This window comes from Taudactylus pleione, unplaced genomic scaffold (assembly GCF_031769625.1).
Source record: "Taudactylus pleione unplaced genomic scaffold, aTauple2 ptg000815l, whole genome shotgun sequence".
In the NCBI taxonomy this organism is placed as follows: Eukaryota; Metazoa; Chordata; class Amphibia; order Anura; family Myobatrachidae; genus Taudactylus; species Taudactylus pleione.
In genome coordinates, this window is record NW_028285217.1 from 833,791 (window position 1) to 977,969 (window position 144,179).

At 42.2% G+C, this 144,179-nt stretch overlaps 2 protein-coding genes across 4 annotated transcripts; both read left to right on the forward strand.

Moving 5' to 3' along the window:
* Positions 1-16,654: 16,654 nt before the first annotated feature.
* PLEKHB2 (pleckstrin homology domain containing B2) lies at positions 16,655-76,626 on the forward strand. 3 transcript variants are annotated; one of them, XM_088458206.1, is made up of 9 exons: positions 16,697-16,775; positions 21,160-21,302; positions 63,057-63,104; positions 64,782-64,934; positions 65,521-65,623; positions 71,471-71,510; positions 72,682-72,762; positions 73,404-73,509; positions 75,767-76,626. In XM_088458206.1, exons 2-9 carry the CDS (start codon positions 21,161-21,163, stop codon positions 75,892-75,894), a joined length of 801 nt encoding a protein of 266 aa, XP_088314332.1. In that variant the 5' UTR covers positions 16,697-16,775; position 21,160; the 3' UTR covers positions 75,895-76,626. The 3 variants fall into 3 exon arrangements, with proteins under 3 accessions (XP_088314334.1, XP_088314332.1, XP_088314333.1); XM_088458208.1 differs by lacking the exon at positions 21,160-21,302 and having other exon boundaries at positions 16,655-16,775; XM_088458207.1 differs by lacking the exons at positions 16,697-16,775; positions 21,160-21,302 and adding an exon at positions 45,970-46,123.
* A 14,223-nt stretch (positions 76,627-90,849) lies between these two features.
* SAG (S-antigen visual arrestin) lies at positions 90,850-135,650 on the forward strand. Its single transcript, XM_088458201.1, has 16 exons — positions 90,850-90,924; positions 93,222-93,306; positions 107,402-107,462; positions 108,144-108,188; positions 109,748-109,941; positions 110,132-110,191; positions 113,244-113,311; positions 114,149-114,284; positions 114,930-115,014; positions 115,883-115,955; positions 117,288-117,425; positions 122,061-122,138; positions 124,239-124,262; positions 125,335-125,390; positions 126,996-127,005; positions 134,489-135,650. Exons 2-16 carry the CDS (start codon positions 93,247-93,249, stop codon positions 134,589-134,591), a joined length of 1,191 nt encoding a protein of 396 aa, XP_088314327.1. The 5' UTR covers positions 90,850-90,924; positions 93,222-93,246; the 3' UTR covers positions 134,592-135,650.
* The last annotated feature ends 8,529 nt before the right edge of the window (positions 135,651-144,179 follow it).

Genomic DNA, 144,179 nt, shown 5'->3' on the forward strand with positions numbered 1-144,179 from the left:
GTGGAGATCGCATCATGCATTCTCAACTTATGGACCACAGAGACTTCAAGCAACAAAATGTACATTATATGAACAACTGTTAGGATGATTGCATGAGGCAGGAAACCAGAGACCCCCAGTTGTTAGAGGCTGGGTTGTGTCTATTTGAATCAACCTGTTAAATGCCTTGTAACATATGCCCTCTCCTTTAGGACCAATGGTATTAGCAACAATTTTCTCTATTGTGTTGTTTATTTCTGGGGGGTATAAATATGCTCTGACCCTGGGTTCCTAGTCTTTGTGCTGAATGCTGATTGACGAGGGGTTTCTTGCTGATGCCTAACATCTGGACCAGAGAGCGCTGCGTATGTATAATTGTACTTGGGTCTGTATAATCTCTTTGCGCTAAGATTATATGAGGATCATAGTGTGTAACTGCTGTACTTTTACTTGAATAATACTTTGTGCTTTAGAACCACAGATTCTAGGTCTGGAGTCTTTATTTACTGTATGACTGCGTACACAAATTAGCGTCATCCTTAGAGGTTTATAGGAAGGATATCAGAAGGTATAGGCAGGGGTATATAGAGGTTCCCAGGCAGTATCCTTACCTGCCAGGAGGGCAGGATAACTTGGCTAGATGAGTTGCCTGCCGGGAGGGCAGGATAACTTGGCTAGATGAGTTGCCTGCCGGGAGGGCAGGATAACTTGGCTAGATGAGTTGCCTGCCGGGAGGGCAGGATAACTTGGCTAGATGAGTTGTCTGCCAGGAGGGAGATGAGTCGCATGCCAGGAGGGCAGAATAACTTGGCTAGATGAGTTGCCTGCCAGGATGGCAGGATAACACAGGCTGAAAATAGTACAGGTGTAAATGTACAGTTTGATTACACACAGTAGGGCTGAGAAAGCTGTAGCTGCTAATTACACAGAGGAAGCATGGACCCAAAGGCTTGAGCCTGCATACACTGAGCACAGCATGTGGATGGTGAAAATAGACAGCAAGCTAACAGCAATCAGAGCAGAGTGGAACAACAGTCTGAATAATTGAGCTACCTGCTGAAGCCTGGAAGGCAGCGTGGAGGGAGACGGAGAGTGGTAAACAGAAGCAGCGGCTGAAGTGTAGACAATCATGGAGGATAGCTGGAACGACCAGACCGAGCTGTAGGAGGAAACTCTATAACCGACGAGGGGGAATGGATCTGGAAGCTACAAATAGGAGGGGCAGCCAATCAGCAGCATATGGGAGTATGAGTCATTTGCATATCTGGGAGTTTGGTGAAATCACTTAATCGTTTGGATGTGAAAGAAACCTATATGTGTGTATATCGCATTGGTTTTCATGTAAGCTTTAGTATGAGTATCATCTATTTTTATGCTATGATTTCCCAGCAGAGTGTGTACTACGGAAATGTCCCCAGTACAGTTGCTACTGTACCTGTAAAAAGTGTGTGAAGTTCACATCAAGTTTTCTTTCATCACCAATAGTATAGATACCTCTCATTAAAATAGATGATACTCATACTAATGCTTACATGAAAACTAATGCGATATACGCACATATAGGTTTCTTTCACATCCAAATGAGTAAGCGATTTTGCCAAACTCCCAGATATGCAAATGAAGAAACTTCACATAGTGTAATATATCAAACATGAAACATACTTTAATAAGACATATAATAAATGGTGGGGATAATTCTCCGTATCGGATAGATGTACAACAGAGCACAGGAATATACAAGCCAGCATGGAAATAAAACCCGGTTATTCTGAAGCTGTGATCCGGACCGGTAGCTGAAGGAAAGTATCGCCCACAGTCACTCCTTCAACATTTTTCGACACTGATATGTACATATATAATATTCAATATCACCTTGCTATCCTAATACAAATACCCTAATGATTACAGGGAACTCCTACCCTATAGATTTCTAGATATACAGTCAGGTCCATAAATATTGGGACATTGACAGAATTTTCAGATTTTGGCCTCTATTCACCACCACAATGGTTTTGAAATTAAACAAACAAGATGTGCTTTAACTGCAGACTTTCAGATTTAATTTGAGGGTAATTACATCCAAATCAGGTGAACGATGTAGGAATTACAACGGTTTCTATATGTGCCCCCCACTTTTTAAGGGGCCAAAAGTAATGGGACAAACTAAACAATCCTAAATCTAACTTTCACTTTTTAATACTTTGTTGCAAATCCTTTGCAGGCAATTACAGCCTGAGGTCTGGAACGCATAGACATCACCAGACGCTGGGTTTCATCCTTGGTGATGCTCTGCCAGGCCTCTACTGCAAATGTCTTCAGTTCCTGCTTGTTCTTGGGGCATTTTCCCTTCAATTTTGCCTTCATCAAGTGAAATGCATGCTCAAATGGATTCAGGCCAGGGAATTGACTTGGCCATTGCATAACATTCCACTTTTTAGCCTTAACAAACTCTTTGGTTACTTTTGCAGTATGCTTTGGGTCATTGTCCATCTGCACTGTGAAGCGCCGTCCAATGAGTTCTGAAGCATTTGACTGAATATAAGCATATAGAGGTGAAAACTCACCTCTTCAGACAAGCTTATCAGATTCCAGAACCGACCACATAACCTTCATAGCTTCCATGTCTTATCACATCCCCTCTCACAGTCCACACATAACCTCACATATTGTCTTTCTTTCACATACTCCTGACATTTTGCCGACATTCCTGTGTGACTGGATCATGCAGCCCACCAAGAAACTCTGCATTCTGGCCAGACCAAATTGCAATATATATAGCACCTATCCTTGTGTATCAATGCCTGTTTCCCTATAGATTGTAAGCTTGCAAGCAGGGCCCTCTTACCTCTATGTCTGTCTGTTATTACCCTGTTTTGTTCTATCAATGTTTCCAATTGTAAAGCGCAACGGAATATGCTGCGCTATATAAGAAACTGTTAATAAATAAATAAATAAATAATATAATATTTCCCGAAACACTTCAGAATTCATTCTGCTGCTTTTCTCAGCAGTCACATCATCAATAAATACAAGGGAACCAGATCCATTGGCAGCCATAAATGCCCACGCCATGACACTACCACCACCATGCTTCACTGATGAGGTGGTATGTTTTGGATCATGAGCAGTTCCTTTCCTTCTCCGTACTTATCTCTTCCCATCACTCTGGTACAAGTTGATCTTTGTCGCATCTGTCCATAGGGTGTTGTTCCAGAACTGTAATGGCTTTTTTAGATGTTGTTTGGCAAACTCTAATCTGGTCTTCCTGTTTTTGTGGCTCACCAATGGTTTGCATCTTGTGGTGAACCCTCTATATTCACTCTTGTGAAGTCTTCTCTTGATTGTTGACTTTGACACATAAACATCTACCTCCTGGAGAGTGTTCTTGATTTGGCCAACTGTTGTGAAGGGGTTTTTCTTCACCAGGGAAATAATTCTTCTGTCATCCACCACAGTTGTTTTCCGTGGTCTTCCGGGTCTTTTGGTGTTACTGAGCTCTCCGGTGCATTCTTTCTCTTTAAGAATGTTCCAAACAGTTGATTTGGCCACACCTAATGTTTTTGCTATCTCTCTGATGGGTTTGTTTTGATTTTTCAGCCTAATGATGGCTTGCTTCACTGATAGTGACAGCTCTTTGGATCTCATATTGAGAGTCGATATCAACTGATTCCAAATGCAGATGTCACACCTAGAATCAACTCCAGACCTTTTACCTGCTTAATTGATAATGAAATAACGAGGGAATAGCCCACACCTGTCCATGAAATAGCTTTTGAGTTGATAGTCCCATTACTTTTGGCCCCTTAAAAAGTGGGAGGCACATATTGAAACCATTGTAATTCCTACACCGTTCACCCGATTTGGATGTAATTACCCTCAAATTAAAACTGAAAGTCTGCAGTTAAAGCACACCTTGTTTATTTCATTTCAAAACCATTGTGGTGGTGAATAGGGACCAAAATCTGAAAATTGTGTCAATGTCCCAATATTTATGGACCTGACTGTAGGTATAGAGTTTTAGTAAGCCCTATTTTAAGGGTTATCTGAAATAAGGGCTGCACACTTAATATCCATACAAATGGCAATCATGAAAGTACATATTACAATTCTGTCAATCAGATTCTAGGGGAGATGTATCACACCTTGGAGAGAGATAAAGGGGTCTATTCACTAAACCTACTATTAGATCTTGTATAAATTTGATCTCATTGTAAACAGCACACTATGGTCTGATTCTCAGTCGCAAGCTGCTGAGACGGTATTAGCGTCTTTTGCTGTAGTCGCGCCTGCGTCTGTATGCTAATAAAAGTATAAACCCTTCCAGTGGCGTAGATGTGTGCCTCTGAATGCGCAAGGGCTGGGATGTCCACTTCATGTGGCTACAGTTGCAACCATCGGAAATACCATTGGGACTTACACCAGCCCCATGCTAGGTGCAGAATCTCCCATAGAGAATGGCATCCAATCTAAGTGTCTGAGTTTATAAATCACTCCTGTGACACGCCCGCCACACTCCTATGACCCATCACACCCATCAGATGGAAAATCTTCGTGCATCTGTTTAGCTACCAGCCAGGATGCTCAGTACATTCAGAAATACTTATTAGAGTGAGTGCAACTTAATCGGTCATGCGACTCTGTGAACAAACACATACGCAGTGCAACTTATTAGAAATTTAGAAGCATGCCCAGTCTCAAAAAATCATAAATTTACGTGAACATTGGCATTGTGTTTGTCTAGTATCAGCCCCTAGATATTATTAGAAGCTGTTTATACACACAGCAAAGAACAATCCTTAGAAAGCTCTTTATCAAGAAACAAGAAAAATGTCCGCACAGACCACTCTATAGAAGATTATCCTTCCCTTATTCCATATGAATAATCATAAATTCAATACGTAACTATTTTGGATGGAGGTGCTCCCAGGAATATAATATAACCATAAAATGAACAAAAGAAGCAAAGTATTCCTATATCGGGGCACTCACGGATTAATCGTGATGTACTCAAGTGACCAAACAATTAATAAAACATAACTTTTATTACGTCCTTAAATAATAAAAAAACAAAAGCGAAATATATTACTAAATATATAAAATAAGTGTTCTCTAGTAATAATTATTGTGTCCCACAATAATTATTACTAGAGAACACTTATTTTATATATTTAGTAATATATTTCGCTTTTTTTTTTTATTATTTAAGGACGTAATAAAAGTTATGTTTTATTAATTGTTTGGTCACTTGAGTACATCACGATTAATCCGTGAGTGCCCCGATATAGGAATACTTTGCTTCTTTTGTTCATTTTAAAGCTCTTTATCAGGCAGGTTGACCAGACCTTCTCATGGTGCCATATCTTATTGGTATTGTTTATTGCCCCCCCCAGATCTGATGGATAAATCCCTAGTTCAGCTTAAGTGGGAGACTGATCTCCAACGTACTCTTACCCTTAAACAGTGGCAATATATTCATCTTTATTCCTTCTCCCTCTCTAGATGCACCAATCATACTGAAATGCATGTCAAGCTTTTAAATAGATTGTATTTAACTCCCTCTAAACTCCATAAGGTATGGCCTGCAACTTCAAAATTTTGTTGGTGTCTCTGCCATTCTCATGACTCTATTTTCCAAGTTTTTTGGGAGTACCCTATTTTAAGCCCTTATATATTTTGTATTGGGTCTTACTTGAACCCCAGACCCCTCCTTAGCCCTCCTACATTGGTATCCTTCCATTGTTCCTAAATCTGCCCGCTATATCCTTGGTCAGATTCTAGTATCAGCTAGGGCCACCATAGCCCAACATTGGAAATCCCCTTGCCTTCCCCCATTTGCGAAAGTTATTTCTAAGACTCAATTCCATTTTGAATTGTTACAGAGCGTCAGAGCCGTAACTAGACTTTTTGGTGCCCGGTGCCAGAGAGAGCATTGGCATCCCCCCAAAGCTACAAGTGAGAATGATAATAAACAGGAAAATTGCCAGGCACAAACAGCGCCCCGTGCTCTACGATGCCTTGTGCCATGGCACTGGATGCACTACCCTAGTTATGGCTCTGCAGAGGGTAAAGGTGCCCCCCTGCACATGCTACTCCTCTGACACTCTCCCCGCCTTGTAATTTAAATGAAACTCTGATGGGAGATTCAGATGATTGAACCAATATATTTTGTTATTTTTGGATTATTTGTAAGAAGAAGACAGATTTTTTGCAGACTAATAGCAAAAAAGAACTTGAGAACACTAAATGTCTATCATGCTTTGACAAGAAAACTGGATCTTTTGATGGAGGATGGGGAAATCTGAGTGAATGCTCAGATGAAAGAGCTACAGTGTAGCCGACTGGCTTCCTTGGTTCTGGAGAGGGATTATGGGATGTACCACTCACCCAATCCCTACCAGAGCTGCAGGAAGACAATCGAGACAAGGGAGATCAGGGGTCTACGTAATTGCCAGGGTGTCCTTCAGGAGGCAAAGGAAGGCATCTTGGACGTCATTGAGGTCTATTACTCCAATCTGTTATCTGAAAAGTCACTTATCAGAGAGCGGAAGGAGAGGATTCTGAGGGAGACACCCAGGCTTGCAAATCAGCAGAGGAGGTCAGGAGAGCAATTGAAGGATTATCCACTAAGAAATCTTCAGGATCGGATGGGTTAACATCCAAATTTTATAAGATCTTTTTGGACAACCTGACTCCCCGCCTGCTAAAAGTGTTCAATACAAACCTTGGATAAGGAATGCTGCCCCCATCCATGAGGTTATCTTCCCTTATATTACTGTCCAAGTAGAAGGACCCACTATGTTTTGAGAATTGGCGACCCATAGCCCTTCTCAACACATATAGGAAGATTTTGGCAAAAATAATTTTTAACAGACTGGCTGTAACTTCTGAATGGCTGCTTTCTGCTTCTCAGCACTGCATGGTGAAAGGTCATAGCACCTTTAGTGCGGTCCTTGGAAGGCCATTGAATGGTGCTGTGCTGAGAGGTGGTGAGAAGTACTGTATTTGCTAGCACTGGATCAGTCAAATACTTTTGACCGAGTTAACCATAAGTACCTATAAGCCGTACTGGAAAGGTATTGGTTCCCAGAGTAGGTGGTGATTGGCTACAAGTACTATACTATACAGTGAGGCTGAAAGATTTGCACTTGTGAATGGTTGGGTGGGCCCCATGTTTGCAGTTGGCTCCGAAGTTCATCAGCGGTTTCCCCTGAGCCCTCTTCTATATGTGTTTGCAACCAACTCCTTTGTAAGGAGGATAGTGTGCGGCACTGTGTGCGTAAGGGATGCCGCTAGTTCTGGAGCCCCTGTTAAGGGTGGTGGCTTATGCAGATGATGTCACTGTGGTTCTGTCATCTATGGCAGAGTAAAGTAGCGCTGTCCAAGTAATTTAATACATAATTAGTAGATTTAATACCAGAATTATTAGCATAAATTTGAAATGATTTAAAAAACATCCCTAGATCTACCCAAATTAAACAGATGATTGCAATGTTCAGAGCAGGGGTTGCCAACCCTGGTCCTCATGAGCTACCAACAGTGCATATTTTCCAGATCTCCTCACAGAATCGCAAGTGAAATAGTTAGCTTCACCTGTGGATCTTTTCAAATGTGTTAGCGAGTAATGACTACACCTGTGCACCTGCTGGGTGATCTGGAAAACGTGAACTCTTGGTAGCTCTTGAGGACTGAGGTTGGCTACCCCTGGTTCAGAGTTTGTAGAAATATTAAATACATGAAACAATCCTTCAACAGTGTATAAGAAATCTTCCAATAAAAAGCAAAAAAATAATCATCTATTTGTATGATCCAGTATCAGTTCAGTAGCTATCCATGCTCCATTCAAAATGTAACAATAGATTACTAGTCCTAGTTCTTCTAAGCTTTGTAGCATTCACTGTTTGTTTATGTTAGGACATTTATTGCTAGCCATATTAGTGGGAGGGTATTGGGGGATGATTGGATTCATTGCATACACATGCAAGCACTGACTATTTAAGTTCATAGCAAGGCTGAAGGCCCCTCGGCTGAGTAGGGCATAATTATTAGAAGTGCATAATTTGTAAAAGTGCATTTCTTACCGAATTCGGCATTATACTGGCATTAAACCGAAGTTAAACTGAAGGAGACCACTCTAACCTTAAACTATTCTTTAACACGAACATATGCACAAAGTATAATCAAGAAATGTAAGTTCACGATATCTACACTACAAGCAACTGCTGTCTGCATCACCTGGACAATCCTCACTGGCCTCTGTTTGCTCACTATAAGAACTTACACCTGCTATTATTTGTACTGACTCGCTTGTTTCACAAACAACTCATAGCTTACTGTATTCAGTGCCAATTTTAGTATATGTATTAGAAATAATATCTTCCCACCTCTCTTCTTTTCCTAGCCTGTCATCTGCCTTCTAATTCAGTTTACTTTAATATTCCATTTCTCCTCTTTTCCTCTGCTCAATAATAGTTTGGAAATTTTGCAGGCACATTTTCCTCCATTGTACTATTACTTGCTTTTCTGCACTCATACTTTATTCCTACATCTAGTTTTCCTCCCCCTACCCAACTCTTTCACACCATTATCATGTGTACCTCCCCCTCCACTCACTGTCTACCTAATACTCTGCTCTACCCCCTTTTTCCTCCTATATCATTTCCCCCTTGTCTCCTCCACCTCCTTCTTCCTTTATCTCCCCTCCTCTGTCTGCCGCCCTCCCTCTCCTCTCCCACTACTACACTTTCATTCTCTTCTACCCCTCCTTTGTCCTACTACCCCACTGATAATCCTTCCTCCAAACCTCCTCTCCATGTCACCCCATACCACCCCCATCATATTAAACTCCCTCCCTGCCAACCACCTACAGGTTCCCTTCCCAGCACTGGCCCCACATAATCTCTCCACTACATTCATCTCGGCCACCCATATTAAACTCACCTTCTCGCTACAGCAACCCAAATAATCTAATTCACATTTCTCCCACAAACACTGTCCCTCTATCCTGTGCCCTCTGGAATGCCAGATCAGTATGTAACAAAATCGTACCCACCCATGACCTTTTCATCTCTAAAAACTTGCATCTCCTAGCCATACTGAAACCTGGATTTCACCCTCTGACACCACTTCCCCTGCTGCTCTCTCCTCTGGGGGCCTCATCTTCTCTCTTACCCCTCGGCCTGGGGGTCGCCATGGTGGTGGGGTAGAAGTCCTTCTATCCCCCGGTTACTCCTACCAACTCCTACCCTCTGAACCATCTCTTACTTTCTCTACATTTGAGGTTCATGCTATACGCCTCTTCCAACCAGTTCACCTTAGAGTAGCTGTTATTTACCGTCCCCCTGGCCCTCCTTCCAAATTCATTGACAACTTTGCTTCCTGGCTTCCTCACTTTCTCTTCTCTGACCTTCCCTCTATCCTAGGTGACTTCAATATTCCTATTGATATCCCCACAGAAGCCTATGCCTCCAAACTCCTCACCCTCATGTCTTCATTTGGTCTCTCCCAATGGACCTCCTCACCCTCCCATGTGAGTGGGCAATCACTTGACCTGGTCTTCACTCACCGTTGTGATATTTCTGATTACTCCAATTCCCCATTGCCCCTCTCAGACCATCACCTTCTCTCTTTTAACCTATCCCTCTCTCCTTCCCTTCCTCTACCTCCTATGGCCACTATCACTAAGCGTAACATTGATGCTATTGACACCGTTTCTTTTTCTTCCCAGCTTGACTCACTTCTCTTCCCTATCCTCTCTCTCTGTTGCCCTGAACAAGCCATTTCTCTATACAATACCTCCCTTCTGCTCTGGACTCTGTTGCTCCGGCGATCACTATTCACACCCGCAGATTTACACCTCAAACCCTGGCATTCCAAATGCACCAGATACCTACAAAAGTGTTCGCGAACTGCCGAGTGACAGTGGAGAAGATCACGCTCTAAGGCTGATTGTCTCCATTTCAAATGTATGCTCTCATCTTACAGTGCTGCCCTTTCCCTTTCTAAACAGTCATATTTCAAGAACCTCATCTCCTCTCAGTCCTCAAATTCTCAACGTCTCTTCACCACCTTCAACTCCCTCCTCCGCCCACCCCCTCCTCGCCTCCCCTCCTTGCTCTCTGCCCTTGATTTTGCTACCTACTTTACATCTAAAATTTACTCCATACGTCAGGACATCATATCCCACCAGTCCCCCTGCTATCCACCTCCTCTCTTCCCAGATCACCCCTCTCCTTCAATTCTACCGACTCTAACTTTCTTCTCCCCTGTATCTGGAGAGGAAGTCATGTCCCTCATCCAGTCCTCCCCCCCTTCCACCTCCCCCTTGACCCTATCCCTTCACGTCTCCTCTGCTACCTCTCTCCTTCTGCCTGCTCCCATCTTGCCCACCTCCTTAATCTCTCCCTATCATCAGGCACTGTCCCGTCTGCATTTAAACATGCCCTTGTCTCCCCCATACTAAAAAAACCAACCCTTGATTCCAACACTCTCTCCAACTACCGTTCCATCTCTCTCCTCCCTTTTGCTTCCAAGCTCCTTGAGCATGCTGTTTTCAAGCGCCTTACCACCTTTCTTTCCTCTCATTCTCTCCTTGACCCTTTTCAGTCTGGCTTCCTTTCTCTCCACTCCACTGAAACTGCCCTCACAAAAGTCAGCAATGACCTCCTTGCTGCTAAATACAAGGGCCACTACTCTCTGCTCATTCTCCTTGACTTTTCTGCTGCTTTTGACACTGTGGACCACCCTCTCCTTCTGGAAATCCTTCACTCCCTTGGTCTGGGTGACACTGCCCTCTCCTGGCTATCCTCCTACCTCTCTGACCGATCCTTCTCTGTCTCCTCTCATGACTCCTCTTCTCCCCCACAGCCTCTTACAGTGGGTGTTCCCCAAGGTTCTGTTCTTGGACCTCTCCTTTTCTCACTCTATACATCCTCACTAGGTGAACTCATCAGCTCTTTGACCTCCAATATCATCTCTATGCTGATGATACTCAAATCTACCTTTCCTCCTCTGACCTCTCTCCCTCTCTCCTCACTCGTGTCTCCAACTGTCTCTCTGCCATTTCTTCCTGGATGTCCCAGCGATTTCTTAAACTTAATATGTCTAAGACTGAGCTAATCATCTTCCCTCCCCCCTCCCACCATTTCTTTATCAATTGATGGCACAACTATCTCCTCTAGCCCCAAAGTGCGCTGTCTTGGAGTTATCCTGGACTCCACCCTCTCCGTCAAACCACATATCCAGAATTTCTCACAGTCCTGTCGCTTTCATCTTAAAAATATTTCCAAGATTAGACCCTTTCTCACCCAGGATGCCACTAAAACCCTCATACACTCATTGGTCATCTCCAGATTGGACTACTGTAACCTTCTCCTATCTGGCCTCCCCAAATTCCATCTCTCTCCTCTCCAGTCTATCCTTAATGCTGCTGCTCGGCTCATCTTCCTCTCAAAATGCTCTGCATCTGCCTCCCCTCTCCTACAAGCCCTCCACTGGCTCCCCTTCCCCTTTAGAACCCAATTTAAGGTTCTCACGCTCACTTACAAAGCCCTCAGCCATTCCTCTCCCACTTACATCTCTGATCTCATCTTCCTTTACTCTCCTGTCCGCCCTCTTCATTCAACAAATGCACGCCGCCTTTCATGCCAGCTGATTACTTCCTCCCACTCCCGCCTCTAAGATTTTGCCCGTGCTGCTCCCCACCTTTGGAACTCTCTCCCGCTTCCCATCAGATTCTCCACCTCTCTACAATCCTTCAAACTGGCTCTCAAGACGCACTATTTCATCAAAGCCTTCCAGCTCTCATCTTAACTTGCTGCTACATACTCCTTCCTCCCTGCCTACCCCATCTGTTTCACCCCTGTTTGTCTGTCCCTCCCCCTTAGAATGTAAGCTCCTATGAGCAGGGCCCTCTACCCTCTTGTGCACCTCCTTACTATACCTTCATCTACTTCTTACTCTCTACCAGGGCACCTAACACTTGATTGCTTTGCATTGTTGCTTATCTGGGTGTTATGGTCGTGAATGTAGCAATGTATATTATCCATTTCCTGTAATGTATTGTATTGTACTGTACTGTAAGTCACTGTAAATCAATCTATTTGTTTATGTACTTTGTAAGGCGCTGCGGAAATCTTGTGGCGCCATATAAATAAACGATAATAATAATAATAATAATAATAACAATGTTTTCACAGATGTTACTTTGTGTCCAGAAACATTTTGTCCTTTAATAAACAAGAGAAATGTATGATGTTGCATTTATAAAATCTGCATGCTTGTATTTAAAGCAAGTAGCACAGCATTGTCTCAGTTAAAAGAAAAAAAGAGACTTTAAATCTCAATTGCTGTTCAGCATGCCATTTCTCCCGGAATACTTAATAGCAAACAGAATATAACATGTGTGCTTTTCTCCAGGTAAGTAGGTTGTCACTGTATTGAGGTGATTATGGCCCTCATTCATTCCATAATAATTATGGTATTAAATCTACTAATTATGTATTAAATTACTCGTACAGCACTACTTTATTCTACTTTCTTTGGTGCCTTCTGTACTTATACAGTAGGTTTGGCATAACTTATCCTGGTTTTGGAGCATCAGTCCGATTTATTTATTATTTACAGCCTATCCTTTCTTGTTGAGGCCAGCGCCAGTCTGTTGTGTCTTTTTGATCAATGGCAGAGGCATGTCGGGAGGAACAACTCATCTTGGAATATTCTGAAGCTTCCTGCTCCAGGATAAACCAGGAAAAATCTGAAGCTTTCTGGATGGGGGCAGAAGGTGGAGAATTCCATCTTACGGGCAGCCTCCCCAGAGCCAGTCCACTGATAAAAATCTTAGGCATACGCTTCAATCACGGATATTATGCCACCTTAAATTGCGAGAGGAAGCTGGATGATGCATCCCGGAAGGTAATATGTTGGAGGAAATTTAAACTTTCTCTCAGGGAAAGGGTAGACTTGTTCAAGAATAAATCATTCACATATATTATATGGAATGGAATAAATAATATATGTGAATGATTTATTTATTATAATATGTATCACATGAATGGGGAACTAATAAATAATAGAACTAAATATAATAATCGATAGTCGCTCTGCTACCAATAGATAGGCGGACATACAATTGGCATTTTACTGATGGCTAACTAACCAATAGGGGATTATCAACATCGATTACGAATTCCCCAATTAATTTTTGTAAAGGATCGATACTTCATTTATTTATATAATAGTACCATCAAATATGATAAATTATTGTTATAAAGAGAGAATGTATTAACTTAATGATGGACTATTAATATAGTGTTTGGTAAAGATCCATAAAAACAAACTACTCACACCAAAGATTAAGTGCATTTTATCAAGGGGAACAAGACCATTTATTGTCCATTTAATTAAATTACAATTTCTGAGAGACTGCGCAGTGGAAACCTGTTATTATGGGTGATATTATTGGATAGAAGGGTACCCCCGTCATCCAATAAGGCCCTCACATTGATATAGGAGCACATCCTCTGTTGTATGTAGATACAGTCTCCCTCACAATTTTCTTTCTTCCCCTTTTTCCTCTGGTTGCCACTCAAGAGCCTCAATCAATAATATTGTGATTATAAGACTGGAATATCATTGTATATTACGTTGATAGGTATAATATAATAATAAAAGGAGACACATGGTGGGGTAATTTTTATTATTTTTATTTCAATATAAATATTTTCACAGACACTTTTCACAATTGTCACAATATATCACTTTCTTTTTATTGATATTTCGCTGATCTTGGTGCTATTTGCACCAATTTTTAATGTATACCTAATAAAGATTTATCTTTTATGTCAATTAATGTCCTATGTGCGCCATATATTTAGACAAACACTTTTTTCTTTCTTCTTTAACTTAAAAAAAACAAAGCCTAGAAATGCCAACTTCATTCACACAGAATGCGACGTGGATGCACGTATTTGCTACTGTAGACACATTATTATTATTATCCTTTATTTATATGGTGCCACAAGGGTTCCGCAGCGCCTTACATAGTACATAAACATAGTGCACAAACATAGTACATAGATATAGTACATAGACAGTTGAGCAGAACAAGAAAACAGTGTCATACAGTTTAAGGCAATGCAATACAAGTACATGGTATATAAACACTGCTGCAACAGAAGCAGGATGGCAAAAGTCACGGGTTAGGTGCTTTTGAGTATAGAGCAGATAATATAAGTAAAGAAAGGATAAGCACAAGAGGAAAGAGGGCCCTGCTCGTGAGAGCTTACATTCTAGAGGGGATGGGCAAACAGACAGGGGTGACATGGATGGGGTAGACAGTGAGCATGGGACAGAGGGTTAGGATGACAGATGGGTGGATTCCTATTTTACAGTATGTGTGGAAGTCATTTGAATTAAGATTTATGCCACTGACATTCTACTTTAAGAGGCAGTATTTGTAGGTGTCTGTGGAAAGCCATGGCTGTTATATCAGTTTACGTGAAGTCTGACGGGTAGCTGAAGCCACTTCATGAAGGGCTATTTAGAGAGTTTGGTTAACGTATAAACCAGCAGTCTCAGGTAAATGTAGAAATTGGTAAAAGTAGTTATTGTAAAGAGATGGTCAGATGTAAAATAATAAGTTGTGATCAAGTGTGAATTCTATAAGGCACATTTATTGATTTGGAGAGTGATGGGAGACATGTGAGGTTTGCAGGATATTTATTCCATAGTATATCCGCTGTCCGTGTGTGGGGCCTGGATTTGGTGATATGTCACCAGATAATAAAAGCAGAAGAATGGAGAAGTAGATATAGTTGTAGGTGTGTAAAATTTTTTTATAGTGACACAATGAGGCTGTAATAGTCAATTTTTGATGAAAAGAAATCTCATTAGTTTTTAGAGGAGGTGAGTGACTCAATAGGGGGGCAGTGTGCCCAGAGAGGGGAGATGCAGGGAGAGTTAGGGATGTTATATCCTTAGAGAAAATACAAAGGAGGGAGTTGAAAAAAAGAAATGTGTAGTACATGGTGAGTTTTAGGTTTGTTTTTTTTAGACAAATTTTAAAGTAATCGGTATCTTAATCTGAAATTACCTTAGATGTTGGTCAATGTTTGTTCAACTGTTTGATTAACTGTTATGTAATCACACTTCGTGCATTTAACACTTGGTGTTTTTAACCCCAGCTGCAAACAGCCCCAGCTGCCCCTAGACTGAATATAAGGAGTGGTATCCCTTGATTAAGACAGGCTACAACTGACTCAATTGGCTTGCTGATCAAAGGAGATAACTTGCTCTGAGTTGGAGCAAAAACCAGGCCAGATATATACCATAAACTATGCTTCACTGACCAATACAGACTATACAGGAAGAGAAAAAAAAAAAAACTATGCAAGAGATACAGTCACATACATTTGAATCCACACACGATTGCAAGCATGAGGTTCTATGCAGAATATCGGTGCAATAAGCAAGATGAGACAGTCACATACATTTGAATCCACACACGATTGCAAGCATGAGGTTCTATGCAGAATATCGGTGCAATAAGCAAGATGAGATAGTCACATACATTTGAATCCACACATGATTGCAAGCATGAGGTTCTATGCAAAATATCGGTGCAATAAGCAAGATGAGACAGTCACATACATTTGAATCCACACACGATTGCAAGCATGAGGTTCTATGCAGAATATCGGTGCAATAAGCAAGATGAGACAGTCACATCCATTTGAATCCAAGTAACACATTGCACAATGCATCCGCACGCCATGTTTTCTGATGCAGACGCATGCGCAATCGGTTCAATATTGGGAGATGCATCTGTTTTAACAGATGCATCCCTTTGTCTCCTAATTGTTCAAAGCTGCAGAATATGTTAGTGTTATAAAAAAAGATAATAATAATGAGCCTGATTCAGAGATGGACGCTAATGCGATCACAGCTGCGAATTTGCATGGAACGCAGCTGTGAAAATATGCTGATAGTTCCAAAGCCTACCCGAGCATTAGGACGCCCACAGCTGCCTTCCCATATGTGTACTACGACGCTTACCTTAGTAAATATCGGTAATATTGACGCACATCGAGCGGACATCTTGCCCTTGCAGCAGGTTTGATCAGCCGCAGACTCGGCAGCTCCCCTGATACGCAGAGGGCTCTCATGTTACATAGGAGACTGCAAGTGCTAAGTTATGCACACTCATGTAACGGCGTTTAAACGGTCAGACACTTCTGCGTTTTATTGATCACCCCCGTTACCACCCCCAAACACTGACTACCTGTCACTCACTTTGCGAATGGATCCTCTGTGCAGAATCACAAGACAATCGCAGTGTGTGTGCAGTGAAGCTTATTCACATGTGCAATTGCAAACAATCGATTGATCTGCGTAAAAATCGCCATTGCATCCGTCTCTGAATCAGGCCCAATGTTAACATCTGAGTCACTTTCCAGCAATATAATTAGTTTTCAAAAATAATGTATATATAATTTGTTTATTTCATGTAATTTGTTATTTGTAGTCATTAGATGTGTTTTAAATATACTTTCCCATGCCCCTTCTATTTTAATTAGAGAAAGGACTGTGAAACTACACATCCCAGCAGTCCTGGAAAGCTAGATCATTTGCAAGCAGCTGCATGTAAACAGTCAGCAGTCATAAGACTGCTGTGTAGTCACTGAAGGTGGTGCCGGGCTTGAAACTGACACTTTGCCAGCCTGAGAGAGGAGAGACAGGGAGAACAAGATCTGAGCGATTGTATAGACATTACTATCTGCAGAGAGTGGGACAGCTGAGAGGTAAGTAACTCTATTTAATAACTAACAGTTATAATTGTGTGTTTGATTGTAAGTGACATGCAGGCAGTATAATAAATACATAGGGGCTGATGCAGAGCAAAAAGCTAGTTGGCCGCAATTCCTCCCGCATTGCGTTCAGGGAGCTATATGCCTGTATGTCCCATATGCTGTCTTGTATACACCTCTGTAGCCGGACCGCCCCCCACTGTACGCTTGGTTTGATACCGTCATCATATTAGTGCGCACTTGCACCAGTCCTATCCCAAAAAATTCTCAAATAGATGTAATTACAACTCTGCATAGCCCTCAATTACTTTGACATGACCGCAACAATCGTTTGCTAAACTTGGTGTGTACACCAGTTACCACCCAGTTACTGCCCCTCAGTCGCAAGTGGAGATGCAACTGAGTAGCGTACAGCTCAGCACCGGCCATAGTTGCGTATGTTCAGCTCCTGAGAATGCACAGTGCGAAAACACGCAAGACACATTTGCAAAAGTGACTTGCGTAAACTCTGCTCTAGCCACATGGAGTCTATTTTGCAAATATTATTCCCTACCTAGGGTAACACTTTGGTTAGGTACACTTTCTAGGAGACCGTATATAACAGGACCCAAAGCTATCAAAATCAAAGATCCTTCTGTTTTTTCATCGTGTAGTGCAGAAAGGCACACAATTCTGCCCTTACCAGTGCAGAAACGGCCTGATATCAGCAGGTTTAAATGACCATATCTTGAATAGTTTTTGTACTGTACATTCAAACTGACTGACATCAGCATACAGTATCTGAACCTTTTCAATTTTAGCAGCTAGGTAATGTTTGCAACACTAGAGCTAGGCAGTAATCCATATTTGCAATATGTGTGTGTACATTTCTATGTCTTCTACCAAAAGTGTGAAATTGGCATTGCTATAAATAAGTGTTTTTTTCCACTTGTACAGTGACAGATTGCACACTACAACATAGAGCTATTTCTGTATTTGTCCAGTAACAAATGAACAGTATATGTTGAAAGGACAGTTCCAGAACAGAGGAGTGCTTGTACTGTACAGGAAAGTCGTAATAAACAATTGTTATGAGCAGTTCTTGTTGTACTGCATTATTTCAAAGCCAAAATTCTGCAGGCGAGGCATATTTTTGTTTCTATTCTGTTTGCTGGTTATTCGCTTTTGTTACTTTTACTTGTATTAAAACAAGTATTGTGGGTTTATGTATCATGTAATCTGCAGTCAGTTACTGTGCATTGTGTAAATATATAAATTTGTTTTCGCCAATATCTGGAATTATCTGGATGAATCATGTGATATTTGTCAGTTTCTATTCGAAGTATGCACTTGTTCTGAAATAGTCATAGCGTTTGTATAAAGAACAGTTTATTTCTCAGATACAAATTTAATATGTAACCATTAGTTGCACTGTATTTTTATATGTATCATCCATGTTTGTAGGTGATCTGGTATGTATGTAATATCCATGGTGAACACATAGGAAAATATAAGAAAATACTCTTAAAACATGATACAGATCCTTCATAGATAGACAGATGGGGTATATTTACTAAAGTGAGAGTTTTTAGAATTGGAGATGTTGCCCATAGCAACCAAGCCTGGGGTTTCGGGAGAGGGGGTCCCCTTTTTGGGGGGTCCCCACCTCCCCTGAGATCTCTGGCTTATCCTGACTGGCTTGGGGTGAGAATGCTTTGGCCATGGAGATCCGGGAATAGGGTCTCCTGGCTGTGGCATTGCACCACGGCTGGTTTGGGTTCGGTGCTGGTTTTAAATATAGGGGGACCCCTATGCAATTTTTTAAAACCAGCACTGGTCCTGCAGCCAGGTGCTGGTTCCTAAATTATGGGGGAACCCTACTTGTTTTGTTCCCTGTCATTTTTGGAACCAGGACTGGCTGACCGGGGCTGGTTATGCTTTTGGGGAGGTACCCTATGTTATTTTTTTTTAAGATTTAACCCTTTTTTAACAGGTATAAGATACAAGCAGCCTTCACATATCTCACTGATATGTGCAGGCTGCTAGCTCGGGAGAGTTTTGCAGAGAGAAAACACTGCAATCTCAGTAATCTCATCTAAACTTGCTACTTGGGGGAGATATCTCGATCTGCTTCACCATCGGCCAACTCACTTTCAGCTAAGCTCACTTTTTAGTAAATTTACGAGATGAAAAACGGGAAAATCCCCCGAGATTCGGCAATGCAAATCGAGATTAAAAAAAAAAAACTCGACCAAACTTGAATCTTAGTAAATTTACTCCCTAAACTTTATGTAAACCTCTAGCAGTTTTCCATTTACCTTTGTACTATTTCTGGTTATTCCCTGGACTTGAATTGCTCACATTTCAAGAAAAACTGGAAAATTAGATTGTTTTAAAACTTTTGACCAGTTAGTTAGCTAGATAGATAGATAGATAGATAGATAGATAGATAGATAGAGGTCAATCCAATTAGGTGTAAATTGGGTTATGCGAGTTGTTTTCACGGCAAACACACTGCGAAGTGCAGTTGCAATCCAATTCCAAACTCGCCCCTCCCTGGGGTTGAGATGGTAGGGAAAGTCTTTATTATAAGGTAAAAATGTCAGGACACAGTACAGCACCCCTTAGACAACCCCCTAATGACTAATTAGGCATTTAGACGTTTTCAATTCGTTTAATTGGCCCAATAATTACATTTTTGAGTGTTAAAAAAAGTGGCCTAACAATACCCCCAAGTAAACTTTTTCATTAGTTTGTGCACGCCAAATACGCGGCATCCAAGCCCACCTAGGGCCAGTGGAGGTTTGTGTAGGCACGACCAGGGCACCTGCTGCCGGCTGGGCAGATACTCTGGGAGCTGCTACTGCCACTGTGCAGTGTCCATGATCGGAGCTCATCTGACAGCTCCGATCGGGCCTGGCAGCAGCAAACAGTGAGCGGGCAGCGGCAGAACAGCCGGCGAAAATTTGTGGGGGTGGGGCACCTGGACAGCAGCTAGTGGTTAGCGCTGGGTTGGCTCTGGGGCATCACACTATCAGAATGAGCTTCTGCGCATGGGCAGAGGCTCATTCAGGACAGTAAGTAAATGGTAGCGGGAGGGTTGCTGCATCATGGGCCTTTGTGGAGCTCGGAGTAGTGAGTCACACCTCACGGCTCTGGGCTCCGCCTCCAGCAATCATCACACATAGCTGCGGCCTGCCAGCCTGAGACGTGAAAAGCAGGTCTGCCATCCGCAACTTGCTGTACCTTGAGTCGGACGGCTCTGCAGGCTACGCTCAAGCAAAGCAAGTTTGGAACTGGGAGAGGGCCTGGGTGCTGTGGTGCTCACTGCTGGGATAGGGGTGGTGGGTACTGACACTATGCTGTGTTGGGATAGGGGGGTGCTGTTCTGGGTGAGGGCCCCTTCCGTGAGGCCACACCCCTTTTCAGGATACCACATTTAGCTAGGGCCGGCTCTGGATAGATAGATAGATAGATAGATAGATAGATAGATATGAGATAGATAGATATGAGATAGATAGATATGAGATAGATAGATAGATACATAGATGAATCTTCAAATGTTTTTATTCATTTGCTTTATAAAAAGGAAAGGTACTTGACTTCTAAGCTTACAAGGCCTGATTCTGAGTTGCATACAGCTCTGTAAACAGTTGCATTTGTAATGTGGGCATTTTGTTAATGCTACAACCAACAGATCCTAAAAATCTGAATCAGGCACAATAACAAAACTAATGTAACAGATGTTTATCCTAACAGCAACTCCCAAATAGTATTCTGGAGATACTAAATAATCAATAATATTAAAAGACCATAAAGGCACGTAGGGAGATCTTAAACAATTATTTCATTGATATAATTAATTACACATATATATTTTAAATATCATATAGAAACATAAAAAACAAGCATATAGCAATTAAGGCCAAAAATTCTATACATAAAAGTCAGATGTTCCAATGGCAACATATAGTCCACTTAATGTGCTCCGTAGGAAAAAATCTACATCATAATAATTGACGGAAAGGATTCCAATATTAATGGTCACTCAAAAGCAACAATGTGTCTGACAAACTGGCATAAATCTCAACCTCCCCGATGTAAGCTCAGCTCACCACCTGCACAGATATCAATCCCCGGACAGAGTAGCAGTGGTGGGGGAAATCCTCAGTGTATTACGCTCCCCGTTTGGTGGAATAAGACAACCACCGAAGGTGATGGTGGAGCAGCGTCTAGCGGGAGCAACACTTTGGTAGCCGGAATAAGTGGAGGGAGAAAGCCACTCACGCTGGAGTCAGAAATCCATATTATGATCCGTATGTATATATATATATATATATATATATATATACATGTGTGTATACGTTTGGCGAAGCTGTCCCTTTAAATTTCTTTGCAGGATGGTGTGTGCACTCCTAGGAGAGCCGCGGCCACCTGCACTTCCAGCCGGCATGAGGGGGAACCAGAGCGGACGTCACGGCAGCAGGCGCTGGGGACTCCCCGCCTGCTGCCCGCCGCAGATTCCAGTGCTGCCGGACCTCGGTAAGTGGTAGCCGGTGTCCGGCGCACTGTGACACTGAGGACACTTCAATGTGACATAATATGTACTGGGGACACTATGGCATAATGTAAATTGGGGGCACTATGTGGCATAATGTGTACTGGCAACATTACAATGTGGCATATTGTGAACTAGGGCACTACTATGGAACATTAAATAAGCTAGGGAACTACTATGGAACATTAAATAAGCTAGGGCACTACTATGGAATATTTAATGAACTAGTGCACTACTATGGCAATAGAAATGAACTAGGGCACTACTATGGGACATCAAAATGAACTAGTGCACTACTATGGGACATCAAAATGAACTAGGGCACTACTATGGGGCATAAAATGAACTACGGTACTATGGGTCATTAAATAAACTAGGGCACTGCTATGGGGCATAACATTAACTGGAATACTATTATTGCTATTTGAAACCCCGACTTCCTTCAGGAGTTAAAAATGGGGGTACCAATAGTGATCCCCCATGTCTACACATCTCTAGGGGGGTCCCTAGCATATTTCCCGAAAATTCCCATTGTGTTGTACCTGTAAAAAAAAGAAGTAAAAATTTTAAAAAAAATTGACATAAGGTCCCCCCCAAAAGCCAAACCAGCCCCAGGCTTGCCAGCCAGTGGTGGTTTCTAAAAATATGGGGAACAAAAAGTGTAGGGTTCCACCATATTTTAGATACCAACCCAAGGCTGCAGGGACCAGTTCTGGTTTTAAATATAGGGTTAAAAAAACGTGGGAACTGTCAGTAGCCGGAGCCAATCAGCGGCCGCTCTACAGTCAGCGCGGCCGCTGATTGGCTCTCGGGACTGCCAGCTTCGTGTATGTTTCGTCAGCTGGCATTCGGGAGCTATGAGTATGTGTGGCAAAACACATTCTGATAGCTGTTGCGTGGGTCGTGTATACTCGTTTTTTTGTTTTGCCAAGTACCTGGATTACAGCAAAGACCAGCGCCAGGATATAGGTGAGTATGATTTTTTCTTTGCAGAGCCATGTATTAAGGATATCCTACTGGACAAGGGGACAGATACATCTGGTATAGGTAAGTATGTGTGAATGGGTAGGTGTGTGTAATAAAGTTATACTGTTATACTGTCACGGTGTGTGTGTTTTGTCTTTTTTTAACTATTTATTTTACAGTGAAGTTACAGGTGCCGCATGTCTGCTGGCACTTGTTGTTCCACAAGTGCAAAATGGCAGGCATGCTGGCACTTGTAGTTCCACTGTAAAGTACAATAGTGTTACATTATTTGGCCCCCCTATTACCCCCATACCCACCACTCCAGGGGTATGGGGATGAGCCCCAGGCTTCAGCGTAAGCCTGTGGTGCTCGGGAGAGGGGGGACTCCCCCGAGATCACCAGCTTGCGCTGACCGACTTGGGGTGTAATGCTTTGGACCTGGAGCCCCGGTGATTGGGTCTGGTGCTGATCTTAAATATGGGGGATCACCACGTTTTTTTTTACCCCTATTTTTGAAACCAGAACTGGTCCCTGGAGCCTTGGGTTGGTTTCTAAAATACGGTGGAGCCCTACACTTTCTGTTCCCCATATTTTTAGAAACCACCACTGGCTGGAATGCCTGGGGCTGGTTTGGCTTTTGGGGGCGGACCTTATGTCATTTTTTTTGTACACTTTTACCCCGTTTTTTTACAGGTTAAACAGAATGGGAATTTTCGGGAAATATTCTAGGGACCTCCCTAAAGAAGTGTAGACATAGGGGAGGACAGAGGATGCCCCCATTTTTAACTTCTGAAGGAAGTCAGGGTTTCTAATAGCTGCGGCAGGTGCATAAATGCGGCTTTGAATAAGGTGATGCAGAAGAGCATTTAGAAGTTTTTTTTAGGGCAAAACAACTATGCCCATCTAATTTCGGTACTTGAAAATGGGGTTCAGCATATTTTAAAGTTGCTAAAGTTACTTAAAAAAATGTAAAAAACCCACCTGCCGCAAACACCTGCAATCAAAAAAACACTTGGTGCATACTTGGGGACCCCCCAGAGTCAAGTTCGCTATTTTTTAAGTTTGTACCCCAACTTTTTTTTGCCCCCTTTTTCAAAGTAAATTTTTGGGGTGTCCTTAATTTTTTTATTTTTTTTACATAGATTACCTTTGGGGGACTGTCTGAAGGCTGCACGGGGGTTCCCGAAATGTTGCACCCCAAAACCCCAATTCTGCACTTTTTAACGCCTGCCATTCATAGCCGATACTTTACCGCCTATTACATTGCTTTGATCTTTCAAATTGAATACGGGGTAAAACTACAACAGGTGATAATGACGTCATCGGAGGTAAATTACTGCAAATCCGGACTTAACGCCTCAAATTCAATATGGCCCATAGTAACCCATTATATCCATTAGAATGGTACACCTGTGGACAAAACTTCCACATTTTACCAGGTTGTTAAACTGAAACATTTTCTCAATGCATCCTTTATAACATCTGAAAATGTGGGGACATATGGGAGCCAAACATCAAAAAACATTCCTGTAATTTTTTCTTTATGTAAAGAAGTTTCGGTCCAATCCATAAAGAATAAGAAAGAAAATTTGGTATGAAATAAGTGTATAGGGATAGGTTCTGAGATCCAATGTGACAGGATAGTTTTTTTTTGCAGCAGCTGCCAATTTAATAAGTAGAACGCGATTACCTATTGTTAATCTACCTTCCATATAGGTTGGATATATGTACCAAAAAGCCCATTCCCTAGTAATCGTAAACTCTATTTCCAAAATAGTATTAATATAAGTTTGGAGAGATTTCCAAAATGACTGGACTTGAGAACAAGACCACAAACAGTGCATAATATCTACATCGGGGGTTCCACATTTGTAACAGTTTGAATCTTGCGCTTTCCCTATAACAAATATTAGTTTTGGGGTAAAATATGCCCTATGAAGTATTTTTATCTGCATTTCCATATATGATGTTGAAACTAAAAGTTTATTGAGCCTCATATAGGCTTCTAGCATGTTTGTCATGGTAAGATCAGGGAACACCTCCTCCCATTTGAACAAACCTACTGAACCAGTTTCCAAATCAAGCTTAGGGCGGAAATGTGTATATATATATGGTGCAAGTAGTGAGGGGGTCTTTAGGCTTATAAAATAATATCCTATCAAGCAAACATAGCTGATCTAACTTAAAATTTTGACTCCTTAAGGAAGTTTGCGCATAGCTGACAGCTTGTAAATATTGAAATAATGGAATAGAAAGGGAGGGAAATCTATCTTGTAGTTGCGATCTAGAAATTGGAGTTAAATCTTCCATATTCAAAAATTGATAAACATAACACAGTCCAGCAGCGTGCCATGTTTTAAAAATAGGTGAATTCTGGCCAGGTGGAAAGCATGGGTTCTCCCATAATGGCAGAAAAATAGAGTTAGTTTTGGACACTTTTACACTAGACCTAGTTAATCGCCATACACGTGGAATACAGCAAAATATTATCTTTAAGTGAAGCAGGGATAGATGTTTGAGGAGTGTGTAATATCGATTCCTGCCTCTCTATACCTTCTAAAATTGTTGCTATTTAGCGTTATGAGTCGCACAAGAAATAAATGCTTTCAGACTTTGAGTGTAGTTCCAAAGCACAAAAAGTTATTATTCAATACAAAAACAGATGGTTACACGCTGTGATCTAAATACAATTAGCGCAAATAAATCATACAGACCCAAGGTACAGTTGTTACATATGCACGCGCTCTGGACCCAGATACCGGCATCAAAGTAGAAACCTCCGTCAACAGCAAAGCAAGAAGACTGGCATCCAGGTTTAGAGAGCCCACATATATACTCTTACAGGGATAGGCAATACAATAGAACAGATTGGCATGATTCCATTGGTTCTTCTTCCTGGTTCTTCTGTTACAGTATAGTTCATAGGTCAGTTCGTATGGACACAATCCAGCCTCCAACAGCCCTTTGTGTCCTTTTTCCCGCTACATAATAAATCTAAGCAGGTTACATTACAGGGTACATTTTAATGTTTAACTCTCTATGGTCCATAGTTTGCAGACACATGTTGCGATCTTCTCACCGATGGTACCGGAAATCTGCAAAGACACAGTGGATCAGTACAACACCATATCAAATTACATTTATTTCACAGCATTAATAATACTGAATAAACCTTGAATATTACACTTTAATGCTAGGGAACCATTTTTATGTAAGTGTGCAGTGTGTAATTATTGGGGAATTGAGAAAAGACGCTAGTTAGCATTGTGCGACTACGTGTTTGTGGAGTACACCATTGTACGTGTTTTGCAGGGTTGATCATTTTATATGTTTTAGTGACTGTCTGTATTTATGTGGTGAGGACTTTTAACTTCTTTCTATTGCGTGGGAATCGCACAACGCTAAATAATAGCATCACCGTATGGGCGTAATGGGCGAGATTCACTAAAATGGCACTGGGTGGCCAGTCGCAAAATAGCGTCTCATTGCCATTCACAATATGGCGTTGTGCAGATTTAATTTTAAACTGATCCTGTGTCAGCCAATTATCCGGCTTCGACAGTAATAGGGAAACCAGATTCCAGTCAGGAGTAAAATATTGTTCAATATGTCGCTGCATGTAAACGTCAGAGCCTCCGATCCAATCCATTGCCACTCTGTAGTTTGCGGCCAAGACATAATTTGTTGTAGCTTAAATAGGGATATCCTTGGACGCTTACCTGCCCATATAAATTTTGTCAGTGCTTTATTCAAAATTGCCAGAAATCTTTTAGGCGGAATCATTGGAAGCATCTGCGCAAAATAAAGGAATCTGTGGAAACATATCATCTTATATAGGTGACATCTGCCCAGATATGATAAAGGAAGATGGGACCATCTATTAAAATCCGAGATGGTCTTTGACAGGAGAGGGAGATAATTAATATCACATAGATTAGCAGGATGAGTTGGAATTTTAATACCCAGATAGGTGATGCCAACTTCAGTAGCCCATTTAAATGGAAATGAATCCTGCCAACCCAATTTGGCCTCAGGAAAAAAGGGTAGGGCCACAGTTTTGGTGTAATTAATTTTGAATCCCGATATGAGTTCAAAAGCTTCAAATAAATCTAGCCTGTAAGGCATTGCTAGTTTTGGGTTAGCTAAATATAACAACAAATCATCCGCAAATGCAGAACATTTTATTTCTGTTTGCGCCAACAGAGCCTGATAAGGGGATCCAGTGCCAAATTAAAGATCCAGTGCCAAATTAAATAAAAGCAGGGATAGTGGACAACCTTGTCTCGTGCAACGAAAAAGATTAAACGATCTTGTGTTTAGGGCATTTACGGACAGAAAAGCTGTTGGCATGTGGTAAAAAGTATTAAAAATATGAGTAAATTCCGAACCGAATCCCTGGTATGAAAAAATTCTGTTTAAATGTGCCCATGACACTTGGTCAAAAGGGAATTTACAAAGTGTGGGAGCGCTAAATGATTTGTAACTGCAGCACATAAATTATATAGATATCAATATGAATAAATACACATTTAATAACCCAGAAGCATAAAAAACAGGTAAGTACAATGATTATAAAGAACAAATGAAAATAAAAGTAGTTAAAAAATAGATCTGAGTCTTAGAAAAAGATGTTATATGGAGTCTTATAAAATCTTATAACAAAAATGAAAAATAGTCCATGAGATTAGAAAGTGAAAAAAGGATATAGGATGAATCCTCAAATCCACAGTTAGTAGGAAAAGTATGAATGTCACACTCTTGTATACAGCAATATAATGGATAGTGCTGGCTTACCCGCTGAATCCACGATGTAGCTTCAGTGCCTGATAGCGGAATGGTTGTAAGGGGTATATCCACTTATAAATCCCGGCTGGGAAAAAGTATTGAAGGTGCACTGACAGGTCGGCTGTCAATATTGGTGTCAGTGTGGTTCTGATGGTGAAGCGGCTGTGGAACTCACCCACTACTTCTGAATATGCAGTGTCTCTCTCAGAAGCAGTGTCCGCCGGATATAATCTGGCAGGGGGCTTGATTGTAAGGGACCGTATTTGATCAGCGTTGCCGTACCTGGATGCTGCGTGTGAGAGCCGCCTCCGGCTTAAAGTATTGAAGGTGCACTGACAGGCCTGCTATCAATATTGGTGTCAGTGTGGTTCTGACGGTGAAGCGGCTGTGGAACTTGCCCACTACTTCTGAATATGCAGTGTCTCTCTCAGAAACAGTGTCCGCCGGATGTAATCTGGCAGGGGGCTTGATTGTAAGGGACCGTATTTGATCACCGTTGCCGTACCTGGATGCTGCGTGTGAGAGCCGCCACCGGAGACGGCCTCTCAGTCAGCTGAGTGCAGTGAAATAGTGAAGCTCAAATGAGTCTTGTTCTTAGAAATATGAATGGGAACATCTAACGCGTTTCTCGGCTCTAATGACTGGCCGTTTCTTCAGAGGTTGAAGTTCCCATTGTCTGTAGTTGGTTTTATAGTTGAAGGTAGTGATAATTAGTTACAGGTGTTATCCTTATTAGTTCAATTTAAAGTGGTAAAATGTGGTGGTTAATTGTTGGGAAAAAAATCCTCCATTTATATGCTTTTATAGGACTCGATATTAAACTTAGCAGAATTAAAAACGGTGCTTATAATAATATGTATATGAACACATATATCACTATGTCTACATAACTACATAGAAATTAATAAAGCAGGAATACACAGAATTGATTAAAAATAAATACATGTATAAAGGAATCTATAAGCATGTGCCTACATATGTATTAGAATTCGAATAATTCAAGATGCACATATCAATCTCTAAATCTAAAACATATTAATAATGATAATATATTAGTAATGCAATTGATGATAATAATAAAAAGATAAATAAATCAGGGTGAAAAAAATACATAAAAATAAATATGGTTGACAGAAGATAAATAAATTACATCAAATAATAATAAAAAGGACCAAGAAAAAAGGGGGGGAAAAATATATAGAATCGGAATGTGGGCATGTGTGAATGGGTGAAAAAGTCAGGTGTGTGCAGTGAAAACAAAATAAATAATAATGAAAAACTGTTGGACACATAATGTTCTGAAGAAACCATTAGCACATATACATACGTATATGTGCATAGGAACACATCGGACACTAATGGAGTATGTACAAAATGATAAGGGAAGAAAGGGGGGGGGAAAGGGGGGGAAAAAAAAGGAATAGAGGGACTAAATGCTGAAACGAACCTGTCAAGGAAGGTAATGGACGGATTTATTAAATGTACACGTGTGCATTGTTAGGCGGGCAACCCCAGAAAGGTGAGATGTATTTAGACTCAAAATGCTGGAGACGACAGCGGCCCAACACACACGGGTATTTGTAAAATATATATATACATATACATATATATATAAATATATATGTGGGCAGAACATACAAGAATGCATGCTGTATCCACATGGTAGATCGTGATAAATCATCATGAATTACAAAGATATGGATTTAATTATAGGGAGACCCAATAACTCATTCAGAGAGGCTGAGACCAAAAAAAAATATATATATTACATTGTATTTTAATAAAAATAGATTTGAGAGCAATATAAAGAATATGGAAATAAACACAATAGTGAAGGTGAAAGTGAATGAGTGAAATGTAAAGAACATGAGCGATGCAGCATCAGCCAGCCCCCACATTGAGATATATTTAAACTCAAAATGTAAGTTCTGACCAATGGTGAATCGCATATATATCAGGAGTGTGAGAAGGGAGTTTGCAATAGGTCTACATGCTGGGACAGTACGCCTGTGGAATTGGTGGAAGGCCCACCCCTAGGGACCTAGGATCTGGGGTTCCATAACCACATCGGTGTCAACAGTTATTGAGTTCAATCGTGTCATTGAGACCTTTTGGTGAAAGAGTATCTAAATTGAAGATCCAAAAGGCTTCACGTTTACATAGAAGATTAAATCTATCTCCACCTCTTTTAGTGAGGTGAATTTTCTCCAAAGCTGTAATAGTAATATCTTGCATTTTGCCAGCTTGACAATTATACATATGTCGCGAAAGGCTATGTTGTTTAAAGCCTTTAATAATGTTTCTTCTATGCTCCAGAAATCTCAGGTGTAGACTACGTGTAGTCCTACCAACATATTGGATACCGCATTTGCATTGGATGACATAGATGACAAATTGTGATCTGCAATTCATAAAACTCTTAATATCAAATCCCATTTTGGTGCTGTTTGAAATGATTGTATGAGTACCATGAACCATATGTTGACAGGTTATACATTTGTCTCTTCCACATTTGAAGAAACCTTTGGGTTTTGGTGGTAACCAATTGCCAACAGAGGATATGGATGTGGATGTTATAGCTGTATCTGTAGGGAGAGTACTAGGAGCCAGTTTTTGTTTAAGAGTCTGAGCTTTTCTAAATGTAACAGTGCTCTTAGATGGAAGTAGAGAGCCAAGGTATCTATCGTGACGTATAATAGTCATATTGTTATTAAGAATTTTCTTAATATATGCTTGCTCTGTTGAACAGTTTCTTCTAAGGCGATGAAACTGTCCTTTCGCCTTAGAAGAAACTGTTCAACAGAGCAAGCATTTAAGTTACAGAGCCAAGATTTATATCAGACATTTGTTCAAAAAGGATACCCTACATCTATCCTAGATCAAGCTCTAAAAGAAGTCTATAAGACACCTAGATCGTCTATTCTTACCAAAAAAGTCAATAAAATCAATAAAGATATGCCATTTTATAGATCATTCACTTTTGTTACCCAATTTAATACAGCAGCACACGATATTAAGAAAATTCTTAATAACAATATGACTATTTTACGTCACGATAGATACCTTGGCTCTCTACTTTCATCTAAGAGCACTGTTACATTTAGAAAAGCTCAGACTCTTAAACAAAAACTGGCTCCTAGTACTCTCCCTACAGATACAGCTATAACATCCACATCCATATCCTCTGTTGGCAATTGGTTACCACCAAAACCCAAAGGTTTCTTCAAATGTGGAAGAGACAAATGTATAACCTGTCAACATATGGTTCATGGTACTCATACAATCATTTCAAACAGCACCAAAATGGGATTTGATATTAAGAGTTTTCTGAATTGCAGATCACAATTTGTCATCTATGTCATCCAATGCAAATGCGGTATCCAATATGTTGGTAGGACTACACGTAGTCTACACCTGAGATTTCTGGAGCATAGAAGAAACATTATTAAAGGCTTTAAACAACATATCCTTTCGCGACATATGTATAATTGTCAAGCTGGCAAAATGCAAGATATTACTATTACAGCTTTGGAGAAAATTCACCTCACTAAAAGAGGTGGAGATAGATTTAATCTTCTATGTAAATGTGAAGCCTTTTGGATCTTCAATTTAGATACTCTTTCACCGAAAGGTCTCAATGACACGATTGAACTCAATAACTGTTGACACAAATGTGGTTATGGAACCCCAGATCCTAGGTCCCTAGGGGTGGGCCTTCCACCAATTCCACAGGCGTACTGTCCCAGCATGTTGACCTATTGCAAACTCCCTTCTCACACTCCTGATATATATGCGATTCACCATTGGTCAGAACTTACATTTTGAGTTTAAATATATCTCAATGTGGGGGCTGGCTGATGCTGCATCGCTCATGTTTTTTACATTTCACTCATTCACTTTCACCTTCACTATTGTGTTTATTTCCATATTCTTTATATTGCTCTCAAATCTATTTTTATTAAAATACAATGTAATATATATATATTTTTTTGGTTTCAGCCTCTCTGAATGAGTTATTGGGTCTCCCTATAATTAAATCCATATCTTTGTAATTCATGATGATTTATCACGATCTACCATGTGGACACAGCATGCATTCTTGTATGTTCTGCCCACATATATATTTATATATATATATGTATATGTATTTTTTACAAATACCCGTGTGTGTTGGGCCGCTGTCGTCTCCAGCATTTTGAGTCTAAATACATCTCACCTTTCTGGGGTTGCCCGCCTAAGAATGCACACGTGTACATTTAATAAATCCGTCCATTACCTTCCTTGACAGGTTCGTTTCAGCATTTAGTACCTCTATTCCTTTTTTTTCCCCCCTTTCCCCCGCCCTTTCTTCCCTTATCATTTTGTACATACTCCATTAGTGTCCGATGTGTTCCTATGCACATATACGTATGTATATGTGCTAATGGTTTCTTCCGAACATTATGTGTCCAACAGTTTTTCATTATTATTTATTTTGTTTTCACTGCACACAACTGACTTTTTCACCCATTCACACATGCCCACATTCCGATTCTATATATTTTTTCCCCCTTTTTTTCTTGGTCCTTTTTATTATTAATTGATGTAATTTATTTATCTTCTGTCAACCATATTTATTTTTATGTATTTTTTTCACCCTTATTTATTTATCTTTTTATTATTATCATCAATTGCATTACTAATATATTATCATTATTAATATGTTTTAGATTTAGAGATTGATATGTGCATCTTGAATTATTCGAATTCTAATACATATGTAGGCACATGCTTATAGATTCCTTTATACATGTATTTATTTTTAATCAATTCTGTGTATTCCTGCTTTATTAATTTCTATGTAGTTATGTAGACATAGTGATATATGTGTTCATATACATATTATTATGAGCACCGTTTTTAATTCTGCTAAGTTTAATATCGAGTCCTATAAAAGCATATAAATGGAGGATTTTTTTCCCAACAATTAACCACCACATTTTACCACTTTAAATTGAACTAATGAGGATAACACCTGTAACTAATTATCACTACCTTCAACTATAAAACCAACTACAGACAATGGGAACTTCAACCTCTGAAGAAACGGCCAGTCTTTAGAGCCGAGATACGCGTTAGATGTTCCCATTCATATTTCTAAGAACAAGACTCATTTGAGCTTCACTATTTCACTGCACTCAGCTGACTGAGAGGCCGTCTCCGGAGGCGGCTCTCACACGCAGCATCCAGGTACGGCTACGCTGATCATATACGGTCCCTTACAATCAAGCCCCCTGCCAGATTATATCTGGCGGACACTGCTTCTGAGAGAGACACTGCTTTTTCAGAAGTAGTGGGTGAGTTCCACAGCCGCTCCACCATCAGAACCACACTGACACCAATATTGACAGCCGACCTGTCAGTGCACCTTCAGTACTTTTTCCCGGCCGGGATTTATAAGTGGATATACCCCTTACAACCATTCCGCTATCAGGCACTGAAGCTACATCGTGGATTCAGCGGGTAAGCCAGCACTATCCATTATATTGATGTATACAAGAGTGTGACATTCATACTTTTCCTACTAACTGTGAAGACGCTTTGAGGATTCATCCTATATTCTTTTTTCACTTTCTAATCTCATGGACTATTTTTCATTTTTGTTATAAGATTTTATAAGACTCCATATAACATTTTTTTCTAAGACTCAGATCTATTTTTTAACTACTTTTATTTTCATTTGTTCTTTATAATCATTGTACTTACCTATTTTTTATGCTTCTGGGTTATTAAATGTGTATTTATTCATACTGATTTCTATATAATTTATGTGCTGCAGTTACAAATCATTTAGCGCTCCCACAATTTGTAAATTCCCTATGTTAGCTTTTCTGGGGTTTGCCTACCCCACAGTGGTGAGCTGCATTCAGATTTGTATTTTCTAGTCACCTCTGGCCTGATTTCATTACATGTGACTCGGTCAAAAGCTTTATCTGCGTCACAGCTGACAACTATACTATCTTTTTCCTGAACCTGTTGAGTTTTAATCATAACTGCCAGGAGTGTTCTTATATTATGTGCTGAATGACGATTCTTAAGAAAACCGGTTTGAGCGGGGTGGAGAATGTTAGGTAATATCAACTGTAGTCTTATTGATAATAATTTTGTAAATAATTTCATATCCTGATTCAGAAGAGAAATCGGCCTGTATGAGGTAACTAGCGTAGGGTCCTCATCTGGTTTTGGTAATAAGATGACCCGGGCGTATTAAAATCCTTTGGGGCTGGCTTACCTTGTAAAATAGAGTTAAACAGATTAAAAAGATAAGGGACAAGATGTGGGGATAGTAATTTATAATAGGCCGCTGACAAATCGCATGGACCTGGCGTTTTATCTGTAGGCAAACCTTTTATAAGTGCCATAAATTCTAAGTCAGTAATTGGGGCCATTAAAATGTTTCTGTCTTCCTCCGTAAGGGTTGGAAGATCAGCCTTATATAAAAATTCCATACCTTGTGCGGGGTGATCAGGAGATTCCAAATAGAAAGATTAAAAGTTCCTAAGGAAAGCTGCACTAAACTTGTTTGGAGTGGAACCTAATGAACCCGAATCTAATTGAATGGATGAAATATGCTTAGGTGCAGTTGCAGATTTCACCAAATGCGCCAATAATTTACCCGGGCGATTACCCCAACAAAAGTATCTATTATTACGATAAGTGATATTCATTCGAGCTTGTTCTTCACAAAGAGAATCGTAAACAGTTTTAGCATCTCTATAAGATATTAGCTTCTGTTGGGTTTGATAGTAGAACAGAATACTTATGGCCATCCAAGGCTAGATGACATAGGCCATGAAGTGGGAATGCACCTTACTCAAGCGCAGTGGAGAATAATTTCCGTGGTGTGCAAGGTTCTCAAACCCTTTGAACTTGCCACATGTGAAGTTAGTTCAGACACTGCCAGCTTGAGTCAGGTCATTCCCCTCATCAGACTTTTGCAAAAACAGCTGGAGAAACTGAAGGAGGAGCTGAAACGGAGCGATTCCACTAAGTATGTTGGACTTGTGGATCAAGCCCTTGATTAACTTCGCCAGGATCCAAAGGTCGTCAATCTCTTGATCAGATCACTATATTTAGGCGACCATACTTGATCCTAGGTTTGAGTCATACATTGTGTCTTTTTCTCCAATGGACATAAGCCTGAACATGCAAAGAGCTGTTGGTGAAAATATTGGCAGCTCAAGTGGCACGTGACACGGCATCATCACCTTCAGTTTCTGAGGCTGCCAGGAAAAAAAAACATTTTAGTAAGAGACCCACTGCTGGTGGTGATGCAGATCATTCAGCAAAACTTGATGATGACATCTGGTTGGGTCTGAAAGAACTGCCTACAATTACTGACATGTCTACCATGACTTCCTCTGATACGGTCACCATTCAGAGTCTTTTCTACCTTCTGAAGAAACCGCTACCCTTAAACAGCAGAGAAAAGCGTAAAGGATTTAGGGATATCTCCACCTGTTTGCAGCTGCTTTGTAAGGACTTTGGGTCTCATTCAGACCCGGTCGTTAGATGCAAGCAGTCGCTCTGATTGAGGGCGGCCGCTTGCGTCTTGAAGTGCGGCCTCCTGGTCGCTAGCTAAGCTGTAGGTTACCACCCACAGCTTAGCAACCGACCAGGGTGATTGCAACGAGACCCTAAGGTTGGGTCTCGGCACTCGCAAGCCCCAGGGTGCTTCCTGCTCTGATCGAGCAGGAAGCTCTCCACTGACATCATTGCTGATGTCAGTGGTGCTGCCCCCAAATGGCAAGCTTTCTGTCGGGAACGCCTCTGTTTGGCCCCGGCCCTTCTTCCAAACAGGGTGAGCTGTCAATCAACATCGGTCTCGCGCATGCGCACGTAGGAGCCGGCTCCGACGTGCGCATGCCCAGTGGGCAAACATCGACCAGGTTGTGAGTGCTCAGCGCTTGCGACTGGGTCTGAATGAGGCCATTTGTACCTGCCGAATTGTCTACCAGCCGGAGGATTCCGATTGCCTAGCACATTTCCAAACCAGCTGGAAGTCTCTTCTACTTTGTGCTCCCCCCTTTCTTCACTGAAGTGATGGCACTGTGTGCTATCGGCTGCCCGCTACAAAAGACCTAAGCCTAAGTACTGGGAGTGGTAAGAACTTGCTGAAAGAGATATATTACTCTTGGAACTGAGAATTCTATTCTTACACTGCTTAACCGGGAGGGCTAATAATATGATCTGTGGGATGCACTAAAGAAGGGAGTCTGAAGATAAGATAGAAATACCTGGCAAGAGGGACGTGGTCTGACTGCAGAGCTGATCAGCAGCACTTGGGAAGAGCTCCAAGAAAAAACCTGGATAGACCCCTTTTTTCTATATAAGAGGGGCGCACACAACCTCTTAAACTGCAGCGTGTGACCTGCTGTATCCTGTGAGCGCCGACAGGAAATTTCTCTGACCCCAGTGAGCGGCTCCTGGACTCCGGAATATCTGCGGCCTACACCCCGCCAAAAGCCGCGGCCTCGATTGCGGGTGATACCCGTTGCTGCCAGCGGACCATCGCGGCACTCACAGCGACGTCGCAGACAATACCGCGCCATTGCGGACCCCACAGGTACCTCTCCTACCCTCCCAACAAACCCCGGAGAGCCCCGGGATGTCGCCGCTGCCCGCCGCATCTAATTAGGTGAGCGCGGTGGGGAGAGTGCGGTGAAGCAAGCCGCTGATCTTAATCACTTCCGCTTACCTGCAGCCGCTGTGGTGTGTGCCGGTACCCTTCTCTTCCCCACTGATTGCCCTGGGGACCTGATTTACTCCAGCTTTACATCCCACACACTAGAGGGATAGGGGAGGGGCACTATCGATAACACACAGCCTCTCACTGTGTCCAAGGCCCTGACTGGACTCCCCTATGTCTGGCTGGATGGTCTATTGACCCGCTACTATAAAAAACGTATAGACAAATACTTGTGAGAAAACTATAAGTACTCACAAAGTATGCATTCCTGCTACATCACTACATCACCTTACATCACTGAATACTTGGTGTGGGGCTCCCTCCTGTGGACACTAGTGAAACTACAAATAACAAACTCCAAACATAAAATACTGATCACTTCTTATCTGCTACATAAGCACCAGGAGCCCTCCGTAGAATATTAATACGATCGTTCGTTAGATCTGTGGTGACGTTGGGAGATTCCTGTTTGCAATACATTTTGCATGGAGACACGTAGTAGAGAAACACCAGTTTGGATTTTCCCCCAACAAACCGAGACATAGCAGCTAAAAAGGCTCTGAAAATTCTTTAAACAACAAATACAAGAGGACCTCCAGTGGCGGCTCAGATCGACTGGCTGCTTTTAAATAAGAGCTCCCTGCAGGGCACCTGAGTCAAAACCGCTATCGGCCACGAATACCATTACTTGGCTCTCTCGAATCAACAAAAGCCCCCAGGACACTGCCAGGAAAGAGTGGCTATAGCCCCGGCTCCCTGTGCAACATACCACTGGAGTCTATCTGCACATAAGAGCAGCGTCGCTCATAGCCGCAACTTTGAGTTTGTGGCTGAGCATCTACTTCCACATCAGCCCCTGGTTCTAAATTACTATAAGAAAAAAGAAAACATTTTTTTTTTTTGTAATAAATCTGAACAGTTACTTAAGCTCTCAGTGATTACGCACACCATTATAGGTGCAGTTGTTCCATTAAACCCCAGATAAAGAGATCAATCTCATCCTATCATGGAGAAGTTTGTAAAGACCCAGAGAGGCCCCAGAGGTTCTCAAGTAACAAAAAACAAGGATAAAGCAATAAAGCAATAAACAATCTCGGGACCCTCTTCCTCTCCGACCTCCCCGTCTCCGTCTCCTGAGGATCCTCTAGACAATCTGTTTGATTCAACTAAATACAGTACGGTTTCCGTTCAAAAAGCTAAAGAAATAGCTGACATAATTTCACCTTTACTAGACCAAAAATTAGCCCCACTGACGGAAGCTATAAATTCAGCTGTTACCCAACTATCGCAACAGTCACTGAGGCTGACGGAAGTGGAGGAAAGAGTGTCGGTGCTAGAGGATGAGTTACATGAGACCAAAAAATGGTACAAACCCATGAATCTACCATAACGGCAATGCAAGATAAAATAGAGGACCTGGAGAATAGAAGTAGACGTAACAACCTCAGACTAATCAGACTTCCTGAATCGATCAAGCCAAGGGAACTCCTGTCGCTTGTCTCCTCATGGCTACCTACTGCTTTAGGTCTTGAGACATCGACGAATCCCATCCTGGTTGAGAGAGCACACAGAATTGGTCCACTCCGACAAGAATCACAACAGCGCCCAAGACCGGTAATCTTCAAGATCCTGAATTATGCTGACAAAATGCGAATTATGGAGGCATATCGCAAAAATAATTCTCTAACCTTTGAGGGCCACAAGTTGCTCCTATTTCAGGACTTTCGTTCCAAGTCTCATCTCAACGTCAAGAAGTTTCTCCTATCTGCAAGGAACTATTTAACAAGGGAATACGCTTCGCACTGATGTACCCAGCAAAACTACGTATAATGCACGAGGGCAAACCGGTTTAATTTGATTCACCTAAACCTGCTCAGAACTTTCTGAAATATCCGGATACTAGTTCTGCTTCGCCTCGCCCAATCCGAAATGACAACGACTGATCCACGAAGGAGAAATGTTTCTGATAAGTATTTTTGATATCAATATGTTGAGGAAAATGTATTTTCTATTATTCCATGTGATGTTTATATTGTGCACTACTTCTAATGTTTTGGGGAGTAATGCACCATTTGGTTCTGATTTATTATCTCAGCTTTACTACACGTATTATATTCGATACCTTTTAGAGTTGTTTTACTGGAATCATTGCTTATGTTTATTTCATAGTAATTATGAGCAACTATTTTGGTTGCTCTCCTGGGTTCTTAAAATTAAAAATGTTGTTAGGATTTTATGGATAATTGCTATTAATTGCTACCAAAATGCAGTTTTTGTTTCTAACTTGCGCACCATAGTACATGGATTGAGTTACACGATCTTTCTCCCTTGTCCAGCTCGCTGGGACCAGACGGGAGAAATCGATAGGTATATAAACGAATACTTGTTGCCTAAGACTGGTATTGGATGATGACTACTTCAAATTCAGGGGAGCCATTAGTTAAGAGTACATTGAAATTCCTTACATGGAATGTTGAAGGGCTAAATACCCCTATAAAGAGGAAGAAAATATTGCGCCATTTAAAACATTTCTCCCCAGATGTTGCGTTCTTGCAGGAATCCCACTGGAAGCAAGGAGACTCAAACACTCTTACAGATAATTGGGTAAAGGAATTTAAAAGCGCATCTTTCGCTACTAAAACAAGAGGGTAATTATCTTGTTTAGTAAATTTATCACCTATGAGATATTAGATGAAAAAGCTGACCCAAATGGTAGATTTTTATTTTTGAAATTGCGGATAGAGGGAGACATGTTTACCTTTGCATGTGTTTATGCTCCTCCTGGCCCTAATGCATCTTTTTTTTCTGACATATACTCGAATTTACAGGTTTGGGCAGAAGGGACTCTAATTTTAGGGGGCGATCTTAATGTGACTATGGAACCAGCTGTAGATTATTCGAGTAACTCGGGGAGGGATGGGACTCGACAAGGTGCACCACCCACTCTATCGTTACTTATAGACACATTACACTTGATAGACCCTTGGCGCTATTTACATCCTGTATCCAGAGAATATACTTTCTTTTCCCATCCGCATAACTCGTTTTCTAGGTTGGACTACTGGTTGATTCCTGAAACTTTATTACATAGAGTGATAGACTCAGAGATAGCGGATATCCTGATATCTGACCATGCTCCAGTGTGGTTTTCTCTCCGTTTGCAATCCCCTACTCTTTCTTCTCATAATTGGCGTTTCCCAGATTATTTCTCCTTCACGGAAGACTTTAAACAGCAATTAATAAGTAATTTTCAAAGCTATATAAGTGATAATCAAAGTCATAAACAGGATATAAATTTTCTTTGGCAAGCCTCTAAACCAGTTATGAGGGGCCATGTGATAGCCTATGTCTTATACAGGAGAAAATCTTTTAAGCAAAGATTCCATCAGGCCAGTACTTCGGTAGCCACAGCTTATGCCAAAATGTTACAAGATCCCTCTGATTCTCATACTAAGGGATATAGGGATGCCAAGGCTTTATATGACCAGATATGTACTGAACAAGCCCAAACAAACCTCAATTATCAAAAAAACAAATACTTTCGTTGGGGAAATCGTCCTGGTAAGCTTTTAGCAAGAATGGTAAAATCTTACACATCTTCTAAGCCTATTTCTTTGGTCAATTTGACCCCCTCCGAGTCCACTAGGGTGCCTGATAAAATCGCAGAAGCATTTTTACAATATTATGAAACATTATACCAGGCACCTATGGATGACTCAGATAAAGGAATGAAGTTTTTAGAACAGGCAGGACTAACCAAACTTACACCATTAGATAGAGAGAGAGTCTTCTTTTACCCATAACAGAGCAGGAGATTACTTCTATTATAAAAGCGTTACCTACTGGTAAAACCCCGGGCCCTGACGGACTATCAGCGGCATACTATAAAATGCTTACACCACTGATCACACCCCATCTTTCAGCTTTATATAATTCAATACTTAGTGGAAATCCCGCACCACCTGCATTTAATACCGCACGCATTATAGTTATACCGAAACCCAATAAAGACCCTGCTTTAGTCGCCTCATATCGTCCAATTTCTCTGTTCAATCAAGACCTGAAATTATTTTCCAAGATTATGGCCCAGCGCTTACAATCCTTACTACCTAAATTATTGCATCCGGCTCAAACAGGCTTCATTAAAGGACGTCACTCTACTCACAATATACGCACAGTTTTAGCAGCAATGTATCAGTCACATACGGAGAAAAATAAAAGAAACATTGTGGTGAGTTGTGACGCTGACAAGGCATTCTATAGAGTGTCTTGGTCTCATTTAATACGCATATTTAAATATCAAGAGTTTGGTCCTGATTTTATTCATATATTTGAAACATTATATCAAGATCCGAAAGCCTTCTTGACAATAAATCTTTTAAATACCAGACCATTTTGCCTAACCCGAGGCACGAGACATGGCTGCCCACTATCGCCACTACTTTTTGATTTAGCCCTAGATCCTCTCTTGCGTCATTTTGAAAAGGCAAGAGGCTGGCGAGGCATCTTTTTGGCAAAACACGAAATCAAATTTTCGGTATTTGCCAATGACCTCTTATTATATTTTGCCAACCCTAAGGAAGCTATCCCACTATTCCTACAAATCTTGCAGGTGTTCGAGGAGATAGCGGGTTTTAAAATTAACTATGCTAAAACAGAGGCCTTGGCCTATTTTGGGGAGGCGAAGGCAGGCTGGGAAAATTCCTTTCCCTTCAAATGGGCAGATAAATACATTACTGTACTTACTTAGGGGTCAATATGCCTTTGCATCCTTCTCAACTATATGAGGTTAACTATACCCCACTATTGTTAAAAACACACAATGATTTCAATAAATGGGCCCATCTTCCATTATCCTACATAGGTAGATGTCACCTTTACAAAATGATCAGCTTCCCCAGATTCCTTTACATTCTCCAAATGTTGCCAATTATCCCAGACAAAAGAGACCTCAAACTTTGTAATCAGGCTCTCCAAAAATTTATATGGGCAGGAAAACGACCCAGAATTTCATTGTTTAAATTGCAACAACAGACACATTTAGGAGGGGTAAATTTGCCATGTCTCAGACAATATGCTATGGCTGCTAATTATCGAATAGCAATGGACTGGATTGGAGGTCATAACACTTATACCACATACTCTATGGAGCAGGCATTTATTCCCCACCACAACTTGATATCTCTTTTACATACCCATCCCCGTAATATACCTTCAGAAGCTAGAGAAAACATATTAATAAATACGACATGTATAGCATGGCGAGTTATTAGATCACAATCCCATTTATCCAAATTGTCCTCAATTTTTTTACCATTATGAAAAAATCCGTCTTTTTCACCTGGTAACTCTGCCCAATTTAAATGCTGGCACGCCAGTGGGGTTCGGTACATTTACCAGTTTAAACACGACCAAACACTTCAACCTCTCACTCGCTCACAAATGCAGGAGAAATTTCCTCTGGTCAATATCCCTTTATTTCCTTATTTACAGGCGATGAGTTATATCCAAAATATGCTACATGGATTTTTCGGAAGCCGATCTAAACTGGTGTCTAGATAGCGCACTACGCTGTAAACCAAAAGGACCATTTTCAACATATTTTATATACTCCTGTGCCCGGCCACTTATAAATTTAGAAACAAGTACTACAGGACTTGCGAAATGGAAGGTCTTCCCGCAAATCCCCATAGAGACTATTGCTCTTTCATGTTTTAAAATGAACAAACAATTGGGATCAGTATCTTATGCTGAAATGCATCTAAAAATATTACACAGAGCATACTACACCCCTAAATTGAAATTTATTATTGGTGATGCGTCTGACGCCAATTGTTATAAATGCTCAGCGCCTAACGCTGATATCGTACATTGCCTATGGGACTGTCCACAGGTACAAGTCTTCTGGGAGGAACTTAATAATTAAATTAAAGAAATTCTAAAAATTGATTTTGTGATTCTTAGAGAATGGGCTTTTTGGAATATTTCGGAAAACACACATTCCAAGAGATTGACTAAGGGAAATAGGCTACTAATGACCAAATTGACGGCAGCAGCTAAAAAGACCATTCTCTCATAATGGATTGACCCTAACCCACCTACTCTTACATTATTACACCCTAGAATTATATTTCTGTTTACAATGGATTGGACAGAGACGTCCACTAATAAAGAAAAATATACTGAAAGATTTTTTGGCACATGGTTACCCTATATTCGTACTCTTTCCCCATCACTTAAAGACTCCATACGGAAATGCTTCCAACTAACATCATGGTATAATTTGGAAGTGCTTGATAATGGCCCCCCTTTCTGACTTAACTCAATCTATGATTTTGATCTATGTCATTAATGGTAATTGATTTACTAACAGTACTAATATATGTAACAATATATGTAAGTGTTTATTGTATGTGCAATTACAACTCATATCTGGATTTTTGTGCTGCAAATGTTATAATTATTTTGTTGTATGAAAGTTCTTGCAAAGTGATTGTTCTATTTACTATGTTTAAGATGATTAGGCATATATCTGTATCACAATACTTTGTTGTCCTAACAATAAAAATGATTTTGAAAAAAAAAGAAATACCTGGCAACTATATTGGAGACAAAAGGCTAAATCATTGCAATAATCAAATCAGCTGCATATAGATTATATATGTAAAGGTGGACTTTCTTTTTATGAATTTTTTTTTCACTTTTCTTATAAATTGGTGTCCTGTATAATTATGGATTGTTTTTAAATGCAAATTTTGAATATCCATGTATCCATTTAATACATGGATATTAAATATTGAATTGAATATCATTTGCGCTCCTTGTTGCTTTAAATAACATTGAATATAGATCTTCTAAGAGAGTATATCAGAATTACTCGGTAGGAGCTGCAACAATCCGCATACCTTAAACATTCATATATATTTTTTGTATTTTTATTAGCGCCTGAATATTAATATTTGAATAGTAACCATTCAGAGGATGGTTGACGACTATTTTAGGGATAACATCCAAATAGGCATGTCCGTTTCACTACTGGCAGGAAAAAGAGGCAATTTGGAGGCCCTTACACAAACTGGCTTTGCTTTATTTAAGTTGCCCACCCTCCAGTGTGTACTACGAAAGAGTTTTCAGCGCATATGGGAACCTTGTCAGCGATCGGTGTAGGAGGTTACTTCCCCAAAATGTGGAAAAGATGATGTTCATCAAAATGAATTACAAGTTCCACAAGGAAGGCCTTTACCAGCAATTCACTCAACAAAATACAGAGGTGCCTGTAATGGTCGATTACAGCGGGAACAAATTAATATTGTGTAAAGAAGAGGATGTACACACTGATGGGGATGATGATGATGATGATGATGATGATGACAACATCTGTTCCATCTTACCTATATTGTAAAGCCAGATTGTGTATGGAGATAATTTCCGCCAATGTCCACTGCGCATTGGCAGTTTGTTTTGTGGGGGCCCAAACAAAACAATAATTTCAGCCACAAGTGGCAGTCCCTGTCGCTGAATTGATTGGTTTGTTAATTTGTGCATGTCCTGTATACTTAGGGTGGGTGGGAGGGTCCAAAGACAATTCCATCTTGCACCTCTTTTCTTTGCATTATGTGCTGTTTGGGGCATTGCTGCCTGATATTTTTAATTTTATAGTTTCTAAAACTGCCATCCTTTCAACCACTGCAGTGCCACTCTGTGACATATTGAATGCTGAACTGCCACATGTTAGTTCCGTCCACTGCTGTCGCTTAGCTTAGTCAGCCAGCTAGTTGGATGGAACCTTTTGGCCTAAACTGGATGAAATCAATATTGTGAGCTGTGAGGTGGTCAAAATTGACTAGAAATGACTGGAAATATATGTCATTGAGGTTAATATTACTGTAGGAACAAAAACAGGCCCAAATTATGTGATTTTAGCTGTTTTTTTTGCCAAAACCAAATCTAGATCCAAAACACGAGGTAGATACAGATCCAAAACCAAAACACGGGGGTCCGCACACATCCCTAGTGCATACATGATGAGAGTTGTAGTGTCTTGACGTCTGCCTCTTCTTGTAATGTTCTTATAGACATGTGCCTAACAGTAAAGTGTGCCTGAAACTAGTTTAAAATTATAGCAACAATGAGTAACATATTATACTTTCTATCTGATTTATATTTTGGCCGATTATTACCGTATATATTCGAGTATAAGGCGACCCGAATATAAGCCGAGGTACCTACTTTTACCCCAAAAAACTGGGAAAACTTATTGACTCGAGTATAAGCCTAGTGTGGGAAATGGCAGCAGCTGGTAGTGCCCCCAGTAGTAATTCCCCCTGGTTGTGCCCCCAGTAGTAATCCCTCCTGGTAGTGCACCCAGTGGTAATCCCCCCTTTCAGTGCCTCCAGTGGTAATCCCCCCTTTCACTGCCTCCAGTAGTAATCCCCCCCTGGTAGTGCCCCCTGTAGTAATCCCCCCTGGTAGTTCCCCCTGTAGTAATCCCCCCCTGGTAGTGCCCCCTGTAGTAATCCCCCCCTGGTAGTACCCCCAGTGGTAATCCCCCCTCTTAGTGCCCCCTGTAGTAATCCCCCCCTGGTAGTGCCCCCTGTAGTAATCGCCCCCTGTAGTAATGGCCCCCTGGTAGTGCCCCCTGTAGTAATTGCCCCCTGTAGTCCCCCCCCCAGTAGAGAGAGATGTGATAAGAATAAAAAAAAAAAATCACTTACCTGATACTCCCGCTCCTGGTCCCGCCGCTATCCGCTCCTCCGGCCGCTTTGCATGGGAGAGACGTCGTCATGACGACGTATCTCCCATTACCCACTGCGGGAGCCGGAAGATGGCTCCCGCAGTGGGAGCAGCAGCAGCCGCTGAGAGTCTGACAGACTCTCAGCGGCTGCTGATTACAGCAAACACGCAGCTGCCGGCTCCGGCGGCTGTGCATTTGTGCTGTGTAGCGCTGACCGAACTCCGTCCGGTCAGCGCTACACTTCACTCGAGTATAAGCCGAGGGGGTACTTTTTCAGCACAAAAAATGTGCTGAAAAACTCGGCTTATACACGAGTATATACGGTATATAGATAAGAAACAATTCTAGCCTATATAGAGAATAACTGTAGGCAATGCTTGTACTTGTATGCCCTCTAGTGGCATTCCTGAATTATTGCATAATTTATAATGAAAGGTAAATAAAAAAAAGAGAGCCTGTAAAATTTATATGTATATTTTTTATTTTGCAACTGTCCTAGGAGCCTATTTATAAATTTGACCCAGTAATAAAGATTTTCAGTTGTCACAAGAAAATCTTTTTCAGACCTAACAAAAGATGAACAAAATAAAATCACATGTGCAGCTTATTATTATTATTATTATTATTATTATTATTATTATTATTAATAATAATAATACATTTTATTTATAGGGCGCCACAAGTGGTCTGCAGCGCCGTACATACAGTAAAGGGTACACAGAACATTACATTACAATACAGTAACCAAAATATAAACAGAACACAAGTAACAATTAGCAACACAATTCTCCATACACAGTACAGCTCTGAAGGTGAAGGCTGTCATAGAAGTGCTAGAGGAGAGAGCTGTGAGACAGTGGGGAGGAGGACCCTGCTCCTAGGAGCTTACAATCTAGGCTAAGCTTAGCAATGATCATTTCCCTGGTGATACTAGCTGGTAGTGGTAAGCAGAAACGTACCACTTCACTGTCCAGTCTGGGTCCTTCTATGCATGCCTCACCCAGCAATGACCGGGTTGCAAATGCACGCTGCACTAGAAGACTTTACAGATTCTGTACAATTTTTTTTTTTAAATTACATTTTTGAAAAGTAAAAAAATTCTTTATTTCACTAATAAGAATTTTTTGTTTATCATTTCCCACTATTACTGTCCTTCCTACTAGCTGGAAAAGCTATCACTGGGAATGGCAAGTTTTCGTATAAACAACTACCCCTTGGGTTCTTGCATTAAAGATAAAGATGCACTATAACAGCTGATTATTATTATTATTATTATTATTATTATTATTTATTGAGTTGCATAAATTATGTAATGGCAACTAATGATTTAGAAGTGCCCATGGAACAGCAGCCCCCGTGGGTGACAACTATGTTATGTAAACACCTAACCCAACAACCAAGATTTGCTCAGAACGAAAATATCTCCCGGAGTCCCAGCTTGTTCTTTCATAGCATCATCTTATTTTCAAGCAGAAGTTTGGTTCTCCCGTTATATTTGTACAATACGTTGCTGTAACTAAGTACTTTCAATATGGACAGCAAGCAAGCACCAGAGGACCTTGATTTTGCCCTGAGCCAGAAGCAAAAGAAGGGTATGTGTACTGCAGTGTAACCTGAATTACCTGGGCTAGTGTACCTAGTTATCCTCAGTCATGTTACCATGGTAACAATGGATGCAGAGATTATGAGCCTAAATCAAAGTTGTATGCAAACAAGGTGGTTTGCATACAACTCTGATGGTGGGTGGGCTGCACATGACCCATTTTGCGCATGTGCAGAAAGAAATCGCATGCAGTGCCCCCAAGCCACAACATGAATGACATGATGCAGCTGTTTGGGGGCAGGAGCGTGGGCAGCGTTGCCTGCGTTTCCAGAAAACAAGGGCTGCTGGCCCCGTTTTCTGGAAGTGCCGAGGTCAGCGTCTTCCGATGGTCATGATGTTGATTGATCCGATCCTTCGTCGGACACAGGCATCAGATCTGAGATGCCTCCTGCAAGCATTAGCATGGTTTGCAACTGCTCTGCAAAAGCGCCAGCTCTGAATCAGGCCCTGTATGTGCATTGTTATATATTGATGAAGGTCTAGTGAACTTAGGGCTTGATTCAGCAAGGATCGCAGTTACTGATATGCACACAATCGGACGATTGTTGTGTTCTGCACAGTGCGCATGCGCAAGCCAGTCACTGCGATTGCAGTGACTACGCAGACCCATCGCAGACTGATTGACAGGAAGTACCATTTGTGGGTGGTGACGAGAAGCTGGTTAGCGAAACGTAGGCACGCCAGTGTGTTTGAACGTTGTTGCATGGGTGTGCATAAATTATCCACTGCGATGCCTTACGCAGCCTGAGGACTGTGCGTGGAAGTTAGCAATTCCTGAGTAAGGTCTGACGTTGTGCAAGTGTGCGTGAGGCTGCGATGGATCTCGATTGTACCGATGGCTTTGCAGTCTTGCTAAACATTACAGATGTGTGTAAGGTAAAGTGGGCCTCCTGATGTTGTGCTGTGGCATCATATCGATTTCAATGGATTAGCATACTATCGCAGTTTAACTGTGTGCGTAATCGCTATTGCAATCGCAGTTGCGATCAGGCCCTTAGTTGGCCATCAGTGATAAGTAGGTGGTATTTGTGTGCTAATGCATCATGACACAAATGTCAAGGGAAATCTCACTTGTTTTAGCTAGCACCCTATAAACAAGCATATATCTGTACTATAATGGCCCCAAATCTTCACATCTGCAGATCAGTTCTAGCTCTGAATTGTCTCTGCCGCAGTGTGTTGCTGATGGCTATGGTAGGCCTACTTCTAGGTTTGTGGGTACAGGGATCTAGAGTATGTAATAATGTTATACATGTAAACTGTAAATTATATGGATATAGGCGCACATTTGCTGCTATAGCTACTTTACGGTGGGCATACTGTGTACAGCATGTATATCAGATCGCAAATACATAATGGTTATAATCTCTAATGGGACATACATACAGATGTGTTCTCATACACTGCTCTAGTCATAGCAAATAGCCCCTCACAGCACGCCAGGTCATGGGCAACTCGGCTGCGCCAAGCGTCTTTTTCGCTCAAAATGTTCCTTTCTTTCACATAAATAAAAATGGGAGCGACAAAACTATATTGCTGGCGTGTACTGATTAATTCAATGTTCAACATTTCAGTGGCATCACATGGTGGGTGTGGGCCACAGCCGGGTGTGACTCGCCGAGGAGTGACATCAAAGTGCAGACTCCTCCTCAGTGACAGGAGCCAGGTACTGCACTGTAGGCTCCTGACACAGTGAGGGAGCTGGCACTGCACACAGACTGGTCACCGGGGGCAGTTCGCATCTCCAGGACCCTCTGAGTGACTAAAACGGGAGTTCAGGTCAGCACCGGGTGTCACCACGGAGAGGGACACCACTGCGACATTTGTATGTCAGTATGCGACTGAGTCCCGCCGGTCGGGATGCTGACGCTTACATTAGCGGTGCTGGAATCCAAATGCCGGTCAGAATCCCGGCGCCGGCATCCCGACCGCCAGGATTCCAAAGGTAATTAGCGGGGTTGGGAGGAGGGTTAGGGTTAGGCACTAGGGGGGGAGGTTAGGGTCAGGCACCGGGAAGAGGAGGAGGGTTAGCATACCGACCAACAAGTGTCGGTATGCTAACCCTGTCGGGATGCGTTGGGATTCTGCGGCATCAGGATTCTGGCAGCTGGAATCTAGAGCGCCGGTATCCCGTACCCAACCCTTTATAACAAGCTTCTGACCGGTTTAATAGTACAACACTTTGACATTTTGATTTCACTTTTACATTCTGCCACTTTGGTTAATACCCCTCCTTGCCAATCTGAGTGCCAGGAACTTGCCTTTATAACATTTTTGTGAATAATTATATGATGCACTTTATGTTGGGACTGTGCAATCTTATATATAAAATTAATTGGCCTGTTTGTTTGTTTGTCTGTCTGGTTATGCATTCGGACACCCCTGCACCGATTGGGATGAAAACAAAGCAAGGTGGTCCAGTTGGATCCTGGCCAGCTTTTAAGAGCATTAGGGTCCCGTTCAGACCTCCCATTGGTGTATGCTGGGCAGAACTTTGACCTGGGGAGCCTGTTCTGAGCCTTTCACTTGATGGATTTGGACGAAAACTTCAGAGTGGTAACATTGGATCCCAGAAGACATACTAGGGGGTTGAGGTCCTGGTCAGACCTCCCTTTGGTGTACGCTGAGCAGAACTTTGACCCGGGGACACTGGGCAGAACTTTGACCCGGGGAGCCTGTTCTGAGCCTTTCACTGGATAGATTTGAATGACATCACATAATAAAATGTAATAACTTGAAGATTTAAACCCAGGCAATGCCGTTCACTTCAGCTAGTATTATATAAGCAGATAGTGAGATCACTTGTAGTATAGTGTAGAATATAAGAAAAGTGTACTTTGCTGGTATCGTTTGCAGTAAGAGGAATCTTCCCAGTGAGTAAGTGAAGGGGTTCCTAGTGAAGTACGTTGTAAGCGAAGCAGTGGGACTCATTTTGCGAAGCATAAACATGGTTCCATTTTTCACAGTGATGTTACTGTAATGAGATAAAGGGGTGGGAAGGATGCACTTGCAGGAGTGCTGACCATGGCTATTCTCACAAAAAGACAATGCAATATTCTTATCCCCTTCACTCAAATCCCCAACCAGCCTGAGTACTAGATGACCTGGGCTGGGTTCCACTATAACAGGGAGTCTACAAGTATGGATCCCTCCTGCAATAAGGAAAAACAGACACAGGGGTCTATTTACTAAGCAGTGATAGGAGACAGTGCAAAGTGATAAGCTGCCAGCCAATCAGCTCCCAACTGTCATTTTTCAAAAGCCTGTGAGATGGCAGTTAGGTGCTGATTGGTTGGCACCTTATCACTTTTCACTCTGTCTCCTAACACTGCTTAGTAAATAGATGCCCCAGACTTATGCGTCTGTGAGAGAGAGTGGGTGCAAAAACCAGCAAGTAGCATGGACGACGGGGCCAAGCCTAGCACTTGTGATGTGATGGCTATCTCCTCCAAACACCACTTTAATGCACATGTACCAGTGGAGAGTGCGGAGAGCAACAGTCAAAGACCTATTACCCAACTTTTCCACCATGGAACAAATAAGTCTGCAGGTGGGACACAGGGCCTGATTCAGCAGTGCACTCGCACTAGATGTTCCGGAATCTGTGCATGCGCATGACCTGTTCTGCGCATGTGCATAACGGGTATGCGATTCTGCTCGCAGACTGGCAGCAGACTATCAGTGATTGATAGTCTGCTGCCGTTTGTTGACGGGGAGGGGGTGGCAATGGTCTCCGTTTCCTGAAATGGAGGCATGTCGCCGCCTTTGAGAGAAGGAAAGAGGCCAGGATCTCCGTCAGCTGATGGAGATTTCTTGGCCTTTTTCTCTCAACTGCGGCGGCCGGCTGCGTCACCCATGGGTCACCTTAGCTGGCATGTTACAAAGATTATCTGATTCTGCATTGGACAACGCAGCTCGGATAAGTAACGTACAGGAGGAGTGATGTCCCCTGCTGCATTACCATATCTGCCTGTGTGCAGCTTTGCAATTGCGATCCTTGCTGAATCCTACCCTTTTAAGTCGGCACTGCGGGGGCGTGTTGCAGGCCAGTAGGCTATACAATGCCGCAATTACCGGCATTGTGAACCGGGGGACGAGGCCAGCCCTAATCGCCTAATCGTGTCATCGGCTGCCCAAACCGCCTACTTCACTTGGTGAAGTGGGCGCTCGGTAGCACCACCCAATTTTCATGATCTGGGAGAGTAGGCAAGTATGGTTTCACAGCGGGCATCAATAGTAGCACAAATTGCCAGCTAACTGGTTACCCTGGGTTAGATGTCTTATTTTAATTGCAGAACAAAAGTATGTGTGTTTTATGTCATCCATAAACACACATAACAACAAGTTGCAGGTGCCCCAGAAGACCTATCTAATCTCTAAGGACAGCTGTGTTTTCCAAAGCTGTTATAATAATGAGCATGTTAAATCACACATTTGCCTTCAGCTAGAAGAATGCAGCCTATCAGTCTACCACAAAGCAGTGGAACAAGGACACAGTATAGAGCTGGTCCTAAAGATTGTAAGCAGGATCTTCTCTACACTCTGGGTTATATGCATGAAGGCTAAAACTGTATGGATTTGGCAGTTTCCTGCCTATTGAACAAATGCCTAACATAATAGATATCAGATATCTGCGACAGCACGATTACGACATCGTAAACGTGCTGTCGATTCTATGTCTGTGATAAGCCTACACCGAACGAGCAGTCGTTCAGTGCAGGCTCATCAATCATCTGGCAACATGCTGAACCTGACGTTATCATCAGGTTGACCAGCATGTTTGCACGATGATAGATGTCTAAACGACCAGCGGGCACGCGCATCGCTGGTCATTTTAGACATTTTTGCAAACGATTTGCAAACGATTGAACAATCGTTATCATTCAATCGCTCAACTTAATCGTCTAGTGGATAGGCAGCATTAGTCAAACAAATTTTCTGTCAGATATCTGTCCAATCTGGCTGGTTGGAATGAAAACCTGGTAATGTATGGGAGCAAATGACAGTCGATTATATGGTTTTGAACACTGAAAAAAGGACAAAAAAAATTATTCAAATTGGTGCTTTAACCATTTTGCCTGAACGACCATTTTTGGCTATTTTCCAGTGTTTGTGAGCAAATGGACGTTTGTCATTTGCTCCCATACATTACCAGGTTTTCATTCCAACCAGCCAGATTGGACAGATATCTGACAGAAAACTGTATAGTGGATGCCCAGCTTTACACTGTAGACTGCAGTCCACAGTGGGTCTTAGCTTAGGTTCTTGGAGCTTGGGGGCTAATTCAGCAGTGCACACAAGTGCACTGCTGAACGCAGATTCCTGATCATCGGGAATCTGTGCATGCGCAGGACCCTTTCTGCGAGTGTGCAGAATGGGTCCTGCTAACATGCATGCTAGCCCTTAAATGCCTTTGCCCGGCGCTGTTCCACCATCGCGACCATCGACCACCAATGGTTGCGATGATCCCAGCGCAGTGCTGGGATTGCAAATGCAGCAGGGGGTGGCATACACCCCCTGCTGCATTTGCATGATTGTAAGAATCGCATTGCAAAGCTGCCTGCATGCAGTTTTGCAATTGCGATCCTTGCTTTATCAGGCCTTTGGCCCTGTAGCTAATGCCATCTTTAGTTAATGTTAATGTTAGCTGCTCTGTCCCTATGGAGTGGATCACCCTCCCGGGATTCGCACAATAGTGCTGCACACGTGCAGTGTCAGACCTGGCAGTAAAGTGATTTACAGGATATCAAAGAGGAATTAACACGAATAGGGGTATTCAATATGCAGGGGCAAACGCAGGAATTTTATAGGGGGGTTTCCAAACGGTTGATTAAAAAAAAAAGCAACTACATATATATTTGTGTGTATGTATATCACACACAGCAGTAGCACGCAGCACACACAGCACGCAGCACACACTCTGTCACACACAGTATGCACCCTGTCACACACAGCACGCAGCACACACCCTGTCACACACAGCAGACCCTGTCACACACAGCACGCAGCACACACCCTGTCACACACAGCACACACCCTGTCACACACAGCACGCAGCACACACTCTGTCACACACAGTATGCACCCTGTCACACACAGCACGCAGCACACACCCTGTCACACACAGCACACACCCTGTCACACACAGCACGCAGCACACACTCTGTCACACACAGCACACACCCTGTCACACACAGCACGCAGCACACACTCTGTTACACACCTCTCTGCACAAATTACTTACTTACTGCATCCAAGGAGTTAATCATCACGAGTCAGCTTGCCGGGCTGAACGGGACCCTGGAGCAGTGTAGGGGTGAGGAATACAGGCTGCCTGTGTTAGTCAGTCACAGGAACACACACTACACTTTTGAACTTGCTGCGTTTAAGCTTCCCCGCACATGGACCCGATTACACTTAGTATAAAGAGCACTGCCAGGGCTATTAATATACCAGTGTGCCCCCTCAAGCCCCAAAACACCCCTGTACCTTTTTGTTGGCACAGCTGCTGTCATCCCTTTACTCCACTGCATCCCCGGAGGTGGCCCAGTTCTCAGAGTGTCCGCCTCTGTTCTGCCGCGGACCTCATTCTAGGTGCCGTGCTGGGTGATCCTCGTTCTCCCACTGCCACGCTCCCTCTGGGAGGACTGTAAGGCAGTGTACGGGCAGTCCGATCGTGGGGGTGGCCTGCAACTGGTGCAGAGACGGAGACAAGGCTGTCTCCGTCTCTGAAAAAAAAATTTGGTCCGCCAGGGGGGGTTTCTGGGTGCTCAGAAACCCCCCCTGCGTGCGCTACTGATATGGGAGTGATAAGTCCGTTTTTTGCGTTAATATCGGAAGTATGACGTCATTATCGCAGGTTTTACTTTTACACCGTATTCAATTTCAGAGACTTATCGCAGTTTTGAAAAGTCTTTGATAAAAAACGGGGATAACTTTTCACCACTGATTAGGTGGCGAAAAAAAGTACAGAATTGGGGTTTAGTGGTGCAGGTTTAAAAAAAATAGCCTGCACCCTTCAGAATGACCCCTTGAAACGATCTGTGTAAAAAAAAAAAAAAAAAAAAAAAAAATCGGGACACCCCAAAAAAAGCACTTTCAATTTGGGGGCCAAAAAAAAAAAATTGGGGGGAACAAAGTTAAAAAATAGCGAACTTGACTCTGGGGGGGTCCCCAAGTATGCCCCAGGTGTTTTTTTTCATTGCAGCTCCTTGTGTAAGTGGGTTTTTCACGATTTCTTCAAGTCTCTTTTGCAACTTTAAAATATGCTGACCTCCATTTTCAAGTACCCCAAATTTGCTGGGCATAGTTATTTTTCGCAAAAAAAAATTCTAAATGCTCTTCTGCACCACTTTCTTCAAAGTCACATTTATGCACTTGCCGCGGCTGTTAGAAACCCCGACTTCCTTCATGAGTTAAAAATGGGGGTACCCATAGTGATCCCCCATGTCTAGACATCATTACGGGGGTCTCTAGAATATTTCCCAAAAATTCCCGTTTTTGTTAACCTTTAAAAAAAAAATTGTAAGAATTTAGAAAAAAAATGACATAAGGTCCCCCCCCAAAGGCCAAACCAGCCAAAGGCTAGCCAGCCAGTGGTGGTTTCTAAAAATACAGGGAACAAAATGTGTAGGGTTCCACCGTATTTTAGAAACCACCACCAGGCTGCAGGGACTAGTGCTGGTTTTAAATATAGGGGGCAAAAACGACGTGGGGTACCCCCTATATTTAAGACCAGCACCAGACCCAACTGACCGGGGTGTAATGCCACAGCCCGGAGACTGTGGTGAGCCTGTGGTGCTCGGGAGAGGGGGGACCCTTTTTTGGGGGGTCCCCAACTCCCCCGAGATCACCAGCTTGCGCTGACCGACTTGGGGTGTAATGCTTTGGACCTGGAACCCCGGTGATTGGGTCTCCGGGCTGTGGCATTACACCCCGGTCAGTTGGGTCTGGTGCTGGTCTTAAATATAGGGGTACCCCACGTCGTTTTTGCCCCCTATATTTAAAACCAGCACTAGTCCCTGCAGCCTGGTGTTGGTTTCTAAAATACGGTGGAACCCTACACATTTTGTTCCCTGTATTTTTAGAAACCACCACTGGCTGGCAAGCCAGGGGCTGGTTTGGCTTTTGGCGGGGGACCTTATGTCATTTTTTTTAAAACTTTTACTAATTTTTTTTACAGGTTAACTAAAACGGGAATTTTCGGGAAATATTCTGGGGACCCCCCTCAAGATGTCTAGACATGGGGGATCACTATGTGTACCCCCATTTTTAACTCCTGAAGGAAGTCAGGGTTTCTAATAGCCGCGGCAGGGAAAAACACCTTGCAAAGCTATTTAAAAACCCGACTTTCTTAAGCAGGCAAAAACGGGGTTACCCATAGTGATCCCCCATGTCAGGACATCTTTAGGGGGGTCCCAGGCATATTTCCCGAAAATTCCCATTTTTTTTCCTTAAATGGGCTCAAGGGTCATTTTTTGAAAAACAGGGATAATTTTTCTAAGCACTATAGCAATTGAAAAAAAATGCAGAATAGGGGTTTGGGGGTGTAGGCTTATAAAAAATAGCCTGTAGTTTTGGGAATGTCCTCTTAAAAGGAAATGTTCAAAAAAAAATGTCCTACAAAAAATCGGGACACCCTTAAAAAATAAATTTGGGTTTAAAAAAAAAATAGGGACACCCCAAAAAATTAATTTAAAAATTGGGGTAAAAAAAAAAAATGGGAAAAAATTGTTTAACAATAGGGAAATAGGTTCAGGGGTATTCTGCAAGGATGCGGCAGGTGTTTTGAAGAATAGAATTATAGCAGCAGGTGCACAAATGCAGAATTTTGAAAAACTTACTTTAGGGACTTAAAGATATGCTAGTACCCATTTTCATGTACCCCAAATTTGATGGGACCACTTAAAAAAACTAAAAAAATAACCTAAGTGCTCTTCTGCAACACTTCTTCAATGTCGGGAAAAAAACACCTGCTATTTAAATCCCCGACTTTCATTTAAAGGCTAAAACGGGGGTACCCATAGTGATCCCCCATGTTTTTACAACTTTAGGGGGTCTTACAAATTTTTTAAGGAAAAAATCGTAACTTTACGCAAATCCAACTTCGGAGGTTCCCGTTTTCGATAATTTTATATTGAATATGGGGATAAGCGGGAGCGCGCCCGATACTTTAACGCAGGTAAAAACTCCGATATGAAACGTTAACTTCGACAGTGAAGTTAACGTTTCATATTGAATACCCCTCTAAAAGTAATTTGTTATTGCTGTGATATGCGCCTACCACCAACATAGACATTATACATAGGCCCTGATTCAGAGCCGGACGCTACGACAGAGCGCTCGCACTGAATCAGGGCGTCTTTTTTTTTTTGTATGGAGCGGCCTCCTGGCCGCTCGCATTGCTGTGGGCTTGCGACAAGACCCTTGTGGTAGGGTCTCGTGGTCGCAAACCCCAGAGAGCTTTCGGCTCAAACAGAGCTGAAAGCTCTCCCACTGACATCACTTGTGATGTCAGTGGGGCCGCCCCAAATGGTAGGCGTTCTCATGGGAACGCCTCCATCTGGGCAGCCACCCCCCCGGCCCTCCCACCAAAGGGGGCGTGCTGTCACTCAACATCGACAGCACGCCCTCTTTGGTGCGAGACCCGGAGCAACGGATTGCCCGTCACAATCCGTGTCTCGCGCATGCGCACGACGGAGCCGGCTTTGTCGTGCGCATGCGCTCTGTGCCACCATCGACCTGGTTGCGAGCGCTCGGCGCTTGTGACCGGGTCTGAATCAGGCCCATAGCATACCTGCCGACTTTCTGGCTGCTCCTTCCGGGAGGGAGCAGCCAGATCGGCAGGACAGGGGGGGGGGGCGTGGCCGGTACAAGGGGGAGTTCCCGGGCGGGTGACATCACTTGAAGGCGTGGTGGGGCGGGGTCACGCGATCGCGTCAGTTTGGCCCCGCTATGCAATGCTGATAAAATAGGCATTGTGTAGCAGGGGGCGGGGCCAAAATGACGCAAATCGCGTCACCGGCCCCCTCCGCTGCGAGGGTTGCAGGGGTCATTGCAGGAGGGTTGGGCGGCAGCCGGGAGAATTGCCTGCCTTCCCGGGAGGTTGGGAGCGGCACCCGATTTTCGGGAGGCTCCCTACCAAATCGGGAGGGTAGGCAAGTATGGCCCATAGTTCACAAGGCTCACTGCCACCAATGATAAATATTCCGCTCTGTATCATGTCTGCACCTTCTCCATCCACCTCATGTCCTATGTATGAATTGTTTCTTTTTTCATGATGATACCAAGTGTCCTGTGCTGCAGAATTTTGTAGCACCTTATAAACAAACAACGATGAAACCATTACCTACCATAGAGCCCATATTATCTTCTGCTTTCTGCTCTTTCAGACATCTACTAGTTGGCTCTTAAATGAAGGTGCTCAGACTGGCTGAAATAATTAATTTGAAATGTGCCTAAAATTACAGTTGTAAACTTGTTCCATTCGCTAATATTGTTGGACGTAGGATTACTATAACTGAACAACACAACACAAACAAACGCAGGGTTGTTGATAAAACAAGTAATAAAAAGTCTCTTGGGGGAGGGATATCTATACAGGATTACAGTCTAAAGCAGGCATGTCAACCTCAAAATACCAACCGGGCCGAATATTCAAGGTCTAAAGCTGCATACACACACAACGATTTTTTGAACGATTATCATTAAATGATATTGTTTAACGATAATCGTTTGAAAAAATCGTTCACTTTCTGAGTCAAACTATGAATGATAATCGTTCATGCGCGTTCACGTTTGTAGTTTGTAGTTCAGTCAGACTTGTCAATTCAACGATTTTCATTAAGGGAATATGCAAAAATCGTTTGTAGTTCAAAAAAATCGTTCATTACGCTTTAAAAAATCTGACAGATAATCTGACAGAAAATCTGACAGAAAATCATTCATAAAATCGTTGGTAAGAAAATCGTTGTGTGTATGCAGCTTAACATGAAATTTTGAAAGGTTTATTATTAATAAAAATCAATGCAGTGCCCCCTGTAGTAGTGCCCCTTATGCAGTGCCCCCTGAATTTGGGCCCATTATGCAATGTTCCTTATGCAGTGCCCTAGTAGTGCCCATTATGCAGTGCACAAGTAATGCCCCTTATTTTGTGCCCTCAGTAATGTCCCTAGTAGTGCCCCTTATGCAGAGCCTCCAGTAATGTCCCTAGTAATGCCCCCAGTGATGCCCCTAATGCAGAGCCCACAGTAATGCCCCTTATGCAGAGCACCCAGTAATGTCCTTAGTAGTGCCCCTTATGCAGAGCCCCCAGTAATTCCCCTTATGCAGAGCCCCCAGTAATGCCCCTAGTAGTGCCTGCAGTAATGCCCCTAATGCAGAGCCCCCAGTAATGCCCCTAGTAGTGCCTGCAGTAATGCCCCTAATGCAGAGCCCCCAGTAATGCCCCTTATGCAGAGCCACCAGTAATGTCCCTAATAGTGCCCCAGTAGTGCCCCTTATGCAGTGCCCCCAGTAATGCCCCTTATGCAGTCCCCAGTAATGTCCTTAGTAGTGCCCCTTATGCAGAGCCCCTGGTAATGTCCCTAGTAGTGCCCCTTATGCAGTGCCCCCAGTAATGCCCCTTATATTGTGCCCCAGTAATGCCCCTTACACAGAGCCCCCAGTAATGCCCCTTATATTGTGCCCCAGTAATGCCCCTTACACAGAGCCCCCAGTAATGTCCTTAGTAGTGCCCCTTATGCAAAGCCCCTGGTAATGTCCTTAGTAGTGCCCCTTATGCAGTGCCCCCAGTAGTGCCCATTATGCAGAGCCCCCAGTAATGCCCCTTATGCAGAGCCCCTTATGTTGTGCCCCCAGTAATGCCCCTTATGCTGTGCCCCCTCCCAGTATAGAACAGGCCCCACTCACCTGTGCAGTACTGAATATGGGAGTCCAAGGTGGTGACAGGGGTGATGTGAGGCAGTGGTCAGTGAATGAGCAGAGCGGCAGGGAGTGTGAACAGAAATAAGGTTGGGAATGTATAGGTGAGGAGTTTGATTGTATTCTGATGTGGATAGGGAGCCAGTGAAGTAATTGGGAGAGATGTGCAACCAACACAGAGCAGAAGGTGAGGTAGATCAGACTGGCAGCCAGATTAAGTATGGATTGAAGAGGTGAGAGGCGGATGAGAGAAAGGCCGGAAAGGAGGAGTTTGCAGTAATCCAGGTGACAAAAGCCAAGTTCATGTGTGAGAGTTTTGATGACATCTATGGTGAGAAAGGGTGTGATTCTAAAAATAAGGTGGAAACTGCATGACTGTGAGATAGACTAAATGTGGGGAGTGAAGGAGTGGTCTGAGTTGAAAATTACACCCAGGCAGTGGACTTGAGGTACAAAGATGAGGATGTCATTGTCAACAGATAGAGAGAGGATGGTAAATTAGGGGGTTCTGGATGGAGGGAATGCAATGAGTTCGAATTTGGACATATTGAGTTTGAGAAAGTAGTGGGACATTCAGGAGGTAATAGTAGAAAGACATTTAGAGAAACATGGGAGGACGGAGAGAGATCAGATACTTGGATGTTACAGCATATAGGAAGTATTGGGGATTGAAGGGGTGGTGGAGTCAGAGAAGGAGCACTTAGAGAGGTTGGAGGTCAACCAAAATATGACACAGTCACAGACACCAAAACAGTGGAAAGTTTGAAGGAGGAGAGGGTTTTCCACAGTATTACAAGTGACAGACAAGTCAAGAGGATGAGTAGAGAAATACCCTTGAATTTGGCAATGAGGAGCTCATTAGCGACCATAATTAGGGAAGCTTATGTGGAGTGGAGGGAGCGAAAACTAGATTGAAGCAGGAGCGCCAAGAGAGGGGGAGGTGGGTACTAATTACTCAGGCCTAGACTTATTGGGAGTAGGAGACCATGGAGATTTATGAATTTGTGCCAGGCAGAGTGGCTCTCAGAGCCCTCTCACGAGCGCGCACAGCCGGTTTGTAGCACTGCAAATAGGGGTTTTCATTTTTTTTCCTAAGATGGCATGGCCATGCCTTCCATGTTTAGGCCACACTCCTCATAGTAATGGGGCCCAGACTGGCTCTTACTGCCCTGGAAGAGAGTGGGAAGGGAGGAAAGTGGGAAGGTAGGGATAGACAAGAATCTTGGAGAAAAAAAGTTATGAGAGGGATAAGGCAATAGTTGGAGAATCTGGGTTAAGAGAGAATAAGAGAAGGGCATGCACTTCATGGCCAGTAGAGTGAGGAACATTTTGGACAGGGTGGACAGTCAGTTGGAGACAGTTAGGGATAATACACGAGAAGAACATTGGGAGGAGATAGGTCGGGGATAACATAAATTTTGGATGTGAAATGGGTATCAAAGTTGAGGGAGAAGGATGAAGCCATTTTTCTGATACTTACTATTTCCTATATTGCCAAATAAGGAGCTTTGTCTGCTCCCAGGTAAATCTAGCACTCCGCATTTGCCCACCCCTTTTGAGTGGCTGTGTATCTATTCTGTAGGCCGGAAGTATAACATTTCAGTCCTCTACCACTCTATTATGGCTCCAAATTTTCACTTTCATGACCCTCATGAGCCTTCCTTGGATAGTGACCTTGGGGTGCCTTTGGGTAGTGAGAAGGTGAATAAAGTTTGCATGCTCAAGGCCTCCATAAGTGTTGTCATCATGGAGACCTCCTACAATGTTTATCCACATGGTACCTGGTTCCCCAATGGTTGCATACTATTTTCCCCCTCAATACTGCTGCATGTTGGAGACAGCTGGAAGAGGTTGGAATTTTCTACCATATGTGATGATCATGTCCCATAATTCAACAATTCTGTTTACGAAATCTGGACCCTGACTATGGGCCTGATTCAGACCTGCTCGCGAGCGCTCGCAAGCGGGTCGATGTTGGCCCAGTGCGCATGTGCACAACAGAACAGGCTCCGTCGTGCGCATGTGTGAGACCCGGATAGCGAAGGGCAAGCCGTTGCACCGGGTCTCGTACCAAAGGGGGCGTGCTGTCAATGGTGAGTGACAACACGCCCCCTTTGGTGGGTGTGCCGGGAGCGTGGCTGCCCAGACGGAGGTGTTCCCATGGGAACGCCTACCGTCTGGGGCCGTCCCCACTGACAAGAGCCGAAAGCACTCCAGGGCTTGCGGCAACGAGACCCTACCACAAGGGTCTCGTCGCAAGCCCGATGGTCGCGATGGTCTTGGCCATCGTGACCATCTTCCTGGCCGCTCGCTATAGCTGTGGGTGGTCACCCACAGCTATACGAGCGTCCAGGAGGCCGCTCTAAAAATTAAGAAGTTCGGCCCTGGATCAGGGCCTATGAACGTAATAGGTCCAGCGATTCCTATGAGGCCAGCAATCCCTCTGTTCAACTGTCCCATCTCGAATATCAGCAAGCTTCATGACCAATGACTTATACACATGTGCATCACCATTAAGTCCCTGATCCTCCCCCTCCAACTAGGGCAGCCTTGATGTATTGGCATGTGGCTCATTGAATCTATGGAATACATTACCAGCATCCAAAATTACACTATCTCCAGTGTATCAAATGCTTTCCATGTTTTCAGTTCATGAGCTCTCCTCTGTCTGGGTCTTGCTGATTCTTTGATCTCAATCTCAGGCTGATTGTTCTCACATATTTGGTACTACCCCACTTGGGAAATTACTTTTTGATTGCTCGAACAAGACTCCTGTTATTTATTGTGTTTTGCATTGTTGCTATATTCCACTTGTTGTTCTATTTGTATGTTCCATTTGTTGCTGTCAAAACTAAACAAAAGAAAAAGGCAGTAACATTTGAGATCACTATGGCAATACAATGTAAGAAAAAATACAGAACAATTAAGTTGTAAAAGAGGTGCATATATAAAATGGTGACTTAAAAACAAGATGGCAGTTAGATACAGGAAAAAAATAAATGTTAATAGGGTACAAGGAACACAATGGGGGTTATTCAATTTGGATGCGAAAAATCGGAATCGGCGATAAATTATAGCCAATGACGTCATTTTCGCATTTTTCAATTTTCCCCATATTCAATTACAAAGACTTTTCGCCGGTTTGAAAAGTCTTTGGAAAAAAACGGGGATAAGTTTTCACCATGTTTTACATGGCGAAAAAAAGTGCAAAATTGAGGTTTAGGGGTGCACTGCACCCCTGGGAATAGCCCCTAAAAATGAAATGTGTCAAAAAAAATAAAAATAGGGACACCCCAAAAAAATGATTTTCATTTTGGGGTTAAAAAAAAAAAATATGGGAAACAAGTTTTTAATCTAACGAAATAAATTAAGGGGGGGTACCCAAGTATGCGGCAGGTGTATTCTTCATTGCGGGTGGTTGTGGCAGGTGTTTTTTTAAAGAATTTTCAAAGTAACTTTAGGGACTTAAAAAATGCTTGTACCCATTTTCATGTACCCCAAATTTAATGGGACAAGTTATTTGAACGAAAAAACTCCCTAAGTACTATTCTTCACCACTTCTTCATTGCCGCAAAAGTACACATGCCGCAGCTGTTAGAACGCCTGACTTCCTTCAGCATGCAAAAGTTGGGGTACCCATAGTGATCCCCTATGTCTGCACATCTTTAGGGGGGTCCCAGGCACATTTCCCGAAAATTCCCATTTTTTTCGTAGATCCAAATTTGCCGCTCATTTTAAATTGTATACGGGGATAAAGCGGGCACGCACCGGATATTTTATCCCAAGAAAAGCTCCAATGTGGAGCGAAAAGTCCGGAGCAAAAAGTCCAGCACGGACTTTTCGCTCCCTAATTGAATACGGGCCAATGGCTACTAAAGTGCAGATTGTAAAATGGCAGATGCAGAAAATCTAAATGTGGGATAAGGTGCGTTAGACAAATTGCAGTTAGATGAAAAAGAGAAGCCATGAGGGCAGAAAACAAATGTAAAACTTCATAGGTAAATGATGGATAATAAATTTGAGGAGGTGGAAGGGGTACATGGAAAGACCGACATAAATGTTGAGTCCAGTGCATGGATGGGGAGAAATGGTGGTGGGTGGAGGATGGAATGGAGATCCTGAAGGCATAATAGTGGAGAATGAGGGAGTGGGTGGGGGAGGGGGAGGTCTGTAGGTACCAGTGGAGGTTGGTGCAGGGAAGCCTGGAAGCATACTGTCATGGAAAGATGGTGATGTCTCCTTAAGTTGCCTCTAGTATTGCTTTGTGACAAGAGTGCAGCTGGATCCAGAACTCTAGGCCTAAGTGTCTGGGATGAGTGGGCTGAAGTATGTTGGTGCTGGTAACAAAGCAGGCAGGCCAGTGTGCTCAGATAAGGACTTCTGAGGTGAGTCCAGTGAGATCAGGGAATTGGAGCCAGGGAGGCCAGCAAGAAAATGAAGCAAGAGTGGTAGGCTTCTGCCACAGCCTGATTAGCAATGGTGGGCTGGATTGGATCTTGAGCATCATAGGTATAGAAATTTACCTGATCGGTGGTTTAAGGAGTAGTACAAGGGGCATGGATGGAGCAATAGGGGTTAGTGTTGGAGCAGTGTCTGGGCATCTCCAGCTGGATTTAGGTGTAAACTGCTGTTATTACAAACCAGAATACAATTGGCAATGTATTTAATACTTTGGCTTAACACTGCCAGAATATTTCTTAGTGTAACTCCTGTCCAATATATAGCCTATTTGGTTTTATCTCCAATAGTTGTACACTGTCTCCAAAATCTGCAATTCTTTACCCTTTTTATCTCTTTCTATCATTTATTTCTATTTCAAGAGTACTCTAACAGCAACAGATGTCTATAGCACTACAGTCTTACCCCCACCCTTTGTCAGGCAACTCTTATGAATGTTCTTTTGACCTATATTTTGCCATCAATAAAGAGCCTGCGTATGGTTGTAAAACAGGAAACCTATCATTATATTGTTGACCTTGATCCTTTCTTTTCTTTGCCAGAGGCTGAAGATATGGCTTATGTAAAAAGTGGTTGGCTACTTCGACAGAGTAAGTAATATTTTATTTGTAGTTTATTAAAGCAACTTTATCATAACATACAACAGCATTGTTACTGTAATATGGTATTAATGTTATTTTTATACTGTTATTGTTTGTTGATGCTTGTCCGATGGTCTGTAACTCAGGTGATTCAGGGCCTGATTCAGCAGCGGACACAATTCTGCAATTTATGCAGATTGGGCGATTATTTGCCATTGCGCGTGCGCATAAGTCGCACTGCGCACACATTGCGATTGCTTTGCAGTAACGTGCGCACATAGGAATGATTTGCAAAGTGAATGTCATGTGGTCAGTGTTTGGGAGAGGTAATGGGGGGGTGGTTAGGTGAACGCAGGTGCGTCTGACCGTTTAAACGCCGCTTCATGGGCGAACATAGATTAGCAATTGCTATTCAATTCGCAGCATGAAAGCTCTCTGCATGTGAGGAGAGCTGCAGTGTTTGTTGCTGGTCAGACTTGAATTTTGAGCTAGGTCACAGGCTCACAGCACATCCACTAATGTGTTCAATGTCTCTTAGCTCCTCCCAGCTCTTACTAGGCTTCCATGGAACCTTGATTATGGGCTATCCTATCAGAACAAACCTCCACTCATCTACCCTACAAGGTCAGAGATATCCTGAAGCTTGAACTTGACCTCACTTGAACAATGCCATTTGTACCATTGCTGTCTTGGTTAAGAGTATTTAAGTGAATTGAATGCAGGCCTCTGTCTATTTACAAAGATCTATATTTTCCTGTAATACATGCTCCTAACAGTCTCCGTCACGGACCCCCTCCTCTCCATCTGGCGGCCGGCAGCGTACTGTGCGGTGCGCGGCCAGTGCCGCACTTATAGACTCTGGACACTAGAGTGTGCCCAGAGTCTATAGCGCTTGCGCAGTTCACTGAGAAAATGGCCGCAGCGCCCATTTTTCCTGTACTGCGCATGCGCAAAAGATGGGAAAATGTTTGCGGCAGCCATTTTCCAGCCATTTTTACGGCGCAGACACCAGCGTCGTCGTTGGACTCCGGAGACGTAAGTATAATATGGGTGCAGGGTGTGCTTCGTGCAGCTTTGCAATTTCGATCGATGCTGAATCACCCCCTATAATCTATCGTCAGGAGGGCCTAAAACAGAGCTTCCCAAACTCGGTCCTCAAGGCACCCTAACAGTCCAGGTTTTAAGGATATCCATGGTTGAGCACAGATGATTAAATCAAAAGAATGAGGTACTAATTGAGTTACCTGTGCCCTAGCATGGTTATCCCTAAAACCTGGACCATAACGGTGCTTTCAGGACTGAGGGGTCTATTTACTAAGCAGTGTTAGGAGACAGAGTGAAAAGTGATAAGAAAGTGATATGGTGCCAGCCAATCAACTCCCAGCTGTCATCTCACAGGCTGTGTTTGAAAAATGACAGTTGGGAGCTGATTGGCTGGGACCTTATTACTTTATTATCACTTTTGACTCTGTCTCCTAACACTGCTTAGTAAATAGACCTCTTAGTTTGGGAACCTCTGGCCTAAGGTCTTTTTTTAATACCTTAGGCACAGACTGTGAGGTGATATTGAGATGACACAGCATCATGGTCACACAAAAGCTCTTTATATATTTAGTGTTGTTTAAATAATTATACACATATACTAAAATACTCACTATAATTGCATGTTCTTAATTTTCTCCCTAGGCACCATTTTAAAGAGATGGAAGAAGAATTGGTTTGATTTGTGGTCAAATGGATATTTGATATATTATAGTGATCAGGAGAGAGAAGACATGGAAGACAAAATCTGCATGCAGTATGAGTGTATAAAGCTACGAGTGGGCAATGACTGCAAAGGTACAGTACAGTATGTATTGTTATTTTCATTTGCATGACAAGGTAGCTAACTGGTTCCTGATCCAGACTTAAAATGGTTGGAATCGGCAAATCAGGGATTTTTTACATTGAATTTTCCCCGATCCGCTAACGGATTGCCGATTATTGATGGCCGCCGATCTGCGGACCATTTAACTGGTCAGATTGGCAGAACAGGGAATCAGGGCCATAGATGTATGGGCACCTTTAGACAGGTAGGGCTAGATTTACTAAGATGGGAGTTCTATTTAAGAAGTGATGTTGCCCATAGCAACCAATCAGATTCTGCTTCTCATTTATCTAGCACCTTCTAGAAGATAATACCTGGAATCTTATTGGTTGCTATGGGCAACATCACTTCTTCATAGAAGTCCCATCTTAGTAAATTTACCCCGTAGTGGTTGAGAAGTGTTGGTGTGACATACGGTTGAATATTGGTTCACTTTTATCAATGTATATATATAAAAAATATGTTGCATGTCCCAATGTGTCTGAAAATAATACATTTATTCATAGAAGTACATACATATTTATTTTACTTTGTTTATATTTTTATCTTGTGGTATAGATGTAAGCTTGCCAGAAGGGAGAGTGAAGGAATGCTGCCTGCAGATTATTTGCCGTGAAGGAAAAGTCATAAACCTCATTGCAGAAAGTGTGGATGACTGTTTGTATGTATATATTCCTTCAAAGAGATATAATACCTCCTATAATTTATGTCATGCAACAGCAGCAATGTATATTGTAGGTTTACTGTTCAGGAATGACCATAGAAAGGTGTGCCAATTGATATATTAATTATTATAGCATGGGGCAGATGTACTAAGCTCTGGAAAGTGATAAATTGGAGAGTGATAAACTACCAACCATTCAGCTCCTGTCATTTTTCAAACACAGCCTGTGACATTACAGTTAGGAGCTGAGTGACTGTTATGCTGGGTACACACTTAAAGATGCGTACCCAGTCAATGGCTCGTGCGGCGGGTCCCGGCGGGGGGGGCGGCATCGGCAGTGTGTACACTTGCCGATGCCGGGAGCTACGGCACGACAGCGGGGGCCATGCTGCATTCCCCGCTGATTATATCGACCATCAGACCTGCATGCAGATTCGATGGGCGATGTCGCTGACGACGTGCGGCAGCACGCATCGTCAGCGACATAGCAGGTACACACTGCCCGATGTGGACGATGTGTCATCTGATATACCTTGATCAGACAACATTTCATCTAGTGTGTACTAGGGGTGAGCGGGTTCGGATTTCTGAAATCCGAACCCCCCCCCCGAGCCCCCCCGATCCGAGTCCGATCCGAGTCAGGCTCGACTTTTCCCGCCTGACTCGGATCTGAAATCGAGGCAAAACGTCATCATCCCGCCTTCCGAGTCTCGCGGGTTTTGGATCCTATATAAGGTACCCGCGTCTGCGCCATTTTCTCACTCGGCTGTGGACAGTGAAGAGGGAGGGTGGGAGTTAGGGCTGTGTAGTGTAGTGTAGTGTAGTGCTGCTGTTGTCCACTACTTCAAAGTCCATAGGGGCTGGCTGTGTTGTGCTGTGCTGCTGTTGTTAATAGGGGCTGTGTCCACTACTTCAAAGTCCATAGGGGCTGGCTGGACTGTGTTGTGCAGTCAGTTCTCCATAGGGGCTGTGTCCACTCCAAAGTCCTGTGCAGTGTCCCAGTCCTAGAGGGGTGCTGTAGTGTTGTCCAGGGGGTGCTCTGTCCATCAGGGGTGCTCCCCCCAAGTGCTAAAAAAATAATATATTTTCTGTGTTTGTGAATTGTGTGCGCAGTAGCCGCACGTGCATCAACAAAGTAGTGCCAAGCGTGCGCCTGTGTCATAAGTAAAGGGCCGGCTGGCTTGACCGTTAAAGGGTGCTGTAACCCCCAAAGTACACTCCAGTCCAAACCAAAAAAAATTATATTTTCTGTGTTTGTGAATTGTGTGCGCAGTAGCCGCACGTGCATCAACAAAGTAGTGCCAAGCGTGCGCCTGTGTCATAAGTAAAGGTCCGGCTGGCTTGACCGTTAAAGGGTGCTGTAACCCCCAAAGTACACTCCAGTCCAAACCAAAAAAATATATATTTTCTGTGTTTGTGAATTGTGTGCGCAGTAGCCGCACGTGCATCAACAAAGTAGTGCCAAGCGTGCGCCTGTGTCATAAGTAAAGGTCCGGCTGGCTTGACCGTTAAAGGGTGCTGTAACCCCCAAAGTACACTCCAGTCCAAACCAAAAAAAAAAATATTTTCTGTGTTTGTGAATTGTGTGCGCAGTAGCCGCACGTGCATCAACAAAGCAGTGCCAAGCGTGCGCCTGTGTCATAAGTAAAGGGCCGGCTGGCTTGACCGTTAAAGGGTGCTGTAACCCCCAAAGTACACTCCAGTCCAAACCAAAAAAAATATATTTTCTGTGTTTGTGAATTGTGTGCGCAGTAGCCGCACATGCATCAACAAAGTAGTGCCAAGCGTGCGCCTGTGTCATAAGTAAAGGGCCGGCTGGCTTGACCGTTAAAGGGTGCTGTAACCCCCAAAGTACACTCCAGTCCAAACCAAAAAAATATATATTTTCTGAGTTTGTGAATTGTGTGCGCAGTAGCCGCACGTGCATCAACAAAGTAGTGCCAAGCGTGCGCCTGTGTCATAAGTAAAGGGCCGGCTGGCATGACCGTTAAAGGGTGCTGTAACCCCCAAAGTACACTCCAGTCCAAACCAAAAAAAAAAATATTTTCTGTGTTTGTGAATTGTGTGCGCAGTAGCCGCACGTGCATCAACAAAGTAGTGCCAAGCGTGCGCCTGTGTCATAAGTAAAGGTCCGGCTGGCTTGACCGTTAAAGGGTGCTGTAACCCCCAAAGTACACTCCAGTCCAAACCAAAAAAATATATATTTTCTGTGTTTGTGAATTGTGTGCGCAGTAGCCGCACGTGCATCAACAAAGCAGTGCCAAGCGTGCGCCTGTGTCATAAGTAAAGGGCCGGCTGGCTTGACCGTTAAAGGGTGCTGTAACCCCCAAAGTACACTCCAGTCCAAACCAAAAAAAAAATATTTTCTGTATTTGTGAATTGTGTGCGCAGTAGCCGCACGTGCATCAACAAAGTAGTGCCAAGCGTGCGCCTGTGTCATAAGTAAATGGCCGGCTGGCTTGACCGTTAAAGGGTGCTGTAACCCCCAAAGTACACTCCAGTCCAAACCAAAAAAATATATATTTTCTGTGTTTGTGAATTGTGTGCGCAGTAGCCGCACGTGCATCAACAAAATAGTGCCAAGCGTGCGCCTGTGTCATAAGTAAAGGTCCGGCTGGCTTGACCGTTAAAGGGTGCTGTAACCCCCAAAGTACACTCCAGTCCAAACCAAAAAAAAAAATATTTTCTGTGTTTGTGAATTGTGTGCGCAGTAGCCGCACGTGCATCAACAAAGTAGTGCCAAGCGTGTACCTGTGTCATAAGTAAATGGCTGGCTGGCTTGACCGTTAAAGGGTGCTGTAACCCCCAAAGTACACTCCAGTCCAAACCAAAAAAAAATATATTTTCTGTGTTTGTGAATTGTGTGCACAGTAGCCGCACGTGCATCAACAAAGTAGTGCCAAGCGTGCGCCTGTGTCATAAGTAAAGGGCCGGCTGGCTTGACCGTTAAAGGGTGCTGTAACCCCCAAAGTACACTCCAGTCCAAACCAAAAAAAAAATTATTTTCTGTGTTTGTGAATTCTGTGCGCAGAAGCCTCACGTGCATCAACAAAGTAGTGCCAAGCGTGCACCTGTGTCATAAGTAAAGGGCCGGCTGGCTTGAATGTTAAAGGGTGCTGTAACCCCCAAAGTAAACTCCAAACCAAAAAAAATATATATTTTCTGTGTTTGTGACTTGTGTGCACTGTGGCTGCACGTGCATCAACAAAGGAGCAGCACCAAGCGTGCGCCTGTGCCCCATAAGTAAAGAGCCGGCTGGCTCATTTCTTAAAGGGTGGTGTAACCCACAGAGTGCACTACTCTCCAGCAAAAATAAAAAAATATTTTCTGTGTTTGTGTGCGCTTTAGCCGCACGTATATATCAATATAACATAAATGGAGGACCAAACTTTCTCCGATAAAAATAAAATAGGGAAAGATCAAGAACCACTTCCTCCTAGTGCTGTTGCTGCTGCTGGGAGTTGTTCATCATCCCAGAGAGGAAGTAGGAACATCACTACTTTTACTAAACAATTGACCCTCCAACAGTCCCTAGCGATGAGGATGAAGTACGACAGCAGTCATCCTGAAGCAAAACGTATAACTGAGGCCTTGACTGCTATGTTGGTGTTAGACGTGCACCCGGTATCCGCCATTAGTGCAGTGGGATTTAGACAATTGATGGAGGTAGTGTGTCCCCGGTTCCAAATCCCGTCTAGATTCCACATGCATCCTCAAAGCAGCAGCGACAAGCGTGCGTCTGTCTGTTAAAGGGTGGTGACACCCTCAAAGTGTGCTACACAAACAATAAAAATATTGTTCTTTTTTCTGTCTTTGTGAATTGTGTGGGCTGTAGCCGCACTTGCATCCTCAAAGCAGCAGCGACAAGCGTGCTTCTGTCTGTTAAAGGGTGGTGTAACTCTCAAAGTGCTCCAAAAAATAACAAACTATTTTTTTAATGTGTTTGTGACTTGTGTGCGATGTAGCCGCACTTGCATCCTCAAAGCAGCAGCGACAAGCGTGCGTCTGTCTGTTAAAGGGTGGTGACACCCTCAAAGTGTGCTACACAAACAATAAAAATATTCTTCTTCTTTTTTCTGTCTTTGGGAATTGTGTGGGCTGTAGCCGCACTTGCATCCTCAAAGCAGCAGCGACAAGCGTGCGTCTGTCTGTTAAAGGGTGGTGACACCCTCAAAGTGTGCTCCACAAACAATAAAAATATTCTTCTTCTTTTTTCTGTCTTTGTGAATTGTGTGGGCTGTAGCCTCACTTGCATCCTCAAAGCAGCAGCGACAAGCGTGCGTCTGTCTGTTAAAGGGTGGTGTAACCCTCAAAGTGCGCTCCACAAACAATAAAAATATTCTTCTTTTTTTTTCTGTCTTTGTGAATTGTGTGGGCTGTAGCCGCACTTGCATCCTCAAAGCAGCAGCGACAAGCGTGCGTCTGTCTGTTAAAGGATTACATCGGTGACAGCATCCAGGTAGGCATGTCAGACAGTCCGTACCTGTACTGGCAGGAAAATGAAGCAATTTGGAGGTCCCTGTACAAACTGGCTCTATTTTACCTGAGTTGCCCCCCTCCAGTGTGTACTCCGAAAGAGTGTTTAGTGCAGCCGGGAACCTTGTCAGCGAAAGGCGTAGGAGGTTGCTTCCACAAAATGTGGAGAAGATGATGTTCATAAAATGAATTATCAACTCTTCCAGGGAGACCAGCCTCCAGAACGTACAGAGGGACCTGTGGTTGTGGATTCCAGCGGGGACGAATTAATACTCTGTGAGGATGAGGATGTACACAACACTGAAGAGGGTGAGGAATCGGTGGATGAGGAGGATGAGGACGACATCTTGCCTCCGTAGAGCCAGTTTGTGCAGGAACAGATTAATTGCCAGCTTGTTTTGTGGGGGCCCAAACAAACCAATCATTTCAGCCACAGTCGTGTGGCAGACCCTGGCGCTGAAATGTTTGGTTTGTTAAAGTGTGCATGTCCTGTTTATACAACATAAGGGTGGGTGGGAGGGCCCAAGGACAATTCCATCTTGCACCTCTTTTTTTTCTTTGCATTATGTATAGTTTGGGGCCTAGTTTTTCAAACTGCCATCCTGTCTGCCACTGCAGTGCCACTCCTAGATGGACCACGTGTTTGTGCCGCCCACTCGTATCTCTTAGCATAGTCATCCAGCTACCTCGGTGCAACCTTTTGGACATAAAAACACTATTGTGAGGTGTTCAGAATAGACTAGAAATGAGTGGAAATTAAGGTTATTGAGGTTAATAATAGCATAGGAGCAGAAAAACCCACAAATTCTGTGATTTTAGCTGTTTTTATGCTTTTTTTAAAAAAAATACAGATCCAAAACACAAAACCCAGAACCCAAAACACGGAAGGGTGGTTTTGGCAAAACCAATCCAGATCCAAAACACGAAGAAAGATCCAGATCCAAAACCAAAACACGAAAAGTGGCCAGTGCACACCCCTAGTGTGTACCCAGCTTTAGTTTTTCACTCTACAATTTACATCTCCCCTTAAGTGTTCACAATGTAGCATTATTATGGGGGCTGTAGAGCTTGACTCTTTTTGCATAAATAGTGTGTTATAAACTAGTGAAAACAGGGGAATATATAATTGATTGATTAGATATTTACACTAAAGAGCAGGTCAACAGATGCATTTAAAGTGCCCATATTTAGCTTTTAATAAAAAAGAGCTAAATAGCTGACAATTATTATCTGCCTCTCTGCCCCTACCATATACCAGCACAATGACTGCCTGGGGCATGGCGCTGCCACTCCTTATTTTCCTTGCCCACTCTATATTTATTTTTTCTTAGATTGCTTGTTGAAAAGACTGTAACATTTCTTTTTCAGAGCCTGGGAATTAGCTCTGGAGGATGCCAGAACTAAAACAGTATGTATTGTCTGCACACAGGTATCTTGCTTATTATGTTATCAAAGTGGAGGCTTTTAAAAGTGTCCAGTACTTAGATTAAGTCAATTTGGAAACAAATAGTTTTTTTCTTAATAGTGTATTTCAGAGGTTCCCAAACTCAGCCCTCATGCCACCCTAACAGTCCAGGTTTTAAGGAGATTCATGCTTGTGCATAGATGGTATAATCAAACTGACTGAGGTACTAACAAGTCACTTGTGCTTAGCTTAAGTATGAATATCCTGAAAACCTGAACTGTTAGGGTGCCTTGAAGATGGAGTTAGGGAGCCATCAGTGTATTTTTTTGCTATAATGACTAACACATTAAGGAAGAGGTTCCCAAACTTTGCCATTGCAGTACATGTTTTAAGGATATCCATGTTCCTTAAAACCTGGACTGTAATGGCGGAGTTTGGGAACCTCTGCATTAAGGGTTTCATTGCATGCTTTCCTTCTACCTTAGAATGTCCAAAAGACTTCACAATTTTGAGGAGTTCTTGTAAACTCCGTCCTAGCCATTTTTAATGAACATCCTGACATAATGTAAGGTAATACTAGTTTTCTTTTGCACAATTCCTTCCAATATGGAGCCCCTAGCACTTTTGGGGAGATGCACCAAACCTTCTAAAAAAGACAAATGGTCATAGCAACCAATCAGCGTCTAGCTATAATTTATCAAATACATTCTATAAAATGATTTGAAGTAGATGAATGGTTGCTACTGGCAACTTCTCCACTTTATAAGGTTTGATACATCACCCTCTAATAATAATAATTATGTAAGGTCTGTCCCGCCTCCTCTGTGCACGTACAGTTATAGTCAGGGTGCTTGCCCACTGGCTCCCACTGCTAGGGAAATAAGTTGGCAGAGGAGGACGGCTGCCTGGATAAATTGGGGGGCTGGATGAAGTGACGGGGATGGGATAGAGCTATGGGGACGAGTCGGTGGAGGTTTTGGGAACAGCAGAGAGGAGGTGGGGCCAGCCAGAGAGTGGCAGGAAACGAGTGAGGGCATGGAGATTGCTGGGTATAAGCTGGTATGAGACCAATGAAAAATACAATGGTACTGATGTGTCACAAACTATAGTATTTCAACAATAATCTTGTAATAGTTTATGCTTGTAGTGATAATTATGTTTCTTGTATATATAGCACCTTCTGGCTCCTCCAATGCCATATGGTGAAGCCATGCTGGGTCCTGCTCCTCCCTATGCTCCGTACGATGCACCTCCAGTAAGTGACCAACGCTTCTAATTTTAGTTATAAGACATGGTGCCCATTTCATGTCTGCTTGTCATCTGTACAATCACAGGGTACCCCATCATAGGGGGTCTTGTGCTAATGGATATGATAATAAACTGGAAATTAGTGAAATGCTTAAACTAAACGTGTTCTGCTTGCAGAGAGCAGTAAACCCACTGTAACCTGCTCCAGTTTCCACTGTAATAAATTCAGCAGAGTGGCTTCTCCTTACATCTGGTCTAGCATACCTTACAGACTGGTACAGCAGGACAGATGTAGCCAATAACAAGCTGTTTCCCGTGCCAGATGGTGGTTATTGGCTGAGCAGCTATTGGTCCTCCCATGGCACATGTGCAGTGTATCACATTACATTTTTACACCATGCAAGTGGGCTTATGTTTAACAATAAACCAAGTGCTAAGTGCTTAACAAGTGTCTCATTCTGTATGTTAGAGAAGCAGTAAGTGAATATATACAGTAAAATAATAAATTGTATTTATTGCAATAGCTACAGCTCTCTGACTGCAAAGTAGCATTTAGCTCAATTAAGTTTGTTTACCCTAATATGACTTAACAAATGTGAATTTATATGCAAGCAGAGATTCTAACAAACATTTTAATGTTATTACCAGCCATATGGATATGAGCAATATCCCGGTGCTTATCCAACTCAGGGATCACAGGTTATCTATACTAGCGATGGACAGACGTATGCCTCTTACCCATACCCACAACAAGGTGAGGGAAGTAATGTAGCATATTTCATAGTCATTATCATTGTATACAGAATACAACTGTATACAAATATGTGTTTTATCTGAGTCTCTGATTCTGTAGTTTAATTCCTGTTTTCACTGCAGTTGTAAATGTCACTATTTCCCATTCATGACTAGCAGTGATTCCAACATCAACCCCAAACAGCCACAGTTTACATTCATTATTACATAATATGGTCACAAATTGCTCACATAACAGTGCACACTGGGGCTGGGGCTCGTTTATTGTATATTACTTGATTACGCCCTGAACTTGCTCAGTTCCGATGTATCTACACTTACGACCAGAGAGCTGAGATTGGGGATTGACATTGGATTCTGACATGAGCAAAGTTCAGTAAGGGGTGTGTTTGCGGAAATGTGGCCCATGCAGGCCAGCATGTAACCGTATATATGCCTGTCGGGAGGAAAACTAGTAATAAACCAGGGGGTATATTTATTATGGTTCGATTTTGATTTCTGTTCGATTTTGCATTTGATTTCAGTTAGATTTTTTTATGAAAGGATTTACTAAAGGCCAAATCGAATGTCAAATCGAACAGAAAAAATAGTTAGAAATTAAATCGAATTTCTGAAAAAGATCTATGTTTTCACATAGAGGATAATAGGATCCCTTAATTTGCTAGCATTCGATTTGTAAATCGAATGAAAAAGGAACTCAGACTCGAACTGCAAATCCCCAAATGAATAGAAGAACTTCATGCATTCGTTTTCAGCATGATCAGTTAGATTGCACACAGGGTTAAGAGGTCCTGAGAAGAGATTGATTAAGAATTGTTATAATTTCCATACAAATAGTAGACAAAAAACCTGAAACACAAATTTGGTTATCAACTAGAAACGTGAGAGGAGCGAGCTTGCTGCCTGGAAAGAACACATCGCAGGTTGGAATGCACTTATAATACAGAGCAAGGTCCCTGTATTCTAAATGATTTATTATATTGAAGAAGAAGGTGGAGATTAGCTTTATCAAATGCAAGGGAATGTAGTCAGGATGCCGGCAGACGGGATGCCGGCTGCCGATATCCTGACACCGGAATCCCGAACAGGACGAAGATCCCGATGCCGGCATCCCGAAGAGGATGAAGATACTGGCGTCGGCTTCCTGACTGCCGGCATCCTGAAGGTAAGTATCCGGGTTACCTTTAGTGTTAGCCTGGGGATGGGGGGTTAGGTTCGGGCACCCCCCGAGAGTGTTAGGGTTAAGCTGCGGGGAAGAGGGGGGGTTAGGGTTAGGCCCCAGGGAAGGGGGGTGGTATTAGGGTTAGCCACCACCCCAGAAGGGTTAGGTTTAGGGTGTGGGGAGGTTAGGTTTAGGCACCACCAGTGGGTAGGTTAGGGTTTGGCACCCCCCAGGGAGGTTAGGGTTAGGCCACCACCAAGGGAGAGTTAGGGGGGGGAAGGGGGAGGGTTGGGGTACTCACCAGCCGTAGTCGGGATTTTCAACGGTCGGGCTTCCAGCGTCGGTATTTGATATCATACCCAACCCAAATGCAAGACATCTATTCCAAACAATAACGTTGGTTTTGCAGCAAGAACACACATGATACTGTAATAATATTGGTTTCAGTGGAGCACAAAAAAATTAGATCTTGAATGAAGAGTGAGGAAGAAGGTATTTAAATGTCATTTTGGTTGTATGCACAGTCTTGCTTTGAGGAGGCTAAACAAAGAAAATGGGAAGATTGCATATCTACGAATTGACAATCTGAAATAGAGAGTAGATGGCAGGTGAGGTGAGGGCAGTCCAATGCAGACCTGTGGCATAGCTTTGCCTCACCATTTATATGATCTGGTTTGAGGTGGCTGCATTTATAAAACTTATCCCTGTGAACATCACTATAGAATCCTTATTATGCCTATCAGAGCATGTTTCTGGTAAACAATTTTGTTTTGCAAAGAAGGATATTGATGAATACAGAGTTAGTTCGGACATATCTTTATACGGAAGACCTCATATAAGTTGTTTCTTTTTCCAGAACATTCAACAGAACATCTGCATAATTATAGAAAGAGAGATATTCATAGGACATGTAGCTTGGTGACTACTTGCGAGCCACGTGCTACCTAATGTATGTCCACTAGCAGTTCCCATACGGTGTAAGGAGTCTATTCATCATCACTTAATTTCTACAAAAGCAGGTGAAAATGAAAAGTGTTTTTCATCCTTCTAACTTATGACCTTTAGTTACTTTGTCTTTGTTATTCTTACTATCCAGGACCAGGAGCTAATAATCACATTATCATCCGAGAGAGATACTATGACCGCGATGGGGACCTGGCTATGGGAATGCTCACCGGAGCTGCTACAGGGATGGTCCTTGGCTCTCTCTTCTGGGGATTTTAGATGCGATCTTAATCTCAAATGCTTTTATTTATTAAAGTCAATAATTGTACTCTGTTAGCAAATGTAGCTGTTTTTGTACAGAATGACTAATGAACATACAAGGTTAAGAAAGTGTTGCTAAGTTGTACCAGCTTTTTAAAATATATATAATAGGGGATGTATATTTAATTATTTATACAAAAAAAAAGATGAAAAGTTAAGGAAGTTAAAATACTTATTTTTTAGTACCGCGAAGTATGGTTAACATACTATTAGATAAGATAGAGAGCTCTGTAATGCAGATACTGTACCTATACTTGGTATATTGTGTTTTACATAGAAGCTAGTATTAGACTGGGTGACGGGATAAATTGCTAAATTGCAGAATGGGTCCTACAATTGCGATCGCAGACCCCCCCAAGCCGCAGCATGATTGACAAGCTACGTTGTTTGGGGGATACCTCGCCTCTGAAGTGACCAGCACCCAGTCAGGCTGCTGGAAGGTTCAGCTCCAGTAGCTTGACCAAAGGTGCGACCATCGGTTCCGATGGTGCTCGCAAATGCAGCAAGGAGGTGTCTGACATGGTATTCAGTCGGGAAGCCGGCGGAGGTAATCCCGACGGCCGGCTTCCCGACTGCTTTATCCCGACGAAGGCTAAATGACAGGCGTCTAAATCTAGACACCTGTCATTTTACCGACGCCGGGAGACCGGCGCCCGGCATCCCGATCTAAGTGATGCTGGGCACCAAGCATGGGGGGGGGAGGAGGGTCTAGGGGAAGGGAGGGTTAGGGTTAGGCACTTAGAGGGGGGATTAGGGTTAGGCACTGGGGGGAAGGTTAGGGTTAGGCACCCCTAAGGAGGGTTAGGGTTAGGGGGGGGATGATCGGGATTTTCACCTATATCGGCCAGCCGCTCTTGGGATTTGATCCGGCGGTAATTCATACCTATTCCTCTGACACCTCCTTCTGCATTTGCATTAAGATGGATGGAATTGTACAGCTGCTTTTGTGCGGCTCTGCAATTCTCCATCTCTGAATCAGGCCCAGAATTAGGTAAATGGCATTTTAAGCAGACTAGCAGAACAGCAGAACTGTGTCTAATAAAAACATAATCACATTAATGAATGTTCCCCATTGAATTGTTCAACATTGTAACCTTACATAAAATAAATGTATTCGTTACATAATGTCTATTCATTGCATAATGACTATAAAACTGTTTCTATCTGCTATATATTGAATTAATAATATGCATTTCCAAATAAACATGTTTTAATTACTGTAGGTTTTTTATTTTCTCAGTGCACAATTCAGTTTCCACTGATCCTTGTTTCAGCTCAGTACATAATCTGGCTTCCTTACTGTCATTATCACTGCTTTGTTTGAGTATATATATTACTTCTTTCAACTTCATTCTCCTCAAATGACATGCATATGGGCTAGGAAGATGTATAAATACATTTTTGTTTGAATCTAACAAGTATTTAAATTTAGTTTAATTTTTTTTTTGCCATATTCAGATGTAGCCCATAGCTACAGCGGCTAACGCCATCTTCGGATAAGCCCATCTTCAGGCATGCGCAGTGAGGAAATCACTGAGAAAATGGTAGCTGCGCCATTTCCCCGGTGGCCTGTGCATGCGCAATAGACTCTGGGCACACTCTAGTGCTCAGAGTCTACTGATGCTGCGGTCGGCGGTCAGACAGGTCAGTCTGCTGCCGACCGCAGGGGAGAGAGGAGGGGGTCCTGGACAGGGAATGAACATGGGCCCCCTCCTCCTTAATACGCCCAAGAGGTTAATGGCTTTCTTATTGCCAGTTCCTGCTTAATACGCCCCTGAGCACATTTGTCCCACATCATTTAACCCATTTTTGTTTTTGCATTTTAGAGAAAATTACATGAAAAATTAAGTCTATATTGACCATATTTTACTATTTAAAACATATAAGTACATTGTTATTCATTGGGAAGGGTGTCCTAGGAGTAATGCACTGTTTTGTTGAATTTTTGCCTTAAAACAAGTATTTTTTTCTATTTTTCACCTACCCTGGATCCTATTTCTTCTACTGACACCTGTGTTAGCTTAACACAGATTCCTAATTGAATAGAAAAATATTGTGGCAGCAAGTTTTTAACACGCATTAAGCAATTTGCGTCCATCTTGTGGCTAACTGCATTCGGCCCCTAGTGTAAGCTGGTGAAATAGGTGCAGTTGCACAAACCTAAATTTGCTGCCCATCTGCATATTGTGTGATTAGTAAATTACGTTTACAGTTGCATATGGTAACAAAATGTTCTTCACCAAATTATTAAATGTCAATGGCAAATACTTTTCTTCACACAACATCTAGAAAACAAGACATATAATTGTGCTCCGCAATTCATGGGTAATATCTGTTGTGCAAAATGCCACAAGACATTCTAGCAAAATGTACTGTTGATGGAAATCCCTCTATGAAAATGTCACTACAATTATTGGCACCAACTATTAATAAAGACTTGCATCAATAAGAACTGCCCACAAGGTGGCACAATATGAATTAGCTGTAGATAACGTTTCAGTGGGTGCATTGTACAACGCAGGAGACACATAGCAGTACAATAGAATTTCTGTATGATACTTTTGCAATCAGATTTTCCAGAGAAATCCGTAATGATGAGTCTGCATCTATAGCTCCGGTTTTGTTAATAAAATGTTAATTTTCAAACATTTTGTTTCTGGATTGAAGATGACATTTCATCCTCTGGATCTTTGCCTCCTTGACGCCCACCATGTCCTGTACAGATTGTCTACTGAAAAATACAGAAAAACATTATAATCATTTCACTATAATGGAATGAGGTGACTGCTCAGATTCTGTAGTAGAAAAAATATCCGTCCTCAGCTACTTGACAAATACTCACAGTACATGCACTAATAATGGAGTAGGAGCCCAGCAATATGACAGGTGGCAGGAGAATGCAGATACGTAGAGACAAGCATAGCATTCATTTAATTCCATGTATGCGGTGGTGCCATATTGTCCATATTAATAGTCCCAGTGTCCCCAGTCTTCTCTGTAAGGAGCTTGTAGCTAACAGACTCTGCAGTAGGAGTTGTACACAGCATGCTCGTATCTTTATAAATTCCCAGCCAACATTATATCCGCCTTCTCGTTATATACTGTACTTGGCTGAATGAGAATGACTTTATCTACTGTAAATTTAGCTAAATTCTGAATACTTAATTCAAGTTCTTTGTTAAACAAGACCCAGTTTCATGTTGGAGCCACAACATAACATACTCTGTAATGGAAGGTGAGATTTAAAAACTGGGCTGGAGAGTGCTTTAGGGTTTAGGAAGTTTTTAGGATTTGCTCCTGCCTGCAGATTTCCAAATCATCGCCATAGACTTTTCTAATTGAACTTTATAGGAATGATTTTAAAATGCTCTTGGTTCAACATCCAAAATATGCTATACATGTTTCACTTTGGGCTGAAATCCCCCTCACCCCCTCTTCAATATTCCTTATTGTCCTCTTTGTAACCCACCCTCCCACCTACCCTACAATCTTATTAATGCCAGTAAACCAATAAACTGTCTTTTTCCCAAAAATATTATCTTGTTTGGTGTAATGATAGTCAGGGTGGTCATGGTGTAATGATTGCGTTGTATAATAGTCGGGGGGGTCATGGTGTAATGATTGTGCTGTATAATAGTCAGGGTGGTCATGGTGTAATGATTGTGCTGTATAATAGTCAGGGTGGTCATGGTGTAATGATTGTGCTGTATAATAGTCAGGGTGGTCATGGTGTAATGATTGTTCTGTATAATAGTCAGGGGGGTCATGTGTAATGATTGTGCTGTATAATAGTCAGGGTGGTCATGGTGTAATGATTGTGCTGTATAATAGTCATGGTGGTCATGGTGTAATGATTGTGCTGTATAATAGTCAGGGTAGTCATGGTGTAATGATTGTGCTGTATAATAGTCAGGGTAGTCATGGTGTAATGATTGTGCTGTATAATAGTCAGGGGGTCATGGTGTAATGATTGTGCTGTATAATAGTCAGGGTGGTCATGGTGTAATGATTGTGCTGTATAATAGTCAGGGTGGTCATGGTGTAATGATTGTGCTGTATAATAGTCAGGGTGGTCATGGTGTAATGATTGTGCTGTATAATAGTCAGCGGGGTCATGGTGTAATGATTGTGCTGTATAATAGTCAGGGTGGTCATGGTGTAATGATTGTGCTGTATAATAGTCAGTGCGGTCATGGTGTAATGATTGTGCTGTATAATAGTCAGGGGGGTCATGGTGTAATGATTGTGCTGTATAATAGTCAGGGAGGTCATGGTGTAATGATTGTGCTGTATAATAGTCAGGGGGGTCATGGTGTAATGATTGTGCTGTATAATAGTCAGGGTGGTCATGGTGTAATGATTGTGCTGTATAATAGTCAGGGTAGTCATGGTGTAATGATTGTGCTGTATAATAGTCAGGGTAGTCATGGTGTAATGATTGTGCTGTATAATAGTCAGGGGGTCATGGTGTAATGATTGTGCTGTATAATAGTCAGGGTGGTCATGGTGTAATGATTGTGCTGTATAATAGTCAGGGTGGTCATGGTGTAATGATTGTGTTGTATAATAGTCAGGGTGGTCATGGTGTAATGATTGTGCTGTATAATAGTCAGGGTGGTCATGGTGTAATGATTGTGCTGTATAATAGTCAGGGTGGTCATGGTGTAATGATTGTGCTGTATAATAGTCAGGGGGGTCATGGTGTAATGATTGTGCTGTAATTAGTCAGGGTGGTCATGGTGTAATGATTGTTCTGTATAATAGTCATGGTGGTCATGGAGTAATGATTGTGCTGTATAATAGTCAGGGTGGTCATGGTGTAAGCTTAGTGCCTTGACACATGTGTTTTGTCAATGTCGGTGCTTTTCCTAGTTTTTACTGAAAAGAAAAATGAAAAAGATATGACTGCTACTGACAAATACAAACCATGTATTGCACCATAAACTACAGTTGTTGGCTCATTATGTTTTGTCTCCTTTTTTGGGGAAACCTTGATGTGTTTAAAAAAACAAGGCCTAGACATCATTAAAATAACCACCTAGGAAACATTTCAAATCATTATATAATTGAAAACACATTGCAGGCCCAGTTAATAAATACAATGATCACGACAAAGACGAATCATAAGATAATAGCAATATGTTACTGTGCTGCTCTGATGCAATGCCACAGACTGTCATTCACTAATACTGTATACAGTATATTAAATAAGCTTCATCAGGTACATTAAGCATTACTACTGAACTGTTATAGGATCTTCCTGCTGGCCGGTTACACAAGGCCCCAGTGAATGCTCACATGTGTGGCTGACTGTATCCTTACTTACCTAATCAGAAGGATTATAGGAAGATTATTAGCAGGTGCCTCAGAAAAGCTGGTAATGAGGTCAGGTATACTGAGCCCACTGAGGATTTACAATTCATTCTTAAGTTGGTTGGTAAAGGCGAAAGCAAGATAGATAGTTTAGGATACGATAGATAGATAGACAGATAGATAGATAGATAGATAGATAGATAGATAGACAGACATGTTCTGGCAAGCTCACAATAATAAAAGCAGAATGGACGGCACGCAGGGTTATGCACAGTGCGACTCATACGCATACGCGGTTTACTCGAGTTCACTCAATTTAGTAAACATTGGAATACGTACAACTCTGTATCAGCCCATAGATCCAATAAATGCTGTATATTTTGTCTAATTTTATTGTAGATTAGAAAGTTCGGTACTCACATGGCCCTCAGTATACTCCTCCACAGACTCAGTAAGAAGCATCACTGCACTGCTGAATGTACAGTACTGTGCAGCTCTCACTGACAGCTGATGTAAGCTTCTCTAACTGACAGTCACCATTTCTATAAGCTTCTCTTACTACCATACATAGCCTCTGGAAGTGATACAATAAGATTTATTCTAATCCTCGTAAGCAGTGTTACATCTGCAAAACGATGTTTGAGTTTGAATATATGACAGCATGCTTAGATAGGAGAAACACTATGTGCCTCTTTACTGGATGACAGCATGTAACAATAAAATAGCTGTTTGAACAGAACAGATAAATAACTAAACAGGAAGTAAGTAACAAGAAACGGCAGATACTTTCTTTCAGATAGTCTAAAACAAATAATTACACACACACCACACTCTGGGGAATGTAGCCATAACCCAGCAGTCGGGATGTTGGCACTTAGAAATCCGGTGACGGAATCCCGACACCTGTCAGAATCCCGGTGCCGGCCCTACTGACATCACCAGTGATGTCAGTAGTGAGCTTCCGGCTCATGTCAGCAGATGAGACCCTACCACATGTCAGCAGATGAGACCCTACCACATGTCAGCAGATGAGACCCTACCACAAGGGTCTCGTCGCAAGCCTGATGGTCGCAACCATCGCAACCATCACCTGGCCGCTCGCAAAAGCTGTGGGTGGTCAAAAAAACGGGCGTCCTGATTCAGAGCGAGCGCTCGCTGTTTGCGAGCGGCTCTGAATCAGTCCCACAGTACACAATTAAATGATTGACCTTGCATACAAACCAAACATAGTGGTAGAGATGACCATAGGAAAGGGGCCATTGTATAATGGCAGCGTTACGACCATCACAGCATGCCCGGTGATGGCATGTAGGCTTCAAATATTACCCTGGCATGCAGTAAGTGCCTATATCCAATTAATCATATAGCTAGCTTGCCCTGGGGAGGGCCTGCATATACAGTATTTTACAATGAGATTACACGAAGGAATTCCACAACGTGCTGGATAGGCTGGGGATGATTTTACAATGTGACTGGGGGACCCCACAATGAGAGTCTCCATGTTATAGCGTGATTATCCAAGCCTGAAAAAAACTGCTGCTTGTTGCTGCTTTTCCAGGGGGACCCCTCACTCATTGTACCCCTCACTCATTGTCCCCCTGCTTTTGCACTGGTGCTAGCTCCTTATTTTAGTGGGTTAGATACACACAATTTTATTTCATTCTTCAATAGGTTATTATTGGATCTTTACCCTGGCTGCGTCAAAATAGTTTGTTACCTTGCAGTCTCCACTGTAAACTACTGCACATTTGTGATACTCTTAAGCAGGAAATATGAACACAAATAAGTATTGTGAGGATGAAGTGTTCGGGCACATAGCTTGTTTTAAGTGCATTATGACTGACAGTACATTTTTATCGTTTGTAAAATATATGCAATCGGGTCTTACACTATATATCATTGAAAGTTTCCTGCATTCGCTGCATTGCCTTGTGGCAGCATTTTTCCGAATGCTACTGATTCCATCTTTGTATGTCGTTTCCAACGAAAAACAAATGCATTTTACAATTAATGTGGTTTTTTTTACTAGCTTTTTTTTACACTGAGAGGGGTATTCAATATGAAACGTTAACCTCGCCAGTGAGGTTTTCGCCGCACATCGGAGGTTTTGCCAGCGAAAAAGTATTGCGCGCGCTCCCGCTTATCACCGTATTCAATTTGAAATCGTCGAAAACAGGACCCGGCGATACTTGGGTCGGCGAAAAAAAACTTGAATTTTCAGGAATTAATTGTAGGAGCCCCCTAAAGATGTTCAGACCTCGGGGATCACTATGGGTACCCCCGATTTTGCCTGCAGAAGAAAGTCAGGGTTTTTAAATAGCCGTGCAGGTGTTTTTTTCCTGACATTGAAGAAGTGATGCAGAAGAGCACTTAGGTTTTTTTTTTTCGTTTTTTTTAAGTGGTCTCATCAAATTTGGGGTACATGAAAATGGGTACTAGCATATTTTTAAGTCCCTAAAGGCAGAGGCGTCACTAGGGTTGGTGTCACCCGGTGCTGTAACTCATGGTCACACCCCCCCTCTCCACAAAAAAAAATAATCAGGACCAAGGTGCACAGCTCCGTGCTCTCTACCCCCTTACCAGTCCACCACTCACACTGCAGTGCTCCTCCCAGAATGCCAGTCGCACCCGGCAGGCATGATGACGTCAAACCCTGCATTCTGAGTAGAGAAGAGAGGAGGACGGTCTTACGGACTGGACAAAATACTGCCACCGCCAGTCCGTCCACACCTTCCCACCTGCACGGCAGTGGTGGTAGTGGAAAGCGCACTGGTAGGTGCTGGCAGGAGTGTGGTAGTGGCAGCGTATGTGGGGGGGAGGGGGTGCGAGAATGCAGGGCTGCCAAGAGAAATCTTGGGCCCTGGTACAGCAAACTCCTTGGGATCCCCCTAGCATGTTGGGAGAATGGCTGCACTTTTTTGTGTCTAGAATGTGAGAAGCACCCACTCATAGGAACATGACATGTCAGCATTTTTTAAGAGCTAACCATATACTGCCCACTTTATTTTTGGAAACGAATAGATTTTTTTAACAGTGTCCAGAAACTGCCCCACTTTTTTTTGTTAATGCAGAAGATCGAGTAACACACCACACGGCCCCTGAAGCGCAGAGAGTGGTCCCGCTGTTCACTGGTGTCAAAGCGCCTTTCCTTTTACACTGGGGGAGGGATCTGCTCTGCTCTCCAGTTTGATGCCACCCAGCACTCTGACAGTAAGTCTTAATATTAAATCGTGTGTGTTTTCCCAGTGCCCATTTCTCTGCCACATCAAAGTGCCAGATGGCAGGGGGATTTTGCTGGGCAAACACCCGAGAAATTAAGTGTAGGGAGAACGCTGATAAACATATACAGTAAATATATTTATTTATCCATCTATCATCTATGTCATATATATACACACACAATCACTACACTTGAAACCCAGAATACAATGGAGAGCAATGACTAACAAAATGTTTTGTTACAGTATCTATAACCCCAGTGTTACTCACAGAGGGGCCTATTCATCATAACTTAAAATTTGATGGAGGTAATTAGGTTTAGATCTCGCATGGAGTTCTACCTAATTACAGGAGGAATTCATCATTCCTCCTCCCCATAACTATCTATTCCGAAAAGCTGTCATTTTTGCGATGACAGCTTTTCAGGAAATAGTTTTCCCTATCTACACTACCTTACCGCAGCTGTAATCAGTGCTGCGCATGTGCTGTTACATCCGTAAAACCAGCGATTGCGCAGCACTGCCTACAGCTGCGGTAATTTTGTGTGTGTCCCAACCCCCCCTCCGAAAACCTCCCCCCTCCCGGCCCGACTTACCTGGCTGCTGCAGCTGCCTCCGACTCTGGTGGCTGCTAGGACACTGTATTCTCCCGGCAGAACACAGTACAATTTAAAACAAAATATATATTTTTTTCCCCTTAAACTTTACTGTGTTCTGCCGGGAGAACACAGTTTCCGAGCAGCCGCCGGAGGGAGATGCCGGGGGACCTGACCAGCTGAAAGCAGGTAAGTGTTACCTGCTATTCGCCACCTCACAGTGGGGGATAGTAACTCCATCAAATTCCGATAATACATAATTTTCGGAATTTCATGAATACCATAATTTCCACTTTATTTTAGTGTTGATGAATAGGCCCCTAACTTACTTGTCATCCAGCAAGCTACTGCCATGGCCTCCACCCAGGAAAGAATATACCTGCCTACACGGCCTGCTGCCTGCAACTTGTCTCCCAGTCGTGGCCAGGAGCAGAGAGAGAGAGGGACTCACGAGATGATGACATCATCATCTCGGGGACCTCACGAGGTACAGCGGGCACTAACTACAATGGCATAGCCGCACAACACAACAGTAGCAATCCAGACTGGACATCGGACTGGCCCAGAGAGCATCCCCCCAGGGCCATTTCTAGAGGCTCGAGCTCCCAGTGCGAACATCCAGAATGTGCCCCCCCACAAAAAAAGCTTAAGATAGTAAATTTGGTCTCACATCAAAAGACTACCTTATGAATAAATAACGTTAGCAAAACCATAGGATTAGGGACAGCAAGATCTGTTAAAATTTCAAAGGTACACCATCAGTCCCCACCGCCAGAGGAAAAAAAAACACATTGGTCCCAAATAGAAGAAATAATATTGCTCCCCCATGGAGATGCATAACATTTCTCCCCCACAGAGATATACAACATTGCTCCCCCACAGAGATACATAACATTTCTCCCCCACAGAGATACATAACATTTCACCCCCACAGAGATACATAACATTTCTCCCCCACAGAGATATATAACATTTCTCCCCCACAGAGATACATAGCATTGCTCCCCCACAAGGGAAAACTCCCACACAGAAAAAGGCACGTGTCCCAAGCCAGCCTGCCCCCCACTTCTGTATCCAGCTTGCCCCCCCACTTCTGTATCCAGCCTGCCCCCCCACTTCTGTGTAGCCAACCAGCAATCCCTTCTGTAGCCAGCCAGGCCCCACTTATGTGTCCCTAGATAGCCTGCTCCCCCTTCTGTGTCCCCAGAGACCCAGCCTGCCCCTTTCTGTCCCCAAAGAGCCAGCCTGTCCACTTCTGTTCCCAAACAGCCAGCCTGTTCCCTTCTGTCCCCAGAGAGCCAGTATTCTTCTATGTCCCCAGAGAGCCAGTATGTCCCCTTCTGTGTCCCCATAGAGCCAGTATGTCCCCTTCTGTGTCCCCAGAGAGCCAGTATGTCCCCTTTTATCCCCAGAGAGCCAGCCTGTCCCCCTTCTGTGTCCCCAGCCAGCACCCCCTTCTGTGTCCAGCCCCCACTTCTGTGTCCCCTACCAGCCTGCCAGCACCCCCTTCTGTATCCAGCCCCCACTTGTGCCCCCAGCCAGCCTGCCAGCACCCCCTTCTGTATCCAGCCCCCACTTGTGCCTCCAGCCAGCCTGCCAACATCCCCTTCTGTATCCAGTCCCCACTTGTGCCCCCAGCCAGCCTGAAAGCACCACCTTCTGTATCCAGCCCCCACGTGCCCCCAGCCAGCACCCCTTCTGTATCCAGCCCCCACTTGTGTCCTCAGCCAGCCTGCCAGCAACCCCTTCTGTATCCAGCCCCCACTTGGTTCCCCAGCAGGCCTGCCAGCACCCTTTTCTGTATCCAGCCCCTACTTGTGCCTCCAGCCAGCCTGCCAGTGCCCCCTTCTGTATCCAGCCCCTACTTGTGCCCCCAGCCAGCCTGCCAGCACCCCCTGCTGTTTCCAGCCCCCACTTGTGCCCCCAGCTAGCACCCATTTCTGTATCCAGCCCCCACTTGTGCCCCCAGCCAGCCTGCCAGCACCCCCTTCTGTATCCAGTCCCCACTTCTGTGTCCCCTACCAGCACCCCCTTCTGAATGCAGCCAGCAAGCCCTCACTTGTGTCCTCAGAGAGCCAGTCTCTCTAGCCCCACCTCACTTACCTTCCTCTTGACGGCTCCTCACTAGTCTCTTCCAGCCCTCCAGCGGCAGCGTCGGGCGGAGTGGACATGCAGCAGGCTCCTCTCAGCGGCGGCGGCGGGCAGAGGAGTGGTCATGCAGCAGGCTCCTCTCAGCGATGGCGGTGGGCGGAGGAGTGGACATGCAGCAGGCTCCTCTCAGCGGCGGCGGTGGGCAGAGGAGTGGACATGCAGCAGGCTCCTCTCAGCGGCGGCGCAGTATTACATCATGTGCCGTGCGCTTTCTTAGGGAAGGAAAAATTTCAAGCACTGCGGCGGACGGCAGCTGGGGACGTGGGCGGGGGAGTGGGCGGATCCTGCACGGCTTCCCCGCCCCTGGCAGCTGTGTGGTGGTGGGGGATGCGGGCATGAAAGTGAGGCTTCTGGTGTCACCCCCTTGTAGGGTGACACCCGGTGCGGCCCGCACCCCCCGCACCCCCCTTGTGACGCCACTGCCTAAATGTCATTTTTAAAAATTCTGCAAAAATGCACCTGCCGCTACTTTGTGCAATGAAAAAAACACCCGCCCCATACTTGGGGACCCCACAAGAAATAATTTTTTTACTTTGTTTTTTTTTTACCTAATTTTTTTTTTAAAACCCAAATGTTTTTTAAATTTTTTTTGAGTGTCCAGATTTTTTTTAGGACATTTTTTTTTTAACATTTCCTTTTAAGGGGACATTCCCAAAACTACAGGCTAGTTTTTATAAGCCTACACCCCCAAACCCCTATTCTGCATTTTCTTTCACTTGCTATAGTGCTTAGAAAAATTATCCCTGTTTTTTAAAAAATTACCCTTGACCCAATTTAAGGGAAAAAACGGGAATTTTTGGGAAAAATGCCTGGGACCCCCCTAAAGATGTCCAGACATGGGCGATCACTATGGGTAACCCCGTTTTTGCCTGCAAAAGAAAGTTGGGTTTTTAAATAGCTTTGCAAGGTGTTTTTTCCTGCCGCGGCTATTAGAAACCCCGACTTCCTTCAGTAGCTAAAAATGGGGGTACCCATGGTGATCCCCCATGTCTAGACATTTTTAGGGGGGTCCCTAGAATATTTCCCAAAAATTCCCGTTTTAGTTAACCTGTAAAAAAAATGAGTAAAAAATAACAAAAAAAATGACATAAGGTGTCCCCCCCAAAAGCCAAACCAGCCCCAGGCTTGCAAAAAAAAAAATACGGGGAACAAAATGTTTAGGGTTCCACCGTATTTTAGAAACCAACACCAGGCTGCAGGGACTAGTGCTGGTTTTAAATATAGGGGGCAAAAACGACGTGGGGTTGGTACCCAAAATTCAAAGTGCTTTTTTTGGGGTGTCTCGATTTTTTTTTTTTTTTTGACACAGATCATTTCAAGGGGTCATTCTGAAGGGTGCAGGCTATTTTTTTTAAGCCTGCACCCCTAAACCCCAATTCTGCACTTTTTTTCGCCACCTGTTCAGTGGTGAAAAGTTATCCCTGTTTTTTTTCAAAGACTTTTCGAACCTGCGAAAAGTCTTTGAAATTGAATACAGTGTAAAAGCAATGCCTGTGATAATGACGTCATAGGTGGGAAAACATCGCAAAAACTGAGTTTTCGCTCCCATATTGGATACCCCTATAACATGTATAAACAAATACCAGTGGGTAAGTTCCCTTATACAGATGCAATAGTGTTGACACAAGACCAGTCAAATGCCTCCTGCTGTAGTAAACTTCCCCTTCTGCATATAAATGTCAAAAGCAGAATATACTAAACTCTAAGTCATAAGAACTACAGAAATGCCATCTCTAAGATAAAATTTTACTGATTTAAATGTTCACACAAGCTATTGCCAATGCAGCTTACAGAGCTCATGTCTTCTAGCCACTAAAATTAGATCATATCATACCCATTGGTTATGGCATAGAGGCCCTGATTCAGAGCCGGACGCTCTGACAGAGCGCTCGCTCTGAATCAGGGCCGTCCTTATCTGTGACCACCCACAGCTATAGCGAGTGGCCAAAATGATGGTCGCGATGGTCAAGACCATCGCGACCATCGGGCTTGCGACGAGACCCTTGTGGTAGGGTCTCGTCTGCTGCAAGTCCTGGAGTGCTTTTGGCTCTATCAGAGCCAAAAGCACTCCCACTGACATCACTAGTGATGTCAGTGGGGCCGGCCCCAGACGGTAGGCGTTCCCATGGGAACACCTCCGTCTGGGCAGCCACGCCCCCGGCACGCCCACCAAAGGGGGCGTGCTGTCAATCACCATCGACAGCATGCCCCCTTTGGTGCGAGACCCATAACGACGGCTTGGCCGTCGTTATCCAGTTCTCGCGTATGCGCACGTCGGAGACGCCTCCGTCGTGCGCATGCGCACTTGGCCAGCATCGACCCGCTTGCGAGCGCTCAGCGCTCGCGAGCGGGTCTGAATCAGGCCCAGAGTCCATTACGCCATGTTGTTCCCCTTACTTTCTGCTAATATGGTGACATATGCTTTGTGTTACAATCACTGACAGCTGACAACACTTTAATATTTGTTGTTTCCAAATTATAAACAAGAAACAAGTCACCTATTTCAATCTCCCGTGTAACATTATTTATAGTTCTATTTAGAGTATATTACCAATACTGATTTTCAATTTGCAGGTGTGTAAATATTACCGTCTCTCTTGGGAGAGGTATGATATGTTGATGACAGAGGATTAGAGTAACTAATACAGTGGTTCCCAAACTAGGTGCCGTCGCCACAGGTTACTTGCAAGGGTGCCACGGGTTGGTGGTCCAGAACCAAATGAAAAAAATGATGGTCAATGCGATAGGCCAATTGCTCCCAAACTTGGTGCCATGGCACCCTGGGGTGCCTCAGGACACTTGCAGGGGCGCCTCGGGTTGGTAGTCCAGTACCAAATACAATTATATTTAGTCAGTGTGATAGGCAAAACCAGTAATGACTGACATTCAAAAAATATGTGTACAAAAAGAAACGCAGCCCTGTCAACCATCTCATAACTGAACCCAAGGGTGACAAATAAGTACAATTTACTTATTTTTTGCTGAATTTCTCAATAAAAAACTTCTGTCCCAGGGGTGCCGTGGAAAAAATACTGATACACTAGGACGCCGTGATTCGAAAAAGTTTGGGAACCACTGTGATAGGCAAATCCAGTGCAATCATAAAATATATGGACAAACAGAGCACACCCTGAACCCTGTCCACCATCACATTACTGAATCTAAGAAAGACAGGTAAGCATATTTAATTAATTTAAAAAAAATTGCTAAATTTCTCAATAAAAACCTTTTGACTGAAGGATGCCGTGAAAAAATGCTGATAATCTAAGGTGCCGAGATTCAAGAAAGTTTGGAAGCTACTGACCCAATGTACACCTGAGTATTAGTCTTTTGTTGTTTGTCAACAGGTGGAGTGTATTCGAGAGGTCACCCATGCTAAGACACTTCAACATCAAGCTTTTCAGCTTGACCTCTTTGCTCACCCCTTATAGATGTAGTAGGAACATTTAATGGGCAGTAATTTCCATGGTATTTCTCTCTCCACAATCCTATGTCCTACAACCTCCTGTTAATGCTCCTTGCTGCTGAATCAGATACTTCTGGCTCATCTCCTAATCCTGCTTCCTTCACACCTACAATTGGAGGATTAATGGGATGTTGCCTCCCCCCCACTCTCCTGCTGATGCTACATATTGTGCAGCAGACACTTGTAAATCAGAGTGTATAACTGCTATTGCCGAGAGCCTGGACCTTTCTCATCTGTCTGCATAGTAAGAGACTACCAATACCTCACTGAGATTACTGTAATAGGCATCTCTGCAGCCTCACAGATTTGTGTGTTTAGTCTACACAGTATAATCGCTGGAAATGTTTTACTTTTGCAAATTATTATTATAATTTTTAATAATAATAATATTCATAATAATCTTATTATCTGTTTGATTTTGATCATATTTATACTGACTAGTTATTTTAATTTGTTCTATTATAGTTGTAGTTTTACTGTATAAACATGATGTATATATACAGTGAGAGAGAGAAGAGAGAGAGAGATTTTTAAATTGTTGAAAGATAAATGCAAACTCCAGCACGATATGGTTAGCAGAACAATCATCAGCGATATGACTAACAATAGTCCAGAGGCGCAGAGCTTTTGTTTGTTTGGTTGCTGGGTAACGCACATCTCTTACGGGGTATTTCAGAGTGTATTGGTATTTATTTGATACATTAGGCTAATATTTCATTATCCAACTGTCTTTGGGGGGAAACATTTTTTCAAATACAAAAAAAAAAATTTTTTTGTCTCTTCACTCTATAGAATCATATATTTGTTTTTGTAAATGTCAACTTCAAAAATATGAATGACTTTGAAATAACATTTTTTTTATTTCCTCAACTTTTTATGGTATTAATCTGATTTCTAACAGTCGTGTTACTAGGAATTTGTGCATTGAACTATTATTAATAGTTTTATATACTGAGAGATAAAAGATGGCTTTCTACATCATATGGAACTAACACACAGTAGTACAGGCTATTGCTAATACGTCTACTACTCTGTACTATAAATACCAATACAGACAATGCTGTTAGTTCAGTATAGTAACAAATCACAATATCTTCAAAGATTCTTCAAGGTTATATGGAACAATCCTTCATAAGTTAACAGAAATTATTTAATACCTTATCAATATTTTAAAATGTTTAAAGTTCTGCATTTATTCTAAGTTTTATTATAAGTTTGATAACTGGTGTACCAATACATACTTGGTTTGCCAGGAGCACTATATACAGCAATCTCTTTTTATTTAATTGGTGTCTCTGTATCATATAGTGGATATAATGATCATTAGCTAAATAAATCATTAAACTAGTTACCGGTACTTACATCTTACTGCAGTGTTATAGACACACTCCACGTGGCACAGGAATTAGGCCATTTTATTTTCTATTGTTATTGTCTTCTTTTCTTGTATATTTTGTTTATATAACAGTTGACACAGTTGCTAAATCTAAATCTTTAATCATTGTATCTTTAATCTGCTTAGTACATTCTAGATACACAACTCTTTTGGCTATGTTTTCCATAAATTAATAAGATTATCTTTATTGATGCTTATGAATGATGCCCATGCATATGTTTTAACAATGTAAAAAAAATGCAAAGATACCTGGGGTACCTCATCATTATTAAACCACAACAGCCAAATGGACTGTAACTGTATATTAATCTGTGGCTGACAACTGTTTCGTGGCACTCAAAATTACAAACATTCTTGTTCTTTTTCCCTTAATCATTGTTTTAAATGCTGCCTTTTAGCGCCAATATACTGTATATATCTATATATATATATATATATATATCTATATATCTATATATATATATATATATATATATATATATACCCACACACACACACATACTCCAGTGGCACTCTGGGCTTACTCGCAAATAACCTACTGTACTTTAGTACAAAATACAACATTTCAGTATAATTAATTAACAAACTTTCATCAGGGAAGAAAAAGAAAATGGGAATGGCAGTAGAAGAGTTATTATAAATATTTTAAACAGTAGAAACCGTTGCCTCAGAAACCGTACCATGCATATAGTATAAGCTTCATAGAGATTTCATCAAGCTGTGACTGCATCTTTATACATTATAGTTTCTAACACTATATATACATAATATCGGTATTACGCATTGAATAGTGATTTGGACTTCCATGTGTATCAAATTTCTTAGAATAGTTTTTAACCCAAACTACTTATTTAATAAAATCAAAATTAGCGAGAATAGGAGCAGCACCTTTAGACTGGACAATTTGCAAGTCATATGAGTATCCCTGAGCAGTGATGTAATCAGTTCAGTATTCATTGACCTTTATAAGGAATCACTAGTATCTGCTAAAGATATTTGAAGTCACCTTGCTTGCCCCAAGATGTTGGCTTGTACCTCAACATGGTCAAGGTATTGGTGTTTTCTAATATCCTTTTCACTTACAACAGTGTATATAGAAAAAAAATAGTTTTGCATAACATTTAAAAACATCTGTCTCCCTCGAGGTCTCTGTGATTGACACCCAGCGGCATGAGTGCAGATAAGAAATCCCGACATGTCATCTACAAGAAAACCTCCCGTGACAAGGCGGTGAGCAAATGTCTTAGTTGAAATGTTTTGTGTAGAGCAAATGCTTAATTCCTAGATGGGGGTTTCATATGATTGATATTGGTCCACAACAAACTAATAATAATAATATTAATAATAATAGTATAAAACAGCAATGAATATAAATACACATGTTAATAATAATAATAATAATAATAATAATAATAATAATAATAATGTTATAAAAGTGCAATGAATATAAATGTAATGGTATATAATTAATAATGATAATAATAATAATAATAATACTAATAATAATAATAATAATAATAATAATAATAATAAAAATAGTAATAATGTATAAAATAAGCTGCACAAAATAAAAACACCACACTTTTAACCTCCTTTACATTAATCCATGTTGACCAGTTTACAATGTTTATACAATAGCATCTAATATATTGTATAAGATATTCGTATATAACCATGCTGTATACGAGGAGAGACACTGAGGCAAGTGGCATTGTACGTACTGTTTATATGAAGCCCCATGTAAAAGAGCCACTCTCCCGCTGAGGTCCAATAAAATTTAAGCTTGAGCCCACTGGACAGCACTGAGAGGAGCGTTATGACATATAGGATTAAAAGCTGGAAAGAGATAAATAAAAGAAAGGTTAGGACAGGGCTTATGGTCGGTACACACCTGACAGATATATCTGCAGATGAACGGACCCGGCGGCCAATGGGCGGGTCAGGGCCATGTCCTGACCCCCTCCCCGCAGCTGCCGCTGTGTGTGTATGGGTGGTCTGCAGACCGCCCGTACACACTTGCCGATGGACAGATATGTCTGCAGACCGCTCGTACACACTTGCCGATGGACAGATATGTCTGCAGACATATCTGTCCATCGGCTGTGCAGCACAGCCAATGCGATATGTCTGTGAATGACGCAGTTCACAGACATATCGTGTGAACACACTTGCCAACGGGCAGCAGATATATTGGCCGATCGATTGATCGGCCAATATATCTGTCAGTGTGTACCCAGCTTAAGAAACAAAGGAAAGAGAAGGGAAAGATTGAGCATGGAGGATTGGGTGCTCCAACCAATCAGCTCTTAATTCCTAATAAGAATATCACTCGTTGATAAGAAATAGGAAGACAATGGTGACAGTGGAGGATGACAGCAGATGAAAATGGTCAGGTAAAAGATAACAAGAATGAGAATAAAAGCAGCAGAGACTTACAGAGGTAGAAGGATAAAGGTGGTCTGATGGGATACACAGTCCCCTCTCACAGTGGAGAGATAATGGAAACGAAAACAGAGATTAAAGCCACATTAACTAAATCAAAGGGAGAGCATAGATACATTAACATAGGGGCAGTCAGGGGCAGATTGGGATGGAAAACCAACCCGGGTAATTTCTGCAGCAGCCCTAAATGAGAGGAGATGGAGTCTGTGAAGGGAGCAGGATCTGATGACAAGTGTAGGTGAGACAGTAAGAAATGTCAGAGAGAGATGGGGGGACGGAGAGAAACAAATGAGAGAGACAGAAAAATAGAGATGAAAGCTGTTTTTTTCTTCATAATTTATCAATGTACAATCCCATCTCCTCTATATATTAATAAAAATGCCACATATCAGTGTGTGCTGGGGGCTATTTTTAATTCAATAATTTTTTATTGAAATTTGTTAACATACATACAAAACAAAAACAGAATATACAGCAATTAAGAAGGATTAAATTATGGGTGAGCGGGTTCGGATTTCTGAAATCCAAACCCCCCCGAGCCCCCCCGATCCAAGTCGTATCCGAGTCAGGCTCGACTTTTCCTGCCTGACTCGGATCTGAAATCGAGGCAAAACGTCATCATCCCGCCTTCCGGATCTTGCGGGTTTTGAATTCTATAAAAAGTACCCACGTCGGCGCCATTTTCTCACTCGGCGGTGGACAGTGAAGAGGGAGGGTGGGAGTTAGAGCTGGCTGGGCTGTGTAGTGTAGTGTTCTGCTGTGCTACTGTTGTCCATAGGGGCTGTGTCCACTCCTCCAAAGTCCATAGGGGCAGGCTGGGCTGTGCTGTCCAGTTTGTTGTCCATAGGGGCTGTGTCCACTGCTCCAAAGTCCATAGGGGCTGGCTGGGCTGTGTTGTGCAGTTTGTTGTCCATAGGGGCTGGCTGGGCTGTGTTGTGCAGTCAGTTGTCCATAGGGGCTGTGTCCACTCCAAAGTCGATAGGGGCTGGCTGGGCTGTGTTGTGCAGTGTCCCAGTCCTAAAGGGGTGCTGTAGTGTTGTCCAGGAGGTGCTCTGTCCATCAGGGGTGCTCCCCACAAGTGAAAAAAAAAGTAGTGCCAAGCGTGCACCTGTGTCTTAAGTAAAGGGCCAGCTGGCTCATCCGTTAAAGGGTGCTGTAACCCCCAAAGTGCACTCCAAAAAATATATATTTTTTTCTGTGTTTGTGAATTGTGTGCGCAGTAGATACATGTAGCCGCACGTGCATCAACAAAGTACCGCCAAGTGTGCGCCTGTGTCATAAGTAAAGGGCCGGCTGGCTCGTCCATTAAAGGGTGCTGTAACCCCCAAAGTGCACTCCAAACAAAAAATTTTTTTTTCTGTGTTTGTGAATTGTGTGCACTGTACGTGCATCCTCAAAGCAGCAGCACCAAGCATGCGTCTGTCTGTTAAAGGGTGGTGTAACCCCCAAAGTGCACTCCAATAAAAATAAAACATTTTTTTCCGTGTTTGTGAATTGTGTGCACTGTACGTGCATCCTCAAAGCAGCAGCACCAAGCGTGCGTCTGTCCGTTAAAGGGTGGTGTAACCCCCAAAGTGCACTCCAACAAAAATAAAACATTTTTTCAATGTTTGTGAATTGTGTGCACTGTACGTGCATCCTCAAGGCAGCAGCGCCAAGCGTGCGTCTGTCTGTTAAAGGGTGGTGTAACCCCCACAGTGCACTCCAACAAAAATAAAACATTTTCTTCAGTGTTTGTGAATTGTGTGTGCACTGTACGTGCATCTTCAATGCAGCAGCACCAAGCGTGCGTTTGTCTGTTAAAGGGTGGTGTAACCCCCAATGTGCGCTCCAAAAAAATAAACATTTCTTTTTTTTCTGTGTTTGTGTGCGAAATGTATGCGCAGTAGCCGCACGTGCATCAACAAAGGAGCTGTGCCAAGTGTGCACCTGTGTCTCATAAGTCTGTTAAAGGGTGGTGTAACCCACAAAGTGCGCTCCACAAAAAATAAAAAATTCTTCTTTTTTTCTGTCTTTGTGAATTGTGTGCACTGTAGCTGCACGTGCATCAACAAAGGAGCAGCGCCAAGCGTGCGCCTGTGTCCCATAAGTCTGTTAAAGGGTGGTGTAACCCCCAAAGTGCGCTCCACAAAAAATAAACACTTCTTCATTTTTTTCTGTGTTTGTGTGCAAAATGTATGCGCAGTAGCCGCACGTGCATCAACAAAGGAGCAGCGCCAAGCGTGCGCCTGTGTCCCATAAGTCTGTTAAAGGGTGATGTAACCCCCAAAGTGCGCTCCACAAAAAATAAAAAGGGCCCAAGGACAATTCCATCGTGCACCTCTTTTTTTGTACTGTTTGGGGCCTAGTTTTTAAAACTGCCATATTGTCTGCCACTGCAGTGTCACTCCTAGATGGGCCACGTGTTTGTGCCACCCACTCGTGTCGCTTAGCATAGTCATCCAGCTACCTTGGTGCAACCTTTTGTACTAAAAACAATATTGTGAGGTGTTCAGAATAGACTGGAAATGAGTGGAAATTAATGTTAATAATAGCATAGGAGCAGAAAAACCCACAAATTCTGTGATTTTAGCTGTTTTTATGCTTTTTTTCAAAAAAATACAGATCCAAAACACAAAACCCAGAACCCAAAACACGGAAGGGTGGTTATGGCAAAACCAATCCAGATCCAAAACACGAAGAAAGATCCAGATCCAAAACCAAAACACAAAACACGAAAAGTGGCCGGTGCACACCCCTAGATTAAATATGGAAAATAAATATAGCATACAATGAGCAAGTGTGTAATATTGCACATAATAGTATATTATGGTATAGAATAACAAGATATATGGAATACTATATTTAGAACAAAAGGGACTCGAAGGCGCCATTTGAGCACATAAATCCGGAGATAAGAGAAATACAGTATTCAAAATAAAGTAATACATTCAACCTGCCGCAACTAGCTTAAACATAAAATTACATATCAAAATACAGAGTAAGATCAAAATAATAAAACATCCACATCTACCCAAATATCAAAATAAAACCTATATCCCTAAAAAATAAAAATAATTATTAAAACAACCCCTTTCCTGGACCCCGCACCCTGTATAACCTAACCCCAACTCAGGCATACTTGGATCCCTAAATATCCCCCAAACACACTAAGCTACCCTAACTACCATACCCTAACTACCTAACCCCCCCTCATCCAGAAATACAGGATAACAGAAACTCATGTATCTGATGAGAGCAATAAACTAATGACCCTAAGATAGGTTCTGCCCAGCACATTTTAAAGGAATGGTGTTTCTTCCATATAAAATACATAGGGCTATATTTAATACAATCTGCATATTGAATGCAGATTGTAGTGTGATATTACCGAGTGAATTCGCATTGCGAATTCAGGCAATATCACAGGGATTTACTACAAATCCCTTACAGGGACAGAGCTTGCGATAAAGCTCTGTCCCTGCAAATCCCCTTCGGAGCATTATTATGGTATTTTCGCAAACAATACCGTGATTAAGTGCCCGCGCATGCGCCGACCGGTCGCCGCTGCTACCCCCCCTGGCGCTAAGCCCCGCCCCACCCGGCGCGAAGCCACGCCCCCATGATCACGGATCCCCCGCGACCCCCCTCTCCCTTAATTACACTTACCTGCATGCTCCGGGCCTCCGGTGATGTTCTCCATTCCTCCGGTCAGGTGATCTCCAATACTGCACTGGGGCCCAATCACCTGATGACTGGGCAGCAGTGCCCTATGGGAGACCAGCTGACCGGAGGGGAGTCATCACTGGAGGCCCGATCACCGGTCCCTGGAGTCAGGTAAGTAAAATTTTTTTTTTACTATTTTTTTTTCTTTTTTTCACAGTAATCAGCTTGTGGTCTGTTTAGACCACACAGCTGATTATTGGGACCGACTCCCGGCTCTGCTCTCCCCGTTAGAGCAGAGTAGGAGGCCAGTAACCAGGGGGAGACCCTGGAAAATGCCACCTCCAGGTGGCGTTATTATCACAGGGATTTCCCCGATATTTTTTCACATTTTATTTTTAGTAACTCTGGTCGGATCACATTTCCCATTACAATTATGGGAAATGCGATCTGCTTTACTAAAAATAAGTGATACTTAGGGGTTGGAGTAGAATTTTACGAATTCTACTAAAATTGCCCTGTAATAACTATAGGTGATACTAAAATAATGTGAAAAGGGTGTGAAAACACCCTTTTTCACTTTATTTTAGTCAAAATAATGTTAATAAATAGAGCCCATAGCAATATACTTTTATATATGAAAACCAAATTAGCAGAGTAATTAAGTAATTCAAACAACTGGATAAATAATAATAAACAAAAATAAAATATCCAAAGACCTTAGAGCAAAATATTAGGTTTCAAAATATTAATCTTAATCTGGCCAGGCCTCAGCCTCTTGTAGGATTATATAAATAGTCCCATCCCCATCTCCCCAAGAACACACTATGGAGCATGGAAGCAATAAATACTGTAAACTTCCTACCAGCGGAGAGTAGATAAAAAGGGTAATGAAGTACTGCAAGGATAAGTCCCGGAACTTTAACTTGTCTGTTGGAAGTGAAGAACTTATCTCTGTAAAAACCTCATCAAATTTGAAACATCCATAAGATGAAAGGGCATCAGAATCAGAGGTAAACACAGACCTCGGACAGGATATATCCAAATGTTGCACTGTTGCAGTAGACATGCGGACAGCAGCTGCAGAACTCACAGACACGATCATCATATCCTCAAGCTTGGTAAGCAGCCTCACAGTAAAGGCATTAGTAGCCTGGATAATTTGCTGCATAGAGTTAGCCATCTTTGAAGTACGTAGCTACCGGTGTAGTAGTCTCAGCAAGACAGGATAACCTGAGCAGCAGCCAGGAGGGAAATCAGTGGCAAGGTGATGGTGGCTAGCACACCACCAGAGCTTACCAGCACACAGCCACAAGGAGGTCAACAGCTGGGGAGGTACAGTATTAGACAGCAGGTATAAAGGAGAAATCCCAGGAGAAATCCTCAGATGACCGCTGAAGTTGGGAACAACAGTGCAGATCAGCCGCAGCAGCAGAGATGTTGGTGCAGAGGGAGACTCTCAGCCACCGCCCAAGAAGACAGGATGGCTGAAGTCCGCTTCCAATATTCCCCAACCAATACAGACAAGAGCCGGCAGGAGACACACACTGGATCTTGCAGGACACAGTCAGGCACCAGGATAGAGTCCACAGGTAAGTATAATAACAGAAGTCAGCCCAGGGAGCTGGAGACAGGAAAAACAGGCCCCAGTGAGAGAGGACCTGGCTGCTGCAAACTCCTGGAAATAAACTGGGAAACACTGCTTGCAAACTTCCACCTCGGAGCCCAGTTAGTCTGGAGAAGCTAACACACTGAAATATCCAGATTGGGGGAGAAAGAACCAGAAAAAAACAAGATAATTGAAGGATATATGCAAGAGAGCTGGCAAAATGCTTCTTTCTCCTAGCTACTCCAGGCCACGCCCCTGTGCTGGGGGCTATTTAATTCCCCCTCATTTTCCTGTATACTGCCTTCACCTTGATATAATAATAATACCACATATCAGTGTGTGCTGGGAGCTTTGTTAATCCTCCTAATATATCGCTGTACGATCTCTGCTACTCTATATAATAACAATACCACATAGCAGTGTGCGCTGGGAGCTGTGTTCCCCCCCCCATATATCACTGTACAGTCCCCTCTTCCCTACATATTAATAACAATACCACATATCAGTTTGCTGGGAGCTATGTTATTTCCCCTCATATATCATTGTATGGTGCCTTCTCCCCTATATAATAATAATACCATATATCAGTGTGTGCTGGGTGCTGTGTTATTCCCCCTCATATATCATTGTTTGGTCCCCTCTCTCCTATATAATAATACCACCACATATCAGTGTGCTGGGAGCTGTGTTATCCCCCCTCATATATCACTGTACTGTTCCCTCTCCCCTATATAATAATACATACTTGCCTACCCTCCCGAATTAGTCGGGAGCCTCCCGAAAATCAGGTGCCACTCCCGACCTCCCAGGAAGGCAGGCAATCCTCCCGGCTGCCGCCCACCCCTCCTGTCCCCCCGCAATAAGCCCTGCAACCCCTGCAGCGGGGGGTCGGTGACGCGATTTGCATCATTTTGTCTTTGCACACCGCTTCACAATGCCTATATTATCGGCATTGTGTAGCAGGGCGGGGCCAAACTGATGTGAACGTGTGGCCCCACCCCTATCACACCCACAAGTGCCTGTCTCACCTGCCGGGCTACTACCTCTTGTTCTGGCCACCCCCCCGTCCTGCCGATCTGGCTGCTCCCTCCCGGAAGGAGCAGCCAGAATGTCGGCAGGTATGTAATAATACCACATATCATTGTTTGCTGGGGGCTGTGTTATCTCTCATCATATATATTTTCATGGTCCCCTCTCCCCTGTATAATACCACATACAGTCAGGTGCATAAATATTGGGACATTGACATAATTTTCATATTTTGGCCTCTATTCACCACCACAATGGCTTTGAAATGAAACAAACAAGATGTACTTTAACTGCAGACTTTCAGATTTAATTTGAGGGTAATTACATCCAAATCAGGTGAACGGTGTAGGAATTACAACGGTTTCTATATGTGCCTCCCACTATATAAGGGGCCAAAAGTAATGGGACTATCAACTCAAAAGCTATTTCATGGATAGGTGTGGGCTATTCCCTCGTTATTTCATTATCAATTAAGCAGGTAAAAGGTCTGGAGTTGATTCTAGGTGTGACATTTGCATTTGGAATCAGTTGCTGTCGACTCTCAATATGAGATCCAAAGAGCTGTCACTATCAGTGAAGCAAGCCATAATTAGGCTGATAAATCAAAACAAACCCATCACAGAGATAGCAACAACATTAGGTGTGGCCAAATCAACTGTTTGGAACATTCTTAAAAAGAAAGAACGCACTGGAGAGCTCAGCAACACCAAAAGACCCGGAAGACCACGGAAAACAACTGTGGTGGATGACATAAGAATTATTTCCCTGGTGAAGAAAAACCCCTTCATAACAGTTGGCCAAACCAAGAACACTCTCCAGGAGGTAGGTGTATATGTGTCAAAGTCAACAATCAAGAGAAGACTTCACAAGAGTGAATATAGATGGTTCACCACAAGATGTAAACCATTGGTGAGCCACAAAAACAGGAAGACCAGATTAGAGTTTGCCAAACAACATCTAAAAAAGCCATTACAGTTCTGGAACAACATCCTCTGGACAGATGAGACAAAGATCAACTTGTACCAGAGTGATGGGAAGAGAAGAGTATGGAGAAGGAAAGGAACTGCTCATGATTCAAAACATCCCACCTCATCAGTGAAGCATGGTGGTGGTAGTGTCAGGCGTGGGCATGTATGGCTGCCAATGGAACTGGTTCCCTTGTATTTATTGATGATGTGACTGCTGACAAAAGCAGCAGAATGAATTCTGAAGTGTTTCGGGCAATATTATATGCTCATATTCAGTCAAATGCTTCAGAACTCATTGGACGGCGCTTCACAGTGCAGATGGACAATGACCCGAAGCATACTGCAAAAGCAACCAAAGAGGTTTTTAAGGCTAAAAAGTGAAAAGTAACCTGAATCCGATTGAGCATGCATTTCACTTGATGAAGACAAAACTGAAGGGGAAAATGCCCCAAGAACAAGCAGGAACTGAAGACATTTGCAGTAGAGGCCTGGCAGAGCATCACCAGGGATGAAACCCAGCGTCTGGTGATGTCTATGCGTTCCAGGCTTCAGGCTGTAATTGCCTGCAAAGGATTTGCAACAAAGTATTGAAAAGTGAAAGTCAGATTTAGAATTGTTTAGTTTGTCCCATTACTTTTGGCCCCTTAAAAAGTGGGAGGCACATATAGAAACCGTTGTAATTCCTACACCGTTCACCTGATTTGGATGTAATTACCCTCAAATTAAATCTGAAAGTCTGCAGTTAAAGCACATCTTGTTTGTTTCATTTCAAAGCCATTGTGGTGGTGAATAGAAGCCAAAATATGAAAATTCTGTCAATGTCCCAATATTTATGCACCTGACTGTATCTGTGTGCTGGGAGCTGTATTATTCCCCCTCATATGTCACTCTATAGTCCCCTCTCCCCTATATAATAATACCACATATCAGGCTGCTGGCAGCTGTGTTATTCCCCTTCATATGTCACTGTACTGTTCCCTCTCCCCTATATAATAACAATGTCACATAGTAGTTTGCTGGAAGCTGTGTTATTCCCCTCATATGTCACTGTACTGTTCCCTCTCCCCTATATATTAACAATGTCACATAGCAGTGTGCTGGAAGCTGTGTCATTCCCCCTCATATGTCACTGTACTGTTGCCCCTCCCCTATATAATAACAATGTCACATATCAGTGTGTGCCGGCAGCTGTGTTCAGCCCCCCTGAGGGTCACTTACCAGCCTTTTTCCAATGCTGGTCTCACTGCTCCCAAAGTCACATCGTGGCCTTGGTGAAAGAGGAGTGGTGCCTGCTTCCTTTTGCACTTTCAGGAACCACCAGTGAGACACTCCTCCGCATCTCCACCACCGTGTTTTCCGATCGAAGAGCAGGAGCGCCATGTTCAGCCAGTGACGATGCTCATGCTGTGCTGTCTAATAAGAGGAGACCACACTGGAGTGAGACACCTGAAGTAACTGCAAGACAGTGTTACTGGCAGCCTTGAGAGACTGAGCTGCCTCTGCACAGCCCAGCCGCCTGACATCTCCGGCTTTCTCCACCGCCGCTTCTTACATGTGCGGCAACAGCAGTGAAGGCCCTGAAGGGGCTGCTAATGAGAGAGATGTCCGGCCCAGCGGGAAGTACCCCGGTTTCCCAGCGGCCCAATCCGCAGTGAGAACCAGCCTCTGCATAGAGGGTGTCACCACCGGCAGAGGCTGAATCTATATAAATGATAACTTACATCACTGTAGGACCCTCTAAATGGATCCATTATATTGGGTCACAAGACTTCAGACTGACCTATTTTAGGCACCCATACCAGATTCAGTTAACGTATATAGTACAAAAACTGTAAGCTTAACAGTGTATCATAACTTAAACTGCACATACAGTAGATTTCACCCTTAGACCCAGATTCATCAACAAGTGATATTCTTGTTATACTAATCTTTAATAGTGCTTCAACCAATGAGCTCCTAATCCCTAACAAGAATATAACTCGTTGATAAATCTGGGCCTTAATGTTAACACCACAATCCAAATCCTTGCCACACTAATAACTACTAACAACTAACTCTCAGCAAGACTAATAGATTATAGAAACTGGAAAAAAACAATTCCAAAGTTACAGTCTAGATTTTCTCAGAATCATGAAGTCTCACTATACAAATCAACTCCCAGTCAACAGACTTTTCTAGGTAACATCCATTAATATAGGATTGCAATAGGGACTAGTGTTCTACTGGGCTTAATTAGTAAGAGTAATAATTTTTCATAATCAGTATTAGTTATCATTGTGATTTATACTTTATATAATTCCTTACCTTATATGTCCCTAATTAAAATCATCCCTTAAAAATGTAAAAAGAAAAAGAAAAAAATGATTGGTATCCTCTGCTGATTGGGGATTTCACTTCTCTGTATTAGGATTGGCAGCATCCACTGTTAGAAGCCCAGAAGAGACCATTGCCACCGACAGTCACCCAACCAGAGTAACAGAATAATTAGCAGGGGCAAGCACAGGATCTCTATAGGAATACCAACTTTATCCTATTATTATTTGCTATATTCTAATTATTATTATTATTATTATTATTATTATTATTATTATTAACATTGGGGAAAATATACAAGTTCCACACAAGGAAGCAAACCAGAAATACTAGGAAGCAGGCCAGAAATCAGGGGGTAGTGAGAGAGCTTACATTCTATTAGGAAGAGGGCACAGCTAAAACAAGAGGAGCTAATGAGGCACAGAGTGGTGATTGGGACGGTTGTCAGGGTGCTTTAGTGTGGATAGTACAACTGGGAGTAGGGTATATGTGAGGGTGCGTTAGTGTGGGTAGTACAGGTGGCAGTAGGGTAGATGTAAGGGTGAAATAGTATGAGTAGTATAGGTGAGAGTAGGGTAGGTGTGAGTGAGCATTAGTGCGGGTAGTACAGGTGGCAGTAGGGTAGATGTAAGGGTGCAATAGTATGAGTAGTATAGGTGGGAGTAGGGAAGGTGTGAGTGAGCATTAGTGTGGGTAGTACAGGTGACAGTAGGGTAGATGTAATGGAGTAGGTAGTATATGTGGAAGTAGGGTAGTTGAGAGGGACCATTAGTGTGGGTAATACAGGTGGGGGTAGGGTATGTGTGAGGAAGCATTAGTGTGGGTAGTACAGGAGGCAGTAGGGTAGGTGTGAGGGTGCATTAGTGTGGGCAGTACAGTTGGCAGTAGGGTAGATGTAAGGGTGAAATAGTATGAGTAGTATAGGTGGGAGTAGGGAAGGTGTTAGTGAGCATTAGTGTGGGTAGTACAGGTGACAGTAGGGTAGATGTAAAGGAGTAGGTAGTATATGTGGAAGTAGGGTAGTTGAGAGGGAGCATTAGTGTGGGTAATACAGGTAGGGGTAGGGTATGTGTGAGGAAGCATTAGTGTGGGTAGTACAGGAGGCAGTAGGGTAGGTGTAAGGGTGCATTAGCATTGGTAGTATAGGTGGGAGTAGGTATGAGGGAGTATTAATGTGGATTGTGTAGGTTGGAGTTGGGAAGGTGTGAGGGGGCATTATTGTGGGTTGTATAGATTGGAGTAGGGTAGGTGTGAGTAGACATTAGTGTGGGTAGTATAGGAAAGAGTAGGGTCAGTGTGAGAGTGTATTATTGTGTGTAGTACAGGTGGGAGCAAGTTAGGTGTGAAGGGGTGTTATTGAAGGTAATATAGGTGGGAGTAGGATAGGTATGAGAGGGCATTAGGGTGGGTAGTATAAGTGTAAGTAAAGTAGATGTGAGGGGGCATTAGTTTGGGTAATACAGATAGGAATATGGTATGTGCAAGGTAGCATTATTGTGGGTAGTACAGGTAGGAGTAATGTGGTTGTGAGAGCACAGTAGTGTTGGCAGTATAGGTGTGAATAGGGTAGGTGTACAGTACATTAGTGTTGGTAGTATAGGTGTGAGTAGGGTGCATTAGTATGAGTAGTCTAGGTGGAAGTAGGGTAGGTGTCAGGGAACATTTGTGTGAGAAGTATAGGTGTGAGTAGGGCAGGTGTGTCGGTGCATTAGTGTGTGCAGTACTGATGGAAGCAGTGGCATCAGTAGGGGGTGCGGGACGCACTGGGTGACTCCATATGAGAGGGTGACACCAAAATAGCAGAACTGCACTGCTATCCCTTGGATGGTGTCACCAAGCAGCAATGCAGCAGCACTGATGGATGATGCATGCATGTGCACTTCATCCATATTCCCATGTCTCCGGATAGGCTGGGTGCTTCCCAGCAGCTTCCAAAATTCTGGACAAGCCACCAGCATGATAGGAACAGGGACATGACCTCCAGTCATGCCCCCAAAATTGCCCATGTCAGTGGGCTTTGCCTCGCAGACACAATGTCAAACCCCCCCTTTGCGTGTCAACACATTCGGCACACCGAGATGTTGGTAAGTACCACACCAGTGTCCCCAAACCCGGTGATGCTTCTGGATGGGAGTAGGGTAGGTGTGAGGGAGCATTAGTTTGGGTAGTACAGATGGGGGTAGGGTAAATGTGAGGGGGCATTAGTTTGGGTAGTACAGATGGGAGTAGGGTAGGTGTGAGGGGGCATTAGTGTGGGTAGTACAGATGGGAGTAGGGTAGGTGTGAGGGGGCATTAGTGTGGGTAGTATATGTGGGAGTGGGTTTGACGTGAGGGTGCATTATTGTGAGTGTGGACAGTATAGGTTAGTAAGGTAGGTCTGAGGGTACAGTAGTGTGAGTAATACAGGTGGAAGTATGGTAGGGGTATGGGTGCATTAATGTAGGTAGTAGATGGAAAGTATATAAATAAATAATAATAAGATATATAAATAAATAATAAAGAGTTGGGTTTTCAGGGAGCATTAAAGATCTGAAGAAGCCATAGGAAGAATGATCGAGCTTGGTAGGAAATTCCATAAGTGGCTAGTGACAAGTGAACACTCATATACTATCTATATGTATGGGACCTTTTATCTGGAAACCTGTTATGTAGAAAGTTCTGAAGACCATAGACAGAAAAATAAATTCCTCTCTTGTGAGTATGTTAAACCCACAGATGTGATCACCTAACGTATCTTCCTACAAACTGTGGTTTGAAACTAGAGATGTGCGAGCTCGGTTTAACTCGGATATGTTCGGATATCAAAAACGGCATCTTATTGGCTATCGGCTATTATGTGTTTTGAATAGCTAATAAAATAGATCCGAACTTGCGATAATTATGGCGAAAAGAACCGAGTAAAACCGAACCCGCTCATCTCTGTTTGAAAAGCAGTAAAAAAAGAATAGTTAGGAAGATGGATTACATTTTTATATGTTATTTAGTATATTTTATATATGGTGATTAAAAATTTGGTGTGTCCTAAGATAATTGATAACACACATGTATAAACACACACTGCAATTACTATAAACAATATTGTTAGCAAGCATAATATATCTGTTCTGATCTGGGAAAAGTCACAAAGAGGAATCAGTTCATGTTTACTGCTAGAAATAGTGTAACAGAAAAATAATGAGGATTTTCAATCTGTAACCACTTAGATTGTTTTGTAGTTAAGACAACTATTTTGTAATTTATAATTCCTGTTTATACATAGCTCCCATTTTGTTCTTGTCCATTCTGAATGCACTGTAATCATATGTATCTTTGTCTGAACAGGTGAGTGTATATCTGGGTAAAAGAGACTACGTTGATCACGTGGAATCCGTGGATCCAGTAGGTGAGTTTCTCAGTCACAGTTATAACAAAAGACAGGTATGTGGGAGACACAATTGTGTACACTGTATATGCAGGCAGCAGTCGTGTAATGTAATACTGGTGCTGCGTATTTACTATCCATTTATAGCATTTTAGCTTGTACTATACAGTTTACACAATTTTTCAATTATCTCTGCCATCCCGAAGAGTGACAATGTTTTGGGCACACTTTAATCTATTTGTACTTGAACTCTACTAGTACTTGTCTGCGTTAATACTTGACTAGGAAACGGCTATTGATTGACAAATCCTATTACCTTCTACTAGATGATGGGCTTCGGAAAAACAAAATGGCTGCCGTTCCATCCCTACCTTTTCTATGGTCTCTTAGTATACAAACCCATATACTACACTATCTTTATTTTTTCAGTCAAGTAACTAGAAAACCAGCCAATACTGCATATAAAAATATATTTGATTTGTGAAACCCAGATGGACAACAGAGAAAGAAGGTTGCCCACATTCACATCTCTGTGAGCAAAGGAACCAATAAGCAGCTATGGACATATATATTTTTAAATTCTATGATCTGTATAAAAATGTTGTGCTCTTTATTATTTTGTTACATGGTTTGCTGGCTTTTAGTCACTGTAGTATTTATGGCATGCTTGCTTATTGGATCATTATTACATTTATTCCTCAGATGGAGTTGTGTTTGTTGATCCTGATCTCCTTAAAGGAAAGAAAGGTGAGTAGTCACATTATTACAATAAATTGAAAACAAAAATTTAAAACCATACATAATAAAAATGTTTTATGGGTCCTTTTGTGATTCACTTGTCTGCATTATGTGATTTACCTTAGATCGGGTAGATAGGGAGATTTTTTCTAATTCTCACAACTACGTAGGAATCAGCATGGCCTGTTTGGTAGTTATAGAATGGTTGCTAAATTGCGAACATCGTCATTAAACAGCAATAACCTGATAATTCAGGTTTACTTTAACTAGACAGTCCTTGCCGGTGTTTGTGCAATAACAAGGAAGCAGCAACTGGATTTGGAACCAGAGATGCAAAACCATAATTGTCAGCTGTCCCTAATTTCTGGGACTATACCAAGTGTGAAACATTCAACTACTGAAATTTTTGTCAATGAATATGTGCACCTATTTATTGATCAACTGCACAGCATAATCATTTTTATTTTTGACATTAATATATATTCACTTTGTCTTAGATTTAATAGTTAATACTTATTGATGTGGATTATTTCAAGTTGAAAAAAAAAAATTAAATTAAAAATGTTCACCAAGGTCAGTCTAGAAAACACCAAAGATAATGGGTGTTGATGTAAAGGCTCCTCAAAAAAGTCATGAAAAAAAAACATGAAAGGAGAGTAGGAAAGAAGAGTGGAAAGGGGGACAAGAGGCAAGGGTGGACAAGTATAATCTATTTGGGAATTTGCCTCCTATTTCCTCTCAATTCTGGTTTAGTTCACTATCTAACTTAGTTTTTGGGTTGGATTGGTTCATGGGCATTGCAATGATAAGGGTAGATGTCTGGTGCTACCAGATTATTCAAATTTGAACATTCTTTAACAGACAATCTGTTCCAGAACTGCTAGTTATAATTGAGTATATAGGTCCCATCAGGATAAGAAACTGTTCTTAGGTATTCTCATTTAATAATAAAACGCCATCACAATGAAATGGAACCCATTGACCCCTAAGTCTGGGAAATTGATTGTCATTAAACCCATTATGATATTTGACCCCTTTTCACTTCCTCTCTTATATCTTTTTCATTTAGGGGTCTATGTACTAAGCCTTAGAGAGAGATAAAGTGGACGAAGAAAAAGTACCAACTCATCAGCTCCTAACTGTCATTTTTCAAACACAGCCTGTAAAGTGACAGTTAGGAGCTGATTGGTTGGTACTTTATCTCCGTCCACGTAATCACTCTCCAATGCTTAGTACATAGACCCCTTAACCTTTAAAATCAAATCAATCATATTATTGCAAATAGAAACAGAACAAATGCCCCACAATTTATTATTTTTTTTAGGATTTTCATGGTTTTCATGTTTTTCTTGTTCTTCCTTCTATGCATTTTTTGTATGCTATGTATATGGCTTTATTACTTGCATTTGCAAGTATATTTGATTTAAGCTTAACATTTTCATTGGAGCAGGGAGCTTAGACATTAATAATACTTTATTTAAAGACAATTGGAAAATATTTTTTTCTCTGCAGATCCTATCTGACCTCTACCCTATTTCTTCTGTTTCTGTTGTCCTTGCTGTTTGCAGTGTACGTCACTTTGACCTGTGCGTTCCGCTATGGTAACGAGGATATTGATGTAATCGGCCTGACCTTTCGCAAGGACCTCTATTTTGCACGAACTCAGGTTTATCCTCCTGTGGAAGATGTGAAATGCCTCACCAAAGTCCAGGAGCGGCTGATGAAGAAGTTGGGGAACAATGCGTATCCTTTCATGATGACGGTAATAACACATTTACTCAATTTATTTAGTTTTTTATGAAAAGAAAATCCACCACAAGCATCAACTATGTTTTTATTAAGTAGAAGCATTCATTGACATCACAGTGGTTTAGCTCAGTTAATTATGGCTTCTTATAGGTAATGGATACTCATTAAGAACAATTATATCTCTTTTGTTGTCTCTCTTACAGTTCCCGGATTACTTACCCTGCTCAGTGTGTCTTCAGCCAGCTCCAACAGATGTGGGCAAGGTGAGGTCGGGCTCTGTGTAGTTCAGAGTCATGAATAAAACAGCAGACTTGGCGAAACAAGCAGAGAGAAGCTAAGAGGCAGTGAAAGGGGTGGAAACATGGTGCAGATCTAGAGGCAGCTAACAGTAGAGACAGTAAAAGTTTTCAACATCACCCACAGAGACCCTGCTTACAGAAATAAACTCATGGGAAGGATTGAGCAAATAATTAGGTGCTGCCTTATGACACATAAGGTAGTGAAATAATACTATTAGCAGATACTGGGGTATGTGGCTGCTATAAGATATCTGTAATATAAGCCACAAATAATAAAGCAAAGATTGATGACTGGAAGTTCTGTGCAGCTGCTGGTGGTCTGGTAGGATTGCAATGATAAGACACAATGGAAGGTGACAACAGTAAAGCTGGCCACACACTAGACCAACTTACATCCAACCAGCCAACTTGTTGATTGGTTGGAATGAAAATCTGGTAAGGAATGGGAGTAAATGATGATCAGCAATTTGCTCCTAAATGCCAGAAAACAGATGAAAATGGTCGTTCAGACAAGTTTGTTACATGTTTGATCTAAACAATTTGTTCAAACAACAGTTTTTGTCCATTTTCCGGCATTTGGGAGCAAATTGATGATTGTCATTTGCTTTCATTCCTTACCAGATTTTCATTCCAACCAATCAACAAGTTGGCTGGTTGGATGTAAGTTGGTCTAGTGTGTGGCCAGCTTAAGGATGAACCAGTCATTTTTCTTCTGTAAAGACACAGCTGCTGGTGGCCATGCCTGTCCTTCTCCATTTATCATTAATGAACCCCCTTCCTCTGATTCTAAAGAAGGATTTAGTTTTTGTGCTGCCTGGGCATTCTTGTGGCTATCCGCCAGCTCAAAGCAAATGGATGCCCATTACACTGCACAACAATGAAAATGTTTCCGATGTGAAAATAGTTACTTCTAATTGATTTCAGCATGCAAAGAATGAATATGACATTTAAAACTCTCAGTTAGCTCTGAGTTCCGAGATATAACCCATTTATGATGATGTAGGGGTATTCCTAGTGAAGTGGGCAGAATGGAGAGAATCTTACCAGCAATCTGCGTTCTGCACAGAGGGGGCGGGGCCTAATGACCCAATTAAATGAATCAGTTATTTGTCCCCTCCCCTATTCAAATATATGCGATTTGCGGGATTACCCACACAAGATAACTGTGGTGCACTGAGTGACAAGCATAGTGAGCGATTCCACCAAGACATATCAACAATGGAACAGAGATATCAGGGTAGGTGAATCACTACTGTTGGACAGTGACACGAGATGCCCCAGAAGAGGAGTACAAGCGACAAGCAAAGAGAGAGCACCCCCATGAATAGGCCACTATATTAGATAGTACTTTCGTATGCTGTATGTTTGTTTCGTATGCTGTATGTTTGTTTCGTTTTGTGTTCTTATTTGTGATTGATTGAATTAAAACAACAGATTATTTTAAAATAGCTTTTCACTATGACTATATAACTAATGTACATACAGTATAGTGCAAGTAGTGTAGCTCAAAATATAGAGCTAGTAAAAACATTCTGAAATCATTTTAGCTTTTCTTGACCTCAAATTAGTAATGTATGGCTATTTTTAGAAAGGAAACAAATGAAAAGTATTAATTTGTTGTACAGTGTTATTTTGTTTGGCATCGCGCTTCCTATATGACACAGAGCCAGGATGGTATGCAGTCATACTGTATAGTCAGCATTCACTTACTTAACATTCATAATGTTGACACCCGAAGGTCAACAGTTAGGATGTCAACATGCTTAAAATGTCGAAATATAACATGGCACCATCTGGAAAATGTCTGTATGGACAGAATGTCATCGTATGAAATGATTACATAATGAAAATGCTGACATTAGGGTTAGGTTTCAGGTTGGGGATTAGGGTTAGGTTTAGGGATTAGGGTTAGGTCTAGTGGTTAGGGTTAGGGATACTGCAGAAATAAATTCTGACATTTCATCAGTGTTGACATGCTGAATATCAACATGGTGATTGTCAACATAATGACATGTTCTTTGTTGACATTATGACAAAGTCAACATTCTCATGTCAACATTATGTCTGTCGACATGATCACTGTCAATCTAATATATCAGACCCAGCCAGGATACTTGTGCAATAATCTGCATTTTTACACCTGCATGAAGATACAACTTTACACCTAGAAGAGTTGTTTGCATTCGGGCAGGACAGCACATGGGCAGGACAGCACATGGGCAGGACAGCACACGGGCAGGACAGCACACAGGCAGGACAGCACACAGACAGGACAGCACACGGGCAGGACAGCACAGGGGCCGGTCAGCACACAGGCAGGACAGCATACAGGCAGGACAGCACACGGGCAGGACAGCACACGGGCAGGACAGCACACGGGCCAGTCAGCACACATGCAGGACAGCACACAGGCAGGACAGCACACGGGCAGGACAGCACACAGGTAGGACAGCACACAGGCAGGACAGCACATGGGCCTGTCAGCACACAGGCAGGACAGCACACGGGCAGGACAGCACACGGGCAGGACAGCACACAGGCAGGACAGCACACGGGCAGGACAGCACACGGGCAGGACAGCATACGGGCCGGTCAGCACACAGTCAGGACAGCACACAGACAGGACAGCACACGGGCAGGACTGTGGGTACAAAACATCCCTTGCAATGTATGATCTTATTTATGCATATTCACCAACTATCCTTTATTCTTAGAGGCAGCACCAGTTTAAAATACTTGTCCCTATAAATGTCCCTATTTTTCAATATTTACGAATTGCATAATATAATTCCTCATTTTCTGTATGCTAGATGCAGTTCCATTTTCCTCTTTTGGGTTTTTCCAAGTTTTATGGAAGAGGAGTATTTAGAATGCAAAAAAAAATCATGGTATAATAATTTTCAGTAAACATGAAATAATGGGAATTGTAGTGGTCCAAGGTCCACCGAGACATTATCAGATGGGTTTTGTTGTATGTGTATAGTTAATATATTTCTGTCTAACTGCTTACTTTAAGGCATGCGGTGTGGATTTTGAGATTAAAGCGTTTTCTACAACCAACCTAGAAGACAGAATTCACAAGAAGTGAGTTGGCTGTTCAAAAATTGGGCATGCATACACATTTGCAAACACAAATCTATGGATTGTGAATTTTAAGTCTCCTTTAAAATCATGAGAATGTTCATATTTGGAATGTTATAGCATTGTGGTGAAATACTTTTTCTGACCATTGAACTGTAGTTAATGCATATATGGAATAAACATCCCTAAGGACATATATTAGCTGCATGAAAACATGAGAAACTTCTGTAGTTCAGTAAACATTCTCAAATATCTAATTGGCCCAGTGGCATTTATATTTTATTTCTTATGTCATCCATTCTTAAAGCGACAGCTTCTATTCATTTTGTTAGGATTTCCTTTAATTTCACTAAACTAGGCCATATTTTGACAATGAATTAAGAGATTATATTTTATTAATTTAAAAAAAAAAAAATTTCTATTGTGAAAATCACACAAGGCAATAACAGAAAACATGGTATGGTAGATATTAGATACAGCAGTCATGTACACCATTACACAACAATAAGTGGGCAAAATAAACAGAACACCATAATAAACAATACAAATAATAATAGATTGAAAATAGTAAACTATATAATTATTATTCCATGAAAAGATCTCAATAAGGAAAGTCAGCTTGTAATCATGTAATTAATAATATGAAAGGGAACAGAAAAGACCATTTGGTCATCTTATCTAACTTTAATTCATTGTGACCCTTGTGATACAACCTCCATATTGGAACATGTCGTCATCCTGACCGCCTTTCGTATTTTATCAGTTTTTAAGACTTTATTGCTGCAGTTTAATTAATAAATCTCTCGACCAAATTTATTAACCCACCTTTCCTATCTTAAGAAATTCTGTGCGTCTGATGATCCGCAAAATCCAATATGCACCTGACCAGCCAGGACCTAAACCCCGCGCCGAGACCTCTTGGCAGTTCTTTATGTCAGATAAACCCCTGCACCTGACAGCTTCTTTGACCAAGGAGGTAAGATAATGAACTGTAGTGCTGTAAGTAAATATTATTATATTAACCCATATTCATATGGCATCAACAAGTGTCCATATCGCCCCACAAATAAGCAATTACATTGAAAGCACAACCACTTCAATAAAAAAAAGTACAAAAAAAGTATAAAGGGACAGACTAAACAGTGAAATAAGACTACTATGTGAGTGACAATAAAACAGTCTAACTTAATAGACACTTAATAGACACGTTAAGGGCTGTTAAGAAGCTTTAAATTCTGTATGCGGGTCCATTGAGAAAATGCCATTTTGTGGCTGTATATAGGTTTATATCGGTAAGTGCATGGCTTAGTATGTCTGGTTGAACATGTGAAAAGGAAAGCTCATAATCATATGAAGGCAGATGTGATAGTACCTCTTGGGACCCCATTGCCGCAATGGGCCTGCAAGAGCCTACACATTTCACAAAAAATGAAGATACACCTTAGTATATGTTCAAAGGTCAAATAAGCGCACATGCATAAAGCTTGCACTGCGGATCTCTATATGTTATAGTTAGTAAAATATTTTCATTTAAAAAATATTATTCTAATGTAAACCTGTAGTTATTGTTTGCCTATGCAAACTAATAAATGATTTTAATCCATTGAACAATCATCAACAGGTCTTTTATCATGGAGAACCGATTTCTGTGGCTGTTTCTGTGACCAATCATTCAGAGAAAACAGTCAAGAAAATCTCTACATCGGGTAAGCATAATAATAGTATATATTCTTATAGTACATATTAACCAGTCATTGCATTTTTCATCATGCCAAGAACTGCAAACTTTTTTTTCTGGGTGTGAGGAATAGTCTTGGCTGACCATCAGGTGTAAGTCATTTACACAAGAGAGGGAGACAGACCCTATGATCTTGCACATTTTTTGAATGGATAAGAAGATTCTTTACATGTCCAACATAAATGGTATTTCCTGACTCCCTGTAAAAACCCAGCTGAGGGACATTTTTTGCAGAAACGGGCAAAGGTTATTGTAAATGGAAAACACTGCGGGCGCTTATTTTGATATGGGTGCTTTTCTATTGGCTAGAACTTTATTCAGTAGGAGTTCAGCCATCTTGTTAGCTGTCTTTAATTATAGGTCTGTCCTAGATGCATTTAGTAAGGGCTAGGTGGTGGTAGTGGGGTGCATGTTTTGTTGCTCTCCTGACCTTTATTACATTTTGGATAAAGAATGCTTGCATGGATCATTGATCACATGTACGGAATGATTTCAACATAGCAGATCAAGAACATGCAATAGGGCAAGTTGATGGTTGGGCGCAATGTGCACTTGCCTATGGTGCATATGGCTTACATGAGGTGCCTTTATTCAAGAGGGAAATTAACTGGGGCCTAGTTTATCATAAGCACTTTGTAGGCTCCTGGGGATGACTGGCCATGCTACACTCATGATTGACCATATCCCCTTCTTTGCTGCCACAATAATTCCCCAATTTATAGCATAGATTATCAACATCATATAGTTTTTTCCCTGCTGCTCTAGACAGCTTGATTGCCAATTGTAGGCACTTCCACTAATTATCAGTATTTGTTCTGTTTTGTCTGTTCATGCAGTGGAACAAGTTGCTAATGTGGTGCTGTATTCTAGCGATTATTACACCAAGACGGTGGCTCTGGATGAATCTCAGTAAGTGTAAACATCTCTCTGGAAAGATAATGGATCATAAATTGGGATGTACTGTAGTTGATATACCAGCTGTCGAGATGCCGGCGCTCACCGTCATGATCCTGTGCGCCGGCATCCCGTACCCAACCGGATGTAACCCGGCTGTCGGAGAGCTGGCGCTCAGAATGCCAGCGCTGGAATCCCGCCACCGGTCAGAATCCCGGCGCCAGCATCTCGAAAGCTGGCATCCCGCACCCAACCCATTAGATTATATTGTAGCTAGGATCAGTACTGCATAATAACTCTTTGTGGTTTATGTAATAACAAATAGTAATAGTGGTTCTGACCGGAGCGCTACACCCTAGAGGTTGTGGTGTGGTGATATTAATTCTTTAGTACAGACTGTGTCAGCATGATAATCAAGGAATAGATGCTGGATGTAAAAAGTTTTACTAAATACTAAACAATAAATTACACATCAAACAGTTTTGGTGTGTGGTAGTGGACTAAATAAAGCCCATACAAGATGGTGCCATATGTAAGACTAACAATATTATAAAAAAACTAAATGTCCAAAAAGGAAATGGATGATGTTAATCCAAAAGCAGTGTAACCTACTGACCACGGCGGGTCACACAGTCAAATATAAGGAAAACGCAAATTCAATATTAGTAAATTTCCCAGATGTATACACCGAAGTCGGTGTATTGTGCGGATGACTTGGTCACAGCCGTATTATACTGAAGTGAGTATGTGTGAGACACGCGGCATCTCGCTTGTCTTAATTGCAGCAGTGAAAAATGATGAGAATGACTCTCGAGATGCAAAATGACGGTGCCCGGGGAAGTCTTCCCAGGGTGGGAGTATGGCTCAGGTCCCTGGGTAATGCGGGGAGAGCCCTAGACTGCAGCCTTCCCTCCCCAAGACTACAGGCTGCTGGCGTAGACGCTAGAGTCAAGAAGCCATAACTCCTTTAGCCCTCTAATTGCTCAATTAATAATCTTTAACACAATGTGTTGGATTGGGATCAGTAATAGTGTTGTTCGGGCTCATCCATACAGTCGTGTTGAAGTGTTCTGTGTATAACGCACAGTGCAATGTAAATCCCCAGCAGGGTTCAGGGTAACTGATCCCTATTGTAGTGCATCTCCTCAAGCCAATGATTTATCTCTGTGGAATTCCAATGCTGCTAGTATGTTGATGCACTTGCATTTGGATCAATGACAGAACTGTTGTCAATCAAGATACTACAGTTGTAGTATGTATATGCCATCAGTATGGTGAAATCAACGCACTTTACCATGACTGAATGAACCATCCCTTAATGTAATGTGAAAACCTTTATTTTTCTAGGGATAAAGTTGCAGCAAAGGCCACTTACAATCACACCTTCACGCTGCTGCCTATCCTGGCTTATAATAGAGAAAAACGTGAAATCGCCCTAGATGGAAAACTAAAGCATGAGGACACCAATCTGGCATCTAGCACCCTGTGAGTCTAAATTGAAAGTAAATTATGTTGTTGTCCTATTTGTATTAATATCATAGTGGACGGTTGAGCTATGACCATCGTCCAACATTGTTCTAAGAGTTCCTGTTGTTTGCCAATTTGATTAAGTTGCTGACTCACTCCTGGCATCACTTCAGCCTGTAGTGTGTTCAGAAGACCAGGCCTGTAGCAGTTATTTTCTGGCCACATTTACCAACATTCTTGGTCATGGTTCTAATGCTTTTGATAGGACTATTTTTGGGAAACATGGTCACTTTGGGAGTCACACACAGCAATATGAGGCCAATTGCCTTATATAGCAGCTTCTGTAGCCAGCGTAATTATTAAACAAATATTATATTGTACATGTCCCAATCTCCTATTCGATATATTATTTTAATTACTGTTTTATACACTACTTTTAGACAACAGTGGTGTAATTAAAAGTAAGTACATTGTAAGGGGTATCAAGATACAAAAAAACTGAAGAAAGTAGCGCTTCCTAAATGATCTATTAAGGGTGAGAAGAGGCTGCTGCCAAGGAGAAGAATTTGTGTGATTACTTCAGAAACTAAAGGAACAAATTGGCTGCGCTCATTCAATCACACTTGTATAAATATTAGAAACCGTATCTTGGTATAAAATAATTTTAATTTGACAATACCATAAATAAATATATATATATAATAATCAGGACCTAATCTAAACATATGTATTTCATACAATAAAAAAATTAAAAAACATACATACATATACAAAACATTGAATTTTTTAAATAAAATATAATGTACAAAATAAAGTCAATGGGTATAGTCAGTTTCTCCTGATTAAAATGTAACCAGACTAGAGATCAGAACTGTGGCCCTGATTCAGAGCCGGACGCTCTGACAGAGCGCTCGCTCTGAATCAGGGCCGTCCTTCTTCATTTTTAGAGCAGCCTCCTGGCCGCTTGTATAGCTGTGGGTGACCACACACAGCTATAGCGAGCGGCCAGGAAGATGGTCGCGATGGTCAAGACCATCGCGACCATCTGGCTTGCGACGAGACCCTTGTGGTAGGGTCTCGTTGCCGCAAGCCCTGGAGTGCTTTTGGCTCTATCAGAGCCGAAAGCACTCCCACTGACATCACTTGTGATGTCAGTGGGGCCGGCCCCAGACGGTAGGCGTTCCCATGGGAACGCCTCCGTCTGGGCAGGCACGCCCCCTGCACGCCCACCAAAGGCGGCATGCTGTCACTCACCATCGACAGCACGCCCCCTTTGTAGCAAGACCCGGAGCGACGGCTTGGCCATCGCTATCCGGGTCTCACGCATGCGCACGATGGAGCCGGGTCCGTCGTGCGCATGCGCACTGGGCCAACATTGACCCGCTTGCGAGCGCTCCGCGCTCGTGAGCGGGTCTGAATTAGGCCCAGTGTCCTTTAAATAAAGATACACTGTTTCTCTGGCAATAATGTAGTTAATGCAACAGTCTTATTTAGTGTTGCAGTAAATAAAATAAGATAACATGAAATGAGCTCACCCGATTCAGCTTTTGTTAGTTGTGTCTCTCTATGTTCTCTTGTTATGCTGATTGGCGTGACAGCCTGTGATCTGTAGATCAGAGACACCAAAATTCACGTGTAGATTGCTGTATAATCCCAGTGGCTGCGGCATGTGCCTTCGTTCCTCCGAAGGTGTATCTGTCACTGGATGGAAACTTTTTCCCCCTCTCACTGCGGGAACTCCCGTTAGTAAAGCTCCACTCTGTATCAGGCAATGTATCCCTGGCTGTAGGAGCCGCCGGCCGGCTTGACTGGGTACCCGTTTGTTGACAGGTGCTTGCGGTCACGATATGGTGATGGTAGTTTCGTGGCTGACAGTGAAGGCTTCGTGCCGGTTAGCCTGATATGGCAATATATCAGCCTCACCAGATCTCCAGAGTAAGGGGTATATTTACTAAAGTGTCGGTTTTTAGAAAAGGAGATATTGCCCATAGGAACCAATTAAATTCTAGCTATTATATATCTTCTAGAAGGTGCTAGATAAATGTTAAGCAGAATCTGATTGGTTGCTATGGGCAAAATCTCCACTTCTAAAAACCTGCATTTTAGATACATGATACTTAAGACCTGAACAGAATAGGTAAAGTAATACAACTGCATACATCACCAGTGCTAAACAGCTGTGTATCTAAGGATCTGAGTGCCCTTGGCAAAGAAGGGGACTGGTACCATTTCCCCCCATGTCACTCCAGGCTCCTCTGTGTCACATAACTCTCCCCTTGTGTAATTTTTGTGTCACCTTGTGTCACTCCAGGCCCACCCTGTGTCTCTTTAAGCTCCCCCCGGTGTTTTTCAAGGCTCTCCCTGTGCCACTCCTGGCCCCCCTGTTTCTTTTTAGGCCACCGTGTGTCTCTCCAGGCCACCTCTGTGTCTCCCCAGGAACACCCTTGTCTTTCTAGGCCCCCTTGTCGCCTCCTGTGTCTCCCCTGTGTCACTCCTGGCTCCCCCTGTGTCCCTTTAGGCCCACCGTGTGTTACTCCAGGCCCCCCTGTGTCACTCCAGGCCCCCCTGTGTCTTTACAAACCTCCTCTTTGTTTCTCCAGACCCCTCTGTGTCACCCCCTGTGTCTCTCCAGACTCCCCATGTCACCCCTCTGTATTTCTCCAGGGTCTCCTGTGTCTCTGCAGTCCCCTCTATGTATCTCCAGGTCCCACTTTGTCACTCCAGCCCATTACATCCCTCCAGCTCTAGGGCTCTAGCCCAGTCACTTACTTTATCTTCTGGCTACTGCTCCTCTTTGCACCGGGATGCAGCTTCTTTGCTTCTCAGCGATGCAGCGCGACATTATGTCATGACATCACGTGCTCTGCACCGCAATAACAGTAAAAAAAACTTTATTGTACTGGCCTCCTGTGCCAAATGGGGGCCTGGAAATCAACCTGGTGGGGAAGGGAGGGAAGGGATGACTCCCCTGGCCATGGAGCGCCCCCCCCCTTCTCGGCCAGCACTCCTTGCGAGTGCATCCTAAGGGGTAGATACACCACTAGTGCATCCCTGCGATATTATAGAAAGAAAAAGCATGAACACTGCTAATAGTCCCTATTTTATGCTGTAAATTCTCTATATAGATTTAACACCAATGAATAAATTAAAATAATAATTCCACCAAAATGCACATATTTTACAATAAGTCATGCTGCTTTAATAGAGAATTCTACTTAATAATAATAATAATAATAATAATAATAATATAATTATTATTATTATTATTATTATTAGCCTTTATTTATATGGCAGCACAAGGGGTCCGTAGAACCTTTCAAAGTACATATACAGAAACAGTATGAACAAAACAAGAAAAAGGTGACTTACATAACAAAACATGGACATGGTTTAACATTGCTGCATCAGGAGTCATAATACTGTAAATGAGGGAATTAAAAGCACATGAGGGAAGAGGGGCCTGCTCGTGAGAACTTTCCCTCAAACCCACCCTAACCAAAATAGGCTCCTCTTTCCTTCTATGGCATGAATGTGAAATTCACAGAGGAGGGGAATTGGCAACATATTTGGAAACAGTCAAGCAGTGTTAGGATAAAGGGAACACATTGCTCTTCCATTGTCGTCAGGTAATTAGAGTTCTGCAATCTAGCATAAGTTATTGCACCTCAACACAAAGCTACAGTTTTTAATTAGATTGGAACTTTAATGATTTTCAAGCAGCATGAAATGTGGGTTGTGTTAATGATCAAATAACAAATCAGAGACAATTATTTCATTGCTTTTCCTTTAATGGATGCAATGTATAATAATACTATATTACTTTTTATCAAATATACTGCATTTCCAACAACAGAACATCGGCATTTGTATCAAGTGAGATATAGTGGTGTCCATTTGTAGGAACTGTAGCACAGGCCAGCAAATGTGCTGTAAATAAGTGTAGTCTCACATGCCACAAGGTGGCAGCTGCATTTTTCGAGTTTAAAATAAATATTGCCACTTTAATATTTATTAGTTTTACTGCTAGTATGCTATTAAGGGGCCTATTCATCATCACTTAATTTTCACAAAAGCAGGTGAAAATGCATATTTTCACCTGCAATTGTAAAAATTAAGTTATCGGGTCATTCATCAAGAAGGTAAGCAGGAAATATCACAGATATATTGCCTACTTACCTTCCTTTTGCAGAATGGCCCGCTGTCCCCACACACTAGTATGGGGACAGTATTCATCAAGTTCTGAAAATATTATATTTTCGGAGCTTGACTGCGGAGATGGCGAATGGTCCTGCTCCGGGCTCGCAACCCGCTATTTTCCCTATGGGAAGGAGGTCTGGGTTTCGAAAAAGCATCCTTTCAGATACCTCTGCCCCAGTTCGGCTCCTTCTGCCGGACGTCGGGGCTCTTTTGCACATGCGCGAAAAGGAGCAGTGAAGTGATATCCGTTTGGACCCCGATAATTAACATCATGAATAGGACCCTTAGACTTTTGCAACAACAAAATCAGCATTTTTTATTTCTCTACTTTGCTACGCTGAAAAATGTACTGCTTGATTCAGCCACCTTATTACACCCTCTTGAACAGACACTACATCATCCATTTAGCAAATAAACAGTACTTATGCATTAAGATCATTAGTATTTCTTTTACAGGCTGAAGGAAGGTATTGATCGAACTGTCATGGGAATCCTGGTCGATTACAAGATTAAAGTGAAACTCACTGTCTCTGGGTAAATTATAGATGTTGGCTCTGTATGCGCTATCAAATTATTAATAAAATACTGTAAGAGAAGTAAAAAAAACAAAAAACAAGAAAACTAAAACAAAACAGAAACAAGCCCGCACTTCATGGTCATTTCAGTTCTCATCAATATGTGCGACTGCCATTATTGCTGTGGAATTACAGTAGAGGAACATTGCAGATTTTCCTGCACACCTCTATAGACTGTAAAGCTGGCTACACATTAGAATGATGTGTAGTCAGCCAATCCGCTGGGCGAAGGGATCCTGCATCAGCAAGTGCATACACACTTGCATGATGCAGGGGGCGACGGCGCGATGTAGGATGCTACGCTGCATTCATCAGCATGGCAGCATACATTAAATCTACTGATTGACCGTGCAGCCAACCAGAAGATATCATATGCAACTGCGGGAGCATGCAAATTAATCATACACACTTAACGAAATACCCGATTTGCCATTCCGATTTACTAGGACAATCTGTGATGTATGTGGCCACGAGTTACCTGGGAAATGGCCACATGCTGGCAACTTGTGTCCATTGTGATCCATTGAATTGCTATTTTAAATGATCTTTCTCAACTAATGTGTATGTTTAACATTGTGGTCTCCAGAGTCTATGTTTATGCAGTTAGAATATCTATACTATCAGGGTATACAATCGGGAAGCCCTCTGCCTTAATACCGGCAGCCGGCTTCCCGACTGTCATATCCCGGCGAGGGTGAAATGCCGGGCGTCTAGACGTAGATGCCTGACATTTCCCCGACGCCGGGAGACCGGCGCCCGACATCCCGATCAAAGGGATGCCGGGCATCGCGAGCGGATAGCCGCGGGGGGGAGGGTTAGGTTTAAGGCTCCCGGGGGGGACTTAGGGGTAGTCACCCCCCGGGAGGGTTAGGGTTAGGCTAGTGGGAGGGAGGGTTAGGGATAGGCACCCCTGGGGGGGACTTAGGGTTAGGCACCCCCCCCGGGGGACTTAGGTTTAGGCAGCGGGGAAGGGGGGGTTAGGGTTAGGCACTTAGAGGGGGGATTAGGGTTAGGCACTTTAGTGGGGAGGATAGGGTTAGGCACCCCTAAGGAGGGTTAGGGTTAGGTTAGAACATACTTACCTATCGACGATCGGGATTTCCAGCGCTGTCGGGCTTCCGCTGCTGGGAACTCTGCCATGCAGCCGGCGGTATTTCATACCGATTCTACATAGAGTGACCCATCTGTTCCCTTTCTTCCCACGAATTTTGACATTGTAGCACCTTTGGCATAATCAAATAAATTATATTTAAGGTGTTTTTTTTACAATTACATTAGTTAATTAATCCAAGACTAGCTCAATGGGAAAATAAGTGAGAAAAACAGAAAGAGAACTCCATTTTGGAGGTAAAGATGAGTAAAATGGCAGGGAAAACACCAAAAGATGCATGTTTGAGTTATTTTGAACAAATGTGCAGAGGAGCTAACAATTCAAATGCTGCTTTTATGAGACGGGATGTATGGCAAATGATTCATGGATTTAACTAATTTACAAATGCTGCAAACAAAAGTGGTTTAAATGTTGAAACTCCATAACTGAAATGCCTTATTTAAAATGGCTTTATATGATTAGTGTCTTAATGATTTAGTCAACTATAGTTGACATAATTTGACAAAGTTAACTATTTCCAAAGCAAAATTGAAAGATTTTTGTGCATTTAAACATTAGTATTATTGTTCAGGATCTGGTTTATTAGAATTTAAATAGAACATGATCTGATCGACTCAACAACATACAATACTAGATTTTTGTTAAAATGTGACATTGGCACTTGACTTAAAGAACCAAGTTGAATTAAGCAGCTATGAATAATGCTTACAAGGATTGAATATATCTGATAGAACAGGGTGGTGGTGGGAGATGGTTTTCCTGTCTCTACACAGCACATAGCAGACCTTCTGTCTTTATGTCTACTGAAGGGCTCACATTACTGCAAATGGATAAGAATAACTCCCACTTACCTGCATTAAGTGACACTTCCTGTTGAATAACAAATACATTATTGCTTGCATTTATCATATACTTAATTTTATTTCTTTCACTTTCTTTCATTTACAGCTTGTTGGGAGACATGACTTCCAGGTAAGATATATACTGTATATCTAATAATTTGCACCATGTAGGGCCAGAACCAAATTAGTGTATCTAGAAGAGACCCACGTGTAACAGGCTGCATTTGTTCTTTTAATGTAGGATTTTAAGAGAGGATTTTACAAATAAGCATAAAGGTAGCCACATGCCGATGTGTCATTGCTCATCTAGCCTCAATACGCCATACAGCGCTATATGCCTGGTGTGAGTCAGCCACCAGGTCCCATGCAACTCTGCTAGCGTCTGGAGTCACTTTGCTGAAAATGTGTCTTAAGGTGGGTACACACCTGACAGATATATCTGCAGATGATGGTCGTTCATACACACTGAATGGCCATCATCTCCTTGTGCCCTCAGGTCCTGGCCCCCTCCTCGTGGCTCCTGCTGTGTGTGTATAGGTGGTCTGCAGACCACCCGTACACACTTGCTGATGGACAGATATGTCTGCAGACTACCCGTACACACTTGCCGATGGACAGATATGTCTGCAGACATATCTGCCATTCTGCTGTGCAGCACAGCAAATGCGATATGTTGGTGAACGGCGAAGTTCACCGACATATCGCAAGTACAAACTGGCCGACGGGCGGCAGATCCATTGGCCGATCAATTGATCGGCCAATGTATCTCTCAGTGTGTACCCAGCATAAGTTACAATGTGATGGAACTAGGAGGCATAAGGAGACTGTGCTGATTAATTTGATATGCAACAATTGTATATTTGTGTGCGACTGAGACTGTAAATGGAACCTGGCATGGAGAGAAGCGGTGGCTGCTGCATCGTAGCACTTTGCATGCTGATTGAGACTCAGTTGCACACAGATCTATATCAAATTAATCAGCAGAGTCTCCTGGTGCATCCTAGTCACATCACATTGTGACTTAGATGCATTTTCCGTAAAAAAAAGATGCAAAGAAAAACATTAATTTAGTAATTTTACAAAAAGTTTGTATGTGATTATCACTTAGTCCTCTACTATGAATGCAATAAAACAGATATAAATACTAACCATGGCTGTATTTACATTGGCTCTTCATCTGTGTTATCTGTTCTCACAAACAGTGAGGTTTCCACAGAACTTCCATTCATTCTTATGCATCCTAAACCAGAGATTGGAGGTAAGTGATGATTTAAAATTAAAATTATTTCCATCCATCCATGGCCCGTATTCAATTAGAGGCGAAAAGTTTTTGCCGGTGCGCGGTTTTCGCGTCTTTCCAAAGTATTGCTCTATTCAATTTCAGGACGTTTTCACCTTGGCGAAAACTCCATAGGCAACAGCATGCGAAAAAGTTTCTCCACCCAAAGGCAGGAGAAAAGATATGCAAAATCCCTATTTTTGAGTAAAAATGTAGGGACTTGGTCTAGAACCCTTTGGGCACCCCCCCTAATGACTAATTTGGCAAAACAAATTAAAATATTATCTTAATACCCCCTAAAAAAGGCATGCAATTTTTGGGGTGAAAATGTAAATTAAAAAGTGTTTGAAAATGGGTTTTAAGTATTGGGTCGGGTATTTTGGGGTGCTGTATGGATGGGACAGGTGTTTTTAGGATTGCAGGGGGCTGCAGCAGCTGTTTTTTATAAAGTTTCTAAAAATGCACTTTATTAACTCCAAAATATACTAGTACCCATTTCAATATACCCCCAATTTAACTACAGCAGTTATATTTCACCAAACTTTATATAATTTTTCAAACTAATGCAAAAGTGCATATAACAGCCATTTGACTCAATTTAGGAACACAAAATACTTTTATTACAGCTATTAATGCACTTCTAAATGGATTACCAGGGTTACTTATGCTTTTTTGGGGGTACAGACTGATTTCCCCCTTTTGCTAGTTTCACCATTCTTGTTTTGCAATTGAATAGTGCGAAAAGCAGGAGCGCGCATTGTGAAAGTACACAATAACCTCCCCTCAAAACAGGCGAATGAGCCGAAAACATCGCACTTATCGCAGATCTTCGCGTTTCGCCACTAATTGAATCCGGCCCCTTGTTTTTAATGTTTCCTCACAGACAACATTACAAAATGTCACTGAGAAATTCTGATGAAGTTGAAGTTCATTTTAGAAGGCAGCCATGTATGAAGAATGGGGATTTGGGATAGGCTAATGAGAAAATATGGGCCCTTTCTCCATTGTTGATTGGTATGATGACAGTGATTGATAGTGAGTATGCAAGACCTAAATAAGCAGAGTGTTTTACGTTGAGTTAATCAGTTAATCATGTTGCTAAATTAGGGGGTTGGAGCAGTATTTTAAGTTATTGTAGTTAGGAAATCTTAGTATAAATTGCCACATCATCAATAAAGGGCACTTGCACTCCAAAACTTATTTTCAATGGGTGCCCAGAGCCAATGTAAAAGTGTGATGAGTATATATTGGGAGAAAACTAAGTTTTAGGCCTGCCCTCATTGTACTGTTGTTCAGGAGGTAATATTGATTAACATTAAGAGGCCTATTTATTATCTGTGATATCTCCTGCATAACTGACGTACTAAATAGAACTTTTAGTCATTTTAGTTATAACCCTGCAGTGACTGCTGTTTCCGCTCCATTAATAGAGTTGTTTGATAAATAAGCCCTTAAAAGAGAAATACTGAAAAACACTTTTTTGAAGGCATAGGATGTTCTATCATAGCTGGAGATGCTAAGTTACTGACTTCAGTGCATGTAATAGCTTTTCTTTTCATTTTGTTCTATTGCGTGCCATGGCAGCTAAAGAAAGGTAAGATTAAACTACACTTTAAGCAGACTTTGTAGTGGAGATATTATTTTGATTGGGCTATTGTTGGAGAGGTAGAGTTTTGCACTTGCACCAGTGGAGGATTAAAATGTCCTTGCTGTCTGTGTGGTAGTCATAACATGAGCCACATAGTAGAGATATACTGATAAGATCAGACATACAGTATATGTGAGAAACCATCCGCAGCACCAGAGTAATGGTATTATAACTAATTATAATGATATTATAATCAATGTAAATGGGTGCACTACTAGTACAATCAGGGGTGTCAGAACGTTTTTAGGTTGGGGGGCAAGACATACTGTAATTTTCTTTTGGCATCTCTAAATTGCTCAATGCCAACCCCTCCTTTTATGTTCCTCACAGTTAATAAAAATATGTTTTCTCCATAGGCCCATTACGTTGTTCAGTTACAAATAAAATACATTAATAAAATATATTTTTAAATCCCAAATTTCTCGTGCACAAAATCGGAAAAAAAAAACAGAGGAAAGAACAGAGCTAGCAAATATAGGAATTTGTTCTTATATGGTATAAATTATATCTACAGTATATAAATATTCACTATATATGGCAGAAGGGTCTGATCAAAGAACTGACGCCAATCACACATACATTGCAATACATTAAGCAAGTTAAAAAAATGCACAATTAATGTTCATTTTCTCTATATGAACATCATGCATGGAAAATGGACAATATACAATACAGACTGCCTCCTGGTGACTGCCATCATGACTGAGAGCATTCTTATGACAAACATACAACACAGAAAACACCATACTTACCACCATTCAATACAGACTGCCCTCTAAAGAGATCCATACAATAAAGAGCAGCATTTTTGAGTCCACCAGACAACACATAAAGTATTTTTATGTCCGTCATACACCACAAACACCAGTTTTGAGACTGCCATACACCATTGAGAGATGATTTTTGAGACCGCCATACACCACAGAGACAATTTTTCAGACCGCCGTCCAACACTGAGAACATTTTGGAGACTGCTATTTACTCCAAAGAGCATTATTGAAACCACCATACAACACAGAGTATTTTTGTGAATGCCACACAATAGTATTCCATCATTAACCTCTTTTTAATAATTAAAGTCCTTATCCACTTTATTAATAAATCTCTGTATCAATTAATTTGATTCATATTATTTAACCACACATTACCTCCCTTAGTCTAATCAAAAGATCCCTTCCTCTTAATTAAACCAAATAAAAGAATTAACCTCTTCAACTTCATTAACTATATTAAAGTATTAACCCCTTCACCCTCATAGTAAATCTAATTTAAAATGATTCTCAGATATCCACCACATGCCCCTTATATGCCCATCATGTCCCTATCATACCCATTATATGCCATCAGATGTCCCCATACCCCTTATATGTTCTTCACATGTCCCCCACATGCCCCATATACACCTTTCAGATGTCCCCCATTCACCTTATATACCCATCAGTTGCCCCCTATGCCCATAATATATCCCACATGTCCATTACATGCCCATCAGCTGTCCCCTGCCCATCAGATTTTATCTATGCCCCATATATGCCTGTTAGATGTCCCCCATGCCCCTTATATGCCCTCATATGTCCTCTATATGCCTATTATATGTTTGTCAGATGTCCCCTATGCCCCTTATATTTCAGTCAGATGTCTCCCATATGCCCATTATATGCCTGTCAAATGTCCCTCATATGCCAATTATGTCTGTCAGATTTCCCCCGTATGCCCATTATATGTCTGTCAGATGTCCCCTATGCCCCTAATATTTCTGTAAGATGTCCTCTATATACCCATTATATGTCTGTCAGATGTCCCCAATATGCCCATTATATGTCTGTCAGATGTCACCCATATGCCAATTATATGTCTGTCAGATGTCCCCCGTATGCCCATCATATGTCTTTCAGATGTCCCCTATGTCCCTTATATTTCTGTAAGATGTCCTCTATATACCCGTTATATGTCTGTCAGATGTCCCCCATATGACCATTATATGTCTGTCACATGTCCCCCATATGCCCATTATATGTCTGTCAGATGTCCCCCATATGCCCATTATATGTCTGTCAGATGTCCCCCATATGCCCATTAAATGCCTGTAAGATGCCCCTCACATGACCATTATATGTCTTTCAGATGTCCCCCATGCCCCTTATATGCCTATAAGATGTCCCCCATACCCCTTATATGCCCATCACATACCCCCAAAATATATTTCACCTCAGCTAGCTCTCCTCTACTTACCTTGTTACTGGATCTCCTCCTCCACCTTCCCGATTGGATGAGCTGCCTCTGTGACAGCCTGCCTGGAACTCCCCAGCTAGTCTCCATGTTAGGCCAGTTACCGCCCAGACTTCACTGTCTGATCCTGATGCCACCATTTCATCCAGCCTGCCCCCCTCCTCTCGCGAGGGGAAGGGGATGCAGTGCCGGAGGAGGGGTGCTATGAGAACCTACATTATACAGCCCTGTGTTTGATGTCCAAGAGGCAGGCAGTGGGAGTGGATCCATCCCTGGCCATCATCAGGCATAATGTGTCATGCATGCTGAGTGTGCTGTGGCCGTTCCAGAATCATACCAGCCCACCTCTGAGAAGGAGTGACCAACAGGCAATAGGCTGCATGGCCAGTACTAGGTGAAGTGTAGGGTACTTCATCTGGTCCACCCCCTCTTCTGCCTATCTGCCCATCCCACTATTTAGTGTGTTGCCGCCTGCCAGTGCTACTTCCCAGCAAGGAAGTTTTCTCTCTTTGGGCGCCCAACCAGTAAATTTTTTTGGTGCCTCTCAAATGTTTGGGAGGGGTGAGCCGCCCCCTTGCCCCCCCATTTCCGACGCCCCTGGGTACTATGCTAATTTCTGGGTACATGGTTTAATCAATCTGTGCCAACTCTGAAGGCACTGCCACAATTAATGTGAGGCTGTTCTACTGATATAAACTGCATAGGGTAATGATGGAATAATGTGTAGCAAGGAAATACTGTGTAGCAGTACATTTTATGTTTGTGATAAAGGGACATTCAGAACCATGGGGGAGATTTATCAATCATCTTCTAACTGCCATGTTAAAGGCTATGTTTGAAAAAAGACAGGAGCTGATTGGTTGGTACTTTATCTCTCTCCATTTTATCTCTCTCCAAGGCTTGATACATCTCCCCCTGTATCTGAAGTAAAGCTCATGGTGTGGTCAAAATTAAACCACGGATAATAAAGAGAACCAGCTCTACTATATATAATTTAAAACGATGGATGCTTGAGCAGAAAAGTATTACACATTTAATATTTGAATAAAATTCATAAATAAGAATAATAATAATAATAATAATAATAATAATAATAATACACTGTCATAAAAAGCCACAGTAAATTGATGAAATCAAAGATTAGCAACTTGACTCCTGTATAAACCAATGTTCAAATTAGGACTTTCTCCTTGATTCTAAACACCAGCGCTTATAGCATGAAAAGTAAATTCTAATTAAAAATTATTAGCTGAGAAACGGATGTGTATAAATCACATATATCACATTTATTACAATAAAGAAATAATATTAATACTAAAGTAGCATAAAAGATCTCAATATATAATCCAATCTTAACACTTGTCAGCTGCTAGGAGGACTCCTGAAAATGTAATTAGACACTGTAAGGACTTGCTTTCACAAAAGTCTTTTGAAGTTCATGCACAGCGAATATTTACCAAGTGGAATAATGTTTTGAAACAGTCCTGTTAGCGCGGAAACCAGAGATGGAAGGGCTGAATAGGCGATCCACTTCTAGCTGTATAGTAAGTCCCATGGAAATAGTATTGTCCAAACAGCACGTAAGTCCAGTGTCCGTATTAAGCAGGAGTCACATCCAAAGTTCATGCAGCATAGATCATAGGTGGGAACCGTTTAACTCGTTTTTCTGGATAAATTGCGTCCAGCTTCTTCAGACTCTCTCCTCCATCTAATGTATATTCTCAGCGCTCATTCCACACCTAAGCTAAAACACCACCACACCTGCTGCAAAATATTTAAGAGGTAATTGCCCACCTCATAAAATCACTAGAACATATAAATACAATTCTGCGCTGGTGTGTTTGTATAATTCATAAAAAGTATTTATTCAGTAATGCATATCTCATAAACCAAGTAAATACCAACTTGTATAAAAAAGTATCAACATTAAGTTACATCGACACAGTAGTATATAAATATAGCATAAAAAATTGCAACATTAAGAAAAAAAAAAACTCCTTTATTAAGCAAAGTGGCTTAGATGTAATACTAAATGCACAAATCCTGATCTTCTATGCCAGTTAGTGTAATTTCACATCAATAAAAGCAATAGTCTTATTTTAAATCATTTTGTGGCTTGAGGCAATTAGTCATTGGTAGTAATTATCTCCAGTATAGTGTATTAAAATAGGACCCGATTCTTAGGTGCTGGGAGCACAAGTTCTGTATAAAGCCTCTGTAAATTTTAGCATCCTTGTTTAACAACAGCTCACCAGTAGTTAGCATGCAGAAACAGCTCCAGCTGCGGTTTGTCCTTCTTTATAAGCTTGTTTGTGTGGTCAGTGTGCCCGTGTATGAGACCTCTGCTGGCCCCCGGTGTATTCATCTATGCGGCACTCACTGATCTTTAGTGCCTCCACTCAATTGTAAACATGGGACATCTCTCCGCACGTCGGCTGCTCTATCTGACTGGCAGGTATTCCAATGTGCTCACCGCTAAGGCCACTAGTCCCGGCGTGTCCAGGTCTGCACGTGCTGGAGGAATTCACCATTATATGGAGCACCCCTGTGACCTTTTTCAAGTTGATCCTCCATGTCTATATGGGGTGAGCTACTCATGGTCAAATAGGCCTTAATATACCCTGTGTGCTAATTAAAAAATGTCTGGCAGCTGTGTGTCTTAGTGCTAAAACAAATAAACCATTCATCAAAATGTATTATATATTATTATTTGGCAATCTTACTTGAAACCAACATATACCATATATATATATATATATATATATATATGTATCTATATATATATGTATATATATATATATATATATATACAGTATATACACAAATAATGTGATAATATTTCACAGTACCTTACAAATACATAGATATGGGAGATCCCAGTACTTGGTAGCCCGGTCACGTGATCTGCAATGGTCAAGTGGTCCGGGACTGTCCAATCAACCCGGGTCTGGCTCAGTAACCTCCGATTCATTGTTTTGCTTCCCGGCCACGTGACCAATCTATCGTCTAAAGGTTCCTACCGGCCATATGACCAAACTGCATCACGTCACTATGGCTCGGTCTATTTCAATAAGAACTAACTCCATTGGTTAACAGTTATAAATCAAACCACATGATTGGATCAACCCATACCATATGAACAAAAGAATACATATATAATATATCAATTCACATAAATAGATGTAAGTAGTATTAGTGTGAACCTAGCAGAATATAACATAATTACCAATTTAAGAGGATAAATAAAAATAATGACAGGAAATAAACAAAAAAATACAGTTTTATTGAATAACTGAGTTGAGTTCTATCGACTCGTTTAAGCTATCAGGATGCAGAGAGTTAAATAGGAGCATCCAATATACCTCTCTGCAACATAGTTTATTGAGTATATTATCTCCTCTTGATGTTGGTGGAACAATTCAAGGCCAGTTATAGACAAACCAGTGGGATCACTCTTATGTCTGTCATTGAAATGTTGTGGAACACTATGTAGAGTGCTCCGACTAGTAGAATTGCTCCGGTGTTCCATAAATCGAATGCATAGATACCATGTTGTATGGCCCACATAATACAAGCTGCACTTACAGGTAATTAAATAAATGATGAATTTGGAGTCACAATTCATAAATGCAGTAAGATAAAATAAAATAGACACCAAGACAGTAGGCATGGAAGACTAAGGAGAGCTTGATATTGTCATTAGAGAGACTAGAGGGAGGTAGGGACACTGGTAGGAGAGTAAATAATGGTCTTAGTTTGGATATATAGGGCTTTATGAAATGCTGGGATATCCATGTGGAGTTGGCAGATAGGAATTCAACACACTGGATAAAAGAGATTAAAAGAGGTCAATGGAGGAGAGATAAATTTGGGTGTCACTTATATAGAGATGGCAGTGGAGGCATAAAAAGCATATTAGTTCATTAAAAGAAAAGTTATAAAGAGAAAAAGCAGAGGGCCAAGAACAGACCATTGACGAAACCTAACAGGTAAAGGAAGTGAAGGAGTGGGTGCCAAACTTAGAGAAAGGGGGAAGGTTCAGAGATGAACCAGGAGCCCACAGTGCCACAAAGGCCAAAGGAATGAACGGTGCTCAAGAGAAGAGGGTGACCAGCCAAATGGCAAGTAGCAGAATGGCTATGGAAGATGAGTAGAGAAAAGTGACCCTTTGACTTGCTGTGGGCAGATTATTGGTTACCTTGGTGAAGTGTGGATGGAAGAAGCCTGATTTAAAGAGGTTTGAGAAGCGAGTAAACAGAGGGTTAGGTAGTTGTAGAAAAGCATCTTAAGTGGTTTTAAAGCAATACGGAGGAGAGAAATTGGAGAGTAATTTGTTTGAAATTCACAGTTAAACATTGGCTCTTGTAGATCAATTAGCAAATGTTTGTAAAACAGGAATGTGCCTGTAGTGAGGTCAAGAGTAAAGGGGTGATTGTTTTGTAGTCAAGCAATGGGGGAGGGAACATGGAAGTTTGGGTGAATGAGTTCATCTGGTTAGGTTGTAGGGAAGAGGAAGAAAGTAGTGTGAAAACCTTTTCCTAAAAAACAGAAGAGAAATAACTGGTGTTGGATAGAGGAGTGGAGGAGAATGTGGGAGTGCAGTCTTGTATCTGGGAAAAAAAATGAATTCTTGATGAATTGTGACACCTTTAGCCACATGCGTAGTTTACATTAATCATGAGAATGAGTGAACATTGGACTTTGGCATTGTTTGTATATTAATTTTTTCTTTAGAATGGGCGAAGTGCATCTACAATTGCACTTGTCTGCCAAAGAGTTTATGATGGGACTCAAGTTACACTAACATAGAATTGACAGTGACATTATTATTGCATGACTTTAGCCTTGATCACTGTTGCCATTGTTTCTACTGTACCTCCGGTATCATCTGCTAAGTAAACAGGGTGGAGGAGGCACATGTTTAATTTTTCTTTTGCCTGAATAACTTCTATATTATATAATATGATAATATTATATTAACTTTTACACTAAATAAAGAAATAAGAAAACACTCTGTTGAATGTGGAAGATTTGGAAAGTCCATGTTACAGAGGACATGATTATTTAGTGAAGTTCATTACATTTATCACAAAGCTATTGTGCCTTATTATGAAATGTGCACTAAAATGTGTAGAGAAATAAATTGTTCATAAAGCTGTTGTTAACATAAACCTCTTTCCTCATTTCCTTTGTCACACAGCGAGCAGGATGACGATATGGTGTTTGAAGAATTTGCGCGCGACCAACTTAAGGATGAATTACAACAGGAAGATAAGGAGGAAGAGGAAGAAGATGAGAAATAAAAAAATAAAAAAAACATTGTCCTGAGATAATACTTTACAAATAGCAATTCCACCTTGGGTGTTATAATACTAATGGAAACCTTGAAGGGTAGGAACTTGGTACACTTGAATTAATATTAATGGCTGCATGGTCTGTGCATTTGTGATGGAGATTGTAAACACACCAACATCAGTTACACCATCAACATTTGCAGTAGCTTAGAGTCTGCTCTAGCTACTCTCCTCTAATCCAACTAAACATGGCTTCTAAAGCATTAAATTTGAAACTGGGAATGCTGCACTGTTTGCAGACTTACATGAAAATTCCCCATTTTATGATCACTTTAGAATACCTCCCGGTCTCCACCCTGAAACGCCTAGAAATCGCAAACCCCTTCTTAAGTGCTAGCGATTCTGTACATAATTGGAAACTGCATCACACACATTGGTTCGCCCATGTGCAGTGAGGGTGTTTGAGACTTTTTGTGCATGCACACTAGCAAAACCTCACTCAACTGCATAACTATCGGCACTGCGTCTATCTCTAAATCAGGCCCATAGACACATCATTAGAAAGTCTTACACACTGATCAGCACACTCATCTCAAAATACGTTCTCTTCTGCTGTTAGCATTCTAATTGGTTAAAGTTTGTTCTAACCTAGACCATTTTAAAACTGGGGACATTCAGTTGAGCACCAGATAAATACGTATATGAGTAAAATGCTTAGGCCCTAGTCAAACGCATCTTAAAATGACTCAAAGGTGACTGTATTCTGTCTATTACTTTAATTGCTTAATTTCTGAATCCTGGAATGTCATTACATAGTAGTATAACAACTAACGTGTTTTGTTATTTGCCATTCTGTTCCCAGTACTCCTGATCCATAGCCCGAGAGGACCTTGAACATTAAATATTGGTTAAAATCCTATATCTGTTTGCATTTACCCAGATAATACTGTACCTTGTATTCCTTAGGGTGTACTTTCAGAATTGTGAATTAGATTGAAGAGGACAATATTGATCTTAAAAATTATTAAAGTTATAAACACATGAATTAAATCTTCATAGAATTAGAAAGATTGTAGAATTATTGGGATGTGAAGAGTTGTGTGATAATGTACATTTCAAAGAAAAACAATAAATAGCTAACATTTCACAGTCAAAAACATATTAATAAGGTATGATAATTGTGTCAAATTTGTAATGAAAATGTATTTAAGATATTTAAAGAATGTGGACAGAACAAAATTTATTTAGCATTCAGAAATACTAAACATATTAAATGAATGGAAAAAAAACATTCTGGGCCAAATGTAACGGTGAGAATTTAGAAAATTTGATAGTTTAGCAGTAAGCTCTCACATTGGTTGAGTTTTATCTTCAAAATGGGAAACATCTGAATGAGAGTTTAAATCGTGAGAGTTTTTTAGTCTAAAAATATGCGAGTTTTCATGTTCTCGGACTCTATTGCATTGGCCGAGTTTAAAAAGTGTGAGAGTTTTCTGCTAAATGCTCACATTTTCTAAACTCTCACCCTATTACATTTGGCCCTCTATGTTGACAAAATGAAGGTCTGTGTTTTAAACTCAGATTCTTTATTAGTAATGTCTATTTGTATAGCATCACCAAAATACAACTGAGAATATTTGTAGTTCACACCAGTCTCTTCCCATTTGACCTTACAATCTAACTTCTTTCTATTTTACAGAGTAGAAACATAACCTTGTAGTATTTTCTTGGGGTGTGAGATAAAAACAGTATCTCCAGATCTTTGGGGAACCAATTCTAACTCCATATGTTTCTTTTATACTTCTTTTTAACTCCTAATGTTCTGTAGAAATTTCTAAATATGAAAATCTATGAGTAGAATGTTTCAAGACAAAAATAAAGAAACATCTACTTTCACAAATTAGGAAACACGTCTAATAACTTATGGGTATTCTCTTAGTTTTACAAATGAGTAAGAGTGCTTGGTCAACCTGGATGTATTTGTAATGATAAACAGCATAATGATGTACTTAATTGTGTCAGATAAAAGAACCATAATTGGCCCCAGGTAGCCAAAAGTAATTAAACAACACTGTCAAACTGAAAGTATTTTTAATAATAAAAAAAGAAAAACATTTGAGCTTACTGAGTTTCAGGAATGAAGAATAATAAGCTCCATCCTCCTACTGAACAGTGAAATATGAATTTAATAACACTGAGCAGCAACACAGCTGCAGAAACTGAAGTGTTCATGATTCAAACTTTTGGAACATTTCATTTATCTTTAGATCTATTTATATGAAGCCCAAAATGTGACCTTTATCATCGATAGAGCCTGCTGGATTAGGTTATTTGGTAGAGAGTTAGACTGAAGACCTAAAAGTCCCTGGTTTGACCCCAGGTTTGGCTAGAGATGAGCAGGTTCGGTTTCCTAGAAATCAAACCCACCTGAACTTACAGTTCGGATTCCAAAATGAGGCAAAATGTCATTTTCTCAGCTTCAGATCTCACGTGTTTTGGATTCAAGTCCCTCCCGTGGTGGTTCAGGCACCATTTCACAGTGGATGCCTTATGGAGAGCACAGTGCATGCACACATTCCAGAGCTCCTTCATACAGGGCAACAAGCAGCATTATATTCTTCACTGCTACACACACACAGCCCCAGAGCTCCTCCTAATATACAGAGCAGACAGCATTATATCACATAGTCCCCAGACCTCCTCCTAATATACAGGCCAGGATTGTATTCCTTTTCTACTGGTGCACACAGCCCCCAGAGCTCCTTCTAATATACAGGACAGCATTAAATACTTTTTTTTACTGGGGCATACAGCCCCCAGAGCTCGTCCTAATATACAGGGCAGCATTATATTCCTTTTTTACTAGTGCACACAGCCCCCAGAGCTCGTCCTAAAATACAGGGCAGCATTATATTATTTTTTTACTGGTGCACACAACCCCCAGAGCTTCTTCTAATATACAGGGAAGCATTATATACTTTTTTACTGGTCTACACACACAGGCCCCAGTGCTCATCCTAATATACAGAGCAGCATTATATTCCTTTTTTACTGGTGCACACAGCCCCCTTTGCTTATCCTAATATACAGGGCAGCATTGTATTCTCTTTTTTTGCTGGTGCACACAGCCCCCAGAGCTCCTCCTAATATACAGGCAGCATTCAATGGCATTAACCTTTTATTGGTGCGCTGCTGTAATTTAATTGCCCACCATGCAGTCCAGAGCCCCTAATACAAGGGCAGCCTTAACCCTTGGTGCAAATGAGAAAATTGACTGTGAAACAATCCTTTGCAAGAGGAAGCAAGAATGACAGCTGTCATCTAGTTGCACAGCAGATCACTTAAGCAATGATGTCTATGCTAGTTTTAGATCTGCATCCAATATCTGCTATTAATGCATCTGGTTTTAGACAGTTAATTGTGGTCCTGTGTCCCCTCTACCAAATTCCGTCTTGGTTCCCAGGGCTGGATTATAGGGGGGGCAGATGGGGCGGTCTTCCAGGGGCCCCCACACATTAGGGGCCCCCACATGTGGCAAACTTACTACCCTCTCTGCCCGGCTCCAAAACCCAACATCAGCGACAGCACAGTCACAGATGGACCGTGGCTGATGATAGAAGCCCCACCCCCTCGCTAACATACTGCCGCAATTCGCAGGTGTATGGGTAGGGGACAGAGCCTAAAGTTGTGAATTGCCCACCCCCATCAGAAGCCTGCCTGATGCTGCTGCTGCAAGTCTGCGAAAACAGGTTAGTGTGTGTGTCTGTGTGCTTTCTGTCCCTCCCTCTCTCTCTCTGTCTCTCTCTCTGTCTCTCTCCCTTTATCTCTTCCCTCCTATCATTTCTCCCTCCCTCGCTCTCTGCCTTTCTCCCTCATGACCTCTCTATCTCCCTTTCTCTCTCTCCTCCCTCTCTCCCTCCTTTTTTCTCTCTCTCCCTCTGTCCCTTCCTCTCTCCCTCTCCCTTACCTCTCTCTTGTTTTCTCTCTCTCCCTCTATTTTGCTGTCCCCCTCCCTCTCTATTTCTCACTCTCTTCCTCTCTCTCCCTTTCTCCCCCCTCTCTCTTTCTGTCCCCCATCCTTGGGCGGGATGCACGATGAAACACATTTGGCATGCAAAGCAACCTGACGCTTTTTGCATGACGGCATTAGCTACACTGGTATGCATGACAAACACTGCAAAGGACCGCTCTCTTGGTGAGAGAGACCCTTTCTGCTGGAGGGACTTCTGGGTCTATGACCCAGAAGTCCCTCCAGCATTCTTCTGCACATACACAGAAGAAAACATGCACTGCAGGGGGTGTTGGGAAGAATCCAATTGGATCCCTCTCACAGCACTCTCCCGATAGAAGCTTATAGGTGCATATGAGAAATGCGGTCAAACCCACATTTTTTGGGGTTTGACCGCATTTCTACCTTTGATGCATCCTGCCTCTTGTCTCTGCCTCCCTCTCCCCCTCCCTCCTTCTCTCTCTCTCTCTAATGCCCCACTCAAAATCCTGCGTTTGCCCCTGGCAGTGTACTAGATAATGTCAGCTATGCTGCCGGCAGTCAGTTCCCAGCAAAGTTGCAGACATGATGTAGTATGCTGCGACCTTGCAGGCCAGTGGAGAGACCAGAAATAAGGTAAGGGACATAGAAGTCACTTCGTGAGACCGTAGAAGTTTTATTGATAAGGCCCCCACAACTTAGTTCCCCTGGGGCCCCACAAGCCTTAATCCGGCCCTGTTGGTTCCATTTAACCAGAAAAGCAATTCCTTGTCTATACCAGGACATTGAAAAAAAACGAATTGTTGGCCTCCAAAATGCCATTGTACCCACTATCCACTAAACCACAGATATTTGTGGACAAGTGGTAGTGGTCAAACTAAAGATTACATGACTGTGACAGCCCACTGTGTGGGCATATCGCCTTGAGCAGCAGCAGTAAATAACACAAAACACCAGCTCATTCACAGGCACACTACTCTCTGTATCACCATGTTCACTAAGAGGCATACTGTGTGTCATCCTGTTAGAAAAGCTAAGGGTTGTCACAGCAAAATGGCTTACCTTGCTAGGACTCTCCTCAGCATCTATTTCTGATAATGCAACAAATATTGTGAGAGTATTACAACTGTTTAAATATGAACATGTCCCATGTTTTGCGCACACAATCAAATTGATGGTACAAAATTTTTTAAAAACGACATGTGTGTGCAGGAGATCATGTCTGTAGTCAGAAAAATTTAAATTTAAAAAATGTAAACCCTTTATATGCTTCAGTGATGGAGGAACAGCAACAAGCCATACAAACCTACACAACTAGCCATGATATAGGAAGAGGAGGGGAAATGTACCAGCACAGAAGAGAATACTTTCCATGTTATCCAAGGTGCTGAAACCATTTGAAGTAGTAACCTATGAAGTGAGTTCAGACAATGCCAGCTTGAGTCAGGTGATTTTATTAATTAGACTAATGGAAAAGCAGCTTGAAAAACTGAAGGAGGAGATGAACCTAAGCTAAGTATGTTGAACTTGTAGATCAAGTTCTTTATTCGCTACACCAGGACCAAAGAGTTGTCAACATCTTGAAATCGGATAACTACATTTTAGCAATCAAACTTGATCCTAGGTTAAAGTTGTAATAGTGTCTTTCTTTTCAACTGACACAGATCTTAAGAGATGCAAAGAGCTCCTTGTGAGCAACATGATAAAAAAATTGTTCTGTATGTGAGATGGCACTAATAAGGAAATATGTAAACATAAAACACTAAAATAGTCAATACTTAAATTCTCATGTTGCTCTGGTCTGCCTCTGGTTCTCAATAACTGTATGTGACCCTCATGACAACGGTATGTCAAAACAAAGTAATGAACAACAAGAACACAGGTTACATAAAAGTTTAGATGATAAAATGAATTTCAGAGGTGTATTATAACAATAGTATTCATTAATAGGTGTGTAATAGGCATACCCCACTCACAATCACAGTGGGTATAGTCAAGCACATCAAGGTATCTTTAAATTGTTTCAATCTTCATTCTATCCTTTTCCAAAATGAAACCAAATAAAAACACAGATGTACCCTACTCGCAGTCAGCAAGTCTTATTACATGCATGGCAAAGGTATCTTTAGGGAGGGATATGGGACAGATAATCCTTAATATCCTCCTTCTCCTGAACTCCAGCCAGGGGCTTGTCACAAAAGTTGCGGTTTATTTGCTACAATGAAAAAGGAACAGTGATCATTTTGATCAAGAAAATGTATTACCATATATAAAAATCAGAAAACAACTATTTCTGAAAACAATAAACCAACTACACAGGTTCAATTAATGGTCATATGTGGATAAATAGATGGTAAAAAAGGGTAAAACCTGAAGAAATTGTTTGCAGAGTCTGGATCTCTGCAGCCAACCAATAAGCAGTCCACAGTGTCCAGTAACAAATCCAGTAGTCCACCCCCTGTCACAACACGGGCTTATTACCTCTGTCGTTGGATCACTTGCCACTCCTGTGGCCAGCCAGCTCGCTCCTTGAACTCAGTTATGCATTTACTACCATCAGGGCCACCATCAGGGGGGGACACCCAGCACTCCTGTACTGGGCCCGGACAGCTGAGGGGCCTGGCTGCCGGCAGGCAGAATTAATTGCTAATGTATCACCCTCATACAGGACATCTGAGGCTGCTAAGTGCTGGCTGGACTGGAGAGTTCTATGAATGAGTCATCACACACAGCTCAGCAGTGTGTGATGACTCATTCATTAATGAACTCTCCAAGCAGCACTGCATGATCTTCACACACATACCGGGCACCAGTGTCCTGCTTCTGAATCAGGAGCAGCTGCAGGTATTAAAGTTAGGAACACTGGGCTGGGTGGGCCCCCTCTCACAGACAGAACCCCATCAAATACAGTAAGTTACTTCACCAATCACCTCTGCCTCCATAGTTGCTCCACCCACAGAAATGTGGGAGAATAACTGTGGTGCACACACAGAGTTGCCTCTCCCCCCTCCTATACTATCTACCCTACTGTCCCCTGTACTATGCCTGAATCCTGCCTCTGCCACCTTCCCCCCTCCTATAGTATCTGCCACGCTGTCCCCTGTACTATGCTTGATTCCAGCCTCTGCCACCCTGCCCCCTCCCATACAATATGCCCCACTGTCCCCTGTGCTATTCCTGAATTCTCCTTCTGTCCCCCCTTCCCCAAATCTCTATTTCTGTACTCTCCCCATATGTGTCCCCATATCTGTGCCATATCTGTGCCCGTTCCCTGTGCCTTTGCTCCCTCTCCATATCTCTTGCTCTGCCCGCTTCACATTTTTGACTCTGCTCCCTTCCTATCTGTGTCTTTGTATCCTTTACCTAAGTATGCCTCTCCCTATATGCACCTCTGTCCCTTTTTACCAAGGTGTGCCTCTCCCCAAGTTTGCCTCCGCCCCCTTGCCATGTCCATGCTGTATTCCACACAACATAAAGTAACTGAACTTCCGGCTTTAGGCTTTTCTCATTTGAAATAATATTCCTTTATTCCTTTTCAATCTTTAAAGGTAAATATTCAAATTTTTTTTAAAACCTACTGAGATATATATGTATATACACACACACGCTCCCCTTCCCACCCCCAGTGCTCAACTACACACCTTTGCATCCACCAGGCCTTTGGGGTGGTAAGCAGTGTCGGACTGGGGCATAAAGGGCCCACAGGGGAATGCAATGACAGAGGCCCACTGAAGGGGCATGACCATGACCAGCCTTTTGTAGGTATGATCATCCCCATTAAATAATACCAATAATCTATTACACTTTTAATATGATACCAATAATCCGTGCCCACTTTTATTATAGTATTCTGTGCTCTGTTTTATGAAATGAGCAATAATCCGTGCCCCCTTTCTAAAAGTATAAATAATTGGTGACCCTTTTATTATAGTAGTCTAATAAAAGGGGCACCAATTATTGCTTATATATAATATACATAGTTAACACACACACACACACAACACACACACACATATGCTGAGTGTGTATATATATATATATATATATAGTGTACACATACTGGGCTTCATTAAGAGCCGCTCGTTAGCGGCCGCTCGTTCATTCTGAGCGATGTTTGCACAACTGCGCATGCGTACGGATTGTAATACGCATGCGCGAACCAGTCAGTGCGGCCGAAAATCGTTTGTTCGCTAAATAGCGAATGCCTGCTATTCTGAGTGACAGAATGAGGCGTATGTGGGTGGTAACAGGGGAAGGTGTTTGAAAACGGGGAGTGCAGATCAGAACGCAGGCGTGCTTAAAGGTCAAAACGGGCATTTTAAGGGTGTGCATAATTAATACAGCAGCGTCATTGACCACATCACTTGGTTATTTTATAGTCAGAACTGCTCGTAAGATAGCGGTAGGAAAAACCAACCACAAGAATAGCGAGCAGTTCATTCACCTTTCGTTGTACTCGATTAATCTATTAAATAGCGGACATGACGTAGGATGGGCCAGGGGGCGTATTTTTCCAAATAACGACCGCATGTTTTGTTCGCTCGTTCAGACATAGAGGCGTCAACAGACCACAAAGAGCGAACGGTTCATTTAAATAGCCACCCCCTTTATCAGAACGACCGTCCGCAAATAGCGTCCGGCTCTGAATCAGACCCTCTGTACATAAACAATCATGTACATAGAACACATGTATATATGCATAGCATGCATACACAACTAACTATACATAGAATACATATATAGTATACATATACATTGTATACATAGACATGCATACATACATAACATACAAACATGCATGCATGCACATACTGTACATATATAATACATACATATACATTGTATACACAGACATGCATACATACTGTACTTATACATAGCATATACATACACATAGCATACATATACATACATATATACATACATACATAGTATACACATGCATACATATAATTAGTATACACATACACATAAACATGCATACATATACATAGTATACACATACATAGTATACATACATATATAGTGTATATTCTATATACATACCTAGTATATTTAATCTATTTTTTAGCAGGAATAAAATCTATACTGTACATGGAATAGGAGGCTGGCAGGGAGAGGGTTACAAGACAAGAGGGCCTGTTACATTCCAGAGATGAGGAGGATTCCAAGGATTGGGATGCAGAGAAAATGGACATGTGTAGTGGATTGGGGGGGGGGGTTTGGGGTGTTGCACTTATTAACTTATTTTTTTATTGTCCTATGTTACCTGAAGCCATTCTCATGGCAGGTGACTGGAGAGAGACATTTGCTGCAAGTGCAAGGAGACATGAAGCAATCCATGCTGCACACTACTATATAAAGCAGCTTCCAGCCAGCCTCACACTCTCTGTAATGTCAGAGTGCTGTGCAGGGAGGAGGAAGCCACAGCCACAGGAGTCCGTGCAGAGAGAGGAGAGGCGGGCGTGTCTAGAAGAGACAAACCTACCTCATTGGTGGATGGTCCTGGGGGAGGGAGCAGCAGCTTACACCAGACGGAACTCTGCAGGCAAGACTATAAACAAAGTAGTGAACAGCGCGGAATGCCGCTGCAGGTGATGTGAGACAGC

Coding starts and splice junctions, on each gene's coding strand:
- SAG (XM_088458201.1), top strand. CDS start 93,247: ATGAGTGCAGATAAGAAATCCCGACATGTCATCTACAAGAAAACCTCC. Junction 114,285..114,929: donor CAGCTTCTTTGACCAAGGAG/GTAAGATAATGA, acceptor AATCATCAACAG/GTCTTTTATCATGGAGAACC. Junction 124,263..125,334: donor TTGGGAGACATGACTTCCAG/GTAAGATATATA, acceptor TCTCACAAACAG/TGAGGTTTCCACAGAACTTC.
- PLEKHB2 (XM_088458206.1), top strand. CDS start 21,161: ATGGTGTGTGCACTCCTAGGAGAGCCGCGGCCACCTGCACTTCCAGCC. Junction 71,511..72,681: donor AGGATGCCAGAACTAAAACA/GTATGTATTGTC, acceptor TTGTATATATAG/CACCTTCTGGCTCCTCCAAT. Junction 73,510..75,766: donor TTACCCATACCCACAACAAG/GTGAGGGAAGTA, acceptor CTTACTATCCAG/GACCAGGAGCTAATAATCAC.